The sequence below is a fragment of the Adiantum capillus-veneris genome, chromosome 22, assembly GCF_014529385.1.
Source record: "Adiantum capillus-veneris isolate H3 chromosome 22, ASM1452938v2, whole genome shotgun sequence".
Lineage (NCBI taxonomy): Eukaryota > Viridiplantae > Streptophyta > Polypodiopsida > Polypodiales > Pteridaceae > Adiantum > Adiantum capillus-veneris.
Window position 1 is genome coordinate 150,056,442 of NC_140952.1, and position 144,179 is coordinate 150,200,620.

A 144,179-nucleotide genomic window follows, 5' to 3' on the forward strand; every position below is an offset into this window, starting at 1 on the left:
GGTCTCTTATGTACACAAATACAGCCCCTTTTCTAGCCAAAAAAGAAAGGGGGAGAGAGAGAGAGAGAGAGAGAGAGAGAGAGAGAGAGAGAGAGAAATTAAATGAAATGAAATGTTATATTAACGTCTTCAAAAGGCCAAAGTGACCTATGAGACCAGCAAGTTACAATGTGGTGGATCTGATACAAAGTCAGAGTAACAAAAATGACAAATGACAAAATAAATACTATGGAATCCTAAACTGCTAGGTGTGAACTAAGCAACTAGTTGGGATAGCTAAATCACAAGAGATCCAGCATCGGTCGCTGGCGTACCTCATCAATCTCCTCCATGAACAATAGTTTGACCAAGCGTCGTGCATGTCGGGCCAAAGTGATCCGAATCCTCTGATGCAGCCTCCGTCGATGCTGTGTGGTCCTCTGCAGTCGTGGGCGTCTGGATCTCCCAAGCTCGGTCGCTCGGTTGATCAGTGTGCCTCTGGTGTGAGGCGACGAGCTCTCCTGTGGTAGTAGCTCCTCTGGATGTCCAGTGTCTGCTCTAAAGAAGTCTGTGATCCGTCTCCAAGACCGGCTAGCCTCTCCCTTCATCAGGCTCTCTCTGTGTCTGCGCAGCTGACCCAAGCATCTCTGATCCTCGTACCGCATGACTCTGGAGAGTGGTCCAAAGACCTCTCTGAACAAGCAGTGGAAGCGGCCTCGTATCTAGTAGTAGACGGGGCACTGGAATGTGTAGTGCAACTCTGTCTCAGGCTCCATGTCACATTGGAGGCATGTCCTAGCCTTTGCTGGTACTCCGCTGTATCTCCCAGTCTCGATCCCAGTTGGTGTGACGATATGCGTATCTGGCCAATAGCACATCGTATCCCATAAGACAAGTGGGTGTCCATGTATCTGGGCCTCGTCACAAAACCGTCCTTTGTAATCTGAAGAAGATGCTCTCTGTAGAAAGCCATCTTCGTGCCCAACTCCTGTGCTGGCTGTATCCATGTCCTCTTGGTGTCCAGCTGAGTCAGGTCTTGGTGGATGAGCCTGGTGATCTCCGATTGTGTAAGGTCAAAGAGGGAGCATGCAATGAGTATTGGAAGGGGGGCAATCTATCTATGCTGAAGCCATGCGCCTGAAATCATGATGTCATCTCCCCATACCAGCATGTTGTATCTTCCTGCATGGCTAACTGTCAAGAGGACTCAAGTGCAAGGTGGACATATCTGTCTCTGGGAAGTTCCCACATGCGGTGTATGAAGGAGACACATCTGGTGAGCGCCTCAACCACTAGTGGGGGGGCAGCTAGCTTTGCTCGGATAATGGCACACGGTACTGAAGCCTTGGCTCTAATGAGCTACGAGATCATAGAGACTAGTGGCTTCTCCATGTCCCCCCATCCATCAGTGCGACCAGTCCTCCCGTGATGATCCAATGAAGGTCTCCAAATCTCAGCTCCATAGAGCAATGCAAAAGCCACCAAAGTGTCAAAGAGCTAGAGCTTCGTCCGAGGCTCGTGAAACTGAACCTGTGAACACATCCTCTCTAATCTACCCAATGTTGCATGGGCTCTGGTCAATCTAGTCTCTACTACTGTCCTCAACGAAAATGCTAGTCCACTAAAAACCACTCCAAGGTAAGTGTAAGCATCTATATACTCCACTATCTCCTGGCCGTATGTGAATGCGAGCGCTGACCTCTTGATCCACTGTGGGGTGGTATTAAATACCATGATCTTGGTTTTACCAAGGTTGACAGACAAACCACTTTCATGGGCAAACCTATGCGAAGCATTCAGGTGACATTGCATCCCCTCCGGAGAGTCGGGGATCAACACAATATCATCAGCATATAACAATAGTGGAATCCATGTCCCTGCCAGCTGTGCACCTCTATCACCAGCTCTCTCAATGTAGTCAGAAACCTCATCCACATACATACCAAATAGAGTAGGAGAGGGCGGGCAACCCTGCTTCACCCCAATAGTGGAGTGAACCGGTGTAGATAGACCCTCTAAGGTGCGTACATGCCCCACTACTGACCTGTATAATGCCATGATCCCCCAAATGAGCTCTGTGGGTACTCCCATCTCCTGTAATTTGCGCATCAATCTAGCTCTGGGTATTGTGTCAAATGCTTTGCAGAAGTCCACAAAGCTACAATAGATCCGTCTCCCAAGTGATCTGCCCTCCTCAATGATGGCTCTGAGCGTCAAGATATGGTCAAGAGTAGAAAAACCTCTCTTGAACCCTGCCTGCCCGGTTGCGCGTATCCCCTCCCTCTCTGCCCATCTACTCAGTTGCTGCTCAAGAATGGATGCGTACAACCGTGCCAATGTGTGTCCAATCATGATAGTGCAATAATTCCGAGGCTCCATAGGGTCTCCTGACTTGAAGATAGGTACAATAGTAGATAGGCTCCAAGTATAAGGCAAGCCCTCACACATGGCACGGTTAAACATAACTGCTAGAAGCTCTGCTAGTAGATCTCTGGCATGCATGCAGTGCTCAGCCACCAAGCCATCATGATGATATGCTCTCCCAGTCCTCATCTTGTCAATGGCCTTCCTCACCATCTCAACGGTGAAAAAAGCACATGTGTGGGGGCATGGATCGGGGGTTCGGGAAGGGGCGGTTGTCCAGGAACTGTGAACAGAGATGACTCGTACTGGCCCCACGCCTTTGTAGAGGTAATGGCGGAGGAAAGGGGGGGGGGGGGGGGGGGGTGAGTGCTCATGAAAGCGCTGCCATGCCTCACGTGAGTCTTGACTCAAGAATAGCTGGTATAGACCCTGCTCTAGGCAAGCCAAAAATGCCCTCTTCTTCCGCCACACTAGGCGTCGGAAGTCAATCTGTGACTGTCTCTGAGTGATGTCCCCCAAAAGCACCTCCCTCTGAAGTCTAGCTCTAGTCTCGTGGCATTCCTCATCATACTAGCTGTTCTGGGGCATGCTCCCAGAACGGCATCTCTGCTCAGGCTGGGTATGTGGGTATGCCTCTGCTGCTACATCATGTAATGTCTGTGTCAGTATAGTAGTAAGCTCCTCCAGAGGTCGCCCTGGCTCCTCTGTACACAGGCTTCTGTAGATCCCATCTATGTATACAAAGTCCCTCTCCTGCGTGAAGGTGTAACGAGTAGGGGCTGCTGCCTGTGGCCTGTGTGCTACACTAAACTAGAAAGAGATGGTCAACGACACAAGAGCATGATCCACTACCACACCAACCGGTCTGGGTCCAACTGTGAGGTCCTGGATACTAGAGATGAGACTCGGCTGTGCCATGAGATAATCCAGTGTGCTGGTTCCATGTATGTGTGGAAAGCATGTAAAACACCCCATAGCGGGAAATCTCTATAGGCCATTCAAGATGACCAATCCATGTGCAAGATGACCAATCCATGTGCAGTCCCTATGTCTATCTAGTGTCGTCCATACTTAGTATGTTCCCCATCTTGTGATAGTCTGGATAGTCCCATCTCTGCAACATCCAGCTCTCTTAGCATCTCCTCTAAGGTATCATAAAAAATTGTCTGATGATGGGCAGTCCTAGCATTGAAGTCCCCTAGAATGATGATGTCCCCATCTCTAGAGAACTCCCATATGTCATCATCCAAAATAGAAAAGGGGGACTATCCGCTGGGTGGTGCATACACTAACGTACTCGGGGAAAGTAGGAAATAGCAATGTAAAGATATCTGCATGTCTCTGCTCTCAATCTCACCCACATGTACCTAGCTTGCTCATCCCTGCGAGCTATATGTATCAATGGCTGCAACTCCTCCTTGAATAACACTGCTACTCCTCCTGAGCCCCGCCCTCTACGCTCTGATCGTGTCTCCTATTTACAGCCTGTCTCCCATCTGTATCCACTCATGTGAGGCATAGATTGCCCAGGGGCCTGATGTGTCTCAGAGTAGAAGACGATGTCCCTTCCCGTATAAGTATCCTCAAAAGCACCCACATCAAGGCGCATATATCATTACAATTCCAGGTCGCAACTTTGAGTGTGGTCCCATAGGCCTCACACCATTATGTGGAGCGTCGCTCTAATATTACCACTCTCCCATCTCGGTAAAAGGCAATCTTACCTTTTTCCCTTGCCGCTCTAATCTCTGGCATTACCTCCTGCATATGAGCAATCTGAGAGGGTAAGGTCATCTCCGAGAAAGATGCCCGTTTTCTTTAGAGTTAGTCTCTTCTTCAAAAAGTCCTTTTTCGCTTCCATGGAGAAAAAACGAAGGATGAGTGCCCTTTCTTTCGAGATTTCGCCCTTGCTCCCATTTTTCTTGTTGCCCACTCTCCAAGCTCTTGAGTGCATCGGGTCATGAACCCCCATCAAAGCCATGAGTTCTTTTACCTCTTCGTCCACATTATCTTTGTCTTTAAGGCCGCAAATTCTCACATATAGAGAGCGCACACGCCTTCTTCGCTCCCCTTCTAGTGTCAGGTTAATAATGGTGGGTGTGGACGTTGTTTCCTTGCTTTTTCCTTTCTTGGCAACCTCAATCCATTTCTCGGCATCATCTACCTTCCGTTGAGTCTTTGTAATAACGTCCACCCAAGAGGTCGTCATTTCTTTGTGCTGCTCTTCCCCCTCCTTGATGGCTTGCACTTGCTCTTTGATCGTGTTGAGCTCTTCTATTACTGAAGGTTGCTATTCTCCTTCTTCAAGTGTATTTCGTGCCTCAACGAGCTCCCTCTTGAGTGACGCAATCTCTTCATCTTGGGCCGTCACACGATCCCCCAGTGTAGTTATCTTGGTTTCTTGGGCCAACACACGTTCTTCGAGCATTTTTATTGTGCCCAATAGGTTGCAGTTAATCTTGTTAATGGTTTCGGTCATTTCTTCCTTGCACTTTTGAACTGCATCCTCTAAGTGGTCGGGCTTATCATTTTGTTTCCTCATGCTTGATCGCCGCCAAAAAACGAGAGGAAATTTGCACTGGTAGTAGGAGACCACACTACACGCACCACATTATGCATACATGTTCTCCCACATTAAGCATACATGGCATACATTTGCATTTCCTACAATTTCTGCAAATCAGAACAAAGTCCTGCTTTCTGCAACTGCAATTTCTGCAAGTTCTGCGATTTCCGAATTTTCTGTATATTTTTTAATTTTGCGCTCTCTATTTTCTGCAAATTCTGTTTTCCTGCAGGGCTGAAAAAACTGTTTTGAAACTCTGTTTTCTGAGAGCATTGCACCTTGGGGGGGGAGGGGAGGAGGGGGGGGATTGGCTTGAGGGGGTGGCGCACTGCTTGCAGGTTACGCGAGGGGGAGGGGCTGCAGGCTACGCTGCCAAGGGGCGGGCTGCAGGTTGAGAGAGAGAGAGAGAGAGAGAGAGAGAGAGAGAGAGAGAGAGAGAGAGGATGTGCCTGCTTGTCGGAACTCATTCTTACATCCAAAATGGTTATGTTCAGGTCAGATGCATCTTGGACAATCTATTCACCCTTTTGAGGCTATTGAGTGGGGATGACAGTCAGCCCAGCCAATTTTCATCATCTTTCTTAAATTGGGAAGGCATACAATCATGTTGATTGGGGTGTTTTAGTAGGTACTATACAGAAGATGGGTTTCCCAGAGCAATAGATATCTGGTGTGGCATTGCTTTACAAATCAGCTTCTAGTGACTATAGATGGGTTAATAGGCCGCTGTTTTGGCCTATCCCGCTGAGTGTGCTAATGAGCTTGCTAGCAACAGTTTCTTTTTCTTGTCTACTAGCACAAATCATTTGGTGCTGGTGAGCGTTGACGAGGGGTACCACTGAGACTTGTCAAATGGTTTCACTTGGCTAGCTCATAATCAAATATGTCGTCACTTGGCATTTCATGTGGGCTTTGATGTTTCAGCACAGTAAAGTTTGAGCCAGTTTTGAAGTCCACTTCAAGGGAGCTCTGCCATTGGTCTTGCATGCACTTACCACTCGGGAGAGCTATGGTTGTGTACCAGGTATACCACCTCTTGTTGGATGTTGCATCCAAGGGTTATCTCAGCTGCAATGCCTAGTGTGCAACTTTCTATCGGCTCGTTCTGATGGCACTAGAGACACCCGTCCTCGAGTTGCATGGTGTACTATCATTATCAAGGCTCATCTTATAGACCTTTGAGGTCTCGTAACATTGTTCCTCGTAAGCTAAAACTTCTCTTCTATGCTGAGGGAGAATGCAATGGGGGTGTTATTGATCCTAGAGCGGTTTGATCCATCAACAGCCCCAGTGTGTGGAAGAGATAGAGAAACAGCCCACAATTTGAAACGCATGTCAGTGATCAGGATGGTCAGTAGTTGGGAGAGAGCTCAGAGGACTCGTAGAGACTGGCCAGGAGGGATCTAGGTCCGGCCGAATCTCTGCTACATTGTCACAGACTACCTCAATTAGCATGGGCTAGCTCTGGTCTAAAACTATAATGTGGGGCTGTGGATGATAGTCATAACATCATAATCTGTGACCCCGTGTACATCATGAGGCTGTGAGTCTACGAGTCAAAAACTTCTGCTGCATACATCATAGCAGGTGTGACTAAATGTCAAATACCCACCCTTTGTGCAAGGCTCTTAAAAGTTGGTGCTTTAGCATCACCAGAGCTACATACCCGACATGCAGAGCAAGTAAAGGTGACGCTCAGCGGCTCAGGTAGATGTCAAGGTGCTTCTAGGCCATCCTGCTCTGCATGTGTACTAAGCTCTACCTCAAGTACTGCGCATAGAGCTTGGCCAATGAATGGTCAATCATGATGTGGTTTTGGGGGGTTTTTGGGGGTCAAAAGTGCCCCGGACTTGTGGATAGGAACAACGGTGTACATAGTCCACTCTTCCAGTTGGCCCTCTGCGGCCATTGAGCATCTCCAGAGGTCTCTTCTGTACACAGAATACAGCCCCTTTTCTAGCCAAGAAAGAAAAGGGGGGGGGGGGGGGAGAGAGAGATGAAATGAAATGAAATGTTATATTAACGTCTTTAAAAGGCCAAAGTGACCTATGAGACCAGAAAGTTACAATGTGGTGGATCTAATACAAAGTCAGAGTAACAAGATGACAAAATGACAAAATAAAATACTATGGAATCCTGAACTGCTAGGTGTGAACTAAGCAGCTAAACAGCTGGCTGGGATAGCTAGATCACAAGAGATCCAACATCGGTCGTTGGCGGGTCTCATCAATCTCCTCCATGGTCAGTAGTCTAACCGGGCGCGTCATGCATGTCGAGCCAAAGTGATCCGAATCCTTTGATGCAGCCTCCGTCGATGCTATGTAGTCCTCCGCAGTCGTGGGCGTCTGGATCTCCCCAGCTCAGTCGCTCGATTGATCAGTGTGCCTCTGGTGTGAGGCGACGAGCTCTGCTGTGGCAGTAACTCCTCCGCGTGTTCAGTGGCAGCTCTAACGAAGTCTGTGATCTGTCTCTGAGCCTGGCTAGCCTCTCCTCTCATCACGCTCTCTCTATGTCTGCACAGCTCGAGCAAAACAAACCCAGGCATCTCTGATCCTCGTACCGCATGACTCTAGAGAATGGTCTAAAGCCCTCTCTGAACAAGCAATGGAAGCAGCCTCGTATCTCGTAGTAGACGGGGCAGTGGCATGTGTAGTGCAACTCTGTCTCAGGCTCGATGTCACACAGGGGGATGTCCTGGCCTCTGCTGGTACTCCGCTGTATCTCCCACTCTCGATCCGCAGCTGGTGTGGATGTGCGTATCTGGCCAATAGCACATCGTATCCCATGAGACAAGTGGGTGTCCATGTATTTGGGCCTATCTACTCAGTTGCTGCTCAAGAATAGATGCGTACAACCGTGCCAATGTGTGTCCAATCATGATAGTGCGATAAATCTCAAGCTCCATAGGGTCTCCCGACTTGAAGATAGGTACAATAGTAGATAGGCTCCAAGTGTCAGGCAAGCCCTCACACATGGCACGGTTAAACATAACTGCTAGAAGCTCTGCTAGTAAATCTCTGGCATGCATGGACGAATGCTCAGCCACTAAGCCATCATGATCATATGCTCTCCCAGTCCTCATCCTGTCAATGGCTTTTCCTCACCATCTCAACGATGAAAAAAGCACATGTGTGTGGGCATGGATTGGGGGGGTCGAGAAGGGGGGCTGTTCAGAACTGTGTACAGAGATGATGCATACTGGCCCCAGGCCTCTGTAGAAGTGATAGAAGTGATGGGAGGGGGGGGGTGCTCATGAAAGAGCCGCCATGCCTCACGTGAGTCCTGACTCAAGAATAGCTGGTATAGATCCTGCTCTAAGCGAGCCAAAAATGCCCTCTTCTTCCGCCGCACTAGGCGTCGGAAGTCAATCTGTGACTGTCTGTGAGTGATGTCCCCAAAAGCACCTCCCTCTGAAGTCTAGCTCTAGTGTCCCGGCATTCCTCATCATACCAACTATTTGGGGCATGCTCCCCGAACGGCGTCTCTACTCAGGCTGGGTATGTGGGTATGCCTCTGCTGCTGCATCATGTAGTGTCTAAGTCAGTATAGTAGTAAGCTCCTCCAGAGGTCGCCCTGGCTCCTCTGTGCACAGGCGTCTATAGATCCCATCTATGTATACAGAGTCCGTCTCCCGCGTGAAGGTGTAGAGAGTAGGGGCTGCTGCCCATAGCCTGTGTGCTACACTAAACTGAAAAGAGATGGTCAACGACACAAGAGCATGATCCACTGCCACACCAACAGGTCTGGGTCCAACCGTGAGATCCTGGATATTAGAGATGAGGCTCGGCTGTGCCATGACATAATCCACTGTGCTAGTCCATGTCTATGTGGAAAGCATGTAAAACCCCCGCAGCGGGAAATCTTTGTAGGCCATTCAAGATGGCCAATCCATGTGCAATCCCATGTCTATCAAGTGTTGTCCATACTCAATGTGTTCTCCATCCTGTGATAGTCTAGATAGGCCCGTCTCTGCAACATCCAACTCTCTCAGCATCTCCTCTGAAGTATCATAAAATACTGTCTGATGATGTGCAGTCCTAGCATTGAAATTCCCTAGAATGATGATGATGAGAGAGAGAGAGAGAGAGAGAGAGAGAGAGAGAGAGAGAGAGAGACGAAGAAGAAGAGAATTTTAACATCATAGGAAACTATCCCAAGAGACCTTAAAGATCTATCTGACAAGGAGAGTTGAACTCAAGACCTGTTATGAGAGAGAGAGAGAGAGAGAGAGAGAGAGAGAGAGAGAGAGAGAGAGGATGTGCCTTCTTGTCGGAACTCATTCCTACATCAAAAATGGCTATGTTCATGTCAGATGCATCTTGGACAATCTATTCACCATCATCTTTCTTGATTTAGGAAGACATACAATCATGTTGATTGGGGTTTTTTAATGGATACTATACAGCAGATGGGTTTCCCAGAGCAATGGATATCTGGTGTGGCATTGCTTTACAGATCAGCTTCTAGTGACTATTGATGGGTTAATAGGCCATTGTTTTGGCCTATCCCGCTGAGTGTGCTAACAAGCTTGCTAGCAAAAGTTTCTTGTTCTTGTCTACCAGTGCGGCTATGGTCGACTGGCACAAGTCATTTGGTGCTGGTGGGCGTTGACGAGGGGTGCCACTGGGACTTGTCAAATAGTTTCACTTGGCTAGCTCATAATAAAAAATGTTGTCACTTGGCATTTCATGTGGTCTCACTCTACATGCCTGTGCAATCAGCTGAACACCATGTTGTAGGCAGCATATGGCCTGCTCCACATCTCTGTAAAGAAGAAAGTAGATGAGGTGAGAATGGCTATGGGGGCTCTGGTATCACTAGCAGCCGAGGTGCAAGGTATAGTCCCTCTCCATAGCCATGCCATCTCTGATGGGAATGAGTGGAAGAGCTCTCTGAGCTGGCGCCATGCCATGGCAACATGTCTAACCATGCATAGGTGACCATAAAAGTCTCAACTATTGAGACTCCTTGAATCGCCATTTTTTCATTGCAGGTGAGAATCCTCATCTGGTTGCAGTTCTGGGTGTTTGAGATCTCTTCCAATGCATGATGTGCAAGGAGACAATTGTACACCTCTCTGCACCCATCATTCTACCAATCTGTTCTGGGGTATAGTCCCACACGGTGCATTTCCACTTGTTCTGGGGTGGGGAAAGCTAATGACAGTAGTTGAAGTATACAGTATGGAGGATAGCTGATTAGTGAGTGTCCCAAACGGTGTCAAAGGGTTCAATTGATAGATGCCCTCATATACTTGGTGGGTATAGGCGTCGGCAAGATCATGGGAAGATCATATATGAAGTATATAGCAGTATGAGGTGTGTATGTAGGTGGTATGTAAGTAGATGCTACATAAGTAAGGGAGAGTGAGAGATATGTATGATTGGCAACAATAGGTAATCGGAAGATGGCAACAGAGGAGATGAGATGTACCACCTCTCTAAATCCAGAGTATGTAGTCCATTGTACTACCCCCTCTCAAACAGTCGGAAAGATGCATGTCAATCTTCCTAAGCTGGGTCACTGGCCATCTCGTTATAACGAGACTTTGTTTGACCCTAGCCAGAAAAGATGGCAACCATAGGCCGTGGGAGTCCCTGTGTCCTCATAAGTCCTCTAAGCTGCCGACTTATCAAGGGGTGTAGCATCTCTGCCTTCTCAAAACCATAGCCTGCTCTGTGTCCAACCTTAAAAGTCTCCCATCAAGATGACCGCTCCTAGACTAGCATACTTCATATCTCCTCTATTATGCATGTGTATGGTGAGTGTGCATCTCTCTCCTCCTCTCCTTCCCCATCTCTCGGCCCCCTCCCTGGGTCTACCCTTGTCGCCACGCAACCTTCGATGCTGACAGATTGAACTAACATAGGATGTATATGAAGTGCTCCTCAGATAGTTGTAGCCTCACCCACACCTTGGATCTCTTGCCACGATCTGTACCCACCCATGTAGCTCTCGTCTGTAAAGTGCTGCTACACCCCTTGAGCCTCTGGAAGTGTTGTGGCGCAAACACTTCTTACGTAGTCACTCCCACCTGTAGCCATGTACTCTCCGCAAGCCCTGCTCTAGGCTCTAATGCATCTTGTAAATAGCATCATGATTTATGTCTTTGCCCTCCATTGCCTTCTCTAATCTCCCTGGGTGTGTCCATAATGACCCATTGCAGTTCCAAAATGCCATATGTATTTCTGGATTTGATATCTCACAGGCTGCAAGTTCCTATTCAACACTGATGAAAAGAGACGATCACACAGTCATGGGCTCCCAATAACTCTCTGAAGGGCCCCCGACCCATAACTATAGTGGTATTTGTTTGTATGTTCCATAGATGGACGAGTTACCTCAATGATCAGTTGATCAAACCTCCAAGTGACTCTCCAATGAGGGATCTACTGTAATTCTCCGAAAACTGAACAACTCTGGGCTTATATGATACTCAAAGGAGATACTTTCCATGGTAACTCTCAAAAAATGGAGCAATTCTGGGCTAATATGACAAGATCTAATGCATCAATCCCCTCTGCTGTCCACTACCTCCAAACAAACAAGTTAAGTGGTTGATCGGGTGGCTCTCATGAAGACAATATAGGGCCAAATTGAAGGCTGCACATCAGGGTAGTTTCCAGCCTGCAGTACGTTCCCCTAGCTGGGGTTAATGAAGCCCAGCAAGCACACATCACAAAGGAACGCTATTGATGCTACAAAATAATGCTGGTAAGTCACAAAAAGGAACACTTTTATCGCACGATTCGAGAGAACCTACTAAGTTGGCATTTGGAGCATGCAAATGCTTAAAAGAGAGTCTTTAGTGGTGTAAAAATAACTAGACCAAACTTGCTTCTCTGTATGTGTGCACGCATGCACACACAAGCATGTGTGAGCGTACCATTATAAGTGCATACACTTGTGCAAGGGTATAGGTAGGTACAGATTATGATTAATTCTGCTTTTCTTTTGCCTAACAAACTCTAGCCATCATGTGCTAACCATTCTTGTTAAGAAAAAGCCGAGTAATGTGTGGATACCACAATAGCACATAAATTACACTAATTGCAGCAGTAAGAAAAGACTAATGTTTCAACAATACAAAACATAGCATAGACCAGATCTTGTTAGTAAACATCAGAGTCCTCTTGAGTAAAGGAGATCCTTTTAGAACAATGAAAGACCCAGTTTAACAACGAACTGCAAAAAACACACTTAAAACAACTCAAATACCACTTGTACTTTGTTTTTCTGCACCCAGTCTACAATCAGATTGCTCCCATCTGCTTGCAAGCCCCTCAATAAAGCCATTGATGCAATCTTTGTGCATTAAAAGGCGTTTTTATCGTGTTCTAGCCACTGTAGAGCTGCATTCAGGACGAACATGTAGCAGAGAAAGACAGAAAGAGAGACAAAATAAGTGTCCGATTGAATGACAACATACCAGGCACCAAGTTCTCTTCACCAGACCCTACGATGCAGTGAGGTGGATATGGATTTTCTGGCTTGCTAGCATCATGAGTGTCTAGAAGTACTAGCATGGGCCAATTCCTGATTGAAAATTCTCTTGCTAGCCTGTTAGTCTCTTCAACATGGCAGTAATTTGTGAATCAAATGAACGTGGAGCCTACCCAAACGAAAAAACTTTAGCAAATAAATCTCTCTCTCTCTCTCTCTCTCTCTCTCTCTCTCTCTCTCTCTCTCTCTCTCTCTACTACTACGGAAATGGTGGAAAAAGCCATTGATAAGATAAAGACAAGAAGAGCATATGATCATGAGGGTCTAGTAGCAGAACATTTGATCCATGCAAGGGATCTACTTTCAGAAGTCCTTGCTCGTCTGTTTAATCGGGTCATGTGTGAAAGATTACCTGAATCTTGGAAATTATCTACTATCATACCTATTTTCAAGTCAGGGGATCCTATGATACCCGGGAACTACCGTACCATTATGGTGGGTCACACATTGACCCGACTGTACGCATCCATTCTGGAACAAAAACTGAGTAGATGGGCAGAGAATGAGGGCATAAGGGCAACAACACAAGCTGGATTCAGAGGGGTTATTCCACTCTAGATCATATTCTTACGCTCAGAGCCATTATTGAGGAAGGAAGAGCAAGCGGGAGAAGGATGTATTGTTGCTTTGTGGATTTTCGGAAAGGTTTTGATACAGTACCAAGGGCCAGATTGATGCGCAGGATGCAAGAGTTAGGGTCCCCAAAGAGATTATCTGGGGGATCATGGCCTTATATGGGTCAGTAACTGGTTATGTACATACTCCAGAAGGGGATTCCGACATTGTTCATTCCACCGTTGGAGTAAAGCAGGGATGCCCATTGTCCCCTACTTTATTTGGTATGTATATAGATGAGGTATCAGATTACATTGAGAGAGAGGGTGACAGAGGTGCTCAACTTGCAGGGTCATGGATCCCTTTGTTGTTGTATGCAGATGATATTGTATTGATAGCAGAATCACCAGATGGAATGCAGAGGCAGTTAGATGCATTACATAAATTCGCGGAGGATAGCGGACTGTCAGTGAATTTGGGTAAAACCAAAGCTATGGTGTTTAACACCACACCGCAGTGGGTTAGGAGATCGGCACCTACATTTGCATATGGCCAGGATACAGTAGAGTACACAGATGCATACACATACCTTGGTGTGGTATTTGTAGGACCGAAGTTTACTCTTAAGAAAGCAGCAGAGGCTAGATTGTCCAGAGCCTCTGCGGCCTTGGGAGGGTTGGAGAGGATGTGTTCACAAGTGCAATTTCAGGAACCACGAACAAAACTTTGGCTCTTTGATACTGTGGTGGCTTCGGCTATGCTATATGGGGTCAAGATTTGGGGACCATCTGTGGATCAGGATAATTGGAAGCCAATGGAGAGACCTTTGGTATCTATGATTTCCCGAATGATTAGAGCCAAGGCCTCCGTACCACACGCGATTATCCGAGAGGAACTAGCTGCCCCTCCGATAGAAATTGAAGCTCTTACCAGATCAGTGTCCTTTATACATGGTTTGTGGGATACAAATAATTGCCGCTATACTAGATTGGCCCTCGAATCCTCTCGACAGTTAGCAATGAAAGGGTATACATCATGCTGGTATGCGCAATTGTCTTCGTGATTTCAGAGACACGGGTTCAGTATGGAAAGATTACCCCCCTACCAATACTCTCTTGAGGCTCCATCACTGGCAATTACACGAACGGAGATTAATAAATCATCCGTCAGGATCTTATACAGTTGGATACTAAGAGGACATGGGTAGACCCTACACAAGAATTGGGCACGAAGATGGCCGACTACAAAGAAAACTTCCTACAGCTATCTGAAGATGGATTTGTGACTCGTCCGAGCTACATGGATACCCACCTGTCTCATGGTTTGAGATGTGCTATTGGTCAGATTCGTACATCCTCACACCAGCTGGAAATTGAATTTGGCAGATTTAGGGGAATCCCACCTGAGAGCAGAATTTGCAAGTTATGCGGAATGGAGCCGGAGACAGAATTACACTACATATGCCATTGCACCGTATACTATGAGATACGTGGGCGTTTCCATTGCCTATTTAAAGAAGGCTTTGGACCTCTAGATAGAGTCATGCAATACCAAGATCAAAGATGCTTAGGCTTGTACCTACTGGAACTACATCGGCACACGGATAATCTAATGAGAAGACAAAGAGCACTACAGCCTCAGAGGCAGATCACAGATTTCTTCGGATCGAGTGAAGCAGGAGTGGAAGGAAGGGGAAGCAGGAGGCCAGCAGCCAACACAAAGGAGTACCCACATTCATACCAAACGCACCCTAATTGACAGAGAGATTGAGCTTAGGAAATCGAGACGACCAAGACCAAGAGGCAGAAGCACACTTCACCGGAGGAGACTACAACAAAGGATTAAAAGCATTCTAGCCAGACACCCAGAATGCTCCTAAGAAGTTTATTTAATACTTTGTATTTAGTTTTTCACATTCACTTTCACACTTTTCACACCTAGTACTTTAGTACTAAGGTACCCAGACATTGTAACAGATTCACCACTTTGTATCAGTTTGGTCTCATAGGTCATTCTGGCCTTTTGAAGACGTTAATATAACATTTCTCTCTCTCCGACCACGACCGAGACACAGGAGCACATTACATCGACGGAGACTCCAGCAGAAGATCAGAGGCATTCTAGCACGACACCCAGATTGTCATTGAGGGCCTATTCTACATTTTCACATTTCACATTTCACATTTCACACTTCATTTTCAGTTTTCATTTTTACTTTCAGTACTTTTTGTACTTGTACTTCAGACATTGTATTAGATTCACCACTTTGTATCTGATGGTCTCATAGGTCATTTTGGCCTTTTGAAGACGTTAATATATCATTCTCTCTCTCTCTGTGTGACAAGCAAAGTGGCTTCTCCCATGGCAAGCAAACTTCCACATTTGCGGCCACCAATAAGCGCCTCCACATTCGAGACCAAGATGAAAGAATGGAGGAAGGAGATAGAGGAATGGAGGGAGAAAGCGACCTTGCTGAAAGAGTGGCTGAAATATGGAGAGGAATGGAATAAGGAGAGAGACACAATGAAGGAAGAGATGGAAATACTCAAGGCAAAAATTGCCTCCCTCCGAGACTGCCCATCATGTGAAGAAGGGGAAATTGTCGAGGCGAACAAAGAAGGAAGAGATCAAGCAATCACTAAGAGCATTGAGGGAAAGATGGGAGGCCATCATAGAAGGATGGGTGAAGGTAGTGAAGCGAAACATCAAGAAAGAGGTCAAGAAGGCGGCGGAGAAGGAAGAGGCTTAAGTGGACGCCAAGAAGAAGAAATCCCTTCTCGTACACACTACCCTTGAGGAGGAGGAGATGTGACAAGCCGGCCGACTCAACATAAGAGTCACCGGCATAGTGGAGAAGAAAGACTCCACAACCAACACGGATGGTAGAGAACTATGTACCAAGCTTGGGTACAAAGAAGAAGAGGGACCTCCCTTCAACAAGATTTGGAGGGCCCTCATCCTCCAACTCTTCTCCGAAGAGGTAAGGTTCTCTTTCATTAGAAAGAGGGTGACTCTACGAGAACTCATAGCCCCAACCCCTCCCCCCAAATCTACCTAGATGACAACCTCACACCAATACAAGTAGAACATAGACAGACATGCCTACCTAGATGCTCAAAGCACGAGAACAAGGGAAGAAGGAATCATACCGCAATGGTTGCGTCATCATTAGTGGCAAGGTCGTTGCATAGGGACTTGCAGCCTATGGGACACAGCATGTCCAGAGCGACTAGAGGAGGCAATTGAGAGATTGTCCTACTCACAGAGACACACAAGAGCCCAAAGAGGGGCCTACCGAGGAGGATGAGGAGATTCACATTGTGGTTTGGAATTGCAATGATGATCTATGGACACTGCAACAAACTTGGACACCCAAGTCTAAATTCTATCGCGACACGAGAGATTCACTTAACACACTTCACAATTTAATTGATTCGACACGGCCCGAGGCGTAGCTCTGTGCCAAGAGAGATTGGCCCCAAAGACTGGCACCCCTTTTGGTATTTCTTTTTTTTTTTCCGAGAAAAAGATCCTTCTATTAGTTAATGAAACTGCCTCTACAACCACCTCTACAAGAGAGGGCTACAACAATCGTGAGGGGGAGACTCTCCCAATGAAAGAACAACATATGTACAATGAGGCTAAATCAAGAGATGGAGGAGGGAAAAGCCACACAGGTGGACGATAGTGCCATCTGAGCACACCCTGGACCATGGTGAAGAACGGCCCAGGGCGCCAGAGTCGAAGGAAAGCCTCTCTACGCTCCCGCATGCGGTCGGAGCTGCCCTGGAGTCTCTTGAACTGTCCTCTGAGAGTATGGATCAGCTCTAGCCAAAGATCCCGAACTGTCTTCGCGGTGGTACAAGGCGAGCCTCAAAGATGCGGAAGCAACGGGCCCACCAGATGAACCAGAGTGACAGGCCGCAAATGAGCTCCCAACACTCCTCTCTCTCACTGCACCACTCCTGTGGGGTAAGCTCTGTAGCAGGCTGGAGTGTAGGTCGACCCCCCTGCATCACTCTCATCTTGCTGGTGGAGGATAGCTCAAACTGAAGTGCCGGGCCCGTGAGAGTGGACCAAGCAGCTGCCCGCCAAGTGTACTAGAGAGCTGGCATCAACCAAAGAAGACGAAGCCAAACCTGCTGTGCCAAAGGACAGTTCCAAAGACAGTGGTGTTGACTCTCCACAAGATGGTCACAAGCTGCACATGCTGCCGAGGGACCACTATGTACTAGCCAGCTCCCAACTGCTGTAGCTCGATGTGCAACCACGCCAATGGACCAAAGTGACTCGCCTCGGTTGTCTGGAGTCCCACAACCCTTCCCAAAAATGCTTCAAGAACTCATCTGTGAGACCCTCCTCCTGCCAATGGAGTGTTGCAGCAGGATGAGCCTCTCTCCGTGCTGCCAGTATGTGACGTCCCAGTCAAACAGTGTACCGAAAGAAAGGGACACCTGGATGGTCCGATGAGGAGAAAGGGTCCCTCCAAAACCACTCTCCAGGATTCCACTGCACTCGTGCTGGTGAACAACTCTCCCAAACCCACAGCCTCCAGTGGCCAATCTCAAGAGCTGCTGGGTCAAGATCTATGACACAAGTCCTCCAGCAGATACCCACAACTCGGATCCTTGATAACAGCACTCTGCCACCCGTGGGGCCTCTACTAAAACTCAGTGTAAGCGTCCCTCACCCTGTAGCTCGAAAAACAGGGAGGGTACAGTCTCTCAACAAGCTCGAACTGCGATGAGAACCTCCAGTCGAGTGAAGGCCCCCATCCATCTGGGTGCTGCTGACTCAAGCGACATGAGCCACCCAGCTGGTACCGCCTCTACGATGTCCTGACATATGCTCTGCACCCCTCTCAAGCCCTGTAGCTAGATGCCCTGAAGCTCCTCTGACAAGCCTGAGAACTGTAGCCAATCACCTAAAGTGCGTGATGGACCCTCTGACATGGGACCCCAGGAAACATGAGGCCTACTACCAACCAAGTGGCCTCTTTGAGTGCTAACCATGGGGTTCCAAACAAGGGGCTGTCTCAGGCGTTGCTCCGTGCAAGTAGGTTGACGCTGCTCCAGGCCTCTCCGTAGCTGCTCCCAGGAGCGGAGCAGACTCACAGCGAAGCATCCTCCAGTCTCCTGCTCAGGCCAACTCTGTGCATCTCTGTGAAAATCCATCTGGTCGAAAATCCAGCCTGAGGCACTCTAGCACTAAGCCGTTGAAGTAAAAACTCCTTCTAGGGCTCCTCCCCTGGAAGAAGTCCTCTGACAACAAACTTCCCTAGAAGGGCTCTGCTCTGCTGTGCTGGGTCTATGATCCCCAACCCTCCCTGAGAACAAGGAAGAATGATGACCTGCCATGCCACTTTTGCCCGGGCTATCTGAGTGTCACGCCTTGACCAAAGGAAGTTCCTGATCAGCCTCTCTACCTAGCTGATACAGGAACTCGAAAAGAACCAACAAGAAGTGATGTACCACATAGTAGCCAACAACACCTGGTTTGCCACTACAACTCTGCCTGCCAAAGAAAGTCGTGCGGAGCTCCAATGTAACAACTTCCTCCTGATGGACAGGAGGAGAGGAGCAATCTGCTGCTCAGAAGACAAGTCCAAGCCAACCTGACAGTCCAAGTATCGAACTGCAGTCCCTGGGGGAATCCATCTGAAACCCTCACTTGGCAGCCAATCAGGCGTAGGAGCACTACCAACCGAGAAAGCCATTGTCTTTCTCCAGTTGATCAGTGCGCCTGATGTATAACAAAAGGTCTCAAGAGCCTGCTCACACTTGTGAAGGTTGGCCTCCTGCCATCCAAGTACAAGGCTGAGTCGTCTGCAAACTCAGCATCCAGTAGCTCATCTCCCCGAATAGGAGCACTAAGCCACGTAGACCAACCTATTGTGAAACCAAAAACCTGCTCATCGCCTCAACATAAAACAGAAAGAGGAAGGGGGCAAGAGGGCAGCCTTGTCTGACCGAACGTGTGAGCATGAAACGATCACCTCTACCTCCTGAAAAAAGTACCTGACTGTGTGCCCGTTTGTAAAGAGCTGACACACCTCTGATCCAAGCATCTGAGAAGCCCATCCTGCGAAGAGTACCCTCCAAAAAGTCCCAGTCAACTCTATCGTAGGCCTTCTCAAAATCGAGAAGGAGTATCACCCATCCTCACCACGGAGACGCGCGAGGGCAGAAGCCTCCCAAAAAGTAAAGATGTTGTCAAGGATACTACGCTCCTTGACAAAACTTGTCTGTGTCCCATGTATAATGCTCTCCAAAAGTGGTTGTATCCTCAAACTCAGAGCCTTGGCAAGAATTTTGTAGGATGAGTTGAGGATGGTGATGGGCCGCCACTGTCAAATCTCATCCAAGGAGCCACCCTCCTTGGGAATGAGGTAAATCAGGCCCTCACTCATGCTGTCCTGTGTGCAGGATGTACTGAAAAGCGTTGTAGAGATCTGAGCCAAGCAAGTCCCAGTACTCCAAGAAAAAGCGGGGAGTCAAACCATCCTCACCTGGACAACTACCACGGGGAAGTGCTCTAAGGGCCGCGTGCAGCTCATCTAGCTAAAGAGGCAGCTCAAGCCTCTGGCACATCTCCTCAGTCACAAGACAAGGCATCTGTGCCCACACTTGCTCTCTGCATGAGGCATCCTGACGCTCTGACTGAGGCTCTGCAGACAGTAGGTCAGGTAAAAGTCGGTAGCAACTGCACGCATGTCCTCCGACTTTGAAGCAACTGACCCGCCAGACCTCTTCAACTGACTGACCCTAGCATGCGCATGTCGGGGCCCCACTGTCTCAAAGAAAGCCCCGTCACTCTGTCACCTACCTGGGTCCACTACGATGCCTGTCGATGAAAGCAAACTCATGGCGCCTCTCCTTTGTGCTGGCAAACTCCTGGCGAGCCTGCTGTAACTGCTCCTCCAACCAGGGATTGTCTAGATGCTGCTCCTCCATCCTCTGCAAGGAAGCAACGCCTCGTCGGAAACGTTGCTCCTCCTCTCTCGTTGCAGCCAGGCGGGCCATAGACTCCTGGAGAAGTAGCCGGTTAAGTTGAGCAAGTCCAAAGGCCACTCTATCAGCAGGAGAGTCTTGCATGTCTAAGCCCTCTGTCCAAAGAGCCACCACTCGCTCTCTCAAACAGAGTCCAGCAAGACCCTCTCTGGGATGCGTAGCATCGTGCTCCTCCTCCTCTGTCTGTCTGTCACTGTGAGAATCAATGGTGCATGGTCCGAAAAAGAAGTTCCGGCCAGAATGCAAACTGTCCCACCCAAATCACAAAAATGGGCGCTAGGTAGAAGCGATCTATCCGAGATAGATTCACTCCTCCCACTCTGCGGTCGAGCCGAGAGAAGGCCAGGCTGTTTGGGGGCCTCACAAAGCTAGAATGCTGCCACACATCTGAAACCCGTAGAGTCATACATAACCTCTCCCAAGCTGCCCACTCAACTCCATGCACTGTAGTGTGGCTACCTCCAATCCTGTCAGAGGGGTCCTCCAACATGTTGAAGTCACCCCCAATGCACCATTGCTCTCTGCCATGCGGCAGAGACTCTACAATGTGAGACCAAAACTCTGCACGTGCACTCGCCACATTGGGCGCATAGATGTCCACGAAAATCAAGAGGCACCCCTGAACCTGCATAGTAATCCACTGAACCCTGCCAGGCACAATAATACCTTTGTCCATAATGGCCTGCTGCCAAGAGTCCGCAATAGTCATACATACCCCTCCACCAGGTCCAAATGTAGCTGACCAAAAAGTCTCATATCGTCCAAGCAAAAGCTGACCACAAAGTCTAATGCGGCTCTCACACAAATTATGCTCCTATAGCATAAGAAGGTCAATCTCTCCTCCCACAAGGCATCGCTGAAGCTCCTGACGTAGTCGGCCCCTCTGACGCTGAAACCGGGGCCCACCTAATCCCTGCACGTTCCATGAGACGATCCTCATGGAAAGCGAGAGGCAACCGATGCTGCAACAGCAGCTAACTGTGCTTTCTTCGAGGCAAGCTTGGATGTGGAGTAATCCGCATCTGAGCGTCCTCGAAATAGGCGTGACTGCAAAGAGTGTCTAGCCCAAGCCCAAGTAGAACGAGCCGTGCGCAAAGCAACCTCCTCTGTCCAGGAGTCTTCATGTATGTGTACATAACATTGTGTGTCAGCAAAGAAGTGAACCACAATGTGTCTACATCCTGCCGAGTCTGGAGGTGTCACTGAAAACTTGGCCAACGGCCATAGAGTCTGAACCAAGTCTGTAACCCTAGGTCTCCCATGTGATGAGAGAACTCTAGGGCTTGTGTCTGTAGCCACTCCAACACTGAGTCTAGAGTCCACTCAGACTAGTCCCTGCCGCATAGGGGAAAAGAGAAGCCAACCGCTGAGTCCAAGGCCTCTATCCCCCTAGCTGCAAGGAACAATATATGAACTCTGAAGCAAGCTGCCTCAAGGTCTGGTGAGGGGTCGCCGAGAAACCGTGTAAAGTCGTATAAAGAAATCCCAACGAAGTTGAATGTCATAACTCGTCACGAGGAACTACTGCAAAGGGGGACGTCTGCACCAGAAGAGGGGGTCGCAAGAAAGGCTATCCCTCTCTCGCCAAGCAACTCGTGGCAAAAGCGTTGCCAAGAGATCTCCTAGCAGTCGAGGGAGGTCTTGCCCCCCGAGACGGGTGCAGGGATGGAGCGGGAGGAGATGTGGGAGCAGGGGGAGAGGGGGGGGGCGTGGGGAGCAGCAGCAGGGAAGGAGGGCGAGATGGAGAGGAAAAGGGAGGAGGTAGAGTTGGAGGGGCGGTAGAGAGGAACTCGGGGGGAGGAGGGGCTGTCGGAGGTGAGGCTGAGGTGGAGGCTGAAGCAGGGACCTCGTCCTGCTGAAGAGGATCAAATCAGTTCCCTATGGAAACCACTGCTGTTGGGCAGGAGCCTGGGGACCACTCTGAGTGCCGGGCTGGCACGGTGGCCGTGGTCGACATCGACCACAAACCTGCTGCCAACCCTCCTCCGCTGGAGCTCCAGGCTCAGAGGGTGGTTCTGCCTGCGTACTCTACGACTCTGTCCGCTGCTGCTGGCCAACCCTTGAAGGTTGGGGCCGGGACTGTGGTGTAGGTCGGGGTCTCCTCTGTGGACAGGCCTTCGCAAGATGGCCCATCTGTCGACAAATGAAACACTGGTTTGGGAGGCCCGAATACTCCACGCTCTATCGTAACCAACCACCGCTCACCCGAGGTAGTAGGATGACTTTCGGGAGAGTGTGGTGTGTCCCGAATCAGAACACGTACTGTGGGGATGTCGACCGCCTTGGCAGCTACGGAGCCTGCCCTGTGAGGTGTCTCCGGGATGGTCTCAATCGTTGAGCCTATCCTGGAAAGGAGCGGAAGGTACTCCCTTCTCAGGCTGGCGAAGCAGACTAAGATGGGCACGTCTGCCTCCTCGACAAGAACGTCGATAGCAGGGTCGAAACCGTGGCGCCACTGTCGAAAATGTGCTCGAACTGCACGGATCACCAGGCGGCTCATTGCAATGACCTTGGACGCCATCTCGGGAGTCTCAAACTCTATCTGATAGTAGCCACGTCCGAGAAGCTAAACATCGAGTATCTTGCCCACCTCTGTGAGAAGGCGGGCATGAAGGAGGTCGCGCACTTCCCCTCTGCTGGGTCTGGTGCCGAGAATCTTGCAAATAACAGAGGTGGCCTGGAGGCGCGCCACCTCTGCCTCTAAACTCGCTTGCTCTGTCGGCGAAAGAGCAAGTCGGATGGTGGGTTTTGTGGGGTCGAGCGAGGGAGCTTCAGTGGAGTCCCTCTGTGGCGGAGGGAATCCTCCATCAGTGTCTACTGTTGTGAAGACGGGTGAGGGCGAGGGCGAAGGCAAACGAGAGCATCGAAGAAGTGGCTAAAAGGGGCAAATTGGTTGGGCCGCTGCCGCTGGGAAACAATACCCAAGCCAGGCTCAGGATGAGTAAACCAAAGAGAAACAGGAAAAAAAGGGGGGGAGAAGGGGAAAATGGGAGGAATGCAGGGCGGCAGGGGACAACGCGAGCGTAGGTGGGCAGGGGGTAGCACAAGCGCAGGTGGGCAGCCTGCAGGGGGCAGCGCGAGCGCAAGCGGGCAGGCTATGGGGGAGCGAGCGGGCGGGCGGGCGGGATAGAAGGCGGAGCGCGCGCGAGGGTAGGGGAGAATGAGGCAAAGAGCAGGGGGCAGCGCGAGCTGCTTTTAGCGATGGCGAGGGAGGAGCGTGAGCGTGAGTAGCAATGAGTTCTTCGGTGTTTCTTTTATATTAATCTTTGAGCAAAGTACAGCTCCCGCGGGTCCTCAGCTCTCAGACTTTGTGTCCAAATGCTCTGAGAAGTGAGGCCCTTGGGTCCCTTTTATTCTTACATAGGGATGCTAAAAGCATAGCCCCCCAAAGCAAAAACTCAAAAGCAATGGGTTCCAAAAGCAAGTGGCTCTAAAATCTGCCAAAAGCAACTAGCACAGATTTTTCCGTACAGCAGGCCACGTCAGCATGTCAACGCAAAAAGCGGAAATCCGTACGCTATGCCACATCAGCTAGTCAATGCGATTTACGGGGATCCGCATAGCGCGTACTCTGCCTGCCACGTCAGCAGTTTGCCACGTCACCGTTTTGTGACATACCCCCCTCTTGAAAGAATTGTAATCGCCCTCGATTACGCCTGCAAAACAAACAGAGGCCATAAACCAGTTTAGCAGACACTGACTCTTAGGTATCGACGCACTAGAGATGACACATCTAGCACGTGTACAAAGACGACAGTCATATCACCTCACATGACATCACATCACAATTCAATCACAGAAAATTCATTCCAAATCTGAGACCATGACCTCCAACAATGTATTTAGTAACCGCATCTAGATCCATCCCGAACCTCACTGATGTCGGATTAACTAATCCTTATTGCGATCATGTCTATAGAGATTTTCAAGACCGAAATGCTGCAGTCATTTCTTCTTTTAGTTCCTGCACTCAAACAAGTCACATGAGAGAGTACAAAACATTCAAGTTCAATTTAGGAAATTCCATTTCATAAAGTCATATAGCAAAATCCTGTCCGCACAGCAGTATCCTTGAAACCCAAAGGGATATCAGTGACTCTATTCAATCCACGTAATCTGTGACAAAGAAGCGGAGTGACTCCCCTCTTGTGCAATCCCTCTGCACCAGATTCAACCCTGCTGATCTGCGGCATCTCTCGATAGAGTACAGCTAAATGGAATGTCTCAAGGTAAAGTTCCAAAATCTGAGGAGTATCTGCTAGGTCCTCCTCCTCCATCCACTTCGCATCCAATGCGGATAGTTCTTGAATTTAACTAAGAACCGCTGAATCACTTTACCTTTCACTTTTCTTTCCTTGTGTGCCAAAATCTGTTTGGGAACGAGTATCTCCTCGCTCTCTTTCACTTCGGGTTGCTCATCAGGCTCCCCACAACTGGCACGTCACCTTTAAAATGTTTAAGAGACTCACATGGAATGCATTGTGAATTTTCCAAGTATCTGGCAGCTTGAGTCAAAAGGAGACATCATTTATGTTTTCTTTAATCTAGAAAGGGCCATAACACCTCATGCTAAGCTTGCGAAAAAGCCACTCCTTTCAATTTCGCTTCCTTAGGCGTGCCTTTTCAAAACATAAGAGCACCCAATCGTCTTCCTTTAATTTCAAGTCGCGTCGATGTCGATCTTCTGCCTTCTTGTGTCATTCTTGAGACTTCTCTAGAGCCTCGCGGACCTTGGCAAAAGCAGTCATGTCCCTCGTGTACTAGTTGGCTTCAAAATCTTGTCCTTAGTGCTAAGAAAGGGAAGAACCCTCTGAGCACCTTCAATGGCGCTTCCCCGTCGAAGAGTGAACCGTGTTACTGTAGGCAAATTCCACCAAAGGCAAATTTTTTTCCCATTGAGTCTTTTGATCAGAGATGTAACACTTCAACAAATCCAAAACAACTAAATTTGCCATCTCAGATTGCCCATCTGTCTGCCGGTAGAAAGATGACGAGAACTGCAACCTTGTGCCAATGTTCTCCCAAATAGCCGTCCAAACACTTGTGAATCGGAAATTTCTGTCGGAGACTATTGTCTCAGGCATACCATGTAATCAAAATATTTGTGCAATGCACAGTCTCGCTAAATGGTCTAGCTTGACTATTTTCTTTACTATAATGAAGTGAGCTTGCTTGCCAATGACAGTCCAAATGCCATCGTGCCCACTCTGTCTTCGGGAAATCAAAGATGAAATCCATTGCAATACTTTGAAAGGGGCGGGTGAGAATGGGTGAAAGGCTGTAGTAATCCGTGTGCCTTATGCCTATCAAACTTCACCTTTTGGCATACTAAACAACTGCGAACAAAGTCGTCGACATCCTTCTTGAGTCTCGGCCAATAGAAATAATGCTCCACCCCCTTCAAGGTGGTATCGAAGTCGTGGTGACCCGTAAACGATGGACAGTTGCACTTTGTCAAGACCTTTTCGCTCAAAGGTTGTGTGACACACAACATCGTTTTCTTCATCAAGTAGCCATCTTGTATGGAATATCTTGGAACTGTCTCCCCATTTTGTATCCGAGTAAGAACATCAGTAAAGTCCGGATCTGTGGCGTACTAGTCAACCATACCCTCGAAGCTTCTATGATGGATTGCGGAAATAGCCAAGACAAGGGGCTTCCGAGACAATGCATCTGCCACTAAATTTTTCTGTCCCTAAACATGGACAATCTGGAAGTGAAACTGTGACAAGATGTTAGCCCACTGTATCTGCTTTTCCGAAAGCTGCTTCTGTGATAAGAAGTAGCGCAGACTCTGATGATCTGTAAAAACTGTAAAATCGGCTCCGAATAGATAATGTTGCCACTGTGTAAGAGCATGGATCACTACCAATAGCTCTTTCTCATAAATCTGGGCTACCAATTCTGGCCATGAAAACATTCTGCTTTCATAAGCGATCACATGGTCTTCTTGCATCAAGACCACTCCTAGACTACGACCACAAGCATCGCAATAAACTTTAAATAGATTTTACAAATCTCGCAAAGCCAACAGTGGTCCAGTAGTCAATTTTTCCTTAAGTGTCTAACAAGCAGTCACCTATGTCGGTCCCCACGAGAAAGGGACTCCTTTTTAAGTCAATAAGTGCAAAGACGAAGCTATCTTTGCAAACTTCCGAACGAACCACCGGTAGTAAGAGCACAAGCCCAAAAAGCTTCAAACTTCATGAACATTCTTCAAGTCAGGCCAATCGCGGAGTCTCAATTTTGGCCGGGTCCATCTGTACTCATGCTATTGAGACGATGTGTCCCAAGAAATACATCGCCGGCAAGAAAAACTCGCTCTTTTCGGCATTAATAACCAATCTAGGATCGCGGAATGCCTAAAAGACCTATAGCAGATGGTGTCGGTGCTCTGTTCATTCTCAGAGAGAACTATAATGTCATCAAAGAAAGTACCCACAAAAGATCGATGCTCTCGGAAAATCCTATCCATCATTCGATTAAAAGTTGCTAGTGCATTTGTAAACCCAAAGGGCATCACTTAAAATTCGTATAAACCAAAGCTTGTCCGAAAGGCTGTCTTGTAGACACCTCCCGATGTGATTATGATATGACGATATCCGCTTTTCAAATCAATCCTACTGAAACAAGAGGATCCCTAAAGTCTGTCAAGAATATCATCGATCCTTGGAATCGGGAGTCTGTTCTTGATGGTGATTTTATTGAGAGCTCTATAGTCAATGCACATTCTCCAAGATCCGTCTTTCTTTGGTACTAGTAAAACTGGAGAACAGTAAGGTGAAGTACTAGGTTGGATGAGACCCTTTTCAAGAAGGTCTTTCACTTGGTTCATGATTTCTTCATTCTGGGCTCGGCTAACACGGTAAGATGGCCGGTTCGGTGGTGTGGTTCCAGGGATCAAATCAATAGTGTGGTCCTCAAGACGAGATGGAGATAACTCGCCTGGTAGGCCTTCTGAGAAACACTCAGCATGTGTGTGTAGAAATTCTTATCGTTCTTTGTCCAATTCAGACATGTTCGTTCGTTGTTCATCATTCAATTCTTTCAAATATGGCCAAAGCCGATACAATAGGGACGGACTTGCCCTTCAATTTTACATTTCAAGTACAAATTTCATGCCCTTCTCATTGGTTAAAGTCGCTTTCTTGGCCCGATAGTCGACCACGGCGTTGTTCTTGTGGTACCCAAAGATTCCTAGGAGGACGTCACACCCTTCCAAAGGCATGATGTAAAAGTCCTCATGCCCTGAATACCCATGACAATGCAAATGAAGTTTGCCAATGACAAGTGTAATGGCTACATCACGTCTGGGCGCCGCTAGAACTGCCTCCGCTGGTGGCCCCATCCTGTCGGGCGTAAATCTCGAGTCGAGCCACCAATTCAAGTGAAATGAAGTTGGCCTTGGCTCCTCCATCAAAGAAAATGAGGACATACTGATCTTTTACTTTGCCCCATGCATGGCAAAGTTTCGTACTTTCATCTATCTGACTTGGGTCAGTTCCCATGCAATCCAGTACCAGTCCTGCTTTCATCCTAAGAACTCTCAGGCCTTTCTTCAATTTGTCCTCTTTTGTGCCTTTTTGGGGCACTTTGCAACGATGTGCCCTTGTTCCCTGCAACCAAAACACTTCCCCTCTTTGAGATAGTCAACTCTCTGTTCCGCAGTCAATCAGGGTCGTGCTTTCTGGGAGTTCTTCTTCTTTCTATTGTCGTTTGTCGAGTTCTATCCGGTCCTTTGTGTCAAAACTTCGTAGTGGGGTAGGTCAAGTTACCCGAATGTATCGATAATCCCCGCTTAGCATGTCCCATCAGTTGTTGTATGGACTCAGACTTTTGCTCAAGGCAGTAGTCTCGGATCTATTTAGGGAGTCCGCAGCAAAACCGCTCAATCTGTCCTTTAAAAGTGACCTTCTTAAACGAAGAGGTCGGTAAAAAAGAATCCCAGAACCTTTCACAATATGCGTCCAAAGTGTCACCCTTGGTCATCCAGAGATGGTTCCAAGCGGTTTTCACATCTTGTTCGTACTCTTGGGTCAACCAAGAAGAAATAAAGAGTGGTTTGAACTTCAACCACTTGATCGGGGCTTCTTTCCTCAGAAGAAGAGTGGACCACCATTTTCGTGCATTTTCCTTCAAAAATGTCTTGCCCTCCTGATCTTGGAGTGCTCTAAGTAGTGTCCTGCGGAGAAGGCTATATCAAACTGCTGAATGAAAGCCAAAGCCTTCGGAGCATCTCGGAATCTGGAAAAGGATTCAAATTTCACTGACTGTCCACCCTCTTTAAATTCCTTTATTCTTTTTGTTTTTGTCTTTGAGGAAATCATGTTGGTTGACTCTGTGAAATTGTTTCTTCTTTGCATAAAACATGTGATCGTCGGAGTCCGAACTGTCAGAGGATGACTCCTCCACAGAATGTCAGAAACTGGTCAAAATCTGATCTTCTTTGCCTTTTTCCAAAACTTTGTTTCTTGCTTCGTCTTGCCCTTTCTGTCCTTCTCGCTCGAGATGGAAGAGGAAGAAGAACTCGGTAGTCCTTCAAAACGCACATGCTTCTTCCGTTTTCGTGCAGTTGCAAACAAGAAACCGGGGTGGTCAGTCCCCTTGTTGCGCTTCTTCAATTGCTTCTTTGATGGCTTCTTCGTGTCTAGACGCTAATTGATTCGGGTCTCGACAACATCATGGAGTTCTTCTTCAATGAACATCCTCGGAGTAGGAAGTTTCTTGGTTGATCCTTGGCAAACTGAAGCATTTGCTTTGCACACTTGTCGACTGCTGTTGACGTTGCATCGCCATGAGTTCATGCTGCGAGGGCCGAGGTGGCCCGTACTCATTCTCTGCTAATCCGCTTGAATTTCCCGTACTGCCTCCCGCTTCAGGGGTGGTAGATAGAGTCATCTGATTCTTTTCGAAATCCATAGGTGCCGCAAGAAGGACCAGATTTCCCGGTAGAAGAGAAATCGGCCGTGCTCTGATACCATTGTAACAAACTTGGGCACCCCAAGTCTAAAATTTTGTCGCGACACAAGAGAGATTCACTTAACACACTTCACAATTCAATTGATTCGACACGGGACGGTGTAGTTCCATGCTAAGAGAGATTGACCCCAAAGACTAACGCCCCTTTCGGTATTTCTTTTTGTATTAATCTTTGACAACTCCCACCAATCCTCAGCTCTCCGACTCTGCATCCAGATGCTCTGAGAAGTGAGGCCCTTGGGTCCCTTTTGTTCTTACATAGGGATGCTAAAAGCAGAGCCCAAAAGCAATGGGTTTCAAAAGCAACAGGCTCTAAAATCTGCAGATTTCGAAATTCCGTACAATAGGCCACGTCAGCATGTCAGCGCAAAAAGCAAAAATCCATACGTTGTGCCACGTCAACCTATCAGCGCGATTCATGGGGATCTCGTACAGTGTGCCACGTCAGCGTCCGTACTCTGCTTGCCATGTCAGCAATCTGCCACGTCAGCAATCTGTGATAGACACATCCAGAGAAACTAGAGGAGGTGATAAGCAATTGAGACATTGCTTGCTCACAAAAACGCACAAGAGCCTAGAGAGGGGCCTATCGAGGATCCATGGATTCGAGTGAAAGTCCACTCACCAGAAGTGTGCACGCCAGAATACTTCCCGAGGATCTGGAGGAGAGGCCATTCTCTTAAGACACAAGTGATGAGTTTTAGGGTTAGGGTTTTTGCGTCGAGATCAGAAACACAATTGATCCATGCGTTCTTTTGGCTAGTCACAGACTCACTCTCCTTAGAAAGGTGGTCCATACCAATCTCTCGGTCAAGGCAGAATCCTCTATGCTGTGATTAATTCTCTTCCATGCACTGTATTTGCATTTGTGATCATCTACGTGGCCCTAGGACATCTGAGTGACCTTCGGGTCTTGGACTAACCTAAGAATTTTGCACGTACTGGCTAAGACTTAGGAGAAGAAGCAACAGCAGAAGGAATCCCCAAGTTGTGAAGACTTGCCGAGTGGTTAGGATTTAAATCCTAACCCCCACCTAACTTAAAGTTTTGTTGAGGAGCCACACACACATTGTCACATACACTCAAGTATTCCGTAAAGGACTGAGACATGGGCAAATGTACGGCCGCTAACAATTTGCGTTGATTGCCACGTGGCACTGTACAGATTTCTGTCATTCACACTCGCTGGTTTCTCGCAATTTTTGCGTGGCTTTTGGAGAGCAGATGCTTTTGGATGAGAATGCTTTTAGGACTGAAACTTTTGGGGGCTCTACTTTTGGGCATCCCTTGAACTACTTATAAGTGTCCGAGGGGCCACTCCTCAAGAGCATCTGGACGCAGAGTCTCGGAGAGAGTTGTACCCTCACGAGTTGTACTTTGCAAAGTGTAATAACAGAGAAATACCCAGAGGGGTGCTAGTCTTTGGGGCCAGTGCGTCTTGGCTTGGAACTCCGTCGTGCCGTGTCAACTACTTGCTCTCTCTTTTTCACAGTTATGTAAGTGTTTTGAAGTACAAAGGCGTTGTCAAGTATATAGATGGGTAAAAGCATGCATTGGTGATACCACTATTTCACTTTTTGGTGGTTGGATTAGCAAAAAGTAGGACACAGTTAAATTTTTGCAAATCTTATCAAAATTTTGCGGACATTGCAATTTTGGATTCTCCTTGTCAAAAGCTTTCCAATGATATACAATATGGTTGGTATGTTCATACGGGACACATGAAATTGGGATCCGTAAGTTGCTATCAAAGTAGTGTCCAAGACACCACTTTTTGGACCACCAAAACATGCTTTGGCCCAGATGCAAGTATCTCTACGTTTTTGTTCGATCCCTAGTCGAACGTGATTACAGTGATATAGACCACAGCTTGCTTCCTTGCCCTCTTCAAATCGAAGCACGATCCTAACAACATTCAGAGATTCTACAAAAAAAAATTATTTCCTTTTTCAAGAGAAAAACCGACCCTACATGAACCTACAGATGGAAGCTATGGAGTTGAATGAAGAAGAAACTAAAAAAGGAGTTCGTTTTTGCCCTAAAAAGCTCTAAAAACATTCTTTTTGATGTTTTTCTGTGTTGCAAAGGCGTCTAAATAACTCTTCAATGGTTGAGAATTTGGATATGCAACAGAAGTCAAAGTTGATCCTCTCGACGAGCTCTACGCATTGACCCAAACTGATTTTGATTCCGATAACTCTGAAAATTAGGGTTTCCAACAGACGCTAAAGAGAACTTAGAAGAAAACGCTAAAGGAAAAGTGAAAGAGTAGAAAAACACCTATTTATATGGACACAAAAGGTCTTTTGACTTTCCATCTTCATTTGGCTTTTGACTTTCCACCTTCATTTGTCTTTTCATTTCCTAAACTCGTCCTTCATTTATGCACTTAATATGTTTTGAAAGAATTTTTAATTTTATGAGATTGGGGAGACCTAATTGATGTTTTTGGAAGCTCTTGTTATTTGTGTACAAATAACAACTCTCTCTCTCTCTCTCTCTCTCTCTCTCTCTCTCTCTCTCTCTCTCTCTCTTAAAGTTCAGTAATTTCGTAGTGTCTGTTCGTGTGTTGCTATTGATTTCTCGCTTGGAGTGACCAAGCTTGTAACAACAACGGTCGACTACACGGTACACCTTTTCTTTTGGCTCACGAGCAATTTCATGAAGCAGTAAGAAACAACCGACAGTTGCATTATCCTCCATAGAGCCAGAGTACAGGTTTGTAAGCAATGCTACAAGTGAGTTAGTGTGGCTACGTAGACTACTTCCGGAGATTGGCTTTCCCCAACAGATGACCATGATGTACTCTAACAACCAGAGTTGTATAGCCATTGCGAGGAATGCAATGTTCCATGCCTAGATCAAGCATATAGAGATACAATACCATTTTGTTCGTGAGAAGACCAAGGATGGCTCTATTCGACTAGAGTACCAGATAACCCTGTTGATATCTTTACCAAACCTCTTCCACAGGCAACATTATCCTCTCATGCTAGCTTCCTTGGACTTGTTTCGCGTCCAGGAGCTGAGATGGTGTGTGTGTGTGTGTGTGTGTGTGTGTGTGTGTGTGTGTGTGTGTGTGTGTGTGTGTGTGTGTGTGTGTGTGAGAGAGAGAGAGAGAGAGAGAGAGAAGAAAGAAAGAGAATTTTATTTACGTCTTCAAAACGCCAAAGAGAACTGGCCTATGAGACAGATCCATGTACAAAAATGTGAATATCCTCTGGATATCTGGTATGTGCAAAATAACCGGGTAATAATAGCATCCGATGTAAAAAGTGTAGTGTGGTAAGTGACCGAGTAATAACAAAGCATCCGGTGTGCAGATGTGGGGGTGACCGGGTAATAACAAAACATCCGGTGTACAAATGATGCATGTATGTGTGTAGGTGTGAGGGAGGGGGGGAGGGGAGGGGGGGGGGGGGGTGTACATCAGCTCCATCCAGTAGTGATGGCAGGGTGTAGTCTGGTACATCCGTGAGCCTGATGTGAGGACTCTGGCTATGCCCGCCATGTCTAGTGTCTGCTCTGCCCTCCTCTGAATATATGTTGTATGTCGATCCTTGATGGCCTGGACCTCTCGTCGTGTGTCTCTGAGAGGCCCTGGAGCGATATCTTGGTAGTCGTCGTCGCCGCCTAGCTCTAGCCTCCTCAGCCCGTATCAAAGTCATCCCCTGATGTGTGGGTGGCTGTGGCTGCATGGGTACTCTAGCCAGGAAGTAGTCTGTAAGGTGTCTGCCTGTCTGATTCTCCACCTTCCCCCGTCTGGAGGGCTCTCCCTCTATGCTGGTTCATCTCCACCAAGAGTCTCCCAAGTAGTCTCTGATCTAATGATGTCATCACTGTTTGTAATGAGACCTCTGGCCTGTCAAATAGAGTGGGGTACCGTGATCCCCTGATCTCCGCATAGTGAGGGCATCTGCATAAGAAGTGGCTCTCACACTCTACCTCTGCCTGCATAATCTGCATATCCTGGCCTCGCGTGGGACCCGTGCTGCTGCTTTGCCGCTCTCAATGTCAAGCTGGTGGGATGATACTCTGAGCTGTCCGATGGCTACCCTCATGCCATGTGGTAGGTATATATCCATGTAGTGGGGCCTCTGTATGAACCTGTCCTCTGTGAGCATAAGGAAATGATCTCTGTAATATGCCATCTTCGTGGCCAATGGCCGCAAAGGTGTGAGCCAAGTCTGCTCTACATGTCTCTGTATGAGCTCATATCTGACAACTGTGTTCCTCTCAGTGTGTGAGAGGGCCTCGCGCAGTGCATCTGGATCATATTGAGGGAGGCAATCTGTCCATAGAGTAGCCGTATGTCTGAAGCCAGCTAGTCACACTCGCGTACCATGATCTCTCATCCCCAGAGTCTGCTAGCCCGCGGGAGGCCTCAAGAGCAAGGCGAGGTAGTCTATCTGCCCTCATGTCTCGCAACCCGTGGAGGTATCCCACTGTCTGAAATAGCGCCTCCACTACCATGGGTGGGGCACCGAACTCTACTCTCACAATGTCATGTGGGACTGATGGCTTGCTCCGGATCATCCGGGCAAGCAGCAATATCTATGGCCTCTCGAGCCCGCTCTGATAATCCTGGGGTCCACACTGGGGCAGCGTATAGAAGAGATGGTGTCACCAAAGTGTCAAATAGCCAGCCCTTCGTGCGGGGCTCCTGGAAATGTGTTTGATGGCACCCCTCTCAAGCATGGCTAGAGCTGCATACGCTCGTGTGGTACGATCTCGGGCGTCTTGTACCATAGAGAAGCGGCCAGTCCTGGCTGTAAAGGTGATGCCCAAGTATACATATGACTCTACTACCTCAATCTGGCTGCCCTCAAAAGGAAAAACTGATCTCCTCCGAACAATGCCTGATGTGTGGAATATCAAAACCTTGGTCTTGCCAAGGTTCATTGTCACTCCTCTCTGTGTACAAAATAATTCTAGAGCCTGTATGTGGAGCTGGAGATCCTCCTGTGACTCTGCGAGTAAAATATTGTCATCAACATACAGCATAATATGTACCTAAGTGCCTAATAGGTCGGCGCTTGCTCCTCCTCTCTATCGGATGTAGGCCTCCATCTCATCTATGTACAGACCAAATAGAGTAGGGGAGAGTGGACACCCCTGTGTCACCCCGATGGTGCTAGTGATGCTATCTGATAGTCCTCCTGGGCATCTGACCCTGCCTGACACTCTCTCATACAAAGCATATATGGCCCATATCATGTCCGGGGGTATCCCAAGAGATATGAGTCGCTATAGTAGTCTCTCTCTAGGAACTGTGTCAAAGGCTTTGCGGAAGTCCACAAAGCAACAGGAGAGGCGTCTCCCTCGGCTCCGCGACTGCTCTATCAAGCATCTGAGAGTGAAGATGTGGTCCACAGTAGAGAATGTGCGTCTAAAGCCTGCCTGTCCGGAGGCACATAGCCCCTCGGTCTCTGCATATCTGCTCAACTCTGACTCTAAAACTGCTCCATAAATCTTGGCTATCATATGACCAATCATGATAGTCCTGTAGTTGGCTGGATCCATGCGGTCTCCAGCCTTATGTAAAGGCACAATAGTATGCATAGTCAAGCTCTCTGGAAACCCCTCTGCCAATGCCCTGTTGAACAAGTGTGCGATCAATGGAGCCAAAGTGTGTGGTGTATATAAAATGCTCACCCTAAAGCTCGGTGTGGTCCGCGGCTCGGCGGTGCTGTAGACTTTGAATGCCTCGTCTCACCATATCTATGGTAAAGAGAGTGGGAGCTGTAGGTCGGGGAGCCACCGGGTGTGGAAGGGGGGGCTGAGCCGGCATCTGATAGAGTGTCTCTGCATATGCATGCCATACTGCTGGGTCCTCTATAGGCGTGGGTGGGGTCCGCTGTCTCAAATCTCTCCAAGAGATCGTTGCCTCTCGACTCTGAAGTGTATGGTACACATCCCACCACTGTGTCTCCTCAAAGGCTCTCCTCTTACGTCTAGTAAGAGTACCCATCTGGCGGTGCATCTGTCTCTCAGATATCTACCCAGTAATATGTTGTGCCCTAAGCCTCTGATATAGCTGTTTGCACTCATCATCATACCATCTATTCTGGGGCATCGTCCCAGATCGTGATGTGTCGCTGGAGTGCATGGTCGAGGGAAAGCTCTCGAGCGCTGCTGAGTGGAGTATGGAGGTGAGCTCAGTGGTGAGTGTGGAGAGTGGGGCGTCAGGGTCTAGCTCGCTGATCCCTGCGTACACATGGTATTTGTAAATCTCGGAAAGCTCCTCACTGAAGTGTATAGTGGTATGCTGCGTGGGGGACTGGGGAGGTGGTGTCGATAAACTGGTCCTGAGAGAGAGGCTGAGATATGTATGATCCGCGCCGATGGGCCGTGGTGGTATGGTAAAGGAGCGTACAATATCCATGGCTCCTGTGGAGCCTAGATGTAATCCACTGTGCTCTGGCCTTCCCTGTCCTGTCCTGTCTTGCCTCCCTTCTGGAAGCAAGTGTATCCACCTGACATCGGCCAACGGGACATCCCGTTGTAGATCAGGAGGTGGTGCGCTGATCCTAGTGCCAATAAGTGTGATCCGTATCTGGTAGAGTCACTTCCTCTGTCCTCTGATGTCCTCCCTAGTCCCACATCCTCCGCCGCTATGGTATGGAGTAGGGTGGAATCATCAAAGTCATACATCTCGCACTGTCGGCTCTATGTGCGGGCATTGAAATCACCTACAAGTAGGATCTCTCCCAATGCCGGTAGTGTAGGAGGTCCTCCGAGAGAACCGAAAAGGGTGATTGTGACTGTGGTCCCTCCTCCTCCTCCTCTGCCATACTCTCATCGGCATCCTCCTCTGGTGGCTCCTCCTCTGCGTAGATGCTCGTCGTATCTCTATGGTCTGCGAAATGTGACCGGCGTGGGGGGAAGTAGCACAGTGCAACATGTATGGCTCTGTCTGGGGCTAGTTGTATCCTTACCCACATGAAGCGGGCCTCTACATCTCTGCTCACTACTGTGACCCTAACCTGTAGCTCTCTCCTCACTAAGAGAGCTATCCCCCCCGATCCTCGTGATGTCCCCTACCTCCCTGTGGATCGCCTGTATGTGGACTCCCAGTGGTGGCCCCGGACATGTGGTAGACCTCTCTCCTGGCTCTCATGTGTCTCTGTCAGCATCACAATGTCTCTCCCCTCCATCACCTCCTCCAGTCTGCCTGGCTGAGTCCATAGGCATCCATCACAATTCCATACTCCGAGTGTGATCTCATGTCGTGTCGCCTCCTTAGTCTCATAGGCCGCGAATCCCTATGCGATGGGTTTTCCATCTATGAAGATTCGCCCATCTCTATAGAAAGCCTTCTTGCCCTCTTTCCTTGCTTGCATTATTTTGGGCATACAAAGCTTTCGATGCTCCACTTGTGTCTTGGTGAGATCCTCATCAATGTAAATGGGGGCTCCTCCTAATCCTCTCAATGCAATCCTCTTTTTTAGGAAGGTGATTTTGTCCATGAGGTCTTTGAATTGTAGCTTGAGCACCCTCTTTTGAGGGTCTTTCCCTACCCTCCATGCTTTGGTGAAAGGGGTGTTGGTGTACCCAAGTTTGGCACACAAAGTTTTCCCGTCACTTTCCGGTGATGATCCATGCTCCTCTTTGATACCACTTACCCTTCCATTGAGCATACGGGCTTCTCTCATCTTCTTCTCCTCAAGGGTGGCATGCATCCATTGTGTCTCTTCATGCCGCTTCTCTTCCTTTACTTACTCTGTGATTTTTTTACGCATGACATCTACCCATCCTTCCTTGGTGGCCTCCATCTTGACCTCCATGGCTTTGGTGAGCTCCTTGGTGATTTCCTCCTTGATGGCTTCCTTATCGGCCTCATGTATCTCCCCTTCTTCCTTGAGGTCTTTTGATGCCGCCACCGCCACTTCTCTCTTCAAGACGTTGACCTCCTCTTTGAGTCCAGTGATTTGCTCCTCTAGTTGCTTCCGCTCTTCCTCCATTTGCTTTATTTTCTCCACCATCTTGCGTACCTCGGCATTCAATGCCTTGTCGGCCTCCTTCTTGGCTTGTGTGACCGCCCTTGCAATCATCTCTTCCACTTCTCTCTTATCGAGAGGCGCCATGTCCGGTTTTTCCGTGTTGGCTTCCGGCAATTGTGTCCCGGTTGTCCCAAAATGTCCCAAAATCCTGCGTGTTGCTCTGTTGCAAATTGTCCTGCAAGGCTGCAGCTGGGTGTGTTGTTGCTCCGGGTAGGCACTTCAGTTGCTGCTGGTTGCTGAAGCTGCTCGATGGATGTACATGGGTCTGCTAATGTCGTCGCTGAAGTTGCTGAAGCTGCCTGTTGCCAGAGCTGCCTTCAAATACCTGTTGTAGTGCCGCGTCGAATTATCCCTACTCAAAGCCCTGCTAAGCAAGTGGCCAAGGCAAGTGCAGCAGGTCGCGCGTTCGCACAAGCTGCGCCGCAGCAGGTCGCATAGCTGGGCAACTCGCGTGCAGGCAACAGGTCACGCAGATGGGCAACGCGCAGCTACTGGTGTGGGCAGCAGCAGCAGGTGAGCACGCTACAAAGCAGGAGCCACAGCAGGTGAGCACGCTACAGAGCAGCAGCCATAGCTTGCCGCGAGAGAGAGAGAGAGAGAGAGAGAGAGAGAGAGAGAGAGAGAGAGAGAGAGAGAGAGATAGAGAGAGAACACAAAACGCCAGAGATGGGGAAAGGGGGCGATCAGCCCCCCACTGACTACCAGAGCAAGAGACCCTCAATTCATCCGATGTGTGAGTCTATGACTGAAAAGTGGGTACCCCCCCTGGCCCCATATATAGGTGCCCAATGGGGAGGTCGAACAATGCAAAATATGTTCCCATGACCCAGCATAATGAAAAAGAAATATGCAGGGCGCCCAGTACAACGTGGACAGCCGGCCCAAAAGATGGGCCGCCTAACAATGCAGCCTATATGCATATGCAAGCATGGGTGGCCAGCCTGGAGGCACACTTGCCGTACATGCATGCCCTAGACCTGTGAAGCAGCGGGCCAGACAATGGAGCCTATATGCATATGCAAGCATGGGTGGCCAGCCCAGAGGCACACTAGCCGTACATGTATGCCCTAGACCTGTGTGTGAAGCAGCAGAGTGGTGTAAATCTAACACCCCCTCTCAGCACACCTGATGCTGAATAAATTGCATGAAGCCGAAGGTGTGAGGCAAATAATGAAGATGTCTGCTGCGATGTCCACTTAAGGACAATACTCCGGCGAGCTCCGCGAGTGTAGCAACAGTCTGGGGTGTCACGAACCTCCGAGAAATCTCCATGGTAAAGTGCCGTCACGAGCAGTGTAGAAAACTGTTGTACTCCGCCGATACGGGGTGAAGATACTCCGTGAAGGTCCCGAACTGAGTGTGAAAACAACTTGACGTAAAAAAATTCCAATAGACCTGCAAGTGTCTTGCCCAATAGGATATGTGGTATCTGTAGTCAAACGTTTGGAGAAAATGGGGAAGCCCAGGAATCGTCATGAGAATGACCGGAAGCCTATCAATGCATGAACCTGCAAACCAAGGTGGCCAGGTGGCTAAGCTGTGTAAAACTCCAGGAAGGCCAGATGTAGCAATCCATAATGTCCTCCGAAACATGTAGATGCTCCTATGTAAGCAAGTGATCTGATGTGTCCATAGCAAATCACAAGTCACCACCCCCTCTAGAGTGCGCAACCACCGAATGATGGCTGGAATGAATGGATCTCCCAAGGATCGTACGCCCGTAGATGATCAAGCCGATGTCGAAGATACCGTGTACTGCAGCAGTCACTGAGAGACCGCACGGACCACCATCGAATGGTGTCTTGGAAGGAGGTAACTTCATCCTCTATGAAAAATCCAAGCCAAGAGGCTGTTGTCCACCCAAAAACGCAACTGCGAGGTGATGAAAACGCTGCTGTCCAGCGATTTTCAGCGTGCTCGTATGCTCCCGACAAGGTCCGGAGTGGTGCAGAGGGTGTAGGAAGGGCGGGGAATCAATGTAGCAGCCCAAAGTGGGCTGAAAACAGAGAAAACGCAGCAGGTGTTTATGGCTGAAAACTGTAGTAGAATCAGAGGAATCTCGCCGGGCAAGGCACCGGATGCCAAGCCGTGTATGAGGCAAGATTGAGTGGGCCAAGGCTGATGCTGCCCCCCTCTGCTGAAAATGCTGCCATGCTGTCCAAAAACGCAGATCTGGCTAAAAATGCAGGTAGAGAAGAGGGTTTTCCGGCGACTGAATGGTCCCAGAAGTGTAGCGCTAGCAGCCAGAAGGTGATCGCCAGGTATGGGAGCAAAAAAAATGCAGGTGGAGGTGGGGTCCTCCACGACAGAAAACTCCATAATCCATCGCCTACCTGGCTTTTGCAAAACGTTGGCAGATCTGCAGAAAAAAAGTTGGCTGATCTGATCTTCTTGGGAGGAGAACCTCTGCAAGTGAAGCACCAGAACATGAAGAGCCTGAAGCTCTAATACCATGTGAAAGTGCTTGTGTGCAGAAGAGAGAGAGAGAGAGAGAGAGAGAGAGAGAGAGAGAGAGAGAGAGAGAAATGAAATGAAATGATATATTAACGTCTTCAAAAGGCCAAAATGACCTATGAGACCAAGCCGTTACAACATAGTGAATCTGATACCATGTCCGGAATCAAAAAGAACTGAAACAAAATACAATGTGTAGTACAATGAAAGAAGGGGGAAAGATATGGTGGAGATCCATCCTCATCTGCACTCTAGACGTCGAGAGAGTATGGCTCAAATCCTCTGTTGTAGTCTCCGTCGATGTTGTGTAGCTCCTCTCCTCAATCGCGGGCGTCTAGATCCCCTAGCTCCAATGCTCGGTCTATGAGAATGCCAGCAACGGTAGTATTGAGTGCGGGCAGAGCTCTGCAATGGTGTCTGCTCCTCTGGTTGCTCCTCTGGGGGTCCGATATCTAGTGTAAAGAAATCTGTAATCTGTCTCTGGGACCATCTCTTTCCAGCTCTCCTCAATAAAGTGTCTCTGTGCCTGTGTAACTCAAGTAGATATAGTCCAAGACATCTTTGATCCTCATAGCTCATGACCCTAGATAGAAGCCCAAAACCCTCTCTGAATAGACAATGAAAACGGCCTCGTATCTCATAGTATACTGTGCAATGACATATGTAATGTAACTCTGTCTCTAGCTCTAGATGACATAAGCGGCATATCCTGCTATCTTCTGGTATCCCTCTAAATCTGCCAGTCTCAATCTTGAGCTGATGGGAGGATGTGCGTATCTGGCCAATGGCACAACGCAAGCCATGAGAAAGATGTGTGTCCATATAGCTAGGTCAAATCACAAACCCATCCCCTTTGAGGTGGAGAAGATGCTCTCTATAGAAAGCCATCTTCGTGCCCAACTCCTGTACCGGCTCTATCCATGTCCTCCTCATGTCCAGCTGGATAAGATCCTGACGAATGACTTTAGTAATCTCCACCAGTGTCAGAGACATCAAGGGTGCCTGTAGAGAGTACTAAAAAGGAGGCAGCATGTCCATGGTGAAGCCATGTGTCTGAAACCATGATGTCATTTGTGCATACCAGCATGATGTATCCCCCTGTAGAGCTAGCTGTCTGGAGGACTCTAGGGCCAGCCTGGCATATCTGTCTCTGGTAGTATCCCATAGGTTGTGTACAAAGGAGACTGATCTGGTAAGCGCCTCGATCTCCATAGGGGGGCAGCTAACTCCGCTCGAATGATATCATGTGGTACAGACGCCTTGGCTCTAATCAGCCAAGAGATCATAGATACCAAGGGCCTCTCCATATGTCTCCAACCATCCTGGCTTACAGACGGTCCCCAAACCTGCACCCCATATAGCATAGAAGATGCAACCAAAGTATCAAAGAACCATAGCTTTGTCCTAGGTTCCTGAAATTGAACCTGCGAACACATCCTCTCTAGTCCTCCCAAAGCCGCATAAGCTCTAGTCAGTCTAGTCTCTGCTGCTCTTCTCAAAGAAAATATCAGCCCAGCGAAGACTACGCCCAGGTAAGTGTACGTATCTGTATACTCCACAATCTCCTGACCATATGTGAAAGTAGGTGCTGATTTCCTGATCCATTGTGGTGTGGTGTTAAACACCATAACCTTGGTTTTACCAAGGTTTACACACAATCCACTATCCTCTAAGAGAGAGAGAGAGAGAGAGACCACAAACGCTAGATGTAGGGAGAGGGGGCAATCAGTCCCCCCATGACTACCAGAGCAAGAGACCTGCAATACAACCGTATGTCAAACTATGACTATGGGTACCCCCCTGGCCCCATATAGGTGCCCAAGCGGAGGTAGGGCAATGCAAGGAAAAAACCCCCACGATCCAACAAGGAAAAATAGGAATATAGAGGGTGCTGCCGGCCCAGAAGTGGACGGCCAGACAATGGACCCTATATCCATACGCAAGTATGGGTGGCCATCCCGGAGGCACACTAGCCGTACATGTATGCCCTAGACCTGTTTGTGAAGCATCAGAGCGGTGTAAATCTAACAGAGGGGTCGGTCCATTATCCCCAAAAGCAGATTAGGGAGTGAGGGTTGTTTTGTGGCTGTGCCCGGCCATATTTGAGGTAGACGTATCTTTCTCGGCGATGCACTCCACAGTGTTGCCCACCCGATAGGCTAGCACGAGGCAGGACCCCCATATCTAGGGTTTCTCGGGGTCAGAGTTTGGAGGCTTTTGCATTTTTGCTACTAAATATGTGTGTCACGTCACTTTTAGTGAGTTAAACATATTTGTTAGCATTTTTAGCCATTTTCCGCGATCGTGGGGTTTTCCAAGTAGGTAGGGCAATTCTGCAAATTGCCTATATATGCAACCCCCCCCCCCCCCCTCCTCCCCTTGTACTTTTGACTTGTTGTTCAATGCAGACATCCACTGTTTGGGCACACTTTCTCTCTCTAGCGTTTTCAGCTTGCTAGCGTTTTGCAATGTGTAAGGCCACTTTCTCTCTCTAGCATTTTCTCTCTCCACCAAAGATCTCTCTCTCTCTTTAGCGTTTTTCTCCAGTGATCTCATTTCTCTCTCTCTGGTGCTCCCTCTCCTTTGCATGTAGACTCCCAGCATGCGATGTTTATACTTGCATGTGATTGCAGTGCCCATATGGTGGGCGCTTTGCGCTAGGAGCTTGTGTACGAGGAGATCTATCACAATAGATCGTAGATCCGTTGGCTGCCTGGTCCCGAGAGGAGGTTTGCTCGCGGTTGCAGACGAGATCATCACTCAATTCACCCTTTTCCGCTGCACCTTTGACAACAAGCAATGCCGAGCAACACAATTAATAGCAACCAATAGCTTCATTTGAAATCGGCAGCTTCAACACTTGCAACTGTCGGCAAAAGTAAATTGAAGGGCTATTTTCAGCCTCTAATAGCGTACACACTGCATTTTAGGCATCTCGAGCTTGTCTAGTCTTCAAATTGGTGCATCCTATTTTGAGTCAGCACAACACTTGGCAGCCCATTTGGGCATCTTGGCACGCTCTCAGAATAGGCGCATTTCGGGCCACTTGCTATCAACACACCAACACACAAGAGTCCAGATCGACTCAGTAGTAAGCCTTTTTATGACTTTTTACGATGAAGTAAATTTTTGAAGGGAGACTTTATAAGTGCCTTTAAGGGGCCCTACACACACAAAGACAGACAATCACCCAAATTGTCATATATACTCTTCAAAGCCAAGGGAGGTGTCACGAGGACGTGGCAATTGCTAACTTAAGTTGGTGGTTTCTTCCGATGATTTTTGGGACCCTCTTTTTTAAGTTGCAAATGGACGGACATTGTATGGCCAATGTGAAACGGCCGATGGCCGAGAGTTTCCCGCAGTCGGGAAGGGCAGGTCACCACAAGTTAGTCTGGCCAATCGGCACTGGAATCCGAGTCAGTATAAGGGTGTCTAGGCTCAGTTCAAAGTCATTTAGCCCCGCACAACACTTATTAATGGGTACTAGAAAATTAACTCAAAAGAGGCAAATTGGACACATGGCCTCAAGATGCATCAGCCAGCAACATCAGCAAGAGGGGGAGCCCATTTCCAAAGTGGGGGCTGATCTGACTTGAGAAGTGTGCTACAGTGTGTGTGAGTAGTGGGTGCAGGTGCTCAGCTTTAATGTAAAGCTTGCCTTCTCCCTTGCTCTATGTAGCGCGACGATTTGCTCTCGCGCATCTCTCTCCCCCCTTTGCAGGTATGGTAATGCCCCACTAGTTGGGCTTCTCAAATGACCATGTACAATTCAAGGCATTTGCCAAGGCAAGAGCCTCTGTACTGAACCGGATTAGCTAATTGCTAATCCCCTTCAGGTATGCACAGTTCCATCGTGAAGGAATGCGAAAACGAAGAGTTTTCTCGAATGAAAACTTGTCCGATTTACAGGGGAACTGTCCAATTGTGTGCGGGAGCATCTGAGACACGCTTAGGCGTGCTCGCTCCGCTCGAAACAGTCCAAAACAGAGAATTACAGCCTGTTGTGTTTTTCTGCAGGTTTAGGGTTTCACACCCAAACTGCAAGGAATTGCCAGGGAAGCCTTAGAAAGGCCTTGGGATGCGTGTACATGGCAGTAGGCACCTAACAGTGGCAAAACAGAAAATTACAGCATGCTGAAATTGACCTGCAGCTCACTGGAAAGCTTCCATACCGCAAGGGAAGGTGTCCTTGACGTGTACTTTTGACCTACAGGGATTTTTGTGCCGTTATGCTGGCGAAATTGGGTCAAAAACCTGCAATTACAGCCATGAACAGGTTTGGACAGCTTGGTGAGGGTTAGGTGGAAGCGTTCGGATCGTTTATTTTGCTAGGAAAGCCTCGGGAAAGCATTGGGTGCTTATACAAGACAATTTAGCGAGAATGCCGATGAGGAATCTCGTCTAATTCAAGGGGCAAGTGACCCTACAGGTGCAAGAGCTCGAGGGCTATCCATAGAAGTGATCAGCACGCGAGTTGGAGCGCAAAACAGAGAATTCAGCGAGCTGTAATTTCTCGTCAGGTTTTATAAAGTGCTCTAAAGTGCATGGAAAGTCAATGTTTACTTGGGATTTTGTTCGTGGAGACTTCTTTGGTGGTTATGTTGTCGAAATCTGGTTAAGAGTAGAGGAATTTCAGTCCAATCAAAGTGGCACAGCTTGTAGAAGTTTACAAGTTTTTCTCAAGTATATTAAGAATAAAGAAATACCAAAAGGGGCACCAGTCTTTGGGGCCAACAGGATGTCGCTGTCTGCTTGGGAGCGTTCTAGCTACCAAGTCGTGAAATGTCTTGAAGTGTTGAATTCCAGTCAAAGGCTTATTCGTGAAGTTCCTCTGTGTCCTAAAGTAAAGTTTCAAGTGAAAGCCTACGTCTACCGCCCTACGGGCCGGTTTCATGGTTCCGTTGTCGGGACAGAATCACTCTTTCCTCAAGAAGTGAGCCTCGGTTGGTTTTTGAGCAAAGACACAAAGCATAGGAACTTGGAACTACATTATGGCTGACAAGACGGATGACACCAAGGAAGAGGGTTTCTCTTCACAAGACAGATAGGAAATTCCGCATGTTCCCACATAATTTTTTTTCAACGTTCGCCCTGCCAAAAAGTGGTCAAATTAGGGCTGATTTTTTGTTGCGTTTTAGGGTTTGCAAGTATGAACCAAGATGAGATAGGGAGAGGTCTCATGGTAGTAGACTGGCCACTCGATCTCCTGCGAGAGTGATGTGGGTATGCCAGGTGGCACGCTGCTCGTCGATTCTCTGAGGCGATTACTTGGATTCTTTGACGCATTGGTAAATCATCTTGAAATTTGAGCTTACTTGGTCGTGGGTAGTACGCTACAGTGTTGCGGAATTATGCTCGTTTGCAGAGGCAAGAGCCTCTTGCACAGGTAAAAGTTAAGGGACAGGTTGCAAGATGCTATTTGGCGAAGTTCAAGAACTATCCACCCATGGATGCAAAGTGGATGGAAGAGCATGAACTGTCAGAGTCACCAAATGTATTGCAGCTTTACCTTGAGGCCTTTGGGTTACAGCCTACGTATGCCCCAGCCCAACGTTTGCAAAGGAGGGGTAATGATAGAACTAGCACATGAAATGTACTCATGGATTCAGTGCAATAGCAGTGTACGTTGTTTGACAAAAGTATGAAGGTCTCATTAAGTCATTTGTACACATGATTTGACAGTCTTTCTTGCGGATACATGCGATGTTAAAAGGGATCTATGACATGTATATATGGCACACAATCGAGGATGTTTGCGATTTTAAGAGGGTGGTAATGTCACAAGGACGTGGCAATTGCTAACGTGAGTTGTTGGTTTCTTTCCGATAATTCTTGTTTAATTTTTGGGACCCTCTTTCTGAAGTTGCAAATGGCCGGACATTGTGTGGCCAATGTGAACGGTCGATGGCCAAGAGTTTCAACCACAATCGGGAAGGTCACGTCACCACAAGTTGGTCTGGCCAATCGGCAATAGAACCCGAGTATAGTTCAAAGTCATTTAGGCCCCTCACGACACTCATAAGTTGGTGGGTACTAGGAAATTAACTCAAAAGAGGCAAACTGGACACATGGCAGCTCCAAATGCATCTGCCAGAAGCATTAGCAAGAGGGGGCGCCCATTTCCAGAGTGGGGGCTGATTTGACTTGAAAAGTGTGCTATAGTGTGTGAGTAGCGGGTGCAGGTACTCACAGCTTTAATGGAAAGCTTGCCTTCTCCCTTGCTCTATGTAGCGCGACGATTTGCTCTTGCGCATCTCTCTCTCCCCTTTGCACATATGGTAATGCCCCACTAGTTGGGCTTCTCAAATGACAATGTACAGTTCTGGGGTTTTATGCATGTTTGCCAAGGCAAGAGCCTCTGTACAGAAAGTGGATTAGCTAATTGCTAATCCCCTTCAGGTACGCACAGTTCCATCGCGAAGGAATGCAAAAACGGAGAGTTTTCTCGCATGAAAACTTGTCCGATTTACAGGGGAACTGTCCCGTTGTGTGCGGGAGCACCTAAGACACACGTAGGCGTGCTCCCTCCACTCAAAACAGTCCAAAACAGAGAATTACAGCCTGCTCTGTTTTTCTACAGGTTTAGGGTGTCGCACCCAAACTGCAAGGAATTGCCAAGGGAGCCTCGGAAAGGCCTTGGGATGCTTGTACAAGGCAGTAGGCACCTAACAGTGGCAAAACAGAAAATTACAGCATGCTGAAATTGACGTGCAGCTCTTTGAAAAGCTTCCAGGCAAGGGAAAGTGTCCTTGACGTGTACTTTTGATCTACAGGGATTTTTGCGCCGTTATGCTAGCGAAATTGGGTCAAAAACCTGCAATTACAGCCATGGACAGGTTTGGACAGCTTGGTGAGGGTTAGGTGGAAGCGTTCGGATCGTTTATTTTGCTACGGGAGCCTCAGGAAAGTATTGGGTGCTTGTACAGGACAATTTAGAGAGATTTCCTGCGAGGAATTTCGTCTAATTCAAGGGGCAAGTGACCCTAGAGGTGCAAGAGCTCGAGGGCCATGCATAGAAGTGATCAGCACGCAGATCGGAGTGCAAAACACAAAACGCTGGCAGGAGAAAAACGCCAGAGAGAGAGAGAGAGAGAGAGAGAGAGAGAGAGAGAGAGAGAGAGATGTGTGCCCAAACGCTAAAGCTCTGTAATGATCACAACGCATAGGAGGGGTTGCATATGTAGGTAATTCCAAGAATTGCCCTACCTATTGCAAAACCCCACGATCTTGATAAATGGCTAACAAATGCTAATAAATATGTAAACTCACTAAAAGTGATCTGACACATATATTTAGTAGCAAAACTACACATCACTCAAGACTCTGGCCCAGGGAAACCCTAGGAACAGGGGTCCTACCTCATCCCAGCCTACTGGTTGAGCAAAACCGTGGAGCGCATCGTCGACAACATGTACATCTACCTCTGATACGGCCGAACACAGCCACAAAACAACCCTTACTCCCTAAGCTGCTCCTGGGAGATACTCAAGCTACCACCAGACGGGAATCTGAACTCTAACAAGCACGTGGTGCCATTTCCTTATAGTGGTATCAGAGCTCCAGTCGTGTGCTTTTATGAAAGCATACCGTCCTACCAAGAATAGACAGAGCACAATGGCGTTTCTGGATTCTACAGAGTACCTGCAGCTTCATCTCGATGAGCTTCGCGACATACTTTCGTGGCATCCTCGACAAAATCTCCCGATGTAGCAAAGTTTTCAATAGTTTCTGAATTACATGTTGCCCCAAGTGGTACCACCTCCTTCGCCACCAGAAAATGCAACCGACAACCCTCTCAACCTAAACACACATGGTACAACCGCCGTTGCCACCACCTCCCCCACCACCGCCACTTGAGTACAATGGCTCGAGCCCGTATGGATATCCCTACCATCCACATCCAGGGTTTGCACCAAACCAGCCAAAAGATTTCAAGGATGATAGGAGGAAAGTAAAATTTTTCGCTTTTTTTGGAGTGAAGGATAGGAAGAAAGCTTTGCAGTTCCTCCAACAATTTGAAAACATTTATGCTTTGGGAAACTACACGGAAGAATCAAAGATTTCTCGAGCTACAGGATTTCTCGAAGATAGCATCCAAATTTTATCAAAATGGGGAAACTTGAAAATGCTTGCCACAAAGTACAACCAAAGGTTCCTTGACGTCTATCTTCGGGTGTCTTTCTTCAAGTTGATTTTCTTAGATGACCATGGCGAGCGATATACCATTGGACCATCACCCTTAGAAGAATATCGTCTTTCTAAATAAGTATCGACAATGCAACAGCTTATGGACCATGCTGTTGTCGAGTACAAGCTTATGAAAGGGAGGCTAGAGTTTACTACAAAAGAAACTCTGTCTAGCACTCGAAACTCTCGGCCACAACAAACCAACCCCCGAGAATCTCGTGAAGTTAACCTCAAAGGCCTTGTTTGACACAGCGTCAACGCGAAACCCTATTACAAGAATGTCGACGCTTTGAATGTTTTCAGACAGGGCATGCTTACATTTCATGTCCTCCAAGAACAGACACATCCTCAAAGCAAACTTCCGCTCCAAGAGCAGATAGAACTGCAGGACCACCTCCGGCTAAGAGAGCTAAACCTGCCATTGGGCTTGTACCTCATATTTAGGGCATTGTTCTTGGAAGTTCTAATAAATTGTGCAGAGCTTGAGGATGTTCACTACGCAAAGTTTAGGATGTTGACTTTTGTTGAAGCAGGTTGCAAACTTGTAACTAAGTCTTGAATCTGGCGCTCACTACTGCTGCTCTCTCTCGCGCTCGCCATCCCTGCCATCCTCCCTACTCCCCCACGCACTGCCTTGACCCTACTAGCCCTGCCTCATCCCTCCCCCCCCTCTTGCTGCCCTGAGCTACCCGCCACGTCCGCGCCCTGCCCCAGGTTGCCCGTCAATCCACACTTCCTCCTCGCGCTGCCCGCAGCATGCCCTTCATTCCCCCCCCACTCCCTCCTCGTGCTATCCTTCGGTGTTGTTTCCCGGCGGTATCAATTCGCCTTATCGCTTCACCTCGTTCTCATCGACGCCCTCAACTCCCCTTTGCTCGCCTTCGCAGCAGCAGACACAAATGGAGGATCTGCTCCACCACAGAGGGACTCCACTGAAGCCCCCTCGCTCGACCCCGCAAAAACCCACCATCCGACTTGCTCTTTCGCCGATGCAGCAAGCGACCTTAGAGGCAAAGGTGGTGCGCCTTCATGCCACCTCTGTTATCTGCAAGATTCTCAGCACCAGGCCCAACAGAGGGGAGTTTCATGATCTCCTCCAAGCCCGCCTTCTCGTAGATGTGGGCAAGATCCTCGATGTTCAGCTTCTTAGACGTGGCTACTACCAGATAGAGTTTGAGACTCCCGAGATGGCGTCCAAGGTCATTGCGATGAGCCCCCTGGCCATCCGAGCAGTTCGAGCTCATTTTCGACAGTGGCGCCACAGTTTCGACCCTGCTACCAATGTTCTTGTCAAGGAGGCAGACCTTCCATCTCAGTCTACTTCCCCGGCTTGAGGAGAGTGTGAGAGTGCGCGCGTGCGGAAGCGAGAGCGTGAGAGAGAGAGAGAGAGAGAGAGAGAGAGAGAGAGAGAGAGAGAGAGAGAAACACCACAGATGGTGAAGAGGGGGCGATCAGCCCCCCATGACTACCATGAACAGAAGACCCAATACAATTAGATGTGTGATCTCTGTGAGATGAGAGATGTGGAAGTGGGTACCCCCTCGCCCTAGTGGTAAGTGTCTGTCCACCTAAGATGGTGGTGTCTTCTCTCGGAATGTCGGAATACCATATGCCATGAGCATGGCCATATACACCTGGCATCCGGTGCCTTGCCGGCGAAGTTCCTCTTCAGATCTACAGATTTCAACCATATACACCTGCTGTTTTTTTCTCTGTTTTCAGCCCTCCGACGGCTGTGCACATAGAGATAAACCCTCCCTACACCCTCTGCACCGCTCCGGACCTTGCCGGGAGCGTACGAGCACGCTGAGAATTGCTGGACAGCAGCGTTCAGTTGCGTTTTTGGGTGGACAGCTGACACATGGTTTGTGTTTTTCACAGAGGATGAAGTTACCTCCTGCCAGGACACCATCCGGTGGTGATCCGTGCGGTCTCTCAGTGACTGCTGCAGTATACAGTATCTTATACATTGGCTTGATCATCTACGGGCGTACGATCCTTGGGAGATCCATTCATTCCAGCCATCATTCGGCGGTTGCGCACTCCAGAGGGGGTGGTGACTTGTGGCTTGCTATGGACACACCTATGCACTCATCAGAGGAGTTCACACGAGATATGGCCATGCTCATGGCATATGGGATTCCGACATTCCCAGAGAAGACACCACCATCTTGGGTGGATAGACACTTACCACTTGACCTCGACACGTCAGATCACTTGCTTACACAGGAGCATTTACATGGACTTAGGGAGAGGATCTTGGATCTCTTCTTGGACAAGTTCATTGCTTGGATCTACAGACTAGAGTGGGACTTCAGTGCTTTGGACTCTCTTGGAGAGTTTACCCGCGAGATGCGGGAGATCAGACATCATTACACGACTACATCCATGATCTGGAGTCACTCGGAGCTTGGCTTGGATGGTAGTGCAGTTGATCTTCTACACTCCTGATCGTTTGGATTGCTACCTTCAGAGTTGCTTACACTCATCCTCGGTAACCTTAAGCAGACTTAATCCCTCAACCTGGGCAGTAGGCCACTCCAAGCTCATTTACATTGAGAGCCACACCGAGTTGCGGTTTGGTGGCGTGTTTGGCACGGATTCTGTTTAGGTTGACACCGGAGGATTGGAGGCGGGAGATATAGGCAAGACGACGCAGACATCTTGGTCTGGCCACTTCACTTCACAGCGTAGACTTCTCAGTCTAGCTTCCCTACTTCTACACGATGATTACGGTGCAAACAGTTTGGTCTGACCACACCTCTTCTCAGAGACCCTTCACAACGAGACTGTTAGAATCTCGCTTTCCCCTCATCTTGGATTACCCTACCTACTGACAGAACAGCATCCAGTGGTGGTCCGTGTGGTCTCTCAGTGACAGCTGCAGCTTACGGTAGCTTCTACAGTACAAACTGCTTAGTCCGGCTTTCCTTGATTCGGAGGAGTTTATGGCGCAGATTACTACATCTGACCTTCCTGGAGTTTTACACAGCTTAGCCACCTAGACACACTGGGTTACAGGTTCATGCATTGATAGGCTTCCGGTCATTCTCATGACGGTTCCTGGGCTTCTCCATTTTCTCCAGACGGTTTGGCCACAGACACCACAGACCCTACTGGGCAGGACACTTGCAAGTCTATTGGCACTTCTTTCACGACAAGGAGTTGTTTTCACACTTAGTTCGGGACCTTCACGCAGTATCTTCACCCTGCATTAGCGGAGTACATCAGTTTGTGCTACACTGCTCGTGACGGCACTTTACCATGGAGATCTCTCAGCGGTTCAAACACCCCAGATTGCTGCTACACTCATGGAGTATTGTCCTTCACTGGACATTGCAGCAGACATCTTCATCATTTGCCTCACATCTTCGGCTTCATGCGGCTTGTTCAGCATCTGGTGCTGAGAGGGGGTGTTAGACTAACACCACTCTGCTGCTTCACATGTCTAGGGCATACTTGTACGGCTAGTATGTCTCCGGGCTGGCCACCCATAGTCTAGGTTGTACCTGGTCCGGCCGCCCGAGTTTGGGGCTAGCCGTCCACTTTGTCCGGGCGCCCACATATATTTCCATATCATTTTTCTGTTGGATCGTGGGGATTTTTAATTGGCCTTGCCCTACCTCCCCTTGGGCACCTATTTATGGGACCGGGGGGGTACCCACTTTCACATCTCATCACACAGAGATCATCTGATGTATTGACAGGGTCTTCTGCTCATGTTAGTCATGGGGAGCTGATCGCCCCCTCTTTCTACATCTTGTGTTTGTGGTCTACTGTCTCTCTCTCTCTCTCTCTCTCTCTCTCTCTCTCTCTCTCTCTCTCTCTCTCTCTCTCTCTCTCTCTCTCTCTCTCTCTCTCTCTCTCTCTCTCTCAAGCTTCTGCACACGTGCACTCTCACCGAGAGAACCTTCCGCTCCTGTCCAAGATTGGCTCAAAGATTGGGACTGTCTTAGAGACAACTCGCACGGCAGCCTCTGTAGCTACCAAGGCAGCTGGCATTCCCACAGTACGTGTTCTGGTTGGGGACACCCACACCCTCCCGAAGGTCATTCTACTACCTCGGGTGAGCGGTGGTTGGCTTCGAGCCTTCCGAATCAATGTTTCATTTGTCGACAGATGGGCCATCTTGCGAAGGCCTATCCACGGAGGAGGCCCCGACCTTCACCTTAGGCTCAGCCCCAGCCTCCTAGGGGTGGCCAGATGAAGCAAACAGTGTCACACGGTACTCAGGCAGACTCACTCTCCAAGCCTAAGGTGAGCTCAGGCAAAGGAGGGCTAGCAGCAGGTTCGTGGTTGGCATCGACAGGGACCACCACGTTGGCCTGGCCCTCCGGGTGGTCGCCAGAGGCTTTAGGCCAGCAGCAGTGGGTTCCCACAAGGAACTGTTTCGACTCTCTTCAGCAGGATAAGGTCCCCGCTCCACCCTCCACCTCAGCCTCTCCTTTGACAGCTCCTCCTCCCCCCGAGTTCTCTTGCGCCCCTCCCTCCCGCCTCCCCCCTTTCCTTCTGCTGCTCCCCGCCCCCCCCCACTCCTCCATCCCCCACTACCCCCCCTGCTTCCACATCTACTCCTGTTCCTACCCCCCAACCAACCCATGGAGTAGGATCTTCCTCAGCTGCTAGGAGATCTCTTGGCAACGCTTTTTCCACGAGTCGCTTTGCGAGAGAGACGGCCTTTCTTGCGAACCCCCCTTCTGGTGCAGACGTCTCCCTTCGCAACAATTCCTTGTGGACGTACGAGCTTCGACATTCGTCATAGGTGGGACTTCTTCGCCTACGACTTCACTCGGTGACCCTTCACCAAACTTTGAGACAGCTTGTTTCAGAGTTCATGTACTGTTCCTTGCAACTAGAGGGATAGAGGCCATCGACACAGCGGTTGGCTTTTCTTTTCCCCTATGTAGCAGGGACCAGTCTGAGTGGACTCTGGACTCAGTGATGGAGTGGCTGCAGGCACAAGCCCTCGAGTTCTCTCACCACATGGGAGACTTGGGGGTTACAGACCTGATACAGACTTTGCGACTGTTGGCCAAGTTCTCAGTGACACCTCCAGACTCCGCAGGATGTAGACACATTGTGGTCTTTGCTGACACGCACAGCCCACCATGCCATGTATACATACATGAGGACTCCTGGACAGAGGAGGTTGCCTGCGCACGGCGCGCTCTTCTTGGGCTTGGACTAGACATTCTTTGCACTCATGCCTATCTCGAGGACGCTCGGATGCGGATTATTCCCCATCCAAGCCAGCCTCGAAGATAGCGCGAGTTGTTGTAGCATCAGTTCTTTCTCCTTCCCCATGAGGATTGTCTCATGGAACGTGCAGGGATTAGGTGGGCCCCAGTTTCAGCGCCAACAGGGTCGATTGCGTGAAGAGCTTCAATGATGCCTTGTAGGCGAAGAGATTGATCTTCTTATGCTACAAGAGCATCATCTTTGTGAGAGTCGCATTAGACAATCTGGTTAGCTTTTGCGTGGGCGATATGAGACATTTTGGTCAGCTGCATTTGGACCTGGTGGTATCCAAGGCATAATTACCCGGAACGCGGAACGGGAACGGCGACGGCCTCCCTGCGGAACGGGGAAACGGGAAGGGGTCCGGAACGGGAGCGGCGCGGAACGGGAGGCTAAAAAAACACCCAAATAATGCTATTTTTAGCGTTGTGTGTTTGAAAACAAGTAGAGTACTAGAGTCCTTTGACTCTAATACCCACAAAAAACACGATTCAAAGACCATTCAACCTTATTATGACTTGATTGGGATGTGCGACAGCCGCGGCCATGGATGATGGTACATACATAACATTGAACAAACACAATGCCCATACACAATAACACATGTAATTACAGATTAGAGCTCTCAAATAATTGCAAGAGTAGAAGTCAGAGATAACATTTTTCGCTTAATTCTGGCTAACAAGGCCCGCCAATGCGCTACAAAAAAACCAAAGGTGACATATACCATAATGAGAGTCGAGACTACAAGGGGGCCAAACCAGTGACCACAATACCAAAAGTCCGAAGGTGACATATACCATAAAGATGCTAGTATCTACAAATGTCAAGAGAGGGCAAGGCTCACGAAGCCATACAAAAAGGTAAGGATAATAGGAGTCCTAAAGTCCAAACTCTCGAGCCTCCAGACTCAAGACTCAAAACCCACTAGCCTGAGAGGCCTCCCAATTCGTATAGCCGACTGTAAATCATGCACATCCTCCCATTCCTCATCATCGAGCTCTAGGCTCGGCTTGATCTCAGCCATGGATGAAGTACCTGGTGTCGGTGGCTGTGCATCTCCACCTGCCTGAGGAGTCTCTTGCTCCATCTCCCACTGTGTAAAAGGATCTGGCTGTTTGCCTGTACTCTTGCAAAGCATTTTCAAATTTGCGCTAACAAAGACAAGATCATTTGCCTTCTCCACTCTAAGCCGATTCCTCTTCTTGGAAGCAATGTGGCTCAAGGTACTCCACAATTGCTCCAAGCATGAGGTACTAACTGACTGGCTGAGAATACAAATCGCCAATCTTTGAAGCTCAGGGCCATCATAGCCATAGTCCTCCCACCATAGCACTGAACCTATCTTCTTGCGATCAAGCTAAGCATCTAGACTGCCAAATGACCCCCGCATCTCTCTGTACTGTCTCAACTGATCTCTGACAATGCCTCGCCCATCTCTGTCTAGAACCATCTTGTTTAAGATCTATCGTAAATTGATTCATGAACTCTCTCTATCTGTCTCTTGCCCTGCACCTTGGAACTCTGGATCCACCATGTACCTTGCCCCGTAAAGGAGAGGCATATGAATTCCACCTCAAGCTGCAAAGCGTACGGATCTATCGCTCTGCGTTCGGCTCAAGTTGTGCAGGCTGCTCGATCATGCGGTCCATTGCCTCATAAATCTTGCCAATGCAAGGATCCATGCCATCCAGAACTCGAAGCAAATGAACCACCGGTTTTACCTGTGCATCTAGATTCTTGAGCTCCTTCCAGAACTCAAGATCCTCTGTCTTATCCTTGCACAAAATCCCTGCAACTGTCTTTGCATGGGGGGAGGTGGTGAACTCATCACTGATGAAGACCTGTCGGACCGCATTTTGACATTCGGAAAGCCTACGCACAAGAAGACAGTTGAATGCGAAGCAGGTGTCTGAATACTTTAGAAGCACTTTGTTGCCCGACCTCTTGAGGTACTCACTCCGAACCAAGTTGTGATTGTTGATGAAAGTAACAATCTTCACTGCATCAGCAATGACTGAAGCGATCCAGTCTAGCCTACTGATGTCTTTTGGAAGGTTGTTCAAGCAGTGTGCCATGCAAAAGCACACTGTCACATTGCTGATAGTGGCCCTCTATAATAGCTGCTCCTGCCCTGTTTGATGCCTCCCCATCTGTGACAAAGCACACTGTCACATTGCTGATAGTGGCCCTCTATAATAGCTGCTCCTGCCCTGTTTGATGCCTCCCCATCTGTGACAAAGGCCACCACATGTTGCTCACCGATCGTTTCTATGGCCGATGTCCACTCTGCAAAGAGGACATCGGCAGACTTGCCACTCTCAGTGGCATCATGAGAGTGCACAAAGTACATCTCTCCACTCGAGTATGCGACGAGGCCATGGATAGATCTCTTCCTTGTATCGCTCAACCCGTCGACAATGAGGGAAACGCCATGTTTTGCCCAAAGCCGTTGAATATTGAGTGTTGCTTGCTCCACGATCACCTTCTCTCAATCAAGCAAAGTGGTTCGGAGAGCCTCTGAAGATGGCAACACATAGCCGGTGCCGTACTCTCCTATCCGCTACACCATAACTTTCCAATACTCCGACCTATTTCGATCACACATAGAAGAGGTTAGTATAATAAATCATAATTGATTATTCACAGTTTAAACTTTAGAGATCATAGTGGCGGAAATGACGATAACAAAAGAAATGAGAGAGAAGATCGATAAAGCATACCTCGCCGCCCTAAATGGGATATGGTCGTGATAGAAGAATCAGGCCACAGCGGCATCCACCTCTTCCTTCTTCTTTGGGTCCCAAGAGGTGGCAAGGGTCCTTTGGCGACGAATCGGACCCGGTGAAGATCCACGCCACCGGCACCGGGTAGAGAAGAAGAAGGGAAAATGACGGTCTTTGGGTCGATACATTTGCGTGCAAGCTTGGCTTTATGGTTGAATTGCCGATCCTTTTCTTCGAGCTCCTTCCTCTTCTCGATGGTTACGTTGGTGCAAAATCTCACCTCATGTACCGGCACTCGAAGAAAGTGTGCCCTCACTTTGTCATGCCCCCCTTTCCGCGTGTAAGAGCATAGCTTGCATGCCCATGCACGAGAACCTTCCGCCATCGACAAGGTGCCCTCCGAGGTCACTTCATCCCACTATGACCATTCCTTCACCTTTTGAGTGTTGCCCGCATGAACGGAGGGGTTTGTACAAGAAGAAGAGGCCATGGATTATCCATGAAAGAGAGAGAGCTTGATCTTTGAGTGTTTGAGAGAGAGAGAGAGAGAGAGAGAGAGGACTTGAGAGAGAGAGGCTTGACTCCGTAAGAGCTTGAGGTAGAGAGCTTCACCTCTTGAAAGTTGAGACGGAGGGAGAGAAAGCTTGAGCCTTGAGGGTTAGCCCAAGAGAGAGAGGTTGAGAGCTTGAGCCTTGAGGCCCGAGCGGCGAGACTATGGCTTGAGAGTTGAGAGCAAGGGAGAGAGGGCCTTGATGCATTTGTGAAGGAATGGGGGGAAGAGGGAGGAATATATAACCTTCCTGATGGCTGTATATGCCTGTTTTTTACCGTTGGCTGCCTTGGAATGACCGTTTTGTTGCTGCCCGTCTATGGCCGTTCGAGCCCGTTCCAGTCCGTTCTTGCCCATCCGTTCCAGTCACAGCCGGTCAGTCGGAACGCCCGTCCGTTCCGGGACATTCCAGGCATGATCAACCGGCCGGAACACTATTTCGGCGTTCCAAGGCCCCCTAGGCACGTTCCCTAGTAACTATGATCCAGGGAGGGATATGTATGACTATTGCGGACTCTTGGCAGTAGGCCATGGTGGGCAGAGGTATTATTGTGTCTGGCAAGGCTCAGTGGATTACTATGCAGTTTTTGGGCTGCCTCTTGGGCTTCCTGAACATCTATGCGCCCAATGTGGCAAGTGTACGTGCAGAGTTTTGGTCTCACATTGTAGAGTCTTTGCCGCATACAGAGCAATGGTGCATTGGGGGTGACTTCAACATGCTAGAGGATCCCTTTGACAAGATTGGAGATAGCCATGCTACTGTGCACGGGGCTCAGTTGGCAGCTTGGGAGAGGCTATGTATGACTTTAAGGGTTTCAGATGTTTGGCAGCACTCTAGCTTTGTGAGGCTCCCAGGCAGCTTGGCCTTCTCTCGCTTGGACCTTACACTGGGAGGAGTGAATCTATCTCAGATAGATCGCTTCTACGTAATGACCACATATGTGACTTGGGTGGCTGGGACATCTTTTTCGGACCATGCACCAGTGATCCTCACTACGACAGATAGACAGAGGAGGGGGAGCACGATGCTACGCATCCCTGAGAGGATCTTGTTGGATTCAGAGCTCAGAGAGCGAGTGGTGGCTCTTTGGACAGAGGGCTTGGACACGCAAGACTCTCATGCTGACAGAGTGGCCTCTGGACTTGCTCAGCTTAGTGTCGTTTCTTTCATAAGGAGTCTACGGCTCGCCTAGTTGCAACGAGGGAGGAGGAGCCAGCATCTCCGACGGGCGTTGCTTCCTTGCAGAGGACGCAAGAGCAGCACCAAGACAGTCCTTGGTTAGAGGAGCAGTTGTAGCAGGCTCGCCAGGAGCTTGCCAGCATAGAGGAGAGGCAACATGAATTTGCTTTCGATCGGCAGGCAACTCAGTGGACGTAGGTGGGTGACAGAGTGACCGGGGCGTTCTTTGAGGTAGTTGGACCTGCCATGCGCACACTAGTGTCAGCCAGTTGAGGAGACCTGACAGGTTAGTGGCTTCAGAGCCAGAGGATATGCGTGCAGTTGCTTCTAACTTTTATCGTGACCTGTTGTAGCAAAGCCTCAGTCAGAGCGTTAGGATGCATGTAGAGAGCCCGTTTGGGAACAAATGCCTTGTCTTGTGACTGAGGAGATGCGCCAGAGGCTTGAGCTGCCTCTTCACTTAGAGGAGTTCCATGCGGCCCTTAAAGCACTTCCCCGAGGTAGTTGTCCCGGTGAGGATGGTTTGACTCCCGGTTTTTTCTTGGAGTACTGGGATTTGCTTGGCTCAGGCCTTTGCAATGCTTTTCAGTACATCTTGCACATAGGAGAGATGCCTGACAGCATGAGTGAGGGCTTGATCTACCTCATTCCCAAGGAGGGTGGTTCCTTGGATGAGATTCGGGGTGGCAGCCCATCACCATCCTCAACTCAGCCTACAAAATTCTAGCCAAGGCTCTGAGTTTGAGGATTCAGCCACTTCTAGAGAGTATTATACATGGGACCCAGACAGGTTTTGTCAAGGAGCGCAGTATCCTTGACAACATCTTCACTTTTTGGGAGGCGTCTGTCCTCGTGCGCCTCCGAGGTGAGGATCTGGTGATACTTCTTCTCGATTTTGAAAAGGCCTACGATAGAGTTGACTCGGACTTCTTGGAGGGCACTCTACACAAAATGGGTTTCTCAGATGCTTAGATCAGAGGTGTGTCAGCTCTTTACAGACATGCACACAGTCAAGTGCTTTTGACAGGAGGTAGAGGAGACCGTTTCATGCTCACACACTCGGTCAGATAGGGTTTTCCTCTAGCCCCCTTCCTCTTTTTGTTCTATGTTGAGGCGATCAGCAGATTTTTGGTTTCACAACAGGTTGGTCTGCGTGGCTTAGCGCTCCCTACTCGGGGCAATGAGCTACTTAATGCTAAGTTTGCAGACGACTCAGCTTTGTACTTGGAGGGCCAAGAGGCCAACCTGCACAGGTGTGAGCAAGCTCTAGCGACATTTTGTTGATCAACTGGAGGAAGACAGTGGCTTTCTGGGTTGGCAATGCTCCTATGCCTAATTGGTTGCCAGGTGAGGATTTTAGATGGATTTCCCCAGGGAGTGCAGTTTGCTACTTGGGCTGCCAGGTTGGCCTGGACTTGTCTTGAGTAGCAAATTGCTCCCCTCCTCTTGTCCATCAGGAGGAAGTTGTTACATTGGAGTTCGGCACAACTCTCTTTGGAAGGCAAAGTTGTAGTGGCCAGGCAAGTGTAGTTGGCTACTTTGTGGTACATTACATCTTGTTGGATCTTTTCGAGCTCTTGCATCAGCCAGGTAGAGAGGCTTATCAGAATCTTTCTTTGGTCAAGATGCAACACTTAGATAGCCCGGGCCAAATTAGCTTGGCAGGTCATCACTCTACCTTGTTCTCAGGGGGTTTGGGGATCACCCAGCACAGCAAAGCAGAGCCCTTCTTGGGAAGTTTGTTGTCAGAGGATTGCTTCAAGGGGAGGAGCCCTGGAAGGAGTTTTTGCTTCAGCAGCTTAAAGCTCGAGTGCCTCAGGCAGGAGGCCCCTGGAGACCTTTCATCAGATGGATCTTCACAGAGATACGCAGTTGGTCAAAGCAGGAGATTGGAGGATCGTTTTGCTGTGAGTTTGCTTCGCTCTTGGGAGCAGCTGCGGAGAGGCCTGGAGCAGCACCAACCCACTTGCACGGAGGAGCGCTTGAGACAACCCCTTGTTTGGAACCCCATGGTCATCACTCAGAGAGGCCACTTAGTTGGTAGTAGGCTAATTGAGTAAGTTTGTATATAAGTAAACCTAAACTAGCACTAATTGGCAGAAGAGGCAGCAGGAGCACCGTTGCTCAATAAGCACTTCTCAGCAAGAACCTTGGTGGATGTTCCTCCTCCAAGCAAAGACCCCCATCAACCTCAACCATGGGCGATTTCATCAGCAAGCACATCGCCAACAGATCCCAACATCTAGCATTTTCCAGATTTGTAGCCCTAGCGTTTTTGGAGCCATATTGCCCTCCCTTGTGCATGGCGTTTTCAGCATTAGCATCAGCAAATTTCAGCAGATAAGCACCGACAATTTTCAGCCATAAATACCAGCCAAATCAGCGTTTTCAGCAGTCGCAGATTTCAGCCTTGAGCGTTTTTGGACAGCAGATACATACCTTCAGTTTTCAGCCCTAGCGTCGGCCTCGTCACCCCCGTCGACGACACCGACAGTCTAGACTTGCATCAGCACATGCATCCTCATTGTACCAGTTGTGCAATCAATAGTAGACCACTCTTGCCGACGAGAGTGGGGCCTTCGGAGGAGGGTTTTACAACGTCTCTGGTGTCCTATTCTCTTCTCTCTCTATCTCTCAGTCTCATACACTTTCTCGCATAGTGTCCATTCACTTTGTTGTGATCATAGCACTCTCTCATTAAGAACGGAAGGCTCTCCCTTCCATAAGAACAAAAAGGAACCTTGAGCACATTATGGAGCACTCATCTTGAGAAAGAACGACATTCATTCCGCTGCACCTTACATTGGTATCAGAGCTTTGGCAATGTTCTGTATCACTCAAGGAAAGAACCACAAGAATCACAAGAATTTTTTTGGCTTGTTGCGGTCTCACGAACCCAAGTTCGCTTGAGCGTGTCGATTCCTAATCGTGTTTTTGAAGAGTGACAGGAATCCCAGGAAAGAAGGGCTTGACCAGCCTCCCCGTGTGCCTCTTTTCACTCATTGAGAGCGGACCGTGCACTTAGCGGCCGGCCAATCGACGTGAGGTGGAAAAAAGCAACCTTGGTGTGAGCGCAAGGCCGCCAAGGGGTGCGCCCGCGGAAAAGAGAAGAACTCGGGTGAAGAGAAGATCCTTCTCAAACACGGATTGCAAGCGAAAGAAAACCTCAAGAACCTCAAGAACCCAAGAACCCAAGTTCCTCGTGAACATAAGAACCAAAGATCATAGTGCATGGTCATCACCCGAAGCGGAATGGATACTTCGCATACAGGTGATGAGCATGAGAGAGGTGACGAAGAGTTTTCCCCACCAAGAGATTTTTCCGACCCTCCCCCTTCTCCATCTACGCCACGAGTTGTACCAACTCCCATGGAGGTGATGGTCAAGTCGATGATGGAGATGATGGCACAACTAGAAAGAAAAGCAGAACGACGGGAAGCCAAGGACCGCGAGCGCGAAGAACGCAACGAAAGAATTGCCATACAACAAGAAGCGACTCGCATTGCCTTGGAACGCGAGCGCGATGAACGAGAAGAAAGAAAAGCACAAAAACAAGAAGAAGCTGAAGCAAGACGAGCGGCCTTGGAGGTTGAGGGTGAGGCTCAAAGAGAACTCCGCACTCAAGAATTGGTTCGACAAGTACTTGCCTCGAAGTCCGAACCAGCCAAAGATCGTGGGAGTTCTTCAAGTGGCGCAAGCCACGATGCGGATTCCAACAACCCAGTCACAGAGAAGTTGACTTTCAGTAAGTATGATGGTAAGATGGATGCTACGGTTATTCATTCTTCATTGCATCAATTTAATGCTTATTTTGCGACAACTAAGAAGAAGGGAAATAGCAAAGTTTTGAAAGCAGCCATGTATCTTGCCGGTGATGCCATCAATTGTACCACGCATGGCAAGAGGCACAGTTAGCCGCGCACCTAGAGAAAGCCGACGAATTCACGCCCCTTTCCTTCAATTGGGCTGATTTCCAAGACAAGCTCAAGGCGCGGTTTATGCCACCTCAGTACCTTGCACGATTGAAGGACGATTGGCACGCTCTCAAGCAAAATGCTATGCCGGTTATGTCTTTTTCTAATCGTGTTTTGCAGCTAGGTACCGAATTACGCAAGTCGGATGATGAACGCAAAGAGGCATTCCTTTTTAGGTTAGACGACTATATCAAGTTTGATGTAGAAGTCTTCGACCCAATCGATCTCAACAAGGCGGTAGCGATTGCTCTCGCACAGGAGATGAAGCACAACAAGGGAAAGCCCAAGGAGAGCAAGACTTCCACAAGTACCTCTCAGACTTCTCAGAACCCTCAGAACAATATGAACGGTAACTCTTCTAACCAATCTTCCAACAGTCTCTCAGAAAATAACTCTTCTAATGAACCTAAAGGTAAGGCTAACACAATTGCTAAACCTAAGCTCACTCTAGATGAAAAGGTAGCACAAGGAATTTTAGGAGGATACATCACGTCGGAAGAGCAAAGCACTTATTCTAAGGAAGGTCGTTGTTTTCATTGTAGCATTAAGGGTCACATAAAAAGAACATGTCCTAAGCTTGAATCGAATGAATCTAAAGAATCCACAGAACCCACTTCCTCTGTCAATGCAATTACTCATAACACGAATGTGCCCCAAGTTTCTCCTCACCCTCCCATTGATAATTCTCTCATTAGAAGTTATGGCCTTATGACGGGGCACCGTTTTGTCATATTGTTTGACCCAGGTAGTATGCATGATGTGATCAATCCCTCTTGTTGAGAAAGCCCGCCTAGAGGTTAGTCAGAAATCTCCTCTCGAGGTCTCTGGCTTTGTTCCCGGTATGGACTCTCTCATCACGCAAGAGTGTCTTGGTGTGTTGTTTACTATTCAACAAACTGCTTTCCGTAGAAGATTTTTAGTCTCTCCTCTCTCACGATGTGATATGATTTTGGGCATTCGATGGTTTTGTGAGAATAACCCTCTCATTAATTGGGCGGAAAATACATTCACTTTCAATGCCAAAAGTGATTCTCCCATTGTCATTCGTGGAGAGGAAGTTGTTCGTTCTCCCTCTCTCATTGCAACTGTGCAGGCGAAGATTGAACGGATTCAGGAGAAGGAGACTCTCTCAGTCTCTTCTTCTTTAAAGCAAGACACACATGATTTGCATGATGATGATTTGAATGACAATGATAAGCACGATGATTTGGATGATAATGATGAGCATGATGATTTGCATTATTAAGATGTGATTTCTCACAAGCATGATGATTTTCATGAAGATGTGATTGTTCACAAGAAGGATGATGTGTTAGTTGATACTTTCTCTAGTGAAGATAACCTCATTGCAGAGACGATCAATCACGAAGAACCGATCTTGGCTCTCAGCCTAGGTCCACAGAACCCTCACAGGAAGTATTATGTGTTCGCATGATTAGCGCACGCATTGTACGAGTGTTTCATTTGTGATCGTTTCATGTATTTTAGTCAGCGTCTTTATGTGATCCCTTTTCCTAGGCATGACATATTGTACGTTGAGCACGTTTCACTCATGAATGAGCAAGAATGTATGCGGATTGTTCATGAAAAGTTGAAAAGTATGCATTCAAGGAAGCCACATTCCATGTCTCTTCCTTGGCATGACACATTTGTAGAAAGAGCACAAGAAAGTATGAGCACCAAGCATGGGCATTTCCATTGTGAATTGCCACGATTGATTGCTTTAGATCAAAAGAGAAAGATTCGATCTCATTGTTTGCGTGTGTGTGGTGAACAGTTTGGCACTCCGTCTCTTTGTTCATCTACATTGCATGCACAGTCTTTGAGGAAGACAAGATTTTTTCCACTCACTTTACATGGAATGGGTATGTTCATGGTTTTGTGTTCGAAATGGTTTCAGGAATTTTCAGCCATGGAGATTCCAGCATCTAGTGTTTTCCAGATTTGCAGCCCTAGCGTTTTTGGAGCCATATCACCCTCCCTTGTGCATGGCGTTTTCAGCATGAGCATCAGCAGATGAGCACCGACAATTTTCAGCCATAAAGACCAGCAAAATCAGCGTTTTCCACAGCGTTTTCAGCAGTCGCAGAATTCAGCCTTGAGCGTTTTTGGACAGCAAATACATACCTTCAGTTTTCAGCCCTAGCGTCGGCCTCATCACCCCCGTCGACGACACCGACATAGTCTAGACTTGCATGAGTCACCTGCATCCTCATTATACCAGTTTGTGCAATCCATAGTAGACCACTCTCGCCGACGAGAGTGGGGCCTTCGGAGGAGGGTTTTATAACCGTCTTGGTGTCGTATTTCTCTTCTCTCTCTATCTCTCAGTCTCATACACTTGCACGCACAGTGTCCATTCACTTTGTTGTGATCATAGCACAATCTCATTAAGAACGGAAGGCTCTCCCTTCCATAAGAACAAAAAGGAACCTTGAGCACATTATGGAGCACTCATCTTGAGAAAGAACAACATTCATTCCGCTACACCTTACAATACTGGCAACACGGAGAGAGGCTCGTTCTGCTGCAGCACCTCATTGGCAGGAGGAGGGTCTCACAACTGAGTTCTTGTCAGCCTTTTGGGTGAAATTGTGGGTCGCTAGACAGCCGCGGCGAGTCTCTTTGTTCCAGTGGCTAGTTGCACATAGAGCTACAGCAATGGGGAGCGGAGCTGGCTAGTACATAGTGGCCTTCCGGCAGCATGCGCAGCTTGTGACCATCCTTTGGAGAGTCAGTGTCACTGTCTGTGGGACTGCCCTATGGCAGAGCAGGTTTGGCTTCGGGTCCTTCGGCTGATGCCAGTTCTTTCCACCGCACAACAATACACTTGGGGGCAGCTGCTTGATCCACTCTCACGAGCCCTGCACTACAGTTTGAGCTATCCTCCACTAGCAGGATGATAGTGATACAAGGGGGTCGACCTACACTCCAGCCTGCTACAGAGCTTACTCCACAGGAGTGGTGCAATGAGAGAGGTGTGTTCGGAGCTCGTCTGTGGCCTAACACTCTGGTTCATTTGGCGGGGTCTACTGCTTCCACATCTTCGAGGCTCACCTTGTGCCACGAACGGAGACTGTTCAAGATTTTTGGTTGGAGTTGATCCTTACTTTCAGGAGGCAATTCGAGACTTCAAGGCCTCCGACCGCATGCGGGAGCACAGAGAGGCGTTCCTTCGACTCTGGCGCCCTGGGCCTTTCTTCACCATGGTCCGGGGTGAGCTCAGATGGCACTACTGTCCACCTGTGTGGCTTTTCCCTCCTCCCATCTCTTGATTTAGCCCTCATTGTACATATGCTGTTTTTTTCGTTGGGAGAGTCTCCCCTTATGGTTGTTGTAGCACTCTCTAGTAGTGGTGGTTGTAGCCCTATGGGCAGTTTTATTAACTAATAGAAGGATCTTTTTCTCGAAAAAAAATAAAAATTTGTGCAAAGCTTATGGAAAAATCAACGGCTTGAAAGCCCTTATCTTTTTTGACCCAAGAGCTACCGAGAATTTCATTCATCCCGACTTCCTCAAGCAGATGGACTTTACAAGGTGGAGCAATTTGTGACGCTCTCTTGGGCATGCCTTGGCACGCCACGAATGTGTTAAAGAGTTCAGGCATCTCTCCTGATTCGTCCAGTCGGTCCCAGTTCCTCCCACGGATAGGTGTTAGGGAGTGAGGGTTGTTTTGTGGTTGTGCCCAGGCAGTGTGAGGTAGGTTTCTCATGTCGGGTTGTGTCTAGTGACAGAAACTAATGACGTGGCATGTCCATAAGTTGTCCCAACTTATAGGGCACCTGTCGACAACGCTACCGAGAATTTCATTCATCCCGACTTCCTCAAGCAGATGGACTTTACAAGGTGGAGAACTTGAAGCCGAGCTAGCCAATGGGAAAACTACCTCTCCCAATAACCATCCAAGGATACCATGGAAAGGTAAATTTTCACATCATGCAGTTGAGCAATTTGTGACGCTCTCTTGGGCATGCCTTGGCACGCCACGAATGTGTTAAAGAGTTCAGGCATCTCTCCTGATTCGTCCAGTCGGTCCCAGTTCCTCCCACGGATAGGTGTTAGGGAGTGAGGGTTGTTTTGTGGTTGTGCCCAGGCAGTGTGAGGTAGGTTTCTCATGTCGGGTTGTGTCTAGTGACAGAAACTAATGACGTGGCATGTCCATAAGTTGTCCCAACTTATAGGGCACCTGTCGACAATGCCCTAGGGACCTAGGGACACTCGAATCAATAAAAAGAAAAGCGTTGACTGGCTGTACGGATCGTCGTGATTTGCACTGACAGGCTGTACGGACGTCCGTGATTTGCGCTGGCTGTGCTGACGTGGCAAGCAGTACGGATTTCCGCGTTTTGTGCTGCCAATTGCTGACATGGCAGGTTGTACGGAATTCCATAATTTGCATTGACAGCTTTTTGGGCTAGTAGCTTTTGAGTTTGAAGCTTTTGGACTAACTGCTTTTGGGGCTTTGCTTTTGGCATCTGAAAATTTATAAGAGGCCCTGGGGCCTCACTCTGCAGAGCATCTGGACATAGAGTCTAAGAGCAGAGGTCCCTCGAGAGTTGTACTTTGCAATGATTAATGATAAAGAAATACCGAAAGGGGGGCCAAACTTTGGGGCCAATACCTTTGTGCACGAACCTACGCCGGGCCGTGTCGATTCTCTCTCTCTCTCTCTCTCTCTCTCTCTCTCTCTCTCTCTCTATATATATATATATATATATATATATATATATATATATTATATATATATAATTTTTTTTAATATTTTTTATTAAAGTTCAATGATTTTGAAGCTTCTATTTGTATGTTGCTATTGATTTCTCGCTTGGAGTGTCCAAGCCTGTTACATCTCGCCATGTTTAGCTCGGGTTTTGGCTTGGTTCCATGGTCCTTAGTACTCCTGCAGGCTTGTCATATTTTTTCCCTAAGCACTATGGTCATCTGCTACCCTCTACAACTATTCTCCCTTTTTTCCCAAGGTCTTGGAGGTAAAGGGCTGGGTCGGGCAGGCTGATGTATGGCCTATATAGCCAAGGGGAGGGTCACCTCTTATAGCATAGCAGTATAGCCCAGAGGGGGGCGCCGTCCCTTGGATGCCCCAAGGGGACTTGGTCCAGAGGCAGAGCAGCCAGCATTTTGCTGCAGATCAGCCAATGTTTTTGGCATGGATCAGCCCAGCGTTTTTGCTCAGCAGTTCAGCCCCAATGTAAGGTGCAGCAGAATGAATGTTGTATTTTCTAAAGATTAGTGATCTTTATTGCTCAAGGTTCCTTTTAGTTCTTAGGGAAAGAGAGAGCTTTCCGTCTTGTATAGAGTGCTATGATCACGAACAAAGTGAGTGGATACTGTGCGTGCAAGTGAATGAGACTGAGAGAAGGAGAGAGAAGAGATACGACACCGAGAGGTTGTAAAACCCTCCTCCGAAGGCCCCACTCTCGTCCGCAAGAGTGGTCTACTTTGATTGCACAAAGGTGAACAATGCGAATGCAATGGACTGATGCAATGCGACTATGCCGATGGTGACGACGGTGATGACGACGACGACTCAATGGCTGAAATCTGTAGGCTTCTAATCGCTGAATTCGGGGGCTGTTTCGGTGGCTGAAAATGATTGTTTTGGCTGCGTTTTCTTGGGCTAAAGATAGGCGAGCTGTTGCAACCAATCTAGGGCTGATCTGTTGTGCTTCATCTGCTGATAATCCTGCGTTTTCCGATGCTGAATTGCTGATCCAAAAATGCTGGAATGGCAGAGGTGCTACTGCGTTTTATGGCTGAAAACGCTGGTTCAAAAACGCTAAGGCTATGGGTACTGCTGCTACAAACAGGATGAATCTACAACCACTAGATGACTTGGGGAGTGAGGGCAATCAAGCAAAGGCTGAAATCGCCATGGGATCTCGTATGGCTGAGGAAAGGAAAAAACGCTACCAGGCTGAATTGTGGGAAAACGCTGATGCTGATGTGGTTCTGTCGCAGGAAAAACACCGAGGACGGGGTTGATCTGCAAGGGACTAGCGCCAGAAGGAGGAAGACTTCAGGCGATGCTGATGCTCTGTGAAAACGCCAAGGAAGTGGGAGGTATGGCGATAGCGGGTCATGAGCGGGGGGTACTGCTGAGAAGTTGCCTGTTGAGCGGGAAGCTCCTGCTGCCTCTTCTGCCAGAAAGTGCTAACTTAGGTTTGCTTATATATTAACTTAGCAAAATTGCCCTACCTACTTTTGTTGGAAAGTCACTTAAAAATAATAAGTGAAAATCCCAATAAATAGGAAAATAGGCTAAATGCACTGGAAAATTCCCCTACTGATGCAAATGGATTCGGATGGGAATTCCGATGATCATGTTGTGTGCAACCGGAGGATATGCATCTATGCTAAGTGAATGGGCATGCACGGTCTACGAATAGACTCACAAAAGTGCCAGATCACTGCTAATCTAAACTTGACTGAACTGACTGAACCCTGCTGTGGTGTAGCTTGTCCACGGACACTAGGTTGGGATGTGTCACGTGACATCCCCTCCTTTTCAAAGTGAGATACTGGTACCGAACTGTATGGCGTCAAGGGAGATCGCCAACAGCATCCGGAATCCTGGAAGGAACTCTTCGCCGACCCACTCTGATGTGTGGGTCGCGCGGTACTTGAACTTCATAAAGGTTTGCAACGCTTGCTTCTTTGGGCCACGTCGAAAGCGACTCAAAGTCTTCTATGGCTCCTTTGATGCTTCCACTTTGTCTAGAGTCCTGCTTCTTTCATCTTTAAGAATCTCCATGGCTAAAAATTCCTGAAACCATCTCCAACACAAAACCATGAACATACCTATTCCATGTAAAGTGAAGGAAAAAAATCTCGTCTTCTCTAAAGACTGTATGCAATGTAGATGAACATAGAGACGGAGTGACAACCCGTTCATCAAACACATGCAAACAATGCGCTCGAATCTTTTCTGTTTGATCTAAATCAATCAACTATGGCAAATCACAATGGAAATGCCCATGCTTGGTGCTCATACTATCATGTGCTCGTTCGGAAACTGTGTCATGCCAAGGAAGAGACATGGAATGTTACTTCCTGACATACAAACATTTCAACTTTTCATGAACAATCCGCATACATTCGTGCTCATCCATGAGAGAAACGTGCTCAACATACAATATGTCATGCCTAGGAAAAGGGATCACATAACGATGCTGACTAAAATACTGGAAACCTTCACGAATGAAACACTCGAACAATGCGTGTGTATCAATCATGCGAACACATAATACTTCCTATGATGGTTCTTTGGACCAAGGCTCGAGAGCCAAGATCGCTTCTGCGGGATCTATCGAATCGTCTTGTGGGGGATCTGTGGACCTCGACTCCAGAGCCAATATCGATTCTTGGTGATTGATCGATTCTACAACGAGGTTAGCTTCGCTAGAAAAAGCATCAACTAACACATCATCCTTGTGAACAATCACATCATCTTCATGCAATTCATCATGCTTGTCTTTTTCATCCAAAGCATCATACAAATCATTATCCTTCAAATCATCATGCTTCTCATAATCATGCAAGTTCTGTGTATCATGCTGTGGAGAAAAAGAGATTGAAAGAATCTCCTTATCCTGAATCCTTTCAATCTTGTCCTGCATATTAGCAATGAGAGATAGAGAAGGAACAGTGTCCACTCCATGAAAGATAGTAGGAGAATCACTTTTGGCATTGAGAGTTATAGTGTTAGCCGCAAATTTTATGACAGCATCAGTCTCACGAAACCACTTAATGCCTAAAATCATATCACATCCTGAGAGCGGAGAAACAACAAATCTTCCAGTGAAGGCAGTCTGTTGAAGTGCAAACAGCACATCAAGGCACTCCTCCGTGATGAGAGCGTCCATACGGGATGAAAGCCAGAGACCTCGATAGGAGATCTCGGACTAACTTCGAGGCGGACTTAGCGAAACCGCGAAACGCGTTTCGGCAAGGGTGAAACGTGAAAAGCCTGAAACGTTTCAGCATGCACGTGAAACGCCTCTGCTGGAACGCCTAAAATTTTTGGGGGTTTTTAACATGTGCACACCTATTCTATATATATATATAATACTATATACACCCTAAAAAGGCATTTCAGTCATACGTTTCACCGAGGCTCCTCGCTTGGGTGAAACGTTTCGGGTGAAACGTTTCAGGTCTGAAACGTTTTGCGGTTACGCTGGGCGGGCTCTCTCAACAAGAGAGAAACTGATCACATCATGCATACTACCTGGGTCAAACAAATTGACAAAACGGTGCCCCGACGTATGACCATAACATTTAATGAGAGAATCATCAATGGGAGGGTCTTGAGAAACTTCGGGCACAATCGTGCATTGACAGATGTAGTGGGTGCTGTGGGTTCTTTAGATTCATTCGATTCAAGCTTAGGACATATTCTTTTGATGTGACCCTTAATGTGACAATGAAAACAACGACCTTCTTTAGAATAAGTGATTTGTTCTTCAGAAGTGATGTATCCTCCTACAATTCCTTGTGCTACCTTTTCATATGGAGTAAGCTTAGGTTTAGCAGTTGTGTTAGCTTTACCCTTAGATTCATTGGAAGAATTCTTTGATGAGATACTGTTGGTAGATTGGTTAGAAGAGTTATCATTCTTACCGTTCTTACCGTTCTGAGGGTTTTGAGAAGTCTGCGAGGTACTTGTAGAAGTCTTGTTCTCCTTAGGCTTTCCCTTGTTGTGCTTCATCTCTTGTGCGAGAGCAATCGCTACCGCCTTGTTGAGATCGATTGGATCAAATACCTCGACATCGTACTTGACATACTCGTCCAATCTAAAGAGAAAAGCCTCTTTGCGCTCATCATCCGACATGCGTAGTTGGGTACCTAGCTGCAAAACACGATTAGAAAAAAGACATGACCGGCATACCATTTTTCTTGAGAGCGCGCCAATCGTCCTTCAATCGTGCGAGGTACTGAGGTGGCATAAACCGCGCCTTGAGCTTGTCTTGGAAATTAGCCCAACTAAAAGAGGGGCATGAAATCGTCGGGCTGCCTCAAGGTGCGCGGCTAGCTGTGCCTCTTGCCATGCGTGGTACCAATTAATGGCATCACCGGCAAGGTACATAGATGTCGTCAAAACTTTGCTATTGCTCGTCTTCTTAGTTGTCGCAAAATAAGCATTAAATTGATGCAACCAAGAATGAATAACTGTAGCATCCATCTTACCGTCATACTTACTGAAAATCAACTTTTCTGTGACTGGATGGTTGGAATCCGCGTCATGGCTTGCGCCACCTGACGAACTTCCACGATCTTTGGGTGGTTTGGTCTTTGAGGCTAGGACTTGGGCAATCAATTCTTGAGTGCATAGCTCTCGTCGATCCTCACGCTCGGCCTCCAAAGCCAATCTATGAGCGGCACGATCGGCCTCCAATGCTACATTTCGTGCTGCCGCTTCTTCCTTCCTTAGTTCTTTTCTTTCTTTTCTTGCGTCGCGCTCGCGTTCCAAAGCAAGGCGCTTGTCTTCTTGTCTATCCATCATGGCCATCATCTACTTCATCATTGCCTCCATAGGGTCTGGCGTAGATGGCGAAGGGGGAGGGTTGGAAAAATCTCCTGGTGGGGAGAATCCTTCGTCGCCTCTCTCATGCTCATCACCTGAATGCGAAGTATCCATGCCGCTTCGGGTGACGACCATGCACTATGATCTTGGGGTCTTAAGCTTGCAAGGAACTTGGGTTCTTGAGGGTCTTGAGGTTCTTGAGGTCCTTGATTCATGAGAATCTTGGGTTCTTGAGGTTCTTGAGTCTTGAGGTACTTGGGTGCTTGGGGTTCTTGAGGTTTTCTTTCGCTTGTAGATCGCATTGGAGAAGGATCTTCTCTTCACCAAAGTTCTACCCTTTTCTGCGCAGGCGCACTGCTTGGCGGCCTTGCGCTCACGTCGATTGGCCGGCCGCTAAGTGCACGGTCCACTCTCGATGAGTGAAAAGAGACACAAGGGCAGGCTAAACAAACCCTTCTTTCTTCGGATTCCTTTCACTCTTCAACAAAACACGATTAGGAATCGCCACGCCCAAGTAAACTTCGGTTCGTGCGATCGCAACAAGCAAAAAAAATTATTGTGGTTCTTTCCTTGAGTACTGCAGAACACTTCCAAAGCTCTGATACCAATGTAAGGTGCAGCGGAATGAATGTTGTATTTTCTCAAGATTAGTGATCTTTATTGCTCAAGGTTCCTTTTAGTTCTTAGGGAAAGAGAGAGCTTTCCGTCTTGTGGAGAGTGCTATGATCACGAACAAAGTGAGTGGATATTGTGCGTGCAAGTGAATGAGACTAAGAGAAGGAAAGAGAAGAGAGAAGACACCGAGAGGTTGTAAAACCCTCCTCCGAAGGCCCCACTCTCGTCGGCGAGAGTGGTCTACTTTGATTGCACAAAGGTGTACAATGCGAATGCAATAGACTGATGCAATGCAACTATGCCGATGGTGACGACGGTGATGACGACGACGACTCAATGGCTGAAATCTGTAGGCTTCTAATCGCTGAATTCGGGGGCTGTTTTGGTGGCTGAAAATGACTGTTTTGGCTGCGTTTTCTTGGGCTAAAGATAGGGGAACTGTTGCGACCAATCTCGGGCTGATCTGCTGTGCTTCATCTGCTGATAATGCTGCGTTTTCCAATGCTGAATTGCTGATCCAAAAACGCTGGAATGGCAGAGGTGCTACTGCGTTTTATGGCTGAAAACGCTGGTTCAAAAACGTAAGGCTATGGGTACTGCTGCTACAAACGGGATGAATCTGCAACTGCTAGATGACTTGGGGAGTGAGGGCAATCAAGCAAAGGCTGAAATCGCCATGGGATCTCGTATGGCTGAGGAAAGGCAAAAACGCTACCAGGCTGAACTGTGGGAAAACGCTAATGCTGATGTGGTTCTGTCGCGGGAAAAACACCGAGGGCGGGGTTGATCTGCAAGGGACTAACGCCAGAAGGGGGAATACTTCAGGTGATGCTGATGCTCTGTGAAAACGCCAAGGAAGTGGGAGGTATGGCGATGGCAGGTCATGAGGGGGGGGTACTGCTGAGAAGTTGCCTGTTGAGCGGGAAGCTCCTGCTGCCTCTTCTGCCAGAAAGTGCTAACTTGGGTTTGCTTATATATTAACTTAGCAAAATTGCCCTACCTACTTTTCTTGGAAAGTCACTAAAAAATAATAAGTGAAAATCCCAATAAATAGGAAAATAGGCTAAATGCACTGGAAAATTCCCCTAACTGATGCAAATGGGTTCTGATGGGAATTCCGATGATCATGCTATGTGCAACCGGAGGATATGCATCTATGCTAAGTGACTGGGCATGCACGGTCTACGAATAGACTCACAAAAGTGCCAGATCATTGCTAATCTAGACTTGACTGAACTGACTGAACCCTGTTGTAGTGTAGCTTGTCCACTGACACATAGGGTTGGGATGTGTCACGTGACACCCAACGTTTTTCATGGGTAGCAAATGCATTGCTTGGAGATCACCTCTACGGTGCAGCGCTATCTCACGGCGGTCTTTCACAGGCCGTGTGCCCATGCAGTAGCAGGTCTCCTCGACCGAGATCCAGATCCACATCTAGATCTAGCCAGGAGGAGATGCACCAAATCTATGATCTCAGAGCATGTTGGAGGTGATGCACATGCCGAGGCCGTGTCAGTGGTCTCCTGTGCAGGAGCAGTTGGCAGTGTCAGTAGCAGTCGCAGTTGTGTGTGCCCCGGGTCTATCCATTGGGCATGTCAGTTCTATGCTGGACCACCCTTGGTCACTTGTATCAGCAAATTTGTTATCAGCATGGAGAGCCTTTCCCAGATCTCTCTCTCTCTCTCTCTCTCTCTCTCTCTCTCTCTCTCTCTCTCTCTCTCTCTCTCTCTCTCTCTCTCTCTCTCTCTCATTCTCAGATGTCCAATCTCTTTCTACCTGAGTGATCTCTCTTCTCGACAAGTGTGCCTTGTTCATGTGTTTGGCATTGCAGGTGTTCTAGATCGGAGTCAAGGTACCCACCGGATCACAAGTCAGTTCTTGTCCTCATTGCATCTTCCACTACCACCTTTGACAAAATGATGCGACACTCCAGATCCAGAACCGTACAATCACTCACTGATTCGGACGGACAAGCCAATCGTCCTTAAAGATTCACTATCCGAACAAAACCCCGAATAAATTTTCTAATTGCTTTGTATTTAGATACTTTTTGAACTTTGTTTCAGAAAGTATTGTTTAACATTACGCCAATCAACGCGCTTGCTCGCTGCTGCTGTACACTCACGCTGCGCCATCGCCATCGCCATCGCCATCGCCTCCCCCCCCCCCCCCCCCGACCTCGCGTGCTGCCCGCTGCCCTCCCTCGCACTGCCCTCAGCCCCTGCTGCCCCCCCCCCCCACACGCTGCCCTGTTCCAGCCAGTCCGCCAGCCCTCAGCCCGTGCTGCCGCCGCACGCCCCTCAGCCTCAACCCCTGCTGCCGCCGCATGCCCTCAGCCCTCAGCCCCAACCCGCTTTATCCCCCCCCCCCCCCCCCCCCATTCACCCCGTTCACCCATCAGTTTGGACCCTCCGCCTCGGTTGCTCCCTGCAGATTCGGCACTTTCGGCATCTGTTCCAACTCCTTGGAGCAGTGTTGGCACGCCCTTTTGCAACACCCTCCCGTCGTCCTCTTCTTACGCCACAGCAGTAGACACAGATGGAGGCTCCAGCTTCGCAACAGAGGGACTCGCCAGAAGCCCCCTCGCCCGACCCCGCTCAGCCCACCATTCGACTTGCTCTCTCGCCTACAAAGCAAGCGAGCCTTGCCGCCAAGGTAGAGCGATTGCAGGCGACCTCGGTCCAAGTTACCGGGGAACGCCCCTAGCCCTCGTTCCGACGTTCGGGAGCATTTTTCCCTCCCGAACGTTCCGAACGGTCCCGGAACGTTCCGACGTCCGAGTGGCCAAGTCAAACCGGAACGGGCCGTTCCGGAACGTTCCGGAACCCCGTGGAACAGCCAATGGCTACAAACAAATTTGGCAAAAATTGAAAAAATTGAAGTAAATGTTTGGCCTTCTTTTTGAAGTGTAAAAGGCCTCAAGGACTCATAAAATGCACCCCCCTCCCCCTTTCTCTCCACAAGCTAATCCTCAAGGCTCAAGCTCTCCCCCTCTCACACTCTCAAGATCTCTCCCTCTCAAGACTCACTCTCTCAAGGCTCAAGGCTTCAAGCCTTCAAGCTCTCTTCCTCTCCCTCCCACTCTCTCAAATCTCTCTCTCTCTCTCTCTCTCTCTCTCTCTCTCTCTCTCTCTCTCATCATCTAGTCATAGCAAGGTTGAATGGTCTTCAAAACGAGTTTTTTGTGAGTATTAGAGTCAAAGCACTCTAATACTCGTTGTATTTAAACACAAGGAGCTAAAAAATGCACTATTTGGGTGTTTTTTATACCTCCCGTTCCGCGCCGTTCCCGTTCCGGACCCCTAGCCATTCCCCCGTTCCGCGGGGATCCCGTCGCCGTTCCCATTCCGCGTTCCAGGTAACTATGCCTCGGTCATCTGCAAGATTCTCGGCACCCGACCTAGCAGAGGAGAGCTGCGAGACCTTCTCCAGGCCCGCCTTCTCGCAGAGGTGGGAAAGATTTTGGATGTCCACATTCTCGGACGGGTTACTACCAATCGATTTGAGTCCTCCGGATGGCGTCCAAGGTCATAGCTATGAGTCCACTTGCCATCCGAGCCTCACAGCCCACTTAGACAGTGCGACATGTTTTGACCCAGCTTCGATTTCTAGAGAGAGGCAGACATCCCCCTCTGAGTCCTTTCTTTCTGGGTTAACGAGAGACCTACCACTTTCTTTCCAGGATCGGTTCCAGCCAATGGGCAACGTCCTGGAGACACCTCGTACGGCAACATCAGTAGCTGCCAAGGCGGTTGGCATTCCCTCAGTTCGAGTTTTGGTCAGAGATACCCACACGCTCCCGAAGGTTATCCTTCTACCTCGGGTGAGAAGGGGTTGGTTTCGACAGAGTGTGGAGTACTCGGGCCTCCCGAACCAGTGCTTCATTTGCAGCCAGATGGGCCATCTAGCGAAGGCCTATCCACGGAGGAGGCCGCAACTTGCACCACAACCTCAGCCCCAGCCTACCAGGGCTGGCCCGCAGCCACAGCCAGCGGCATAGCGTACAGATGCAGAGCCACCCTCCGAGCCTGGGCTCCAGCAGAGGAGGGGTGGCAGCAGGCCTGTGGCCGCCGACGCCAGGGGCCACAGCGTCAGCCTGGCACTCAGAGTGGCCCTCAGGTGCCTACTCACCAGTAGTGGGTTCCCACGGGGAACCGTTTTGGTCCTCTTGAGCAGGAGGAGATCCCTACGCCAGCCTCCACCTCCGCTTCTCCCTCGACAGCCGCTCCCCCCCCCCCCACAGTTTCCTCCCTCTGCCTCATCCTCCCCGCCTTCTGCTCCCATCGCCTCTCCACCCCGCCCCTCTACCTCTGTCGCCCCATCCAGCCCCTCTTCTCCGCCACTCTCCCCAGCTCCCTCTCCTCCTCCTGCTCCAGTTCCTCAGTCGGCTCAGGCGACTGGTTCCTCTCCGGCGGCTAGGAGATCTCTTGGCAGCGCCTTTGCCACAAGTCGCCTAGCGCGAGAGGGTCAGCCCTTCTTGCGGCCCCCTCTACAGATTCAGACATCCTCCCTTGCAGCCATCCCTCATGGGCTGACGAGCATTGACATCAGACGCCGCTGGGACTTCTATGACTATGGGTTCACTCATTTTCTCGACAACTCCGCAGCAGACCATGAGGCAGCCTGTTTCAGGGTCCATGTTTTGTTCCTCGCCGCTAGGCGGACAGAGGCCCTGGACTCAGCAGTTGGTTTCTCCTTCCCCCTCTGTGGTAGGACCGAAACAGAGTGGTCCCTTGACTCAGTGGTGGGATGGTTGCATACACAGGTCTTAGAGTTCTCTCACCACATGGGAGAACTTGGAGTTACAGATATGCTACAGACTCTGTGGCCATTGGCCAAGTTTGCGGTGACACCCCCAGACTCAGCAAGATGTAGGCACATTGTGGTGTACTTCTTTGCTAATACGCAGTGTTTGCCTTGCTATGTATACATTCATGAGGACTCCTGGACAGAGGAGGTTGCGTTACGTACGGCTCGCTCTGCCTGGGCTTGGGCTAGGCACTCACTGCAGTCACGCCTATCTAGAGGACGCTCGGATGCGGATTACTCCCCATCCAAGCCTACCTCGAAGATAGCCCGTCTTGCTGCTGCGGCAGCATCTGTTCTCTGTCGCTCCCCATGAGGATCGTCTCATGGAACGTGCAGGGACTAGGTGGGCCCCAGTTTCAGCGACAACGAGGCCGATTGCGTCAGGAGCTTCAGCGTTGCCTTGTGGGAGGAGAGAGAGATCTCCTTATGCTTCAGGAGCACCATCTGTGTGAGAGCCGCATTCGGCATTGTGGTCAAATTTTGCGTGGACGGTATGATACCTTTTGGTCAGCTGCTTTTGGACCTGGAGGCATCCAGGGAGGGGTATGTATGACTATTGCGGACTCATTGTAGCAGGCCATTGTAGGCAGAGGGATTATTGTGCCAGGCAGGGCTCAGTGGATTACTATGCAGGTTCAGGGTGGCCTTGTGGGCTTCCTGAACATCTATGCGCCCAATGTGGCGAGTGCTTGTGCAGAGTTTTGGTCACAGATTGTTGAGTCTTTGCCGCAGGCCGTTCATTGGTGTATAGGAGGGGACTTCAACATGTTGGAGGACCCTTCTGACAGGATTGGTGGCAGCCATGCTACTGTGCATGGGGTCGAGTTGGTAGCTTGGGAGAGGTTTTGTATGACTTTGAGGGTCTCAGATACATGGCAGCACTCACGTTTTGTGAGGCCCCCAGACAGTCTTGCCTTCTCTAGATCGGACCGCAGAGTGGGAGGAGTGAATCTATCGCGGATAGATCGCTTCTACACTAGTGACCACTTCAGTGACTTGGGGAGTTCAGAGGGCATCCTGGCAGGGACTTCCTTCTCGGACCATGCACCAGTGATCCTCACAGTGGTAGACATTTAGAGGAGTGGGAGCACGATGCTCCGCATCCCAAAGAGGGTCTTGTTGGACTCAGCACTCAGAGAGAGGGTAGAGGCTCTCTGGACAGAGGGTATGGACAGACAAGATTCACCTGCAGACGGAGTGGCCTCAGGCCTAGCTCAGCTTAGCCACTTTTTTCTTCAGGAGTCTCTGGCTCGCCGGGCTGCAGCGAGAGAGGCGGAGCAGCGTCTCAGACGGGGCATTGCTTCACTGCAGAGGATGCAGGAGCAGCATCCAGACAGTCCATGGTTGGAGGAGCAGTTACAGCAGGCTCGAGCACAGAGGAGAGGCGTCATGAGTTTGCCTTCCACCAATAGGCATCTCAGTGGACTCAGGTGGGTGACAGAGTGACTAGTGCTTTGGGACAGTGCGGCCTCGGCATTCGCATGCCAAGGTCAGTCAGTTGAGGAGGCCCGATGGGTCAGTTGCTTGTGAGCTCGAGGATATGCGTGCAGTCGCTACTAACTTTTACCGTGAGTTACTGTCGGCTGAGCCTCAGTCAGAGCGGCAGGATGCATGCAGGGAGCAAGTTTGGGCACAGGTGCCATGTCTTGTGACAGAGGAGATGCGCCAGAGGCTAGAGATGCCACTTCAGCTTGAGGAGACACAGCTCTGAGGGCCCTCCCTCGTGGTAGCTGTCCAGGTGAGGATGGGTTGACTCCCAGCTTTTTCTTGGAGTACTGGGACCTGCTTGGCCCAGATCTTTGTAGTGCTTTATTTTGCACACAGGAGTGATGCCTGACAGCATGAGCGAGGGCCTGATCTTCCTCATTCCCAAGGAGGGTGGCTCCTTGGATGAGATTCGACAGTGGCGCCCCATCACCATCCTCAACTCAACCTACAAAATTCTTGCCAAGGCTCTGAGTTTGAGGATTCAGCCACTTTTAGAGAGCCTTATACATGGGACTCAGACAGGTTTTGTCAAGGAACGCAGTATCCTTGACAACATCTTTACTTTTTGGGAGGCTTCTGCCCTGGCACGGCTCCATGGTGAGGACCTTGTGATTCTTCTTCTCGATTTTGAGAAGGCCTACGACCGAGTTGACTGGGACTTTCTAGAGGGCACTCTTCGCAGGATGGGCTTCTCAGATGCTTGGATCAGAGGGGTGTCAGCTTTGTACAGGCAGGCTCACAGTCAGGTGCTTTTGGCAGGGGGGAGAAGTGAGCGCTTCATGCTCACACGCTTGGTCAAACAGGGCTGTCCTCTTGCCCCCTTTCTCTTTCTATTCTGTGCGGAGGCGATGAGCAGATTTTTGGTGTCACGGCAGGTTGGTCTTCGGGGCTTAGCACTCCCTATTCGGGGAGAGGAGCTACTGGACGCTGAATTTGCCGATGACTCAGCCTTGTACTTAGATGGCCAGGAGGCCAATCTTCACAGATGTGAGCAGGCTCTGGAGACCTTCTGTTGTGCATCGGGCGCACTGATCAACTGGAGAAAGACAGTGGCTTTCTCGGTTGGTAGTGCTCCTATGCCAGATTGGATGCCAGGAGAGGGTTTCAGGTGGATTCCCCCAAGGACTGCAGTTCGATACTTGGGTTGTCAGGTTGGTTTGGACTTGTCTCCTGAGCAACAGATTGCTCCTCTTCTCCTGTCCATCAGGAGAAAGCTGTTACATTGGAGCTCAACACGTCTGTCGCTGGCTGGTAGAGTAGTAGTTGCCAACCAGGTGCTGTTGGCGACTATGTGGTACATCACCTCCTGTTGGATCTTCTCGAGTTCTTGTATCAGCCAGGTAGAGAAGCTGATTAGGAACTTCCTCTGGTCAGGACGTGACACTCAGATGGCCCGAGCCAAGGTGGCTTGGTTGGTCATCACGCTTCCTTGTTCTCAGGGAGGGCTTGGGATCATTGATCCAACACAGCAGAGCAGAGCCCTTCTAGGGAAGTTCATAGTCAAAGGACTTCTTCCAGGTGAGGAGCCCTGGAAGGAGTTCTTGTTGCAGAGGCTTCGTGCCAGGGTGCCTCAGTCAGGAGGCCCTTGGCAACCTTCGACCAAATGGATCTTTACAGAGATGCGCCGAGTTGGTTTGAGCAGGAGACTGGAGGACCGTTTCGCTGTGAGTTTGCTTTGTTCTTGGGAGCTCCTACGGCGTGGCCTGGAGCAGCGACAGCCGATGTGCACGGAGGAGCGCCTACGGCAGCCCCTCGTCTGGAACCCCATGGTTAGCACTCAGAGAGGCCACTTGGTTGGTAGTCGACCTCATGTTTCTTGGGGTCCCATGGCAGCAGGTCCAGCGCGCTCTCTAGGTGACTGACTAGAGTTCACAGGTTTGTCAGAGGAGGTACAGGTTTCCAACTGCAGGGCATGAGAGGGGTGCAGAGCATGTGTCACGACATCTCAGAGTCAGTTCCAGCTGAGTGGCTCACGCCTCTCGAGCCAGTAGCACCCCGGTGGATGGGAGCCTTCACACGACTGGAGGTTCTCATTTCAGTCAGGGCCTGCTCAGAGACTGTCCCAACCCTGTTCTTCGAGCTTCAGGGTGGGGGACGATTACAGCGAGTTGCAATAGAGGCCCCGCAGGTAGCAGAGTGCTGTTTTCAGAGGATCCGAGTTGTGGGCATCTGTGGGAGGACTTGCGTCATAGACCCTGACCCAGCAGCTCTTGAGACTGGACACTGGAGGCTTTGGGTTTGGGAGTGCTGTCCACTGGCACGAGTACAGCGGGATCCTGGGGAGTGGCTATGGAGGGACCCCTTCTCTTCTGCAGACCACCTAGGAGTCCCCTTCTTTCAGTACACTGTTCGGCTTGGATGGCATATACTAGCAGCACAGAGAGAGGCCCTCCCCGCTGTAGCACGTCATTGGCAGGAGGAGGGTCTCACAGTTGAGTTCTTGGCAGACTTTTGGGAGAGGTTGTGGGACTCCAGACAGCCGAGGCGAGTCACCTTGTTTCAGTGGCTGGTCGCACATAGAGCCACAGCAGTAGGGAGCTGGCTAGTGCATAGTGGTCTCTCGGCCACATGTGCAACTTGTGACCATTTGGTGGAGAGTCAGCGTCACTGTCTTTGGGACTGTCCCTCGGCCCAGCAGGTGTGGCTACGAGTTCTTCGGCTGATGTCTGCTCTCTCCACGGCTCGACAATACACTTGGGGGGCAGCGGCTTGGTCCACCCTCACGGGCCCGACACTTCAGTTTGAGCTATCTTCCACCAGCAGGATGATAGTGATGCAGGGGGGACGTCCTACACTCCAGCCTGCTACAGAGCTTACTCCACAGGTGTGGTGCAGTGAGAGAGAGGAGTGTTGGGAGCTCATCAGTGGCCTGACACTTTGGTTCATCTGGCGGGCCTGCTGTTTCCGCATCTATGAGGCTCGCCCTGTGCCACCAGCAGAGACTCTTCGTGACTTTTGGCTAGAGCTGATCCATACTCTCAGAGGACAGCTTGAGGGACTACAGGGCAGCTCCGACCGCATGCGGGAGCGCCGTGAGGCTTTCCTTCGACTCTGGCGCCCTGGGCCTTTCTACACCATAGTCCAGGGGGTGCTCAGATGGCACTACTGTCCACCTATGGGGCTCTTCCCTCCTCCCATCTCCTGATTTAGCCTCATTGTATATATGTTGTTTTTTCATTGGGAGAGTCTCCCCATCATGCTTGTTGTAGCCCTCTCTTGCAGAGGTGGTTGTAGCCCTTTGGGCAGTTTTCATTAACTAATAGAAGGATCTTTTTCTTGGAAAAAAAAAAAGTATTGTTTAAAATTTGTTTGAAATGGATGTTATCTGTTTTAAACTTGTCTTGGTGCCGATTCAAGTTTGTTTGATTTTGGTTTTGGTTTCAATGGTTTATAATTTACTCCTGGCACGATTGTTCATGATTGTTCTAAAACTTTGAACGACGAAGCTCGGGTGTCTGGGGAGCGTCTAGTTGTATGCTAGAAAACCTTTGGACAACACGCATCAGGTGTTTGGGGAGCGTTTAGTTGTATGCTGGAAACCTCTGAACGATGTAGACCGGGTATCTGGGGAGCGTATAGTTGTATGTTGAGAACCTCCAAGTGACGCAGGTTGCGCTATGGTGAGTGAGTATCAGTCCTCTAAGCTCATGGCCCCGACCGTTTTAAGTTATTTGCGGAGGGAGTGAGGAGGTAGTCGTTGAGTAACTTCATGCCTAAGACCATCTGTCTAGGTGTAACAGACTTGGACACTCCAAGTCAAGAATCTACCACGACACCACAAATAATCACTTCAAACAGTTCACAGTTCACAGTTCACAATTGATTCGACACTGGCCCAGCGGAGTTCCGTGCCTAGAGATATTGGCCCCAAAGACTGGTGCCCCTTTTGGTATTTCTTTTTGTATTAATTTGTTGCAATGTACAAGTGGGTAGCCGGGACTCACTCTCAGACTCTGCGTCCAGATGCTCTGAGAAGTGAGAGCCCAACTACCTATATAAAGGTTTACAAGGGTTGTCAAAAGCAGAGCCCAAAAGGTTTACAAGGGTCTATATAAAGGTTTACAAGGGTTGCCAAAAGCAAAGCCCAAAAGCTGAAAATCAAAAGCTTTGAAAAATAAAGCAAGAGAGGCTTCCCTCTCTCTCACTGGCTCTCTTTCTCATGAGAGAATAAAGCAATAAAAAGCTCTCTCTCTCTCTCTCTCTCTCTCTCTCTCTCTCTCTCTCTCTCTCTCTCTCTCTCTCGTCCATTGCATAGCCAAAAGCTGCCGTAATATGCACCGCAAAACGCGCTGGCGTCCGTACAGCCTGCCACGTGGCATACCCTCCGCAGTTTCCGCGTGCACCCAGCCACATCAGCATTTAGGGTTTCTCTACAGCCAGCCAGCCAAATGTGTGTGTACCAAGGGCAACCACGTGTCCAGATTGTGACATACCCCCCCCCCTCTTGAAAGCATTGTAATCGCCCTCAATTACGCTTGTAAAACAGACAGAGGCCATAAACTGTCTTAGCAGACACTGACTGTTAGTAACGACACACTAGGAACACACATCTAGTACATGTACCATTCGACGGTCACTTCACAGGACATCACTTGACATCACATAACAAATCACATTCAACATTCATTCGGATCTTAGACCATGATTTATCGGCAATGCAGTTAGCAATCGCATCTAGATCCACTCAGGACCTCATAGATGCCCGATCGACTAGCCCCTATTGCAACCATGTCTATTCGAGATCATTCAGACCAAAATGCTACAGTCATTTCGTCTATCAGTTCCTGCACTTAAAAACAAGTCAAGAACCAATCAGTTTCATATTCTGGAATTCCATTTCATAAAGTCATACAACAGAATACTATCAGCTCTCAGTATCCCTGAAGCTCAAAGAGACATCAGTGACTCTAGTATTCTAAAAATCAAGGCATCTGTTAACAAAGGAGCGAAGTAACTCCCCTCTTGTGCAAACCCACTGGACCAGATCTCCGACCAAGCTGAATTCTGGGTTCCATTTGGAGTAGACTATGCTAAACCAAAAGCTTCAAGGTAAAGTTTCACAATCTGAGGAGTATCTGCTAGGTCCTCCTCCTCCATCCACTTCGCATCCAATGCAGGATAGTTCTTGAATTTAACCAAGAACCGCCTTCGTACTTTACCCTTAATCTTTCAGTCCTTATGTGCCAAAATCTGTTCAGGAACAAGGATCTCCTCGTTTTCCTACACTTCGGGTTGCTCATCGGGCTCCCCATCTTCGGGCACGTCACCTTTAAAAGGTTTCAAGAGACTCCCATGAAATGCATTGTGAATCCTCCAAGTGTCAGGCAGTTTCAGTCGGAAGGAGACATCATTGATCTTTTCGAAGATCTGGAAAGGTTCGTAGTATCTCATACTAAGCTTTGGAAAAAGCCTCTCCTTTCCCTTCTTCTTTCTCACACATGCCTTCTCAAAACGTAAGAGCACCCAATCATCCTCTTCAATTTCAAATCGCGACAATGGCGATCCGCTGCCTTTTTCTGTCTTTCCTGAGATTTTTGCAAAGCCTCGCGGACCTTGGCAAAAGCCGTGTCTAAGTCGGACGTATACTCATCAGCTTCAAAAATCTTATCTTTCGTGCTTAGGAAGGGTGGAACCTTCACAGCACCTTTAATAATCTCAAATGGCGCCTTCCCCGTCGAAGAGTGTATCGTGTTGTTGTAGGCAAATTCCACCAAAGGTAGATACTTTTCCCATTGAGTCTTCTGATCCGAGATATAAGACTTCAATAAATCTAAAACCACTGAATTGGCAATCTCACATTGCCCATCAGTCTGCGGGTGGAAAGATGACGAGAACTGCAACCGCGTACCAATGTTCTCCCAAATTGCCTTCCAAAACAAACTCGTGAATCTGGGGTCTCTGTCGGAGACAATCGTCTCAGGCATGCCATGTAATCTAAAAATCTGGGCCACAAAGAGTCTCGCTAAGTGATCCAGCTTGATTGTTTTCTTCACTGGAATGAGATGAGCCTGCTACCTAAATCTATCAATAACAGTTCAGATTCTCGGGAGATCAAAAAAGAAATCCATTGCAATACTTTCCCAAGGGCGGGTGGGTATGGGCAAAGGCTGCAACAATTGCTATGCTTTATGCCTGTCAAACTTTACCTTCTTGCATACCAAGCACCTACACACAAACTCGTCCACATCCTTCTTGAGTCTCGACCAAAGGAAATATCTCTCTACCTCTTTCATGGTGGTAGCAATGCCGCGGTGACCCGTAAAAGGCGGACAGTGGCATTCAGTCATAACCTTTTCCCTCAACGGCTGTGTAACGCACAACATGGTTTTCCTCATCAAGTAGCCATCTCGAATGGAATATCCCGCTACTGTCTCCCCATCCCGTATCCGTGTGAAAACGTCTGCAAAATTCGTATCTGTGGCATACTGGTCGACCGTATCCTCGAAGCTCCTATGGTGAATCGCGGAAATAGCCAGAACCAACGGCTTCCGAGACAAAGCATCTGCCATCAAATTCTTATGTCCCTGCACATGGACAATCTAGAAGTGAAACTGTGACAAATTGTTTGCCCACCGCATCTGCTTTTTCGATAGCTGTTTCTGTGACAAGAAGTAGCGTAAACTCTGATGGTCTGTAAAGACAGTAAAATCCGCTCCAAGTAGGTAGTGCCGCCACTGAGTAAGAGCATGGATAACCGCCAAAAGCTCTTTCTCATAAATCTGTGCTGTCAATTCCGGCCTTGAGAACAATCGGCTCTCATAAGCAATGACATGGCCTTCTTGCAATAAGACCGCACCCAGACTACGACCACAAGCATCACAATATACTTCAAATGACTTCTGCAAGTCCGACAAAGTCAAAACTGGTCTCATAGTCAATTTCTCTTTCAATGTTTGAAAAGCAGTCACCTCTGTGGGTCTCTACGAGAAAGGGACTCCTTTCTGTGTCAAGATATGCAAAGGGGAAGCAACCTCTGCAAACTTTTGAATGAACCGCCTATATTACGAGCACAATCCCAAGAAGCTTCTAACTTCATGGACATTCTTCAAATCGGGCCAATCACGGATAGTCTCTATCTTGGCCGGATCCATCTGCACTCCTGCTGCTGACACAATGTGTCCCAAAAAGTGTATCTCTGGCAGGAAAAATTCACTTTTCTTTGCATTAATCACCAACTTGTGATCTCGTAATGCCTGAAAGACTTGAAGCAGATGATCTCTATGTTTTATAAACCTCATCCTTGGAGAAAACAATGATATCGTCAAAGAAAGTGCCAACAAATAGTCTATACTCTTAAAAAATCATGTCCATTATCCGGTTAAATGTTGCAGGAGCATTGGTTAAGCCAAAAAGCATGACCAAAAACTCAAATAATCCAAAAGTCGTCCGAAAGGCTGTCTTGTAGACGTCTCCCGGCGCGATTCGGATCTGATGATATCCACTCTTCAAATCGATCCTGCTAAAGCACGAGGATCCCTGTAATCTATCAAGTATATCATCGATCTTAGGAATCGGAAATCTGTTCTTGATGGTGATTTTGTTGAGAGCTCTATAATAGATGCACATTCTCCAAGATCCGTCTTTCTTCAAAACCAACAACACTGGAGAGCAAAACCGTGAAGTACTAGGCTGGACAAGACCCTTTTCCAAGAGGTCTTTCACTGGGTTCATAATCTCTTCGTTCTGGGCTCAGCTCACATGGTAAGGTGGCCCGTTCGGTGGTGTGCTTCCAGGTATCAGATCAATAGTATGATCTTCAGGACGAGTGGGTGGTAACTCGCCTGGCAGGCCCTCTGAGAAGCAATCGGCATGAGAGTGGAGAAAATCTTGGCGTTCTTTATCAAGTTCAGACATATTTGTCCTATCCTCATCACTCAACTCTTTCAAAAAGATCGAGTAAACAAACATACTGGATTTCATTAATTTAGAAATGGCCGAAGCCAATACAATAGGGACACACTCGCCCTTAAGTTTAATATCAAGTACAATGGTTTTGCCCTTCTCTGTGGTCAATGTCGCTTTCCTCGCCCGATAGTCGACCACGGCGTTGTTCTTGTGGTACCAGGGAATTCCCAAGAGGACATTACAACCTTCCAAAGGCATTATGTAAAAGTCCTCATGCCCCAAATACCCCTGATAGTGCAACCGAAGTTTCCCAATGACAGGTGTAATGGCTACGTCCCTGCCAGGTGCCGCTAGAACAGCCTCCGCAAGTGGTCCCATCCGATTGGGAGTGATCTCGAGCCGCATCGCCAATTCCGGTGAAATGAAGTTGGCCTTGGCTCCTCCATGAAAGAAGATCAGGGCTTCTTGGTCTTTCACTTTGCCCCAAGCTCGGCAAAGTTCTGTACTCTCGTCCAACATGTTGGGATCGGTACGCACGCAATCTAGAACCACTCCTGTTTTCATCTTGCCTTTTCTTCCACGTTCCTCAGCTGCTCTCGAACTCTCAGGCCTCTCGTCATCCTTATCAGGGCACTTCGCGGAGATATGTCCAGTTTCCCCGCATCCAAAGCACTTCCCTTCCCGATGTAGTGAGCTCTCTCCTGAGGAGTGAGTTTGGGTCGTGCATCTTTCTTTTCTGGGTTGCTCTTCCTCTTTCTACTTTCATTTGTCAAAGTCTGTTCCGCTCTTTGAGTCATGATTTCATTTGTGGGGTAGGTCAAGCTGCCAGAGTGAATGGCAAAACCCCATTTCACATAACTCACCAACTCCCAAATGGAAGTTGACTTTTGTTCCAAGCAGTGATCTCGGATCTCTGTAGGTAGACCCAAGGTAAACCGCTCAATCTGTTCCTTGAACGAGATCTTCTTAAATGAAGAGGCGGGTAGAAAAGAGCTCCAGAATCTCTCGCAATAAGCGTCCACTGTATCCTTCTTGGTCATCCGAAGATGGTTCCAAGCAGTTCGTATATCGCGTTCATACTCTCGAATCAGTCAAGAAGAAATAAAAAGCCTCTTGAATTTCAGCCATTTAACTGGCGCAGTCTCGTTTAATAGAAGGTGGACCACCAAGTTCGAGCATTCCCCTTAAAATAAGAGGCAGCTCTCCGAATCTTAGAGTGCTCTGAGTAACGCCCTCCCGCGAAAGCGATGTCAAACTGCTGACAAAAGACAAAGCGTTCAAAGCATCTCTATAACCAGAAAACTAGTTGAGAATGTTGGTAATTGTGGCAAAAGCCTTTGCCCACAAGCCCTAGGTAGCTCACAATGCTCAAGCATAGTTTGGGCTATCTCAACTACAATTTCAATCCACAACTCCATAAAGCCAATACACTTCTCTACTAGAGAGACCAACGTCAATTGGGCCGCTTCCTACTTGTGATATGGAGACGTAGAGAGTCACTCCCCTAGTCACCCATCACCAGCAATGGAGGACGACCTAGTTAGCTCAACATGTCACGTGCACATCTAACCCTATGTGCCTGTGGACAAGCTACTTCAGGTCCAGGGTTTAGGTCAGTTTAGGAAGTGTTCTAGCACCTTTGTGAGCCTATGTGCAAGCCGTGAATGTCCAGGCACTTAGGGTAGTTGCATATCCTCTGGTTGCACACAGCATGATCATCAACATTACAATCAAAACCCATCATGAGCATTTTACAGTGCACAAAACCCATTTTCCCTATTTTATCCATTTTTCACTTATTATTGATAAGTGACTTTGTTGGGAAATTGGGTAGGGCAGCTTTGCTAATCATGTATAAATAAAAACCTAGCGCTAGCACTTTCTGGCAAAAGAGGCAACAGAAGTCCACCAACTTACAGTGCACCTTCTCAACAAGACCGGCAGGTGACCTAGCATTTCCAGCCAACAACACATCAAGACCAGCGTTTGGCTTCAGTTTCAACCAAGCGTTTTCAACAGTCCCAGATCAGCCCTGGTGTTTTGCAGATCCCAGATGAGGCCTAGCGTTTTTGCATCTTGCATCAGCGTTGTGCAGATTCCCAAAGACAGATCAGCCCCTAGCATCAGTGTTTTCAGTTTTTAGCACTTCGACACAATAGATCCCGCCCCTAGCTTTGCAGATTTCAGCCCCTAGCGTTTTCAGATTTCAGTCCGTCTTGTCGTCTATATCATTGTCGTCGTCATCGTCGACAAGTCCATTGCATCTAGACCATTGTACCAGATTTGTGCAATCAATAGCATATATCTCTCTCGCCATAGAGAGGGGGGCCCTTGAAGGAGGGTTTGACAACCGTCTGTGTCGTATTCTTCTCTCTCTCTCTCTCTCTCTCTCTCTCTCTCAATCTTAGCACCTTCATTCAAAGTGTCATTCACTTTGTTTGTGATCATTTGCACTCTCTCACTAAAGGAACAGAAGGCTCTTCCTTCCGTAAGTAAAAGAAACCCTTGAGCATAGTTCAGAGCACTCATCTTGAGCAAAGTTCAACATTCACTTCCACTCCAATTGCACCCTACACAACAACGGTCCTATTCTTCTACTCCACAACTCCACACAGCCAATACACTACTCTGTTTGTGGAAGGGATTTCTCAGATCATCCTGCTAGTATCCTTCATCATCCCATTTATACATGATATCTTACAACCCTAGTTTGTCTATCCTTTGTGGACTGTTCATCCCATACCTTATCCATGCATGATTTCTTACAAACCCCATTCAATACTGGATAGAGCTAGCTAGAGACATGCATATCATGATTGTACTCCTTTAGTAAATAGTTTCACACCCATGACTTTCCATCTCCCTCATCACCCACACATGTATGTACCACCGTCATCATTCTTCTTGATAGCCGAACGACACACTAATGTATATCAATCTGTCTCATAAGCAAATTTCAGCCTTGAAAAGACATTAATAAATCTCTCTCTCTCTCTCTCTCTCTCTCTCAAACACACGCACAAAGAAATAATGCGCATAAGAAGAGACCATACCAGGTTTCCCGCTCCAACAGTGCAAAAGCCATTTACTTCATCAACAATTACTAGTCCAATGGTTTGACCTCCAGGAAGGGAGAAGGGATCGGAGTGAAGAGGCATATTGCAATGCAACTGCTTAAGCAAGTCCACTCCCATTGATTGACTGTGTAGAAAATGAGTTCTGTAAATGCAAATTCCTACATAACAAAATGGAAAAATACGTAGTTAAGTGACCTCTCTCTCTCTCTCTCTCTCTCTCTCTCTCTCTCTCTCTCTCTCTCTCTCTCTCTCTCTCTCTCTTTTGTAAATCTTGTTTGATAGAATTTACTGGTGGGAAACCTCAAAGCGAGGAAAACCGACAGAAAGAAAGGGATGCAAAAAACAAAGCACGATGAGGCTCCGAAGGCTAGAAACAATCAAAGTAAATCCTGTAGGCATCAAGAGTGATGTCTCCAGCATCATGAGCAAAATACAACGCTTGACCAAGAGATAATTTGAAATAGGGAAAGGGTTCAACATAGGTACCTTGGACATGAACTGCTCCGGCCAGCGAGCATTGCTAGCTGACGTACATAGTGCAGAGCGCAGAGCAACCAAATAGCTCCACGTAAAGCTGTTGTAGCTTTTGCAGGCCTGGAAGTTCTTCAGGTGAGCTCCCTCCATGCGAACGCAGTAAACTGTTGCTGAACGGGTTGAAGGGGGGGCTCCATTGCGGCCACAGCGTTGGCTAGCCGTTTCTATACGCGCAGGGGCATGGTGGACCTTGCTGTGTTGGAATGCCCTTTTTCACCGTACGTCCTGCGTGAACGGCGCATGTGCGCACCATAAGAGAGAGAGGCCGCCTTTGGCCATACTAGTGTAACACAATGCCAATCATGTGGTGGTAAATTGGACCTTCACTTTTCATAAAGTTCTTTCTCTCTGTCACACACACGAACGAACGAGGGACGCTGCCTTGCGACGCTTGACCGTCAATCATAAAGTTCTCTCTCTCTCTCTCTCTCTCTCTCTCTCTCTCTCTCTCTCTCTCTCTCTCTCTCTCTCTCTCTCTCTCTCTCACACGAACGAGGTACGCTGCCTTGCGACGCTTCACCTGGACGGTAAAGTAAGTGTCACGACTCACAAACTTAAAAAATAGGATGCACCTTACTGCTGAGTGGCTGCTTGTCAAAGTGATAATCTGCCATTGCCAAGATCTCATTTCCACGAAAGAAGAGGTTCTATAAGAGTTGGAGCATGAAGTCTAACCTTGCTTAATAGAGCTGCTATTGTATGTTGCCATTGTCATCTTCTAGCTTTGCCTTTGTTATTGCAACTCTTTTATGCTACCCTAGCACCCTGTAATATGTGGGTGTGTGTGTTGAGAGAGAGAGAGAGAGAGAGAGAGAGAGAGAGAGAGAGAGATCTTCAACACTCGTCAATGGATCTGTCATGCTCAAGTTAGTTTGCAGCTATGGAGTCAGAAGTCTCTCTTTCTAGGCCATTGTGACCTCACCTTGTAAAGCTTTTTGAAGTTTACCTGCTAACTATTTGCAATCTTATTTCATTTAGGTCACTACTTTCAAGAAAAAACGGGCACGGGCACTTAAGCATGTACTTTACTTTATTAAGCTCTAGAGAACTTTCTCTATTTATTCTCTAATTTCATACAACCTGATCGTTTAACCGTGCTCCCAGTAATTGTTTGGGCAGAAAAATTACTCGGAAACAATTTGGGCAGAAATTATAATGCTGAAACTTGCCACAAACTATTTGGACAAGGTGGAGCTTATAAGATGACCCTGAAGCTGCTAGAGAGTAGTTGTATGCACTGGAACAAGGGCTGGGTTGAGCCCTAACGCCTCCCTAAGCATGTACTTTACTTTATTAAGCTCTAGAGAACTTTCTCTCTTTATTCTCTAATTTCATACAACCTGATCGTTTAACCGTGTTCCCAGTAATTGTTTGGGCAGAAAAATTACTCGGAAACAATTTGGGCAGAAATTATAATGCTGAAACTTGCCACAAACTATTTGGACAAGGTGGAGCTTATAAGATGACCCTGAAGCTGCTAGAGAGTAGTTGTATGCACTGGAACAAGGGCTGGGCTGAGCCCTAACGCCTCCCTATAGGGTTGTCCCTCGCCTTGGAGCTGGAGAGATTGTGGTTGCAAATCTCTCCTTCAAAGGTGCGCACATGCAAAAGGCATTTCTTTGCAGCCTTCAACTCCAGAATTAGATGCTGCTGCGTTCATTTGCATGCGAGATCCCACTTTCAAGGATTTAGACGTTGCGGACGACGAATCTTCATGTCACATCAGCGAAAATTGCCGCAGCGGTTAGTTTCACCCTTTCAGTGAGATCATAGACGAGGGGCCACTAGGATGTATTTTGTTTCGCATGTCGAACTTCTTTGTCATAACACCGACGCACGACGTTAAACGTTGTCAATCTACTGATCCTATAATGGAGAGCCATTTTGAGGCTCTCCACGTGGCTCAAAGGAAAAGACGGTCGCTTTGGTGAGCAGTAGTTAGGAGTCGTGAAAGCGAATAGCCCTTATGAAGATGAATTGGGAGCCTAACGGCCACTACCGCTTGTAGCCCCTCTCAAGCTCATTATGAGCCTCTGTTGGACTGCTTTGCTTTGTTGCCTAACAGCAGACCTACACTCAAGTTGATCAAGAGCCTTTGGTGGTATACTCTATTGCTACGGCTTGCTTGATGCATGGCACACAAGCTCCACAGAAGAGCGTCTAGGCCCAGATAGCGCATATATGCTACGCTTTGCTAGAGCCCCTAATTATACACATGAGTTGTATGCTCAAGAGACGAGAGCCAATATACAGTTTTGGCCAACATACAGCAATATGCAAGTAGAGATGGGATCAGATGGCTGTGTGGACATTATGTGGCTTGGAGTCTCTCTCTCTCTCTCTCTCTCTCTCTCTCTCTCTCTCTCTCTCTCTCTCTCTCTCTCTCTCTCTCTCTCTCTCTCTCTCTCTCTCTCTCTCTCTCTCCACGAACCTTAAATGTTATCCTTCCACAGTCTCTAGCTCCAAGGCGAGGGACAGCCCTATAGGGAGGCGTTAGGGCTCGGCCCAGCCCTTGTTCCATTGCATACAACTACTCTCTAGCAGCTTCACGGTCATCTTATAAGCTCCACCTTGTCCAAATAGTTTGTGGCAAGTTTCAGCATTGTAATTTCTGCCCAAATCGTTTTCGAGTAATTTTTCTGCCCAAACAATTACTGGCAAGTCCTTTGTCTTAACAGTATTTGTGAGTTTGTTAGTTTTTTATAGGCACTTGAGATAGTTATCTAAGAAGCACTTGCGGCACGATTTTCATGCAGGCCGTCAACATTAGCCTAAGCAAATACTTTCAAATGCTAAGCGCTCTATTTTTGCAGTACTTGATAGCGTTCTAGTTTTGACGATGCACTAGCTACGGTAGACTTCAATAAAAGCTGTCGACCGCCTAATAGAAGGAACTCATGCTTCTACTTTTAGGTTGTTTGAAATCATAGAATGGAGAGAGAAAGCGATCTAAAGCTCAATACAGCAAAGAACACGGTTAAGTGTTTAAGTTGTATGAAATTAGAGAATAAAGAGAGAAAGTTCTCTAAAGCTTAATAAAGTAAAGAACATGCTTAAGTGCACGTTTTTTCTTGGAAGTAGTGACCTATAAGAAATAAGATTGCACAAACACTCTACATGTTTGTGTGTATGATGTTTGTATGCAGCTCTATGAAGATACCTCTTTCACAGAGCTTCTGCTTGTTGGAGTTGAGAGACTGTGGTTGCAAATCTCTCCTTCAAAGGGTGGGCACATGCAAAAGGCATTTCTTTGCAGCCTTCAACTCCAGAATTAGATGCCGTTGCGTTCAACTGCATGCGAGATTCTACTTGCAAGGATTTACACGCTGTGGATGGCAAATCTTCATGTCATATCAACGAAAATTGCCGCAGTGGCTAGTTTCACCCTTTCAGTGAGATCATAGATGAGGGGCTGTTGGGATGTATTTTGTTCCCACGTCGAACTTCTCTGTCATAACACCGACGCACGACGTTAAACGTTGTCAATCTACTGATCCTATAATGAAGAGCCATTTTGAGGCTCTTCACGTGGCTCATTGATGCTAGAATAAAGAGAGAAAGTTCTCTAGAGCTTAATAAAGTAAAGTACATGCTTAAGTGCCCGTGCCCGTTTTTTCTTGAAAGTAGTGACCTAAATGAAATAAGATTGCAAATAGTTAGCAGGTAAACTTCAAAAAGCTTAACAAGGTGAGGTCACAATGGCCTAGAAAGAGAGACTTCTGACTCCATAGCTGCAAACTAACTTGAGCATGACAGATCCATTGACGAGTGTTGAAGATCTCTCTCTCTCTCTCTCTCTCTCTCTCTCTCTCTCTCTCTCTCTCTCTCAACACACACACCCACATATTACAGGGTGCTAGGGTAGCATAAAAGAGTTGCAATAACAAAGGCAAAGCTAGAAGATGACAATGGCAACATACAATAGCAGCTCTATTAAGCAAGGTTAGACTTCATGCTCCAACTCTTATAGAACCTCTTCTTTCGTGGAAATGAGATCTTGGCAATGGCAGATTATCACTTTGACAAGCAGCCACTCAGCAGTAAGGTGCATCCTATTTTTTAAGTTTGTGAGTCGTGACACTTACTTTACCGTCCAGGTGAAGCGTCGCAAGGCAGCGTACCTCATTCGTGTGAGAGAGAGAGAGAGAGAGAGAGAGAGAGAGAGAACTTTATGATTGACGGTCAAGCGTCGCAAGGCAGCGTCCCTCGTTCGTTCGTGTGTGTGACAGAGAGAAAGAACTTTATGAAAAGTGAAGGTCCAATTTACCACCACATGATTGGCATTGTGTTACACTAGTATGGCCAAAGGCGGCCTCTCTCTCTTATGGTGCGCACATGCGCCGTTCACGCAGGACATACGGTGAAAAAGGGCATTCCAACACAGCAAGGTCCACCATGCCCCTGCGCGTATAGAAACGGCTAGCCAACGCTGTGGCCGCAATGGAGCCCCCCCTTCAACCCGTTCAGCAACAGTTTACTGCGTTCGCATGGAGGGAGCTCACCTGAAGAACTTCCAGGCCTGCAAAAGCTACAACAGCTTTACGTGGAGCTATTTGGTTGCTCTGCGCTCTGCACTATGTACGTCAGCTAGCAATGCTCGCTGGCCGGAGCAGTTCATGTGCGCAATGCGACGACCTGCTTGATGGGTTCACTCTGCCATCGGACGCAAGGCTGAACGTTCCATGTGTGCCCTCTCTCTCTCTCTCTCTCTCTCTCTCTCTCTCTCTCTCTCTCTCTCTCTCTCTCTCTCTCTCTCCAAAGGCTTTTTGGACTGTAGCCTTCATCTCGCAGTTCTCGACACGTGTAAAGGGCACTCTCTCTACCGTTATAGAATACATATAGATTAAGCGTGATGCATAATAAGAGCATTGGAATTCTCAATTTGAGGTTTAAGAGAGGTCAAACACGCATAGATGTCCTATCTCAATGCACTTTCACTGCTCCATTTAGTTGCCATACATGTAGTTGCTCAAACTTCACTAAAAAAGTCCTTTTTTATCAAATAAGAGGAGGGAGATGATGAATAAAAGGGAGACACGTCTGTCTAGGGAATTGTAGTGGAAAAGGAATATTGGTAGCACACACCCATGCCAGAAGGGGCATAAATGAGGGAGCAACTAGCAACAATGACGTGAACCGTATTTGAGAGAGGGGGGAAGGGGGGGAGAGAGAGAGAGAGAGGGAGATTATTTGAAATTCAACTCACAATTACTTCGATGGAACCTTAGACTAAAACACCACTAATTCTGATAGAGGCATGTGTCGATTAGGCTTCCATAGACAACATCTAGCTCCAGGTAGGAGCGACACATGGAGAGAGAGAGAGAGAGAGACAAAGAGGGAGCACCTTTGTCAATGGTCGACCATATTGCAGGCGGAGTCTGAGTACGTCTCTCTCTCTCTCTCTCTCTCTCTCTCTCTCTCTCTTACACACACAAAAGAAGTTTTGGATAAATTCTCACAATAATTCCCACATTGTGCCTTACCTCACCGGTGGTCCCCTGTCCCCAATTGTATCATCGGGTTGGCGGTCCCTTGCCCCCAATTGTACCTAGCTAGGTATGCGATGCCTCTCGAGCAGAAGCTCATGATGTTATGCATTGTATGAAAAACATTGAAAAAGACTCTGTTTTCCTACATGAGAAAATTTCTAAATCTACGCACACACACACAAAAGAAGCTTAACAAGAAGATTAAGTAGCTAACAAAGTAAGTGTGGGTGGATACAAACGAACATCAGCAAAAGAGTAGGCAACAATAGCTGGGTAGCAGACATAAAATACAAGTGATAGGATGGGAGAGCTGGAGCAATTGAAGTTGAGCGGCCCTAAACCTAGAGCTTGACATTCTTTCTTAATGCCTTATGGCATAAAGGTAACGCTGATTTGATCAGATGCAAAAATCTATTGCACACTTTGGGGTGCGAGCTAAGGTAAATTTGCTTAGCGTTTTGTCCTCAACGCTAAAATCTCTTGGTAGAACTACTACTAATCTAATTACTCTATTATAGAGAAGGGTTTTCATGTAGTGTCACGTGACTATAGGTGGGAGAATTGAGGTGGTGAGATAAAAAGGTCCACTACGGGAACCGTGAGGAGGTAATGGCCACGGAAGATGAACTATCGTTGGCCTTGGGAGGAAAAGGGCCAATAGTTACAAGCCAAGAGAGGGGAGAGAGAGAGAGAGAGAGAGAGAGAGAGAGAGAGAGAGAGAGAGAGAGAGAGGCTAATTACCTGGCAACTACTCTCTCTCTCTCTCTCTCTCTCTCTCTCTCTCTCTCTCTCTCTCTCTCTCTCTCTCTCTGTGTGTGTGTGTGTGTGTTGTGGGTCCCCGTGCACATGTAAGGACTGGAAGGTGCAGCTTGGCCATAGATCAGGAGACGGTGGTGCTTAAGGTGCGTAAGGAGGATCAACAGCTGCTACCTCCTCTCCACCACTAGCTCTTGGCCATCTCCAGGATACCTATTGAAAGCTTCCATCTATCTATTCTTTTCTACTATACACCTTCTTTTCTATTATGCACCTTTTCTTTGGGGACTTCTAATTGCAAAAGTCTCTTGGATGATTCTCAAGCTCCCTTCCCCAACCAAGATCCTGTTATTTGATTCTCTCTCTCTCTCTCTCTCTCTCTCTCTCTCTCTCTCTCTCTCTCTCTCTCTCTCTCTCTCTCTCTCTCTCTCTCTCTCTCTCACACACACACACACACACACACACACACACACACACACACACACGATGGACGTTTGAGGAAGGGTCCACATATGGGTCCAAGGAGGTTTCTCTTTAGATTGTAGTTATTTTGGTAGGATCACAGTCATGTAGCACAATGGGTTGAAGAGAAAGCTACTATCTGCATGGTCAATCAGTTGTGCATGTACAATCAAACAAGGAGTCTCAATGTAGTTGCTTAAAGACAGCGATTTAGTGCATTTGTATTGTCACCATTAGTGGCAATGTATTGTCACCATTAGTGGCAAGAAGTGAAGTTGTAGTAGGTTGGGGTGAACATAAGTAATTTCACATTAGTTAGTAAGTCATTTAGTGCTCTCTCTCTCTCTCTCTCTCTCTCTCTCTCTCTCTCTCTCTCTCTCTAAGCGATATAAAAGAGATTTGACACACAAGGAATCTTGGGAGCACATTGTAAATTGTTGATGACATCGTGATGTGCTAGCTCTAAAGGAGAGGATGACTATTAATGAGGGCTAGGTGGCAGTTCGGCCAACGTGCAACTACATTGCAATCCTGGGTGATAGCAAAGGCATTGCTTGATGGTGGAAATTGTATGCAAATACAGGTTGCAGATGATAAAGCATGTGTAGGAGCCATGGATTGAGAAGTTGGCCTACGACCAAGTGATAGCCGCAAAGATTCAACACATTGAGCAAGCGTTCCATGGATAGACAAGGATAAGGCTCATAGTGTTGTGGAGAAATCAAAAGGTAAGGCACATGGCATACTGGAGTCATTGCCCAAAGGACAAGGCCCAAAACAAAATTTGGGCACTAACGTCCTTCAATGCCCATTGAATTATGCTCACTTGAAAATTATTCCGATTCTTCAACCAAGGCTTGAGCCTTGAGGCCAAGTACACAACATGCAATATTTGGTTGTTCCTTCCTTAGCTAGCAAGGGTATTGGACATGTATCATAAACAACAAAATGTTGAGCCTCTCTCTCTCTCTCTCTCTCTCTCTCTCTCTCTCTCTCTCTCTCTCTCTCTCAAATAAAGGTTACCTCTTTAATCTTTTGCAATGTTTTGTTTCATGCTTGAAAAATCATACATACTCTTCACTTTCAAAACCTTTGGTAAGAGAAAGCAAGGCCCACTGTAGGCAGGTTGCGTGAGTTTGTGGTCATAAAGGGCTCCTTGATAGGCCCCATAAAAGATGCTTGTGGAGGGCTTGCGATAAATCTTGGAGGTGCCCCATACTAGGTCACATATTGGCATATTCTTATTTCATATTCACTACCTGCCAGGGGTGCACACAGAGCAGCAAAATCAGTGATAGTGCATTTAAATTTAAATGTAGGAGCATTCATCATTAATTCCCTAAGCTAACCACGTTAGCCTGATGTTCTTGGTGTTGTCGTACTATACCTATAAGATGAAAAAAACAACCCTCAACCCCCTTTGAGCCCCTCGTAAACTTGCCCTAGTGCTTGTTGCTCAGGTTCACTTTATCGCTTGCTACTCAGGGTCACTCAAAGACGACCTCTGTCGCCTGCTACAAGCCTTTCCCTCACCCTTTCTTTAATCAAAAACAAAATATACATCAGAATCCACTAATAAATTACTTTTCAAAAATCGGAGGCACATTATCTGCTCAATCCTAAAAGCTGCCTTGTGTTCAGCTAGATAGACGAGAGAGTTCCAAGAGCAACAACAAAGAACCATGCTTGTTTTCATCGTAAAAGATCTAAATCCTCCTTGGGAAGATCCCATCAAGGAAAAGGAGATAGGCATCTCACTCAAGCAAGTCATGGTGTACGGCTTTCTACATATGGCATACCGAAGTGGAAGAAGGATATGTCACCTATAGAAAATGCTAGAAATCCAGATGGTTCACTTCAAAGAGTAAATCCAGATCGTTCACTTCAGAGATTGATAATGACACAATTTGTTCTAATGAGTAGCATAGGACCATGCTTGATTCCATCCCTTTAGAGTTGAATCCTCCTTGTGAAGATCCCATGTTAGAAACATGAGAGTGGCATCCCACTAAGGAACTTCATGGTGTATGGGTCTTTGTGTATGACATGCCGGTGAGTAAATATAGATGGTTCACTTCAAAGAGTTATAATGACACAATTGGTTCTAGCCAAAAAATTGAGAGCAACAACACAGGACCATGCTTGCTTCCATCCCATGAGAGTAGAATCTTCCTTGGGAAGCTCCCATGCTAGAGAGTGGGATCTCACCAAGGAACTTCATGGTATATAGATTTGCATATGACATGTCAGAGAAGTCCACTTTAGAGAGATGGTTTACTTCAGAGGGTTGCTTCACTTAGGAGCTTCACCATGTACTACTCTCTGCGTACCTGGGGCGGTCACTTAACGATAATCATAGTAGGTGACACATCCTTCTTCCACTTTTGCATGTCATGCGAAGAGAGCCATACACCTTGGAGTTCTTGAGTGAGATCTCACTTTGTTTTTGCTTGCATGGGATCTTCCCAAGGACGATTTAGATCCTTTGGGATGGAATAAGCATGATTCTTTGATGCTGCTCTAAAAACTCTCACCTCTTTTTTGGCTACAGCACATTGTAGCATTGGAGCTCTTTGAAGTGAACCACCTGTATTTCTTATGGTTTCCCTCTGAAGAAGGTTGGTTCATCCTCATTCAGCTTCATTTCAAGTTCCTCTTCGGCGCCTTTGTCGCACGTGATAATGTTTTCCTAGAAGATCCATTTTCTTCCTTCTCACTCTAAGTTGCTCAGTTCTCATGAACTTCTTCCACTCCGGCACATCATACGTAGACCCAAGGTAGTCACTTTTCAAAATGTGTATCATATCACATGAGTTGATTGGAGAGGATTATTAATTTCCCAAAATGTATACTATTATGTATGCATTAGAGGAGGGTGGGTGTTTTTCAAATAGGCATGTAGTGTAAATATGATATACATATTGAGGTAATATTAATAACTTCTTGAATGCACGTGATCTAGAGAGATTTTGATTCATCAACCTTATGAGTAAATTAATCTGTTTATTTGGAGAATTTGCAATCCAAAATTTTGCCTTTGAGAAACTACAAAAGGACAACGCTATGTAAACCTTTTATCTTAAGAAGCTATTCAAAGCATTTAAGCATGGTGATGAGCTAGGGCTTCTTTACAAATAGGTCTTTTGGTGCCCACCCTCCGTCTCATGAGTGGGGAGTCTCACAACAGGGGAGTTTTGTGGGGGCACCCTCAAGTGGTGGAAGCAAGATCACGCAAGACTGCACGTGTTTGGTGCACATGGTATAGGGATCTCTCTCCAATGTTTCCCCAACCCCCCACCCCTTCTCCCATTTTTGGAGTTAGTGGAGGCCACCCCTTTGAGCTTTGTGAAGAGCATAAATGGTGGCCAGATCCAATTGGAGAACATTGATGTGCTTGGGGTGAAGTTGCCAAAGGAGGAGTGGAATGGTGGTGGTAGCAACGAACCACTTCTTGGTAGCCTTGGGCTCTTCTACTTCGTGTTTTGAAGTTGCATAGCTCACCTCAAAATCTTGGTTCCCAGTGGTCATCTTATTCGCGCGGTTAATGAAGGTACTTGTCTTTTGTATTTGTTGGTTTTTCTTGTTATGCTGGGTGTTGGCTAGTATTTGGGTCATATGCATCTCAGGCTAGGGTGACATATCCCTTGCGGGGGTGGATTGCATGGCACAATACTTGTTTAATATGGTTTGAGGTTGTATGAAACTTGAGGTGGGTGGATTAGGTTAATCAAGGTTATGTTATAACGGCTATGTGCTTCCATGTAAAAGGCCCTATTTGATGGAATAATATGTGTGTCATTATGTACTTTCTATCTCTATATGGCATCCATGGCTTGATCTAAGCATGTAAGTGCTATAATGCTTTTTGCTATTATATAATCTCTCCACTTACATTTGTGAGTATGTCTTTAAAAAAAGATATGCAAAGCATTTGTTAAAAAGTAGATAGTGCATAGACTAAGTGAGTGCCATGCATAAGTATGGTGGAGAGTTGGCAAATTGTCTCTCCTAAATTTATAAGAAACGAAAGTAGTGCCTTGCCTTGTAGTCTAGGGCCTACTACATATGCATGGCATTCAAAAACGAGTTAGAAAACCTAGAATTCTTATTTGTAAGTTGATGTTTCCATTTGATTTTGTCACTTTGTTACTAGTGCAATTCAATTTGATAAAAGAGATGTAAATTGAAGGAGTCTACTCATCAAGAATATTCTCAAATAGCTACATCTAGCAATTAGAATCCAACCATAAATAATATCACTTTATACATCAACAAATGTTCATTTTGAAAAGGGAATTAACTTAGCGACCTCCCTTCACTATGGCTAAAAGGACAAAACAATCGACACAAGCTTTATCTCAACCACCTGGATCACACCTTGAGGAGCCTGATCATTGAAAAAGGCATCAAGCCAGAATTAATTAAAACTGGGAAGTTGGTAAGCTACATCATACTAAGTGGAGTTGAAGACACTAACACGTCCGTTTTCTAAAGTGCTTCTCCCCTAGACATCAGGATGGTTGCCCGGACTGATGCTCACTGACCAGTGTGAACCGCCCTTACTATCAATCTTAATTTTATAATGTATATTTCTTTGCGAAAGAGACCATCCTTACAATTATTTGAGTGTTGGAATTAGGGTTGCAGAGAAACGCACACAGCTTGGAGAAGACGAAGGAAGCTCAAGGCACACAATAGAGAGTGTGTTACTTAGTGTGCAATGGAAAGATAGATAGCCCTAGAGTGATGGGCGTATATACAATGCTCGGGGGGGAAAAACCTCCTAAAGAGGGAAAAAATGCTCCGGTGGTCCTAGTGTGTTCACACACATCACTACCACATGTATATGGTAACAAATCCCCTCTGGAGTGATGCGGTGAACGAGAGCTGGCACATGAGTAAAGGGAAGTGCCATGCCCTGAGGACATGATCAGTCCACAAAGGGGAGTAAGCCCAAAGCTTTGCGGAAAGCTTCAAGCTTCTCATGAGACAATGCCTTTGTGAAAAGATCTGCAAGGTTCTCATGAGACAATGCCTTTGTGAAAAGATCTGCAAGGTTGTCCCGTGTTGGCACATAAGCCAAGCTGATCTCTCCTGCTGAGAGCCTCTCCCTGACATAGTGGTAATGCACCTCAATGTGCTTTGTGCGAGCATGAAAAAGTGGGTCCTTGCAGCGCTCTAACTGTCAGTGTAGATAGTGTTGGAAGTGTCATGTCCAACACCCAAATCAACCATAAGGCGTCTGAGCCATACACACTCAACCGTAGCTATGAACATAGCCTTGTACTCAGCTTCTTACGCAACCATGATATACATGAACTGCCAAGCATGAAACAAAAACCACTTGTGGACACTCGCGTGTCAAAACAACCAGCCCAATCTGAGTCCGAAAGAGCATGTATGTCTGGTGGCAATGATCCCCCCTTGGGATAAAACAAGCCAAGATGTAAAGTGCCACTAAGGTAGCGGAAAATCCTCTTAACAGCCTGCAAATGCTTAGACCCTGGGCTATGCATAAATCTGCTGGCCTGTGAGACTGCAAACTGAATATCTGGCCTCTTGTTGCATAGATAAATGAGGCAGCCAACAGCACTTTGGTAAAGAGTGACATCAGCAGGATCTCTAGCATCATGTAGACTCAACTTCAAACCTGTTTCCATGGGAGTGGCAATAGGTTTGCAATCCTCAAGTCAAAACTTACATAGAAATGTCTCTATGTAACTTTTTTGACACAAGGCAATACCACCATCACACTGCTTAAACTGTATACCCAAGTAATGATGCAACAGCCCCCAAATCTTTCATCTTGAAAGTAGCATTCAAATCAGACTTAAATTCAGCAATATGTCTCTCATTTGGTCCAGTGATGACAAGCAAATCATCGACATAAAGAACCACAATGAGAAGTACATCACCCTCACGCTTTACATACAATGTGCTTTCTGTTGGACTGTTACGAAAGCCTCATTTAACCAAATGAGTGTCAGCTTTCTCATACCAAGCACGAGGAGATTGCTTCAACCCATACAAAGCCTTCTTACATCTGCACACTTTGTCCTCTTGTCCTTTTATGACAAAACCGAGGCTGAGTTACATAAACTTCCTCAAATATGTCACCATTCAAGAAAGCACTAACAATGTCTGATTGATGTACATCCCAACCAAAATGAGCTACCAATGCACATAGAAAATGCACAGCAGTCATACGACAAGTGGGAGCAAAGGTCTCTCCATAATCTATGCCTTTTTGCTGTGCAGAACCCTTTGCAACAAGTCGAGCCTTATGGCGATCGATCTCACCATCCGGCTTGCGTTTCAAATTGTAAACCCACTTCGTACCAATGGCCTTTTTTCTAGGAGGCAAATCACATAAAGTCCATGTGTCATTTTCTATAAGTGCATCATATTCTGATTGCATGGCAGCCATCCAATTTTCTGAGTTTTGCTTCATCAAAAGACAGAGGCTCCTCAACATCATGTAAGCTAGACACAACCAAAGCATAACAATCTGATGCATAAGATGCATGGCGAGAGCCTGAACGAGTACGACTAGACAAAGGTGCATTCAATTTACTATCACGCAAAGTGTGCACCAGCCATTTTGGCATACCTCTAGCCTTCTCATTTTCAGCCCTTTCCTCATCAATTACATCATGTACATCTGCATCATTAATAGGCTGATCTGTAACATTTTCAGAAACCCCCATAGGCTGTACATTTGCCTCATTGGAAATTACATTCGTATTTCCACCACTGAAAAGAGGAAACAAAGTGTCATAGATGTCGTGTGAGCTTACATTATTGTCTCTAGTACATGACAACAAGGACTGAACAGAATCTTCCACAAACACTACATCCCGTGAAACCAGAATACGCTTTGTTTGCGGATGATATAACCTCTAACCTTTGCTTTCAACACTATAACCAACAAAAATACATTTGATCGCCTTATCATCCAATTTTCTGCGTTGTGTTTGTGGCACCAAAGCATATGCCAAACAACCAAAAACACGCATGTGCTCAATAGAAGGATTTCTATCATGCCATGCTTCATATGGAGTAATAGACTGCAAAGCTTTCGTAGGACACCTGTTAAGTACATAAGTGGCACACATGATGGCCTCAAGCCAAAAAGAATGCGGCAAAGCTTGACTTTTGACCATACATCGTGCCATTTCCGTCAGTGACCAGCTTTTCCTCTCAACAATACCATTTTGTTGAGGTGTATAAGCGACTCTACATTGATGTTTTATCCCACGACTAGCCAGAAATGCATTAAATTCATGAGACATATACTCCCTCTCTCGATCGGAACGGAGGGTGCCCATAGTACTTTTCGAGACATTTTCAGCCATAGCCAGAAATTGCTTGAAGCACATAAAAACTTTGGACTTCTCTTTGAGCGGAAATACCCATGCATGCCTGGAGTAATCATCAATGAAAGTCATGAAGTAAAGGTAATTGCCCAAGGACGGAGTGTGCATGGGCCCACAAACATCACTATGCACAAGCTGCAACCTGCATGTGGCCCGAACTGAACCATCCTTTGGAAACTTAGAACGCTGCATCTTACCCAAAATAAAACCTTCACAAACATGTTTGACAGGTGCTTCAAGAGGTGGCAAAGAAGCAAGCATATCAGATTTCTGCAAATGCAGCAAATTCGCAAAATTCAAATGACCAAAACGTGCATGCGAAAGTTTTGCATCTGAAATAGCCCTTGAATATGCAATAGCATTTGCAAAATTTTGTCCACACTTGTCATACAAAGTGAGCTTATACAGCCCACGGCACAAAAGGCCAGATGCAACAATTTCATAATCAAAACTAAGATCATAAACTATACATATGTCATCCACAAATTTGACTACAAGTCCGAGTCTAGCGAGTGCGGATACAAACAAGAGATTCTTTTTGATCCCAGGTACATAAAGTGCATCAATATGAAGGAATTGCCATTTGCAGAAGTAAGCACAATCTTTCCAACTCCCTGAACTGGATAAGAGGCATTGTTGGCACAAGTGGTTGAATTCCTATGAGGGACAGACTCGAGAGAGGTAAACAATTCATGATGTGAGGTAATATGCTTTGTAGCACCACTGTCGAAATACCACACATGTGAATCTGCAGCAACTGACAAGCGTGCATCATGGACAACAGGATTGTAAGTGCACTCTGCTCCAAAAGCCCGTTCTGCATCAACATCAGCATTACAGTCTCCTTTCATAGAAGACTCAACAATGGCCGCATTTGTAGTGGAACCAGCATTTGTAGTGGAACCAGCATTTGCAGTGGAACCACCCTCTTTCTTCTTAGCCCCCTTGGCCTTCAACTTAGGACACGACTTGATCAAGTGATCATTAGCTTTACAATAATGGCAACACATCTTCTTTTTTCCCTTATCACCCGAATTGCCAGACGAAGTGCTACCAGCAGAAGCATTGGGAATAGAAGTTTTTCCACTCGCAGTAGAACCATAAGAAGTGGTTGCATTGTTGTTACCACCCTTTCTTTGAGAAGCAATAAAAGTTTGTTCAACTGCACGCTGTCTAGTCCTGTTTTTTCTAGAAAGTCAACAGCAATGTGCATAATGCATCAAACTTGACAACTTCTGGATTTCCTTGGGTCATAAGTCTCCAAGTACTAGCAAAAGTCTGGTAAGAATCTGGTAAGGCATCAAGAACAGTCTGCAAAAGGAAACTGTCTGAAATGACTTCACCTGCAGAAATAAGTTGCTCATTGATATCCTTGACACTAGCAAGGAAAGTGTCCATATGTAGGCTTTCCATGTCTTTGGGGATTCGCCGTTACCACGAAGGCTAGCCCACCATTGACGAGCAGATTTCTGGAAGTTCATAGCTACATGACATAGCTTGGAGAACTCCGTGAAGACCTTGTCTCCAAAGGCCGCATCAAATTGCTGGATGAAGGCCAATACTTTGTCAGTAGCATCATAGGTGAGAAAAGAGATACTCTTTCCTCCCTCTTTGAATTTATTGAGCTTTTGAGACCTTCTCCACACAAGGTAGTATTTGCGATGTCCTCTCCTCTTCTATTCTAAAGGAGAATATCTACTGCTCTCATCGGAAGGAGGAAGGTGAAGAAAAAGGAGAGGAGGGTGACCTCTTTCTTGCCTTTTTCTTCCTTTGTTTCCTCTCTTCCCTTTTGGAGTGAGGAGGAGAAGGACTATGGGTTGACCGTTTCCTCTTGGGAGGAGTTGGTGACCGTCTAGGCCGATGTCTTCATGGAGCCACATCTTGAGAGGAACTTAGGGATTTGCTTCTTTCTCGTTCTTTGGATTCCTCCTCTCTTATGAGAGAGTCTCTTATTTTGGGAGTCTCATCAAGAGGCCTCCTAAGCTCTCTCTCCTCTTGAAGAGGAAGGGAAATCCCTTAAGCACAAAGTTGTTGAGTAACTTCGGCTTGCAAAGCAGGGTTGCCCATAGCTTGCTGCAACCTAGTAACAAGGTAATTAACAAACATGGGGGCATCATCATTAGCACCTTCATGTGCAAAATCAAAGTTATCAATTTTTATTCTACTCTCTTGGTTATTGTCAGCCATGCTAATTAAACTTATGTATAGATTACTTTGTGCTTTGGTATCTTCAAAAACCTTACCTGCTACTCTGCTTTACCCTTGAAATTTAGTTCTCAAGTAGCCACACCCATGTTTAGAGTCTGTTGATTGCAAAGACTAGTGGAGAGGGTCTAACATTGCTCGGTTGATTATGGTTCATGTTGACCTTGCTTGTAGATCAATAATGGTTAAGGCAAAGGCAAGCCTCAAGAGACTCCATTATTAAGACTATAGTTCCCAATGGTGTACCTCGAACTAAGTCCTTCTCAACCAAGATAATAGATCCCTGTCCCACTTACCCTATTGCAATGAACACCTCCAACCTTTCATGGAAAACTTAAGGACCTCTCTTCTTAAGCAAGAAAAGACAAACCAATAGATCAGATACCAATGTAATGAAAATTGCCTATGAACTTTGAGAATAGTGAATTAAGAGAATTACAGTGAGCATTTTCATGAGACTAATTTGAGAACATAGAGGGTGAACTTATTTAGCGGTAGCAACATAACCATTATCTTAATTAACTTGGCATGAACAATACTTTTGCAAGAGAAGGAATTTGAGTGAGCATTTTCATGAGACTACTTTGAGAACATAGAGAGTGAACTTATTTAGCAGTAGCAACATAACCATTATACTTATTTAACTTGGCATGAAAAATACTTTCCCAAGAGAGAGAACTAGAGAACATGCCAATAGTTGAGGACCGAATTTATGTGGAGCCGGTCCCCCCTCGAATAGGTTTTTGTATTATATATTCTCCCATCAAGGGAGAGACTTGGTACAATACAATCTTTGTGTTCCTTGTGACCTAAGTGATGCAATGGAGATGGAAAGCTTCATGCATCACGAGCATAACATAAACTGGTAAAGCATTAACCATCCCCGGCCTCAATCTCAAGGCCTCAAACATCTTCAAAGGTGGAGAGAGCTAGCAGGGAATGGGGGTAGAGAAGAGGAAGAAGAAGTAATTTGCGAGAAAGAGATAGTTCCTCACTTATCATCACTCTTCTTGCATAGCATAGCATGATAGCATAATAATGATGATGATGAAGATGGAAAGCTTAAGCATTGAAGCATGGCTATTGGTTGGATTTGCATTCCATAGCCAAGAGTGTTGGTGTAGGCTCTCAACTTCTCAACAAGCTTGGAGAAGGAGATGGAGCTCTTGCACTTTGCACCTCACACAATGAGAGAGAGAGAGAGAGAGAGAGAGAGAGAGAGAGAGAGAGAGAGAGAGAGAGAGAGACAGAGTGTGTGTGTGTGTGTGTCACGAGAGTATACCCCCCAAGCTAGCCCCTAGCTTCCTTGTTCAAACCCCCCCTTGTAGCTCATGCTCGAAGTTGATTGGACCCCTTCAAGCCTAGCCAATCACATGCAGAGTGCATATCAAGTAACCATGCTAGCCTTGGGACAAGTGTCCCCCTTTCCCCTTTGAGAGAGAGGACTTGATAAAGGCATAAACAATTAATTAAACTAATTAAAGTATCATTGGACCCTTGAGAGGCCAATCAATTGGCTTGAGGCACCTTATGATGGCAACATGGAGAGGAAATTGACATGTTTCCATGTTGCTTCTTTAGGCAAGCCTGACTTGTGTGAGGGTGTGTGTGTTCTCTCTCATGCTCCTACAATGAGGGCTTGCCCCCCCCCCATGAGTAGGGATACTTGTTGACTTTTGGAACACCTTGAGCCCCTCAAGCACCTTAGTCATGGAGCACCTTAGCACCTTAGTCATTAAGCACCTCAAGCACCTTAGTCAGTAAGCACGACAAGCACCTCAAGCACAGCCCTAGCTTGCGTAAGGTCAAAGGACTTTTAACATTAACCTTTAGAGGTCTTTAATGAAGCTAACCCTAAGGTATTTAAGCTCCATTAGGTAGTCTTGCTCTTTGACAGACCACCTCTCATTTGGACCCCTTTAACCTTGGCTCCATGTTGATATGGATCCATAAGCACATGTCTCTATTCTAACCCTTGTTCTCGTTTATATTTCCACATTAAATAATTAGTTTAATATGAGAAAACCATTTGGGTTGGTTAGATATTAGATTGTATGACACACTGTCTGGAACTTTGACTAGGAGGGGGGAGGCATTTTGAATGTAGACCTAGTGATCAAAGAAAAAAGAGCATTGATTTATCGACTATCGTGTTGTAATTTGCGTTTGATTTCTCCTTTTTGACACAATTTTTTATTTTATGCCATGAGAGATGAGAAAATTCAAGAATAAGGGACAAATGCCAAAGATGAGCCCTTATATTTGTGTAAATATGGATATAATAATTCTTTTTGCTAAAAGTAATAATAAAAAGTGGAGCAATCCATCAAAAACTTACAGATAAAGACTTTTCTTTGGAAGTTGGCATTTTTAACTATTTAGCTGTTTTTTTAAAAATTCTTAATCAATTTTGCTATTTTCTAATTTTTGCGGTTTTTTATTGAATTTCTAAGCAATAAATGTCCCAAAAAACAAGAAATTTTAGGAAAACCAAGATACAGGTATATAGAATCCAAGAAGAGAGAGGAACTTTCAAAAATCAATTTGGGGAAATAATGATCGAGTTATGACTCAATTTGGATAAGCTACAAAAACCATTTTTCAAAATGGCTTGAGTTGACAAAATGGATGGATCTGGTTCATACGGTGTCCAATTTCAAAAACCTTTGACCCAGTAGTCCATCAAAGTTGACGATGCGGAAGCGTAGAAACCAAGGGGGGGAGGGAGAGGAGAGAGAGAGAGAGAGAGAGAGAGAGAGAGAGAGAGAGAGAGAGAGAGAGAGAGAGAGAGAGAGATCTCACATTGGGTAGTTCACTTGAGATGCCAAAACTCTAACACCCTCTTTGTAGCTCATAATGGACATAAATAGTGAGACCAAGTCGATGAAGAAGCTACCATGTATACCACAGTAGAGGTACCTTTCACTGGATACACCTCGGATTTGCTACCCTCAACTTTGTTCCTTAGAAGAATTCCATCTTGAGCATTGATTTCCTTTCATAAATTTTGAATTGTAGACTACACTACATGTAAGAATCCCCATTCGTGAACTGTGAATAGATCACGTCCAATGTATGATACTCCAAGATAATGAACTGTGGAACACATCCTATCCACCATGATTCGACCAACAACAATGGGTTGGTGCACTCATCCATAGTGTTTTAGATATGCCTGATTGATTCCCTGCCATATGCATGTGCCTTGAACTCCGACATACAGGTTCAAACACCGATAACTTGAACTCCAACACAAGGGTCAAAATTAGTTATACAAAGCAATATTTGCCCCTCTTTGCCACTCAGAATCTTCTCTCTGGGTGAAGCTCGTGGCGGCATTGGTCTCCATGTGACTAGAAGGTAGGAGTCCTTGCCAGTATAGACTCCACAACCAACTTGATTTTGACTCATTTCAAGGATGACATGAAATATGAGGGGGAGAGTGTTGGAAGATTCCAACATCAATGAATGCCAATTCTGTACCAAGAACAATTTTTATCTTTGTAATACAAACTGATTCTAATATTTTTGGCTAAAACCTATACCCCATGCTCATTTTGTAATTACGAGGAAATTAATGTTATGAGCCTGAGATGTAACCCCTGTGATTATTGTGGCAAATTGATCCTTCGTACATAAAACCAGAGCCAAGCTATAAAAGGAAACTTTATAAAGGTTTTGAGGATCATTATTATGAATGAAACGAGCAAATAAGGTTTTCCTCTATATACTGTGCGTTTCTTCTTTCTATTGTGAGCTATATTTCTTTGCACTACACCACTTGGTTGTCGCATCGAAATTTGAGGGCACCATTATGTTAGTCTCATTGAGCTCTACATGTGGACTCTACATTACAAGCGATTTAGGAGCACCAAGCATCAAACTCCACAACCTTCCATGTGACATATCTCACCACCCCAATGTTGATTGTGATTTTGTTGATTATACGAGGTTCCCAAAATTTAGGAGAACCTTGTAGGCATGTTCTTGATGTCTGAGTTGGTGACCCTCCATTAGGCTACTGGAGAAAATTGTGTTTGTTTTCAATGCTCATATTTATTGTGAGTCTGACGAGCCAAATCTATTTCGTATAGTATAAGGATGTTGCCTTTTGAGTTTGGAGTCGTTTGGAGTTGATTTGCTAGTGGATTTGGATGTGCATGTGTGAAGGATTAGAGGAAAGATTCCAATTTTTAGTAGATAGAATGCACATTGGTGAACCTCAAAGTGGAGTGTACTATGTTCAAACAAGAGATTGACAACCTCTTGCCATGCCTCCATGCCCTAGTTGTGTCACTTGCTTCCCAAGATTGACAATTTTTAGTCTTTTTCCAAAATGTGATAGGTGTTGACCATTGGTTCCCGAGACAGGCATCAACCATGCATCCTAAGCATATGCAAATCCATACGCAAAGACTATGAACCAAACCAAAGCCTCTTCTCCCAAAAAAGCAACCTTGCTTTGGCTTATTCTCTATGAAGCCATGTGGAAGGTTCTAAACTTAGGGATCTTGTCCCATCTCTTTCTAAATTGTCCTTTCAATAAGCCCTTCTGGTAATCGGTTCTTAGAAGCTTAAGGCAATCCTTGTCTTGGAAATAGGTCTTGGATATAGAGTAGGAATCCCCTCAAAAGTGTGGAAATAGGTCTTGGATATAGAGTAGGAATCCCCTCAAAAGTGTGGAATCATATCACAGCTGAATTTACTTGGGCAATTTGGAAGCAGAGAAATTTTTTTGTTCATGAAGGAGCCTACCTAACTTGAAGTTTTTTTTGGACGAAATCTCCCTACGGGTTGAGAAGTTGACCATTGATGAGTGCCGGATATATTTTTAAAGAAACAAAAAATGTTGGACATGGCCAGGAGACTTTCTCATGCTGTTGGTTTGGATGGCGAGCGTCACTATGTCAAGGACTACATCAAGGAAGAGATGGTGGAGAACATTGGCATTCTAGAAGACAGCTGAAAACACGATAAAAATCTCTTGACTCGAATCAGAACTAAGCTCAATGCGCTCAAAGGATAGATGTTTGGTTTTATGTATGATTTATCCTTGACTAGTTACATATGGATTCCTACTTGATGTATGGTTCATCCCTAGTATATGGTGTATCCTTGTCATATGGGGTATCCTTGGTTTATGGTGTATCCCTTTGCTCCTTTTGTGAGCAGATTTTTGTATGCTTTTTTGTTCTCTTCTAATTCAATTCCTGCATTCGTTTGGTTTTTTTTTTATAGATCCGCTACTCAACAATCAGGATTACACACAATGTTGATACACCAGCTCAAAAAAATACCAAAGTACAATTCGATAAAAATGTGGTATCCGACTAGGTGGACGCTCGTATATTGTATTCGCTTAACATCCTTCCTAGCTTGTGTCATCCCTTGACACGACCATGTGCAAGTTGGTCATTAGGGTGGTTTTCAGCTTTGTCTTTAAGGCTGGTCTTTTGCTTTGAATTTGCTTTGTAGCTTATGACACTTCCCCCTTCCTTGAGTGGTTCATATGTGATGTGTTCTGGTTGATATGGAGATGGGTTCTATTGTTGTTCAATTGTGTATTTGGTTGCATATTCTCCTTTGTGGTGGCCACTTTGGGCAATGAGTTGGTGTTGACTGCCATTGTGGGAACTAAATTTCTTTGGGTTGCTGACTTGATGATGGACCTAGCTCTTGGTTCCACTGCAATACGAGTCATGTGCAATATTTCATCAAGTTTGAATCACTGTGTGAGCTTCTTGGGATTGTTGTTGATAGCTCTCTTGATGAATCTATTATTGTGTGTTTGGTGTTCTTGTATGTCAGTCTTTGACTTGCCATTGTTTAATGGAGCTCCACTATTGCTCTCGAAGGTAAGAGTTGCTCTTGACAAGCATAGTTTTGACATGTAGTTGTTGCTCTAATTCTCTGACAATTGATTTGGGTAGCAAATTCCTTAGTGCTGATGTAGAAGGAATTACTTGTTCCAGGCTATTACTTTAGGCTTTTGTGCTTAAACATTCTTGTTTCCTTCAAAGTAGCCTTGAGCAGTGATTGACTCATTTGATGCTACCCACCTTGTCACCTGTGGTTGTTGAGATTGAACTTGTGGTTGGTGTATCCAAACTAAATCTTTCACTTTAATGTGCTCTTTGGATACTAACACTTGGTTGATTCTCTGTTTCTTTCTTTGTAGGCTTTATTGTGATGGAAACTTTGGTAGATAAACTTTTGGCTTAAGTTTCCATTGCATTGTTGATGGTTTGGCTTTTGATCTAGATGCTGATCAGAAAGTTTGATGGAGATTTGTTGAAGAGAAAGTTGACTCTCGGGGTTGATATGCTTCAATGGTTCTTTTAGCTTTACCTTTCTCCGCTATGGTTGTTCGTTTCTTTTTTGCATGGACTTGAGGTGCTTTTGGAACTATTCCTCTTGTTGTTGTTGAAGCTATTGGTTGTTGTCGAAAGAAGATGTTCATCCACTTGTTTGTCAAAACCAAACTCTCTTTGATGTGATGGGAGTCCATTATGTAGAAAGTGTTCGTGAACTCTCCAATAATCGACTTGAATACGGCTTATGCCACATCAAAGCTAGGAATTGGATTTTTATAACTTGTGTACGCTACTTCTTCTAGCTTTATGATTGGCACCTTTTCAATCATTATCCACGTGCCATAAGACATTAGATTCTTTGTAGAATATGGGTGTATTGTTGTTGAACATATAATTTTGAGTCCTGTTTCTCCACATATGTTGAATTTGATCAGTGTAGGAGATAATCAATCTTCAACTTTACCCTTGTTCTTATCTTGAGCTTGACTTCATTGAATATCTGATGTTGAACTTGGAAACGTTGTTTCTTCATCTGCTTTCATTTGTACCTTTTTTAGAATCAAAATCTTCGAAACAACATTTGTCAATTCTTCACGTAAGTCAAATATGACATATTCTTGTGGTTGATTTTCTTTCTTCATTTGTGCTTGTGCATGATGATTCGTGACATTTTTGTTTGTCTCACATTTTTGCTTTTATACTTACAATTTTCATTAGCTTCCTTCAACACCTTTAACATAGAATAGGAAACTATGTCATACCGTCCTTATCACAAAACTTTGTAGGCATTGTTTCATTTACACACACATCTAGAATATCCAAGATTTGGTCCCATCCAAAAGGTTCAAACAAATCTTCAAGAAATGGCTCTCAAACATGGTCTTTATCCTCTACTAATCTCCCTAGGATGTAATCTTCTTGCATCAGGGTTCCACTTTTGGATGCTCCACAAATCCAAAAATGTGCTTTTTTGTGCAATCGTGCATGTATTTCTTTTTCATGGAAAATAGTCAAGTCAAAATCTTCCACAAGAGTTTGATTAACATCTCTATAACTATGATCCTTGATGTTTACCCTCGTGGTAACACCCTAATGCCACAAGTAGAGGTGGTTGTAGCCCCAATCTTGCACCATTTTGAGTTGACGCATAAATGGTCGCCCCAAAATAACATCAAAATTGCTGCTCTTCCAAAATTCATTATGACAAAGGTACGCTCATACTCTATGCCGCATGAGGATACTATGATTTTTTCTAGTATACCCATTGGTCTCTCTACAAATCCATGTGCAAGTTGCAATTTCATTTGTGTTTTGTTGCTAGCTAGTCTCCCCCATTTTTCCCATATCTCTTTTGTCGTTATGGCCACTGTAGCCCCGCTATCAAGTATAGCAATCATTTTCACTCACTGGTGCTCTAGTGTCAAGGTGGTGTTTCCTTCTTCTCCTTCACAATAATCTCCCACCTTGTTCACAGGTATTGGTTTTGCTTGTGGTTTCTCTTGTGTCATTTTACTCGTTTGGTCATCTACGAGAATATTTTGAAGAGGAATTTTCATTCCCATCTTTGCTAGGATTTTTGCACACTTCTCTCCATAGATGCGGTTTGATTTTCAATAACTCTAAGAGAGTAATTTTGCATTGTATAGGAGAAGACATGAGTTCATGAAGGATTTTAGTATCCATCATTTTTGGTGTGGATTTCCATGGCGACGATACCACAAGGTGACACAAATTATCATACCTAGCTCTTTTCCATACTTTCATTAGGTGGAATCTACAAATATTCCACTTGATCTGTAGGTCAAGGCTAGTGGACTAAAATTAGCATGCATGCAACAATCGAGCTCAAAATTAGGATGTCATGGTCAATGGGAACACCTTTTGTTGACATGTGCATGTGGGAGGTTACCTGTAGGGCAAATGAGGCCCTCCATTTAAAAATAAAATCCCTTGCATGTATGCTCTCGCATTGCTTCCAGCTAAGAGCCTCGCGTGCCATCTGCCTCCTTAGGGCCCCCCTCCCTACTTTCCACCTGCCCTGGCCTCCCTATCCTCATCACCTTGCCCACCATTTGGCACCCATCCTAGTTTCCTATTTCATCCCAAAGCAGGTATCTATAAAGATATACCTTAATCAATGAGAGTCCCAGAATTGTAGTAGATGGTCTTCGCCATCTGTATGCATAAAATTTTCCAGTGAATTACATCAAAATATGTTTATGGTCATGAGTTCTTAGTATTCATTTTTGCTTGCTATGTAAGTATAATAAAAGTGTCCTTCCATCTAATATGCCAATAAATGGGTGCAATCTTTTTTTTGGCTATGCGAGTATTGAAGTATCCTTCCATCTAATATGCCAAAACGATTTGGTTTGAGCTTTTATTGAGAGGAGACCCTCCCTTTGGATCAAAGAGAAAACGAAAGGTGAAGCAAAGGGCAATGGATGAGGTACCTCAAGTCGCAGCTAGCATGCGTGGGGGAAAGGTCACCCGACATGTGGTCCATCAGCACGACACGACCATGAGGAGCCATGAAGGATCTATGCAACACGATCAGGAGGGTGAAAGTTGGGGAAGGGCACCAACAATGTTTTTTTAATGTGTGTTACCATGTAGGCCTATGCAACACGATCAGGAGGGTGAAAGTTGGGGAAGGGCACCGACAATGTTTTTTTAATGTGTGTTACCATGTAGGCAACCAAATCTCCATGGTGGGATGGTTAGTGGAGACATCTCGTCTTTGTCTACACTCGTCCGTGCTTGATTCTTGCTGGATGTTCCTTTTGGCCTCGTTGCTATCCGAGAAGATTCGATAGAGGAGTCTGCATAGATTTCATCTACTAATGAATGGTGAATCAAGCCAAATATGTAGTAGTGATTCTAAATTCTACATTAATTAGGTAGAATCTTGTCGGATGCCACCTTGGGAAGGAAGTTGGAAAGAAACGTGAAGCCTAGAATCATGTAAGCCAGAGCAAGGAGACAGTTGACAGAAGCACATCCACAAATGTGGCAAGAGCGAGAGGTGGCAGGTGGAATGAATAGGGGCATTGCAAGTGACGGGAAGAAGCCATTCTAGCAAGACAAAGCTACACATGCATAGGTACGCATAATGAAATTGTTTTTTTAAAATTGATAAGGGCTTATGGATAAGCAGCATGCGCGCAGTGCTTGACTAGTCTAGGCTAGTGCTGCAATAATTGTCTACATAAAGCTATCTATTTTCGAATCCAAAAATTGTCACAAAATTTAATTTTGGTCTACTTAAAAGATTTTATCTCTCTAGAATTGACCATTTCAAACAAAGAAAATAAGAAGAGTGGAACAACCAAGATTACGAAGACAACTCTCATGTGCATTTTGGACCTTAGGTTGCCAAAAGGGTGAAGCAAAATTCAAAGGTGCCAATGCAATTAGAATAAGCTACATCTCAAGAACTTAGGGTGTCAAAAGGATGTGCAACCTTTAGAAGGAATTCTTTCTAAAATTAAATGTGCTTTTGCAAAACTAAAATAAATTAAAAGCAGGTCATAAATGCTCCAAAAGTATGCACGAATCGCAGTTAAAAGGGAGCTTCAGTAAAGCTTGGAAACCCCTAATTATCCATGCTCACCCATCTCTGAAGGAGGAGTGGTGGATACTCTTCAAAAGGAAAGTAGTGGGTAAATAACTAAAGGAAAGGTCTAGAACTGGCTGAATTGCCAAAAAGAGACCTGGTGAGACTATTTTTGGATTATCTTATGATAGAGAGACGCTCTTAAAAAATGGTATTCATTGCAAACCAGAAACAACAAGATCTACTGCTTTCATGTTGAGCACTTTTTGAACAGAGGAGTCAAAGAGGGTGAAAAACGAAAATTATTGTTGCACAAGAGGCTGCTTGCAGCTTGCAGAGAAAGGGTTATGCCTCTCAAAACGCTCACTATTCTCTCTCTCTCTCTCCAAAAAAAAAAAAAAAAGATCTCCATAGCTACTATGCTTGTTATGGCTCTCTTTGAGCTTATGCATCTATGGTATCACTTTCACGCTCAATCATGTCTACTAGTTTTTGCAACAACATCTTTGATCGCCAGTTTTGGAGAAGATGATGAACCATGCATAAAAGTCTGTAAGTAAAGCTCTTCTAAAGAGAAGCATGCACATGTTTTTGAAGTATTTTGTGTGTTTTTGTGATGCATCTACAAGAGGAAGAAGGGATGTCTAAGATGGAAAAAGATGACGCTTCTGCAAAGAGAGGACTTTGTGAGTGAGTCTTATGTTCCTAATCAAAGAAGGCTGAAAATATTGGCTTGTGATCAAAGAAAGCCATTATGTTGGCACTATGCTAGAACCACCTTATGGGCAAGATGATGTACATGATTGTATTTAGCTTTTTGTAACCTTTCATAATGCAAAAAGCCCTACGTGTGTTTCTTTTTTTTTGGGCGGGAGGAGGGGTCAGCCATTTCGACCTTCAATATTATGTCGTCTTCTCTTTCCCTCTCCGTCTCTAAGTTTCTAGTATGGTTATGTGATTTATGTGTGAATCTTTTATTATTTGATCATGTTCAAGAGATGGTGGCAGTCTATTATACCCAAATTTTGTTACAAAAACCATCTTCAACTTCTACAGGCAAAGCTATCAGGGAATGGATTCCAGCATAGAAGAATATACAAGGTGCTGCTTTGGGCATTTGGTAGAAAAAGGAAAACGTTTGGTTTTGGGAGGAGGGGGGAGGCAAGGAAATTCATCAAGTTGCTTACCTAGAATCAGATTAGATTCCATGTCAACCTTGAGGGAAATTAAAAGAGAAAGGGACCAGGTGGATGCTAGACAGAGTAGGTGCGCACGTGGAAGGACCCGAGAGGGAGAGGACTCTCATGAATAAATGGCACAAGGTCTTGAATGAAGACCCCGCCATGGGATCAACAACGCACGACAGACGGGGGGATCTCGAGGAAATCGGACGGTGAAAAAAACGACGGGTCACCCCCAGGGATTCGAACCCACACAATAGGCGTTGTGGCAGCCCAATGAGCTAAATGTGCATGCGTGTTAATTTCACTGAAATGGATGCGTGTTCCCGTGTACTTATGCTTGTCTCAGTTTACACCTTGGGTGTCCGAGTTTACAAAAATATGTCTGAGTTTACTTTTTAAACATCAAACATTCAGGCGTGCCTATGCTTTTGTGCGTGCAGTCTTCGTCCGTGGATCCCATGCGGGGTCTTCTTTCAAGACCCCATGCCATTTTGTCCTGAGAGGGGAGAGGACTAGGGGACAGGCAAGGTGGACACGTGTGTAGGCAAGTTGGACACATTCGATGCCAAGGTGGGCTGATGGGGCAAAATCATTTTTTAAATTAGAGAGTGGGCTTGCCTCAGCAAAATTTACACAAGTCGCATCGGATGGCTCATATCGCATCCGATCCCCGAAATGGTGTGGGCTATTGATCCCATCCAGCCCATGCCCGTGTGAGATAGTGAGGAGGGTGGCCTCCCATGAAAGTGGTCGGTTGAAAACAGTGAAAACAAGACCCAACGAGAGCCAACAGACTTAGTCGGGAGAGTCATGAAATTTGTCAAGTATATAATGCTCCAGAATGGCCAAAAAACGAGCTTTAATGCTCGTTTTTTAAGTGTAAAGTTTAAACACCTTTTACAGTAAGTGGTCGAGCCAATCTGAAAGGAGCCTAATTTAATAAACATTAAGAAACTCAACTCCTAGCGTAAGAAAGTTGGAACAACCATCGTTTTGTTGTTTGCAATCTCTCTCTCTCTCTCTCTCTCTCTCTCTCTCTCTCTCTCTCTCTCTCTCTCTCTCTCTCTCTCTCTCTCTCTCTCTCTCTCTCTCTCTCTCTCTCTCTCTCTCACACACACACACACACACACACACACACACACACACACGCAATGCCAAATGGCCAAAGAAATCTTACGCTAGGCTAAGGAAGAAGCGCTACCAGTTTTGGATATTCTGTAGCAGTTTCCACACACACACACAGAGTCTCCTCTCTCAGCTCTTAGTTCAATCCACTTTCTCTCTTCACAATGATTTTCTACACTAGTGTCCGTAAAGAGTGCATAGAGGCCACGAATTGCACGGCAAAGGTGTAGGACAGCCCATAGAGCTTGTGTGCATTCTTGCGGGGAATAGATGCACTCAGACAAGCGTAGTATTGGTTGCCCAAACAGATTTCAGCACTCCAACCAACTCCAAAATCCACTTTCAGCCAAGAAGTATTCATATGGGTACTTCCTATTTGAGCAGATAATAGTAGAAGCTTCTCCTGCACAAAAAAATCCAGTATGAAACATACATAGTCGTTCTCGGCTACAAGTATGATGAATTTCAGCCAGTAGGTTTATGAATCCATGCATTTTTATGCATCAGAAAAGTTTTTGGTACATGAAGAATGAACATTGTTTCGGGTTCTCGTGCTTGCCAACAATTCAGAAAGTAATGTAAATCTCCTTCAAGGGGTGGGACTAGCACATCTTATGGTCCCTAATGTTGTCGCCTTTCTGCATTGTTCTCTCTCACTTTTATGTAGTACAAAATCCTACTTGAAATAGTAAATTAACTTTAAAGTATTAAGTGCACGCTTTCGTTTCAATACAATGGTTTCAGAGTGAGGTCCTCTCTATTCCTTTCTTAAGGAGAGACGGTCCTTGGCAAAAAGAAACATGTCATGTGGGAGGACAAGCAGAAGAGCTCAAGCAGCTCAGGCGACAATTGGTAGAATTGCAAGCCGCACTTGCTCAGCCAAAAGTGCAGAAAGTTCTTAAAGACCCTTAAGGGAAAGCAAAGATGGTGGGAGAGCCATCTCAGAATCCCTAGTTTTAACTCAGGAAATACCTCTGACTGGGGCTCCAACACGGCCCTAGAGGGATCCTCCAGTGGGAACATCCCGACAGCACGAAGAAGATTCAATCCCTTTGCCAAATTACTCTTTTATGAAAAACCTAGATAATATCGTTCTTGATGAGGATCTCCAATTGCATCTAGATGAGGTTGTAGAAAAACCAATGGAGCCAAAAAAAAAAAAAAATGAGGATCAAAGGAAGAGTCGACACAGAATTCTTATGCACATAGATTCCAAAGCCATCTCCAAGAACCGGTTTCAACACCACAAGAAGACATTCAAAGTCGAAGATAAACATGTCAAATTTGAATTCTATAATGGAAGCAAGATTGTTACTAAGGCTCTTGCTTTCATTCAATAATTGAGGTGGCCTTTGCATAAGGTAACTTCTTAGAATGCTCAAAATTGTTCTATGTTAGCATGTATCTAAAGGATACAACTAGCAATTGGTGGCTTATCACATGGAAAAACATAATCCAAAGACTAGGAGGAGTTCAAAAAGGAGTTCTATGCTCAATTCCGTCCCCTTGAATTTGACAAAGAAGTGAAGAAAGAATGGGATTGGCTCTCTCAAAAAGAGAATGAAGTTGTGTTTGACTACATCGACAAATTATGGGAGGTCCTCCTCAAGGTCACTCCCTTTATGAAAGTTCTTGTTGAAGAGAAGGTGTGCAAGTTTGAAGCTGGACTCCAATTGGTCCTTCAGAAAAGCGTGAAGTTAACACTCTTCAAATTATGATGCAGTCTAACCTAGTAGCCGTCATGTCTTGTGGTGAGTGCAAGAGAGGAAAGGAGAGAAGGGAAGGGGATGCAGGAGACACACAGCTTTTGGGTGAGAGTGAGTAACTCTCTTATCGTTATTCTCCTTTATGAACAAAAAGGGCCACGAGCCATTGGCCTGAAACCTAACAATCTCCCACTTGAAAGCCAACGTGGCCTAAGTGGCTAAAGAACGTAGGGGCTACTATGTACACATGTACAAAACGTTAAGCATGACCCTATCTTCACCCTACGCCCATCATCTCTATGCAATGTGCGAACCGCTCTAAGGCTAGGCTTTTTGTTAGAGCATCCACTGGGTTTTTCATCCCTTTGAACTTTGACTAACTCAATGTGTTTGCTAGCCAAAATATCTCGTACCACATGATACTTGACCTCTATGTGTTTTGACTTGGAGTGAAACACAAGGTTCTTTGCTACGCAATCATACTGACTGTCACAATGTAGCACTAGAGTCTAGTGTATACCAAGGTCTCCCACTAGACGAGATAACCACACAGCTTCCTTACTGGAACTAGAAATTGCAACATACTCTGTCTCATTGGTGGAAGACAAGTGCAATTCTAGATACATGGTCTCCAAGAAACTGGCACTCTAGTGAACAAAAAAATGTAGCCAAATGTGGATCGCCTAGTGTCCACACAACTCGCATAATTTGAATTAGTGTATCCAACTATGGATGCATCACTATTCCCAAAGCATAAGCACTTGCCAGTTGAGCCCTTGATGGATCTCAAGATGTGCTTCACTGCTTCCCAATGCTTCCTGCCTCGATTTTCCATAAACCTGTTGACCACTCCCACTACATATGCAATGTCTAGCCATGTGCTAGCCATGGTGAACATGAGACAACAAACTACGAAAGAATATGGCACCTTTGCGATCTCTGCCTTTTCAGCATCCAATTTGGGACAATCATTCTTGCTATGTTTTTTGTATGCTGCCATTGGGGTACTCAATGCTTTCCCCCCTTGCATATTAAAATGTTGCAAGACCTTGTGAATATACTCTTCCTGCGAAAGTTCAAGTATACCATGTTTGCGATCTCTCTTGATATGCATACCAAGAAAGTGATGTACATTGCCCAAATCTTTCACTGCAAACTGCTTGCGTAAGGCATCCTTGAGAAACGCAATCTCATATTTTGACTTCTTTGCTATGAGCATATCATCCATGTACAAAATTAGAATGATGAGGGAACCATCGTTCAACCTCTTTGTGTACAAGCAGTGATGTTCTTGGCTCCGTACGTAACCTTGGGACTGAATGTACTTATCAAACTTGATGTATGATTGCCTTGAGCCTTGCTGCAATCCATACAAAGCTTTCTTGAGTCTACACACTAAGTTTGTCCATGTTGGCTTCTCATGCTTTATCGCAAAACCCTCTGGTTGTTTCATGTAAAAATCTTCTTCAAGATTTATATGAAGAAACGTTGTCTTCACATCCATTTGGACCAATTCCAAGTCCTTGATGGCTACTAGGCCAAGCACAAGATGCAATGTAGTCATCTTGACCACTAGAGAAAAGATTTCATCAAAATCCATGCCTTTTGTTTGCTTGAACCCTTTAGCAACCAATCTAGCCTTATACTTAGGCTCGGGATCATCTGTGATATACTTCTTCTTGTACACCATTTGCATGGCAATGCCTATTTACATGTAGGTAACTCTGTCAATTCCCAAGTTTCATTAACTAAAATCGAGCTATACTAAAATTGCATAGCCTCTTCCCACTTCACGCTATCATCCATTTGAATGGACTCTTTGTAGCAAGTGGGTTCACGACAATTAGTGACTAGTAAGTAGTCTAATCCTAGCTCAAAACGCTCAGGTGCACGAATGTACGAGTAGATCTCCAAAGTGCCTCACTGCTAGATTATGCTCTCTGCAAAGCAACATGTGTGTGTGTACTAGTGGAAGGTGCATCACTAGCACGTCCAACATTCCGTGTAACTGGTAGTGAGGTAACATCCTCAAACTGTACTCTACGATACTCAATGTCTTTCACTGGATTTCTATGTAGACTCGTTGAATATCACTTGTGAGTTGCGTATAACCTTCTTAGATTTCGGGTCTCCGTCTACCCCATATCCAATGAAGATGCACTATTGTAATTTGGGGTCCACCTTTTGTCTAAGCGCTTTTGGTACATGTGAGAATGTCTCACACCCAAACGCACATAACCTGTCATAATTGGGCTCTTTGCTTGTCCACATCTCTTGCAATACCTTGTACTTTAGTGGTGTCCTAAGTGACCGATTGATTAAGTAAGCAGCCGTTATAACAGCTTCTCCCCAAAATTCTTGAGGTAAGTTGGTCGTAGAAAACATAGAAGTGACCCATTCCTGAATGGTTCTATTCATTCTCTCAGCCATACCGTTTTGGGCAGGTGTGTAAGGTGTGGTAAAACTATCTTCTAATGCCTCTTTACTGCAAAAGTCCTTGAACTCGGAGAAAATGTAGTCTTTACTGTCACTGCACAAAGCTTTAATCTTTCTACCCGATTGGTTCTCCACCAATGCTAAAAACTTTTAAAAAACACTAAAGACATCGCTCTTTTGCTTCAAGATATAAACCCACATCTTTCTAGTAGAGTTGTCTATGAATGTTAGGAAGTATAATGCTCCCCCTAGAGACTTGATTGGCATAGGTCCGCACAAGTTGCATGAACAAGATCTACAGGACTCCCTAACTCCTTGTCCAAAGGCGCTGATGTCAACCTAGTCTGTTTGCCATAGATATAATGCTCACATTAAGAGAAGTTAGAGTAATTTAACATAGGGATATAGCCAAAATGATGAAAGACTTTCATTCCCTTTTGACTCATATGTCCTAGCATGTCACAACTCTGTAGACGGTAGCTCGACTAGACAAATAGAATTCTCTTTCACAGAAGAGACATAAAGTAAGTACAATGAGCCAAACTTCTAGCCTTTAAGCTTGACCAGATTTGCCTTCTTGATAATCCAAGAACCATGAGAAAATATGGTAGTGTAACCCAAATCATCTAGCTATCCAATTGACATCAAACTCTTTGTCAATTTGGGTACATTTCTAACATTGTGCAGCATAAACTCAGTGCATTATGCATAGAAAACGTGATGTTGCCTACACCGCATATATCAAGCTCATAAGATTTGTTTAGCTTCACAATGCCATGCGTGGCAGTGTATATAGAAAACCACTCCTTGTGAGGAGTCACGTGAAAGCTAGCACTTGAGTTTACAATCCAATTCTGCGCATAACACTCGTCAAGAGCTAACAATGCATCAAGACTCAAATCAGATGTGAAAATCAACACATCATTTGGCACGTCAGAAACTTTTTCAATGGCTAGAGACTCAACCACATTAATTTCTTCAATCTTCACGCTACTTTTAGGTTTATCATACTTTGCTTTCTCTTTGCCCTTATCACGTTGCATTGTGCGGTAATATTTCTTCAAGTGTCCCTTTTTATGGCAGTAGTAACACTCAACATTTTGCATGTCTTTGCCACGACTCTTGCTACGACCTTGCTTGCACTATTGTGAACAATCACGGCTAAGATCACACTACCTTTGCTTGTAACGATTGCCACTAGCCACATATGCATCACCATGCCCACTCGCATAAAGAGATTGATGCCGAATCTCCTCAATGAGCAACATACCAGTAACATCGTTGAAAACTAGCATGCCATTTGGTGTAGACTTGCTTATGGTTGTGTTGAAGGTATCCGATGATGATGGTAGCGAACATAGCAAGAAAATAGCCTTCATTTCATCATCGAAACTGAGAGCTTTTGAAATAAGCTATGAGTACACATTGTTGAACTCGTTTAAGTGAGAACTAACATTAGTGCCCTCTTTCATATTCATGCATGCCAATTTCTTCATCAAGAAAACCTTGTTCGAGGCGTTGTTTCCATCCCAAAACTGACATAGAGCATCCCACAAATCTTTGGCATTGGTCTTATCCATTACTATAAAGTAAATGGATTCACCAAGGGGTAGTCGAATGGTCACCATAGCACACTCATTCAAGTCATCCCACTCATTATTATTGTATGCATTTTCTCTTCTTGCACGCAAGGGTGCTATTAAGCCTTTGTTGATCAAAACATCTTGCATATGCTACCGCCAAATGACAAAGTTTGAGCCATCAAGCTTTTTGATGTAGTACTCTTCTCTTTCGCAATGACTACTCACAACCATGATTAGGAGAATGTAGCCAAAAAATTTATAGCGAATTGCCTAGGATAATTTGGGCAGAGTTTTCCCTAGAATAGGAGCAAAAACTCAATCAAAAGTAATAAAATCACTATGTAAGAACAACTAGAAGTGCCAAGAATGCATAAAATGGGCTCGCAAAAAAATCCTGCAGAGTCTCCTTAGTATGAGGAGTCAAAACGCAACTCAAAAAATGCATAAACTACTCAAAACAACCACTAGGCATCAACTACTCAAAACCACTGATGTGTGACCACCAACTCGACATTAAAAGCACAAAACTGTTCATATATATATATATATATATATCCTATGGCAACGCTACCGTAAGAGGGGAACTAGCTACCTGTATCACCGAAGGTATCTCAACGTTCTAGAATTCCCCAGGTCAAAGAAAACATCACGCTATCGATCCTCCAAAGGCTAAGCAGACACAAAAAGACTAGTCACAGTCTCAGAAAGGGCTCTTTGGGTCCAAGTTTTAGAAACGGTCGGAAAAACTGCCAAAAAAGTCAAAAAATGACTCCACATGAAGTACAATGGGTAGTGTTCCTCGCAACTCAGCGTACATGAATGACCGCGCTCAAATAGGCACCAAAAACTGCTGCATGCAGTAAAAGTGAACCCTATGGGGATATTTGCTCTCAAAAGAGCTCAATAGCACTATAGTGTACTAAATTAAACATGCATCTTTCAAGACAACTATCCGCAGAGAAACTGACGTCGAAAAAACTACTGAAATTGCTTGAAAAAGCGATAGTCTGTAAGTGTCTGGAAACCTGAATGTGTGTAAACGGGCTTGAAAGCCCCATGTAACCTACATGTCAGTGTAGACATGTGTCGATTTTCACAGCCGGGTAGAAATCTGCTAGTCGAATAGCTGCCAAAAAGTGCTCAGAGTCGAAAAACTATTGTAGAGCACGATCAGTGCACTCGGTGCCGATGTCGGGTGTCACTCCTCTGTGGTAGAGGTACCTCACCCATGCATGTCACAAGCACAGCCGTCTGTGGGAAGATGGTCGTCGTGGGAACGTTGGCATCAAGGTTCAATATTGGAATCCGTCACGTAATGCACAAGAACAGTGTTCTGGTCATTGAAATCGGTGTCAAAACCGATGTGTCGTGCCGTCAAAAAGATGTTGGAAACTAAGTCGATGTTGAAGGACTAATTGAGAGGCGATCCGCTCTCCTGATGTCTGAGATGTGGTGTCAGTGTCTAAGCCAGAGCTCTCTCTCTCTCTCTCTCTCTCTCTCTCTCTCTCTCTCTCTCTCTCTCTCTCTCTCTCTCTCTCTCTCTCTCTCTCTCTCTCACACACACACACACACACACACACACACACACAAAGCCTAAGAGTGGTGATGATGTCGATGTCAATGTCGCCTTCCGCCATTGGGCAAAAGCCTCCAAAACCGAGACAGACGGTGCACTATGATGTTCGGGTGTGGCCCCAAGACTCGGGAGATGTCGCAAAACCATGCTCTCTCTCACACCTCTCTATCTCTCAAGCTCTTTCCTCACGTGAATGTCTGAGCGGGGAATGAAGTTGTCGAAAGTCGTGGTGTTGAGCGCTCCGTGGGAGCGGGCACTTGCACACAAAGGTATGTGTAAGGCCCTTTTTTTTTTTTAAAGATCGAATTATTATTGCACTGTTGAATGCTGCCAAATCTGAACAGCTGCAGAGATCTGCTGCAATTCAATGTCTAATGCTACCCCTTTCTCAAGCTTGCTCACAGCCCTGGTTACAGCTTGGGTTACAGCTTGCTCTCAAAGCCTTGCTTCGGCTTTTGTTCTCCTCAAGGCCTACACACACCTGCTCGCTCGATTTGAGTGCTTACCCGATTCTCTTTGATTTTGCAAGCTTTTGCTTTCGATTCTGCTCGATGCTATCCAATTCAAGCCTACAATTCTTGCAGAGGCTACCAAAGCCTTCAATTGTTTCTGCACTGCTCCTCGATTGTCTTGCAAGCTTAAGCCTTTCGAATGGTAGAGCTTCCAAGCTCTCATGGATTCCAATGCTTCGATTGGGGTTGTTGCTTGCGCGATTAGCCGGGGCTCGAGGTCGGGTGCCTGAGCTCTGATACCACTTGTAGATTGTGTCGTGTGGTGAGTGCAAGAGGGAAGGAGACAAGGGGAGGGGATACAGGAGACACACAACTTTTGGGTGGAGCATTAGGAAGTGAGTAACTCTCTTCTCCTTCTTATGAACAAAAGAATACAAGAGGACGGGCGCCCGGCCATGGGCCATTGGCCTAAAACCTAACAATTCAAAAGGAACTCCTCGCAATCAAGAGTTTAGTATGTTTCATGTAAAGCAGAAGGCTCTCAATAATGAGACGAAAACCTCCACACAAATCAGCCCAAAGGCCCAAAAAAGAAGCCAAAGGGAGTGAAGAAAAGAAAATTCCACACTCCCTCTTAGTTGAAGGCCTCCATGGAAGGGGGCAAATATTTCTATTGTGGCGAGAAAGGCCACAAGAAATCAGATTTCCCATAGCTTAAGAAATATTCTCCTCCTCCTACATCCAATTCAATACTTGATGTACAAGCTAATACTAGGAAGGAGAAAGGTAAAAGACATCTTTTGAAAGGGTGGGGCAACTTGAATCGGCAGAGAGTATTGATATTGGTTGATCCAAGCTCAATTAACAATTTCATTTCATTGGATACCTCAGAATCGCTCTCTAGAGAGTGGAGCTCCAATCAGCTCAGGATTAGCCATTGAAGGGTTGACTACAAATTCCACTCCTATCCAAGGATAGCTAAATTTAAAGATCAGAAAGTACTTTGATAAAAAATCTTTCCTAGTAGCCCCAATACAAGAATAAGACCTTACGTTGGCTAGCTTGTGTATGACTCACTCATTAAGTGTTGATGCTCACTTATTTGACCCCTTCACACTTGTGCTTTCAAGGAAAGAGGTTCTAAGCTATCAAGTGGCAATAGATAAGAGTTCAACAAGAGATTCTTCACTCCAAGTTCACTTTATCGATCTACTTACAATCTTTACTAGTAGTAAGGATACCTATGATGGTCCACATCTACCTAATGGTTTAAGTTGTATCACTTTGATGTGTGTGACCGTAGCATTACCTACAACATGGGAAAAGCTGACAAAGGGTTTTTGGTTGCCAAGATAAGACCAAGGTGCTAACTTTGAGCGTCATTCTTATTATTATTATTATGTGTATTGAGTTATTCGTCAGGCTTGTTGGTTCCACATGTGTAGTCATAGGGTGATCACCAATGATAGGCGCCCACCAGATTTAGTAGAGAGAGAGAGAGAGAGAGAGAGAGAGAAGATGTTTCATTGTTGGCCAAGTGTGGGCACCCATATGTGGACGAGACAACTTACATAAGTGGTCTATAACCCTAACTTTTTCTCATTCTCAAATGTATGGTTTTACTCTTGGTCTCCTCATGTGCTATCTCATGTTGTGTGTGTGTGTGTGTGCGCGCATGTGCACACGCACGTGAGAGCGGCAGTACGATAACAACAAGGTGATTGAGCACCGGGTGACGAGCTCCCTCTTCAGACGGTTCGAGTTTCCTGCATCAACAGCTACACAGAGGTGAGTGACACACCTGTCTATGTCTGTGAGCTTACCTACATCTAGGTTGTGTGTTTGCAGCCTTAGTGACTCACACACGATGCATAGCAAGGCCCTTGTGATCCAACATTTTTGGCACCGTTGTCGAGGAGGCGCTATGTGTCAAGCTCCAGATGCAACTCTGTAGCTTTTTTTGTAACATTTTTGTTTTTTTGCACAGATTTGTGTGCGGCATGCTAGACCTAGTAGCTCAATTATTGTTTTGTGCAGATCTGTTATGACAACAGTATAGATTTGTTGTTTTGGTTGAGAAAAGGTGTTTTAATAGTGTAGTTTCTGTGTTTTTTGCATTTTCACTAATTTTTGCACTGTCCTCGGCATTTTATGTTGTAATTCTGCATTCTTTGCATTAATTTTTGCATTTTTTGCATCAAATTCTGTAGTTTTTGTTTTTTGGTTGGACTTTGTGCATTTTTGGCAATTTCTAATTTTCTAATAATTTTTGAAAAAAATATTTTTCAAAATAAAAACAGATATGCCACACAATCGGCTCAAAATTTTGACTCGGTTTTTTTTTGCTATAAATTAAAGAGGTTGAGCGCTATATCTTGGCAGCTAGAAAAAAGGAAATTAAAAGCTTACGCAAGACATAACAACTTAGAGAACTAAAGGCAAAGGGCCCTATGACAACATTCATGCCAGTTGACCAATCGAGTACTCCCGAATTAGCAGTCATCAAGGGTCAGACCATAGGGAGCCACATTGCATCTACTTCGAAGGACACCCCTAGTACCTCAATCCTAGATGGGGCATTTCTAAATGAAAATTCGGAGTATGAACTACAAACAAAGACTTTAGCCAACCTATACATGGGTCACACATACCATATGGGTTGGTTAGTCGTTCTACAATCCATAGCGGGCGCTACTAGCTTATAGGAGCAACAACAAAGAGTTAGTGATGTCATCCATAGGGTTATTGAGTTGGAGAGGCAAAACAAAGGGATAAGCATGCCTTCAACGGGTCTCATGAAATTCTTGGATACAGGGAAGGCCATACAACCGACCTATCACAAATGGAGACCCCCTCAATGATTGCGACGGATCCTTCATATGTTGTTTCACCGGGAGTCTCAGTACAGTATGAGGAGAGTCTGAGCCCACAAGCAATAGTTTCACCTTTCCAAATTTATCTCAAGAGAGATGAAGGAGTACGAGCGGAAGTGCGACGCGAGAGAGAGTGCGATAAAAAGAGCACGACGATATGGTGAACTCGCTCTACTGTAATGTGTGGAGCATAGTGAGTTCTTATTAGGTTTTTACAAAAGAATATGTGTACATACCTGGCGGCTCGCCCACTTACCTAGGCGACCACATTGGGCTTATACCAACAACCTCCCACTTAAAGTCCAATGTGGTACTTTAGTGTGAGAGAAGCTACTATACAAGCTAATATACAAGAGATGTAGAGAAGTGATGCACTACCCTACACCTAACTGCTTGCGAAAATGCGCAAAGCTCTCTGAGGGAAGTCCTTTTGTAAGTAGATCAGCAGGATTTTCTGTGGTGTGAACTTTGACAAGCTGAAGTTGCTTATCCTCGAGCATTTCCCTGATGAAATGATACTTCACATCCACATGCTTTGTCTTTGAGTGATAAACTGGATTGCAAGCCAATTGTATAGCACTTTGACTATCACAATATAACACAGGCATCTCTTCTTTGATTCCAAAATCTGTTACTAGTCGATTAAGCCAAATTGATTCTTTGCATGCCTCTGATGCTGCAACATATTCAGCCTCTGTAGTAGACTGAGTAACACAATCTTGTAATCTAGAACGCCATGATACTGCTCCACCAGCCAATGTAAAGACATACGCTGACGTAGACCTTCGGTTGTCTAAGTCACCTGCATAATCTGAGTCTGTAAAACCCTTTACACTTAGCTCCTGACTCCCATAGCATATACGCATACTCTTTGTAGCTTTCAGTTATCTCAATATTCCTTTCACTGCCTCCCAATGTTTCTTGCCTGGGTTTGACATGTATCGACTTACTACTCCCACTGCAAATGCAATGTCTGGGCGAGTAGCAATCATTGCATACATCAAACTACCCACTGCAGACGCATATGGAATCTTATCCATTTCAGCTTGTTCTTCCTCAGACACAGGACAATCTTGTTTGCTAAGTTTCACATATGGTGGCAATGGAACACTCAATGCCTTTCCCTTCTCCATATTGAAACGTTGCAAAACCTTGTCAATATACTCTGTTTGAGATAACCAAATCAACTTCTTTGATCTATCTCTCTCAATCCGCACACCAAGTATATGACTTGCCTCACCCATGTCTTTCATGTCAAATGATTTTGCCATCTTTGACTTCAAAGCTGATATTTCTTCCAAGTGCTTGCCAGCAATCAACATGTCATCCACATACAAAATAAGGATCATCCAACTACCATCCTTAGCCTTCTTTGTATATAGACATTGATCGAACTCACTACGTTTGTAGCCTTGAGAAAGCATAAACTTGTGGAATTTATGGTACCATGCCCTCGGTGATTGTTTTAAGACATAAAGACTCTTTAACAACTGGCATACCCAATCTTCCTTGCCTTTCTCAACAAACCCTTCTGGCTGCTGCATGTAAATTTCCACATCTAAATCACCATGCAAGAACGCTGTCTTGACATCCATTTGGTGCAACACCAAATCTAATATGGCAACCAATGCAAGAAAGCATCTCAATGTAGTCATCTTGACCACCGGAGAGAAGACTTCATCAAAGTCAATGCCTTGTTCTTGCTTAAAGCCCTTGGCAACAAGCCTTGCTTTGTACTTTGGCTGACTATCATGAGCGGTGATCTTATACCTGTAAACCCATTTACAAGGTAGAGCCTTTTTGCCCTGTGGTAATTTAACTAGCTTCCATGTCTTGTTTTTCTGCAGAGCTGTCATCTCTGACTGCATGGCCAATTGCCAATTCCCAGAGTCCTTCATTTGCACTGCTTCCTTGTAACATGAAGGCTCATTGCAATCAGTCAACATGACATAGTTCATAGATGGAACAAACCTATCAGGAGGTCGCGTGACACGTCCAGATCTACGCACAATAGGTGGCTCAGGCTCAGCCACAACCTGTGGTTCCACTCTATCCTGTCCTTGCTCCTCTTGAGCCCTGACATTTTGTCTTGCACGTGCAGGTCCATCTTCTTGGAAAACAACTCTTCTAATCTCCTCAACCCTCTCTGGTTTAGAATGATATTTGGATTCATTAAAGTGAACATCATTGCTGCGAACAACCTTTCTGGATTCGGGATCCCAAAGTCTGTACCCCATCTCACCAGAATTACCATAGCCTAGAAAGATGCACTTTCTACTCTTTGGCTCAAGTTTGTTCCTAAATTCCTTTGGAACGTGAGTATATGCCTCACAGCCAAAGACTCTGAGATGCTTGTATGAGGGCATTTTGCCTTACCATACCATCTCTGGCACTTAATCCTTTTGCAAAACCTTGCTAGGAGATCTATTTACAAGATGAACAGCTGTTGATACAGCTTCAGCCCAAAACCCATTTGGCAGTTGTGCATTAGACAACATACTTCTGACCTTCTCTTGTATGGTCCTATTCATCCTCTCAGCAACACCATTTTGAGGAGGATTGTAAGGAGCAGTAAGTTCACGTTTTATACCTTTTGACTCACAAAAGTCCTGAAAGACCTTTGAAACATACTCTCCACCATTGTCAATGCGTAATCATTTAAGCTTCTTGCCACTTTGATTCTCCACAAGTGTCACAAACGTTTTGAAAACACTAAACGCTTCATCCTTGTGCTTGAGAAAGTAAACCCATACTTTCCTCGAGTAATCATCTATAAATGTCATAAAGTAAAAAGCTCCCCCTAGAGATAGGTTAGGCATAGGTCCACACAAATCACTATGAACAAGTGCCAACTGTGTATCTCTTCTACTGCTTCTATGCTTATGTGGCTGCTGTGTTTGCTTACCATACAGACAATGTTCATGGAATTCAAAATCACTAAATGAAAAGCCAGGCAAATAACCAGAATGAGACAAGATTTCCATTCCCTTCTTGGACATATGTCCTAACCGGCTATGCCACAAAGAAACGTTCGGCTGCTCGGTTAAATTGATTACATTTTTAGAGACATTTGATACATAAATCATGTAAAGTCCTCCAGACTTTACTCCATGTGCTACTGTCATAGAACCCTTGGATATCTTCCACATGTTCTGTCCAAAAGTGGTGACGTAGCCAGCATCATCAAGTAAACCTGTGCTGATCAAGCTCTTTGTAATTGCGGGAACATGTCTCACATTCTTCAGCGTGAAAGAAGAGCCATTTTGAAACTTCAGTTGAACATCTCCAACACCTAAGATCTCACATGTCTGCCCATTGCCTAGCCGAACATGATTTTTAGTGGGCACATAAGAGGTAAACCACTTTTTGTTTGGAGACACATGAAGTGATGCCCCTGAGTCTATAATCCAGTCACTCAGTGCATTTCCATCAGATGCTGTAAGAAGAGCTGATTCCATTGTATTCTTCAAGAAGTAGATGTCTCCTGACACTAGGCTGTCATCCACTGCAACAATGTTTGTCACATTTATTTCTTGAATCTTCACTGAGGACTTGTTCTTCTCACCATGGTCTTCAGCTTTCTCTTTGCCTTTTTCTGCTTTCCATTCTCTGCAGTCTCTTTTCATGTGACCCTTCTTGCCACAATGGTAGCATTCTATGTCACTCTTGCCTTTAGCACTGCGGGACTTGCTACGAGACTGATTCCTCTTTCCACCTTTGTACTTTTCTTTGGTCCTTCCCCTGACAACTAAGGCTTTTCCTTTGCCTTTGTCCATTGTCTTTCTATTGGTTTCTTCAGTAAGCAGACTTCCTTCTACACCTGCTATGTTCAAACCATCTAGAGGTGCAGAATTACTCAAAGCTGTGCGAAAAGTGTCCCAACTTTTCGGCAATGTGATCAACAGGAACATAGCTCTAACAGGTTCATCAAACTTGACACCTTGAGCTGACAACTGACTGTAGATTGTGTTGAATTCATTCAGATGATTGGACATAGGTGTCCCTTCTTTCATCTTCAAGTCAACAAGCTTCTTAAGCCAGTATACCTGTGAAGCTGCACTCTGCTTCTCATAAAGATCACTCAGCTTTAACCATGCTTGATAAGTCGACATCTCGTCTGCTACATTGAAGTAAACGCTTTCTGCCAAAGTCAGCATAATGGTAGAAAGTGCCAATTCATCCATTTCGCTCCATTCATCTTCGTCCATATCTTCTGGTTTTATCCCCTTGAGCTTTATAGGTTTTATCTGCTTCTTTTGTACCAACACGTGCCAAATCTGCTTCTTCCACAATGGGAAATTGGTTCCATCCAGCTTCTTGATATTGTAAAGAGCAGTGTCCTGTGATCCAGCCATAGCTACGCTTCACAATGGTTTACTTTCCTGGGAAAAATCGGCAGAGTTTCCCTGTAAACTGACCTCTGAACCAATATCAACCTGTCAAATGAACCAAGAAAACAGACAAAAAGACTCAAAAAACAGCTCTGGTGTACTCAAAAACAGACCAAAAAACAGCTCAAAAAACACTGTCTCTCTGGCACTGTAAGCTGCGGGTAAACCTGTCCTGCACCTGTACTGTCTCTCACTGTCCTGTAAGCTTAGAATGTGACAATGCCTCAACGGCAGTAAAGCTAAGATGCAATCCCAACTGCCTAACTCACAGTCAATACATCCTAGCTGCCTATCTAAGGGTGCTCGAGGGATCGCTCGAAGACCTGTATCATCGAAAGGATCTCAACATTCGAGAATCCCCCAGCTCAATAAAACCTCACTCGACCCTCAACAAAGGCTGCAGTAAAGCTGACAGTACATAGACTTCCCACAAAGTCATACATCCACAAATTTCCCACTGTATGTTGTAACCGCTGCGGCGGTTGTTTGCTGCGTGACTCACAGCCAGCAAACCCTCAACAAACATACATCATCTCTAACAATACATCCCATGCGGAAGTACCTGTAATGTCAGGATGAAATCTGGAATATTAAGCAGCAAACACAAGCTACCTGATGAACTAGTGGATGTCGCCTACAGTCTGTGTGTAGATGCGCCCGTGTCGTATGTGACACGCCTCCAAGAACTGTGAGCCGTCCTTCGATGTGTCGACAGCCACAAATCAACACTCTGGGAGTGTTGATATCCTCAACACCTGCAGTTGTAGGCCGAAAACCCCAAATTTGCAGAGTCGGATCTGCACCCGTCAAGACCACGTAGTCGAAAATGGCCTGCGTAGACCTTTGTCGAAGCCGAACGGTGGCCGAGATGACCTCATAATGAAATTCTGAGAACACCAAGTCCTTTGAGCTCTCCCACAGGATTTGGGGCCGTGTCTTCACCTGTCAAATTTCACTCCAATCTGAGCTGGTGACTCTAGCCTCCTGCAGTGCTGCCCCGAGCCTCGATCTGATCTTTGATACCAGTTGAAGGAGTACGAGCGAAAGTGCGACGCGAGAGAGAGTGCGAGAAAAAGAGCACGACGATATGGTGAACTCGCTCTACTATAATGAGTGGAGCATAGTGAGTTCTTATTAGGTTTTTACAAAAGAATATGTGTACATACCTGGCGGCCCGCCCACTTACCTGGGCGACCACATTGGGCTTTATACCCCAACAAGAGATTCATAAGCTCGGTTGTACAAATAAGTGGTGAGAAAGGAACGTCCATTTCTCCCAACAATAGCATGTGCACACCATTGGATTCAAACATCAAACTATTTTTCTTATAGCCACGCTCTAATGAGGACCCTAACCTGTATAACCACTCCCAACTTAGTACAACATTTGCCTGATCCATCTTCATAGCTTGAAAATTCAAGGATGTATGATTCCCTTGAATCTTCAGTAGTACACCCTTTACTTGTGTATCCCACACCTCAGCATCATGGTCGCTAATTATAGCTACCTTGTAGCAATGGGAACTAGGGATCTAGAGAAAATTGAGTTGTTTCACTAACTTATAGTTAATAAACTTGTGCAAAACACGATCGTCTACCAAGATTCTCACCTTGTGACCTTGGATAAACCCATGCATGCACACCAGTTATTGTAAACCAAAGGCTGGTTACAACATGGAGGTCGTAACACAACACTCCTGCACCGCTTTGATGTGTGTCATTTCCACATTGGAAAAGCAAGAAGAGGACTCTAGGGGAAGCAGTTGCACCATTTCTTTTCCTTGCGCAACAGATTTTTCCTTGGGGTAGTCCTTTTTGTTGTGTCCATTTCTTAAACAACATAGCTTTCCTTCTTTGCTTTCTCAAACTCTTTACTATGCAAATGGCTCCTGGCCCCTTGGGCATTTTGGACGCATCAGATATAGCTACTAAAAATTTTTCTCTTAGTATGTCCATGAAATGATCGTTCATTTGCATGTGAAGTGTCAAGCATGTGGGTGCAATGCAATAATTTTATGTCAGGATCATCATGTATATGCACCTGCATTATAGCTTTCTCAAGCGTTGTGAGGTCCTGGGTTTTTACTTGCTTCTATGCTTTGGTGTTAACCCACAAATGAACCCACACACTTGTTGGAAGGTGTTTAGACCCTCCAGCTTGAGGATCACATCACAATAGTGTGAGATATACTCAATCAAAGTCTTATGTTGGTGCATAGAGCACTTCTCCCATGCACTCTGTCCGCTTCATTGGCGGGAAGAAATTCTTTTATGAACACATCCCCAAAGGTTGCCCACATCTATGGTATGATTCCTTTCTCCTTGAGCAACATCCACCATTTTCAGGCTTTACCTCTAGTGTTAAAATTGTTTGAAGTGCCTTGATTGCATTCGGAGTTAGTCTAAGATTGTGAATACCATCCTATCGCTCAAGGACATGTTCACATTATCCTTGTTGCACTCCTTTTCCTCCCCTCAAAAAATCGATGGCTTGGTATTTTTAACAATTCATCCGTGTTTTTGAGAGAGAAGGGGCAACTCCATTAGATGAGAGCCTTACTCCTGTAGGCTAGGGTTATTATTCTAGGTACAAAGTCAAAAGGAACTCTAGTCTACTCATTAACTGGGCCCTTGGCTTACTGTTGCATGAAATGCACAAGCATATTAGATTTTTTTCTCACATTTGCATTCAAATGTGTAAAATTTGACTCTAAGATAGACATCCGTGTTTGCACGGCCCTAAATTTTTTCATGTCAAGCAGTTCTATGCTATCTTCCTAGCCAGTTGTTGCTCAGGCACCCTCCATGAGAGTGGCCAACAACGAGGCAACATGAGGGAACTGGTGCATGGTTTTCAAAATCAAAACTATGATGCATGCCGATATCTAAATCCATGGTGTAAACGTGTTGTGCAAGGAAGAAAAGATGAATGCCTTATTTTAAGAATGTCATGGCAAAACTATAGATCTGCAAATGAGCAATAGTAAGAGAAAGATTGATTAGCCTTGCTAGATTGAAGCAATGAATTACAAGTAATTTGCCGATGCCAGTAACGAATTCCAAAAATCACTTTCTACCAAAAAAAAATCTAGATATCCTTGAAAACTTGTAGCAGTTGACATTGTCAATTCTAATCAAAAGAGATCCTTCAATTCCCAATGAAAAGAGAAGGTCTTGCCTGCTATGTTTGCTTGTCGATAACTTGTTCCGAAGTTTGAAACTCATCTTTGGTAAGTTCTAAAAATTTTGCAGCTCTTAAATTTTTTGCAGTGTTGCTTACAAGGTCGAGTGTCAGGTTCCCCTTTCTCGCAAGGCTACTCCCAAGAATCCCTTTACAACAGTGACTATGGGGGTGTGCCTGAGGTGGGCATGCTCCCTTAGTTGGCTTGAAGGTTTAACCTTTGACCCTCCTTACTCCAAACGGAGCGTTTAGTTGTAAACTAGTGCTCAGACAACTTGGCCATGGCATCAGAGCAAGCTACGTAGATGGAGAGAGAGAGAGAGAGAGAGAGAGAGAGAGAGAGAGAGAGAGAGTTGGCTTGCTTGTACCGCCATCACACTTCTTAGAATGTAGGCCCAAGTAATGATGCAACAACCCCAAGTCTTTCATGTTGAAAATAGCATTCAAATTGGCCTTAAATTCAACAATATGTGTCTCATTCGAACCAATGATCAACAAATCATCCACATATAGAAGGACAATGAGAAGTAATCACCCTCATGCTTTACATACAAAGTGATTTTTGTTGGGCTATTACAAAAGCCTCATTTAATCAAATGAATGTGAGCTTTCTCATACCAAGCACAAGGAGATTGCTTCAACCCATACAAAGCTTTCTTACATTTGCACGCTTTATCTTCTTGTCCTTTCTTGACAAAACCACGAGGCTGCATTACATAAACTTCCTCAAATATATCCCTTTCAAGAAGTAGTAACAATGTCTGACTGATGTACATCCCATCCAAAATGAGCTACCAATGCACATAGAAAAAAACAGTAGTCATACGACAAGTGGGATCAAAAGTTTCTTCATAATCTATGCCTTTGTGCATAGCCTTTTGCAACAAGTCGTTGCAACATATCTCACCATCTAGCTTACGTTTCAACTTGTAAACCCACTTTGTAACAATAGCCTTTTTTCCAGGAGGCAAATCACATAAAGTCCACGTGTCATTTTATGTGTTCCTCTACAACACATAAACTAGAAATAGCCAAAGCATAACAATCTGATGCATAAGATGCATGGCAAGAACTTGAACGAGTACAAGTAGACAAAGGTGCATCCAATTTATTGTCACGCAAAGTATGCACGAGCCATTTTTTCATACCTTTAGCTTGCTCATTCTCAACCCTTTCCACATCAAGTACATCATGTATATTTGCATCGGCAACAGTTCGATACATAGCATCTTCGGAAACTCCCATAGGCTATACATTTTCCTCATTGGAAATAACATTTAAGTCTCTACCATTAGAAGAGGCAACAAACTATCATAAATGTCTTGTTAGCTTACATTTTTGTCTCTAGTACATGACAACAAAGGCTGAACAGAATCATCCACAAACACTACATCTCATGAAACTAAGATATGATTTGTTTGCAGATGGTATATGTAATGGAAATGGCCTATGAACATTGATAATAGCAGAACTAAGCAAACTATAGTAAGCATCTTTATGGGACTACTTTGAGAACGTAGAGGGTGAACTTAATTAGCGGTAGCAAGATAACCATTATACTTAATTAACTTGGCATGAACAATACTTTTGCAAGAGAGAGAATTAGAGAACTTGACAACAATTGAGGATCGGATTTATGTGGAGTCGGTCCCCCTCCAATAGGATTTTGTATTATAGATTCTCCCATAAAAAGAGACTTGATACAATACAATCTTTGTGTTCCTTGTGACCTAGGTGATGCTATGAAGACAAAAAGCTTCACACATCACGAGCATAACATAAACTTTGTAAAAGCTTTAATGATCCCCGACCTCAGTCCCAAGGCCTCAAACACCTTTGAAGGTGAAGAGAGCTAGTGGGGAATGAGGGTAGGGAAGAGGAAGAAGAATCATTCATAGGACAAAGAAATAGTTCCTCACTTATCATCACTCTTCTTGCTTAGCATAGCATAATAGCATAGTAATGAAGATGGAGAAGATGACAAGCTTAATAATTGAAGCATGGATCTTGGTTGGATTTGCATTCCATAGCAAGAGTGTTGGTGTAGACTCTCAACTTCTCAACAAGCTTGGAGAAGGAGATGGAGTTCTTGCACATTAGGAAAACTTTGGACTCACTTTTGGGCCTTTTAGTTCTAGAGAGAGAGTGGCGCTTGACCAATGACAAAGAGGCTAATGTTACGTTGAAAATCGGCATTTTAGAGTGAAACTCATTGAGAAAATAAGAAAAAACGTAAAAATTATTATTTAAATTATACAATGTCACACTTTCAAAGCATATATACCGTAAACTGTACTAACTTTGTACCGAGGAATTTCATAAGTTGCATTGAAGGCTCCATCCAGTATCTATGTTCTTGCCCAAATGTGACTTTGAGTAACTCTACTTCCCTCTCAAAATTGTCTTCCCTTTTTCATATTTTTGTTAACTCTACTATCTGTTCTAGTGCACACCATGACTACCTATTGAAGGCCTAGCACTACAATTGATTATGTTGCCATTTTTAATAGTTGTACTACAAATGATCAGTCATGGATACCATCTAGAATAACTATCGGGAGTTGGGTACTATTGCAGACAAGGAGGAGGAAGAGGAGGCAACGCAATGATTTTGTGGAGGCTTTCAAGGGTCAAGTTAAAGAGTTTAAAGTGTATGCACACAAAGAAAGCAGGTGAAAGACGTCCTCATACGACATGCTTTCCAACACGCAGATTTAAGGTTGCAAACATCTCCGCCTAGTTTTCCATGGCATCGACCCAACTGTATGGTATTTTGAGCATATATCTCATTCAATGCATGTTTATTTCCAAAGGCTTAATGTTGATATCATGTTTGATATGGTGCAGATATTTATCCATCAAACAGGACGGAATGGCAACCAGTTGAGAGCAGAGTTGGGATTTTTTATGCTTTCCATGCATTTATTGGTGAGCAAATGTACCAAGGAAGATCGCAGAAGGAGCTTAGAGATTATGGAATATTATTTTATGACATGTCATATTTGGAACCCCAAATATCATCTACATGCGGTCGTGTGACTTATTTGCCACTTCCATCATTTGACAACAAGGATTGGTCTTTACCAGTGTCCCAAACTAGTGAAAGCTTCAGGAATAGGTTATTTCAATATATACATAAGTCCCTCAAGTATTCGATTGCTACAAAGATTGTTATGCTCACTCTATTTATGCCTATTGAAGTGTTTGTAGATTTCTTCTTTGATGAGCAAAGAAGAACTACCACAACAATATTCATTTGCAAGTCTGAGAGCTCTTTGGAATTTTTATATAATAATTGGGATAGGAAATAGCCAAAGGGAAAAATCTGCATTTTGCAAAAGAAGTCCATAATTTGCAAGTACATTATAAGCTCTCAAAGTTGCAAAATATCATTTTACTATTTTAGATATCATCTTTTTAGTGGGCAGCTTATTCCACTCGACCAAGATATAGAGTATAACTCTGAGAACAAGCCTTTAGCAATGGAGATCTACTTCTGAGAGAGCCTACTTACTGTGATGGACACAATGTCAAGTAAAACTCTTACACAACTTAGGGTAGATCTTACATATGAAGACCTACCATTGCTACCACAAGTGTATGCATTCAGTCTCAACAATAGAAGGTACTAACTAAATGGAAAAAAATCACTTGTCTTCAATGCCTTAAATTTATAGATACTAACACTTTGTTTTCCTCATATTCCAAGACCCAAGGAGAAAACAACATTGTGCAAGGAGTCCCTCTCAAATACACTTCACTTGATTGCTTCAACCGGAGGCCCTAAGTCACAAACTATACACCTTCAACCGGAGGCTAAGTCACAAACCCTATACACGCAATGAGTGCACCCCAAAATGATTAATACAAAGACATTTTGTGTCATTCATACGTTGTCTCAAAATCACAAACTTTACATTGTCTCAAGGCTTTATACATTGTAATTTTTTATTCAAAATTTATACAAAGGGGTGACGATTACTGCCTTTTGCCATGTTGCTACCATTGCTCCCCTGCCTCCTGCCTCGGTTGCTACCACTACTGCCTTGCCCCCTACCCCTATTGCTACCACTGCTCCCCTGCCCTCTCCCTCGATTGCTGCTCCTTCTCCCTCAGGGGACACTGGTCTCAGGAGCCCTTTCGCGTCTCTCAAATGCTTGGGCTTTGTCCGTGGCGCCCCATGCATCTTGAACCTGTGAAGCTTCCCTGTGTTCTCTCTCTTGAGGCTGATGTGTAACCCAATCCTCTACTTCTATGGTGTCTGCATAATATTGATTGATTGCTTCTTGCATGTCTTGAACCTCCTCTTGAGTCTGTCTCTACGTCATTTCTTTGATGCGGGTTTGTTCAAACTCCTTAGCTCGTGTGCTTTCCTCTCTTGACCGAATATGCACTGAGATTATAATATGTTGAATGGCCATTACAGAAAATTTGTGCACATCAAAAGGGTTGTAGTTATGTAATTGAAGGTCCTGTAGATGCGTGATAATAAGAAAGTAAGTAAAGAAGTATCTTCTTTTTATAAAGGCATTGCAGTGATACAAGCACTTAAAAAACATGCGTACTTACGTTTGGTACATCCAAAATTTGTCTTAGAAGGAGGATAGCATTCATACACATCATTTAGCCACAGCTAAAATTATCAATTTGAGTGGGGCACGTTGACCCGTCGATGCTCAGTGGCAGCACCTAGATCATGTTCTAACAAAATATGCTCCACACAACAAATAACTTGTCTCTGGAACTACATACATAAGCACTTGCTCAGTGGCAGCACCTAGATCATGTTATAACAAAATATGCTCCACACAGCAAATAACTTGTCTCTGGAACTACATACATAAGCACTTGCTCAGTAGGGCATTATAAACAGACACTACATGCAAAAGCATAAAGATAAGCCTTATGCGTTTACTCTCCCATGGAATCCCTTGCTTTGCCCAGAGTTTCCATAGTAGAGGACCTTCGCTTCAATGTCGAATAACACCAGACTCCAATGTTCACTACACAAAAAGAAAACATCAAAACCATCAAGGATGAGAAATCGCAAGACCCTAAATCCAACATATCTCTGCATACCGACACAAAACTCACCTTTGATTCTAGGCAGTGACCAAAAAGCACGCTAGATCCCAGTTTACTCTGCTAAATCAGCCCAGTAGCGTAAAAAATGACATTCCATTGTTCTGAAGCATAGGCGATATAAGTGGATCTATTACATAGATTTTGTCCTACACATTCGCAGGAAGAAGCGAGATAGCATGCCTGACATGAAAAAGAACTATCCTTTAGAATGGTTACTGCATATATAGAGATAGGTCAAAACAAAGCAAATATGGATCTTGAAATGGTCATCTAAGTCCCTAATTGCTTGGTTCTGACCCGGGTCAATACCAAGTGATTTGTTGCCTTAAAGATTTCCAAGTGTCTCTGTTCGCTTGGTACTGACCTCAAACTAAGGTCAATACCGAGCAAATAGCAACCTTGTAAATTTTTAAGGGTCCCTATTCGCTTGGTACTGACCCCAACAACATCACATAGTGAATCTTATATTTACCACATAGTAGCATGGACGACTGCATCTGTTGCATTGGCATTGGGGAAATTGCACATCATCAGAGAAAATCTTGTCGATCAAAGTTGATAACGAAGGCCGCCTCTGATCGTCTGGGAAGAGGAATATGTGCTTGAAGAGGTGCTGAATTGACAAGAATTTGTAGTTCCTCTTTGTTTTCTTCATTGATCTACTCTACAATATGCCAGTCTTCTTGGACACGTTCTTGCTCTTCGCTAGCTTGTCGTTGCTCTACGTTGGTTGGCCCTTGTGAAGAGTTACTTGCTTGTTGCTTCTTTTGAGCAGACTCTGGCCCTACCTCACTGGGCTCTTCTCTTACCGACTTAGGGTCTGAATTGGCGGGCTTCTCCCTGGTGGACTCTGGCTAAAGGGTTGTGGGATCCTCTGTTTCCTCCTTGCCTAGGCTCTGGTTCTACCTTTGCGGGTTCCTCTCTCGTTGGCTCAAGCTCTAAACCAGGTTGCTCCTCCTGGTGGTCTCTGTCTCTATTGTGCGGGCTCGGGCTCTGTCTCTACCTGTGCAGGCTCCTCCGTGACATGCTCAGGCTCCTCCCTCTTGACCCCGTGATCTTGTGCATCTTTTGATCTCAACCTTGAAGGCTTTGCATGTCGTGCACGAGGATGCAGGGGGGGGGGGGGGGATGTTAAGAATATCCATTGTCTTGTTGTCTTGGATTGGCACTAGTTGAAGCAAACCATCGTAGCAAAGTGCAGCCTACGGAGGGTGTCAAAATACATGGGCATTATCGTGACACAATGCGCATGGGCCGACAGGATGTAGCCATCACTAAAAAATTCAACGAGGTAATCCTATGTAATCTCCTACAGGCAGAGAAGAGCACTATTGGCCCATGGCATGTCCACTCTTTAATTCTCGCATATCTCTTGCACCGCTCACTAAAAGGGAAGCCTTGGAATGGCCGGTTGCATGTGCCTTTCGATCCTACGCAGCTCCTATAGGACGCATCTGTGCGCCTTGTATATCGGCGTCTTCTTGCTTGAGCATGCAAGGACTCACTTGTCGCCCTTCTAGGTACGGCCTTTCCACGAGCCATCTCTACAAACAACATAGCGAAGAAACAACCACATTATGTGAACGAATGTTACTTTCACATAAGGGAATCCACCCGTGAAACACATCTACAAATATTATAGTCTATCAAGCGAACCAGAGCATCAAATACATTAATGACACCCCTATTCGCTTGGCACTGACCTTGCAAATTTGAACTACAGAAAAGAATAAAAGATCTACAAATAGCACAACAAAAACAACTGCAAGGAATATGGTCAGTACCAAGCAAATGAGAACCCAAAACACAGTTCTACCACCCCTATTCGCTTGGTACTGACCTTTCAAATTTGAAATGTAGAAAAGAATGATAGGATACGTGAGCACTGTGTAGAGAGAGATTTGCGTCGACAAATCCACGCAGAAGAGCATGCGACAAGTGGGCGGGAATACTTGTCCTTTTACTATTTGCACACAGCACGAAGGCTCAGCTGGACAGGGGTAGAGTTAAAATGCGAGCCAAGGAGCAGGCCGACGCTCTAAGGCGGGTTACCTACCTCTAAAATTTGGACCATGCGCCTCCTTAATGAGCATCATTTCTATTTTCATGACGTTTGGTGGACCGTACTGCATGAGAATATGAGTCCATTTATTGCATTTACACTAGTTGTCCTTGTGTGATGGCCAACCCACGTGTCCTTTTGGAGTTAGGGTTCGGCATCACCATCGCCAAATAGGAGTAACAGATCGGCCTTGCGTTTACCACCTCTCTTGATCTTTCTCTCAGTGACCTCCAAAGCTTTGAGTCTATTACTGTCACGTTGCCATCGCCCTTGACTTCTCCTTTTTGCGATCTTGCTCTCAACCACCTCTCACAATCGTGCTCTCAGCAACCTCCAAAGCTTTGCGTCTGTTGTTACCTACCGCATCCCCATCCACTTGGGCGCCATTGGATGTTACAAAGACAGGTTCTCTCTCTCTCTCTCTCTATCTCTCTCTCTCTGGCTAGCTCTCCTCTGCCTGTGTGTTTCACATCTGTGCGCACCTTCGTCACGGGGTTAGGGCATAAGGGGAGAGTAATTGTTAAGGTCAGAGCACCATAACAATGGATTGAGATTCTCCATGCATAGTTGTGAGGTTCAAAGCATAGTGGAATAATGACCCCTTGTCTGACCGTGCAAGCTATATTGATTTTGCACATGAAGGTGCTAATGATGATGCCCCCGTGTTTGTTAATTATCTTGCCACCATATCCTTGCAATAAAGGGAATCAAGAGGAATTAGAGTTGTCTAATTTCCTAAATGGATCCCAAGATGTTTTAATTGATGACATCCCTAGTGAGCTACCTCTAAAATGAGGGATGATGACCATGCAATTGAGCTCCTACCAGGAAGCTCACTGCCTAACAAGCCTCCTTATCGAGTTTCACAAGCTCAATAAGAGGGAGATCATGAGGCAAGTGCATGAATTGGTGGAAAAAGGGATTGTGATGTCTAGCTCCTCTCCATTTTTTTCACCATTGCTTTTAGTGCAAAAGAAAGATGACACATATCACATGTGTGTCGACTATAGAGCACTAAATAAGATTACTATCAAAAATAGATTTCTCGTGCCGCGCGTAGAAGATCTATTTAATAAATTACAAGTTTTGGCCTGACAAATGCTCCCACGCATTCAAACTCATGCTGGACAAAAATCTTTAGGCCATTCAAATTCTCTTGAGGAGTACAAGCGACACCTCCAGGT

At 46.0% G+C, this 144,179-nt stretch overlaps 1 pseudogene across 1 annotated transcript; it reads right to left on the reverse strand.

Moving 5' to 3' along the window:
- Nucleotides 1–12,119: 12,119 nt before the first annotated feature.
- LOC147430425 (nicotinamidase 1 pseudogene) lies at nucleotides 12,120–94,628 on the reverse strand (annotated as a pseudogene). Its single transcript, XR_015185801.1, has 4 exons — nucleotides 94,528–94,628; nucleotides 88,623–88,804; nucleotides 12,339–12,521; nucleotides 12,120–12,261 (listed from the first exon to the last, which is right to left on the reverse strand). The product of XR_015185801.1 is annotated as a nicotinamidase 1 pseudogene (transcript).
- Between the last annotated feature and the right edge of the window lie 49,551 nt (nucleotides 94,629–144,179).